Source organism: Ruditapes philippinarum, unplaced genomic scaffold (genome assembly GCF_026571515.1).
Source record: "Ruditapes philippinarum isolate M1 unplaced genomic scaffold, ASM2657151v2 ctg167_1_1_1_1, whole genome shotgun sequence".
Lineage (NCBI taxonomy): Eukaryota > Metazoa > Mollusca > Bivalvia > Venerida > Veneridae > Ruditapes > Ruditapes philippinarum.
Genome location: NW_026851615.1, coordinates 1688 through 144582, shown reverse-complemented (window position 1 = coordinate 144582; position 142895 = coordinate 1688). Strand labels below are relative to the sequence as shown.

The 142895-nt window shown below is 31.4% G+C and overlaps 3 protein-coding genes and 1 long non-coding RNA gene across 5 annotated transcripts; 2 read left to right on the top strand and 2 right to left on the bottom strand.

Annotated features, from left to right (window-relative positions):
* The first annotated feature begins 5281 nt into the window (after positions 1 to 5281).
* Positions 5282 to 6519, top strand: LOC132713804 (uncharacterized). Its single transcript, XR_009623493.1, has 2 exons — positions 5282 to 5473; positions 6259 to 6519. It is a non-coding gene; the product is annotated as an uncharacterized LOC132713804 (long non-coding RNA).
* A 34333-nt stretch (positions 6520 to 40852) lies between these two features.
* On the top strand, positions 40853 to 46542 carry LOC132713385 (uncharacterized). Its single transcript, XM_060695998.1, has 2 exons — positions 40853 to 41041; positions 41074 to 46542. Exons 1-2 carry the CDS (start codon positions 40853 to 40855, stop codon positions 46540 to 46542), a joined length of 5658 nt encoding a protein of 1885 aa, XP_060551981.1.
* Positions 46543 to 53133: 6591 nt separating this feature from the next.
* On the bottom strand, positions 53134 to 122971 carry LOC132713552 (CCR4-NOT transcription complex subunit 6-like). 2 transcript variants are annotated; one of them, XM_060696299.1, is made up of 11 exons: positions 122844 to 122971; positions 117484 to 117603; positions 116788 to 117051; positions 115389 to 115481; positions 88969 to 89037; positions 87664 to 87821; positions 80528 to 80682; positions 73335 to 73489; positions 64930 to 65169; positions 61868 to 62045; positions 53134 to 60653 (listed from the first exon to the last, which is right to left on the bottom strand). In XM_060696299.1, exons 2-11 carry the CDS (start codon positions 117596 to 117598, stop codon positions 60368 to 60370), a joined length of 1713 nt encoding a protein of 570 aa, XP_060552282.1. In that variant the 5' UTR covers positions 117599 to 117603; positions 122844 to 122971; the 3' UTR covers positions 53134 to 60367. The 2 variants fall into 2 exon arrangements, with proteins under 2 accessions (XP_060552282.1, XP_060552207.1); XM_060696224.1 differs by lacking the exons at positions 115389 to 115481; positions 116788 to 117051; positions 117484 to 117603; positions 122844 to 122971 and adding an exon at positions 103351 to 106659.
* Positions 122972 to 127593: 4622 nt separating this feature from the next.
* LOC132713467 (uncharacterized) lies at positions 127594 to 142135 on the bottom strand. Its single transcript, XM_060696119.1, has 9 exons — positions 141874 to 142135; positions 136655 to 136901; positions 133813 to 133942; positions 132789 to 132976; positions 132194 to 132433; positions 131283 to 131365; positions 130505 to 130594; positions 129713 to 129819; positions 127594 to 128562 (listed from the first exon to the last, which is right to left on the bottom strand). The coding sequence occupies exons 1-9, from the start codon at positions 142010 to 142012 to the stop codon at positions 128041 to 128043; spliced, it is 1746 nt and encodes a 581-aa protein (XP_060552102.1). The 5' UTR covers positions 142013 to 142135; the 3' UTR covers positions 127594 to 128040.
* Positions 142136 to 142895: the final 760 nt, after the last annotated feature.

Genomic DNA, 142895 nt, shown 5'->3' with positions numbered 1-142895 from the left:
TTCCCATCTAAAATTCATTGATGTAGACGTATAGAATTTTATGTAAGTAGAATCTATTTGATATCCATACTCGTTGGAGAATAAAGACTTATAGTTTACCTCGAGTAAGATAGTTCGCGGGAATTTGGAAGAAAGAAAAATGTTAGAAAAGCAATGTAAAACTTTCTCTCAAGTCCTTTTCATACAACGAACAATGCATTTAACATGCAAAGGCAGTTCACAGAACTGCACGAATTCGAACATAGTTGAATTGTCTCAAGCGTGTCCGTGCATTTCCGCTATTAGCATACGTTACTGAACCATTGCAGACGCCACTGAAACAAGCGACAATTGACGCATGCGCGGACATTTTGCCGCGTTTAATTGACACGCTGTGCACGGCAAAATGAACTCTGTACGTAACAAATATATCGACCCTTGACACATGGGTTGCGATCGCACACTATTTATTTTGATATAAATGACAGTTTTATGACAGCAAATGATTATTTGTTTTTAGATGCATTAGCAAGGTTGGGAAGAGATGTGCCAGTGATCAGTTAAAGTTAGCTTTCAACGGTTTTTGTCTGTAACATAATCATATATTTTTATACAGTACACAGAATTGATACACAGAAATAATTATGCATTTTGCTTTTTTAAAAATGTTATATAAAACAGAAGCAGACTTGTCCAACACCATGTCCAGTTTACATAATTTTCAATAATTGGAAATTATCAGGACACGTTTCTCTATTTTACTTTTTACACACCATACGCACAGTCGTACAAAAACGTTGGGTATTTCTGAAAATGACTGAATATAACAAAACTTCGTTAAGTTAATTTCATAAAAACTTGGTCTGTAGAATATAGAGAATTGTACCAGGAACGTAAATATCACCCTGATGATATTTTAATTACAATTTTCATCGACCAACGTAGATGAAATCACTCATGTAACAGCAAGCTAAAAGTTATTCGATGGTTCTAGTCTGTGACGAAGAACGATAAGGTGCTATATTATATATGCATGTATATTCCTTAGCTTAAGATACATCGCGGGAAGCGCTTAATCACGGAGGCAAGACCGTGGATTGTTTTGCTATCCAAATGGCAAGCAGTCAGTCCAGACATGTTTTCATTATAAACTAAGATACAAAATAATCACATAATCATGATTTTGACAGGTCTGAAAGTGACAAAAAAAAAAGGCAAGATTATAATTATAGTAAGACAAAGAAATATACACGATGAAATGAATTGAAGCACTACAAGAAATAGCGTAAACGTGATTTAAAGAGAGTGGAAATAAACTTTGTGAATACAACAGTACTATAGCTAGAAGGACTAGAAAATAATAACACTAATCCTTTTTCGACATTTATAAAATCTTAAAAAGAATAAGAACATTGATTGATACAGCACCATTAAAGAAAACATAGAATTTTGATTATTGACATCAAGGGAAAACCAACGTTCTAACTATAACAATTCTGAGACGTATTCACAAAGAATTTGACCAAACCAACAAATACAAAATCAATATAGGCTACCACCGCTTACAGTGACAGTTATTTGTGTAAAAAACGTTTAAAAAAATCAAAAAGACCATGTATGGGTCATGACAAAATTTCCAACTGAATACTCAAATTCTTCAGCAGTTTAAATCTAAATATGAAGCAAATATAAGTGACAGATGAAAAATTAAAATTGTGTGTCTAGAAAAAAACACTTACTTTGTTTATGTATTTGTATTAATCGAACTATTTTAGTCAATAAGACAAATTTCCTTCGCATATAGAGTTGTAAATCTAATGGAACCATCCATGAAAATGAGTGCGTTTAAATCAAAGTTAGACAAACACTGACATTGGGAAAGTTTCCAACTTGATTATATACTGAAATATTTAGGCCAATACCAGAACGGACGATAAGACACCAGAACCCGAGGTGAGTGATAGTAAGGAACTGAAAAGTTTCCCATATCACAAGGCATTACACGTTTTTATCAAGTAGCACGTGTATGTTCAGGGCTGGGAATCAAAACTGCGTCGTATCCTACAAAATGTAAACAAAGGCCGCCATCTTGGAACGAAAAACGTATGTTTTTGTTAATTACTCTTTTTGATGGAAATGACTGTAAACCAGATATATGTATTAACACGCTACGCTATTTTCCGCTTCGTTCGGTATATGTTGCTTGCACAACTATTTTGTAAAACAAAAGTTATAGCGAACTTGCAACTCGAAGCGGAGCAGAATTTTTATGAAAATGTGTGGATACGACGCAGTTCATATTGCTTTATCAATTGTTTTTTCCTTCAAATAAATTATATACTCATTTCAGAGTTTACCTTAACTTCGAAATATAATTTTGCATCATTTACTAAAATTTCATTTTAAAGAGATGTTCATTTTCTAAGAAAATAATGATTTTTACGAAATGATACGACGCAGTTGAAAATAAAATATGATACGACGCAGTTGTATTTTTGACAGTCTTTTCAACAGGGATAATTTTGGCAATATAGGTCTATTTTATGGAATAATCACTTGCGCTTGATAAACAAAAACCCAGATTATTTTCGGTGTATAGCGATGTTCTGTTGCTTTTGATTATTTAGAATACATTGTGTCATGTTTAATATAACATTTAATTTGAAAGTTAACATTGCGGAAGCTACTTTACTGTTAAACATGAACATGTTACTTAATTTATCATAATTTTTTTTAAATAATTTCTTATATTTTCCTGTATGTTCAATATTATCCCTATTTTTGGCAAAAAATATAGAAGTCTTTGAAGCTGAATTTAATTTGGTTAGCTACGCTCTAAGTAAACTGTGGTTCTGCATGTTCTGGGTTTGAGGTTTGTTTTCAAACTTTCACTCTACACAATAGCTGTACTGGAGGCGAAGACTTCAGGTGCGCCTTTGTGCATTATTTCAGGCAAAATGATGCACCTGCAGAGAACCATCGACATTTTGAAACTAGCCTACGAAAAAATCAAAAAGTCCCTGTTGGTTTTCGACTTCATAGCAGTTCAGTTCAAGTGATTTGAATTCAGTAAACATAAACACCTCAGCTTCGGTCGAACATCTGTCTGATTTTTTTTCAACAGTTTGTTAACGTCAGCTGTACAAATAAGCAGTTTTAGTTTTTCTTATTAACTTCTAGCGTGAAGTTTTAAGATTATAAATATTTGAATTTATTATAAAGACAACAACATTTAACTTTCTTATTGAAATGAAATACAGTAGAATCCCTCCTTAAGACCACCCTAGAATTAAGACCATCCCGCTATTAAGACCATTTTTAAAAAGAACAGAATGATCTGTTCTTTGTATCAATGGTACCATTATCCAGAATTAAGACCACCTCGCTTATCCACTTTTAAGACCACCAGATTCAGTCCCAATTCATTGTTTTATTCTTTATTTGGCCCCACTATTGAGACCACACCAAGTTAACAGCTACCTAATTCTAAAATTTATTGTTATCATCTGCTTGAATGCTCATAGGCATGACACTTGATATCACAAGGTGTGAAAAACTGTTGTTATGTGGGTTATTTTATGAAATAAGGTGATAAAGTAAATTTTAGAGTGGTTTAATATAATGTTGCTTTCAGCGCATTTATTTTGTGAAGAATAAATATCTGATTTGATAGGTGAATTATGTACATATTTTATGATAACTAATATTGAAATCATGCCAAAGAGAATTCAATGTTAATTTCTTCAGAAATATATCTATCTTTCATCAGATTAAATATTATGACATATTGCTAAGATACATATTGTTGGTTCAATGCAACATGACTAAAATACATCATGGTCATATAAGAATATTCACATTTAAGACCACCCCACAATTAAGACCACTTTGGACCAGTCCCAATGGTGGTCTTAATTGAGGGTTTTCACTGTATTTCCTTATAAGTTAATCTCTAAGATTATTTTTACTTTGATATGTCGGTTCAAATAGCAGAGAAATTTGCAATGTAAACAAGGGGTAATCCTCTTTGAAGTCATTTTCTGAAAAAATCTGATTAATTTTTCAGGCAATACATTTTCAAATAAAAATCACACTTTAGTTTGAAGGTATGTTTAGATGCCATGTCTCTAGTCTGTGGAAAATTCGATGCGATAATCTGACCTAAATTTTCTCTTCAATATAGTGAAAACTTCTTCAATACTATTGAAACATCCTGTCGTGCATACATTTGTATCTTTATCGGTGCAAAGCGTAAAATACCTTTGCAAAACGGACACCTTCTTTACAAAATAATTTGTAGTTTTATCATTTGTAACTTAATTTTGAAAATTTAAAGTTTTTTTTTTAATGGAGATGAATGATACTTTAGTCCAAAAATAGAAAATACATTCCGTAGACATTTCCTCATCGGCGATAAAGAAATGCAATACAACAAAATCGGGGTAAAGTTCCGTGGCGAAGAACATAAAATGACTGAACGGAACGCATACAGTACCGTATACTTGTAAAAATATATCGTAGCATAACAATTTATAATATAATCTTAAAAATTTAATGTTCAGTTTCAAATAATAAAGCTCATCTGTTCACAAAATGAATGCATGTACAATAAAATCGGCACGTAAAAGACATAATAACGGAATTGACGGAAATTGTTGCTAATTATAAGTAACAAAGGTAGGCATGCAATTTGTGCATACTTCCCTTCAGATAGCAAGAGACCTTTACAAAATTTGTAATTCTTTATTTTTTTTATTTATTTATTTATTTTTTTTTTTTTCAAAAAATTTCAGAATTTTGATACTAAATTCTGTAAATGAAAAAAGCAACCACCCTAATTTCGAACTCACGGGAACAAGTTTATAAGCATGCTAAGGCAACACTAGAACACGTTGTCATATGGGTGTGCGATCACGTGTTTCAATGTATATATTGTATTTGATACAGCTTTTCGGAATTTCTAGATGCTTTATATGACAGGAATAAAAAAGCGACCGAAAAATGAAGCCTTTACATTTTCCATTTTTTGTGGAACCAATGAGTGACCTCTGCATTTGACTTAAGTTGTAAACAAGAAATGTTGGCATACCTAGCACATAATTTAATAGCTGAACCAATATGCAGCCTGCAATGAAAATACAACTGCGTCGTATCATATTTTATTTTCAACTGCGACGTATCATTTCCTAAAAATCATTATTTTCTTAGGAATAAACATCTCTTTTAAATGAAATTTTCAGTAAATGATGCAAAAGTTATATTTCGAAGTAAATGGTAAACTCTGAAATGAGTATATAATTTATTTGAAGCTGGAACATACGATACGGGGACGGGAAACACAGAGATTATCGCTCCTTATGTTTTCGTCCAATCAGGAATCAGCGCCGCCATTTTACAATTTTAGTTCAAAGCGGAGGAAATGTTCGGTCAGAAAATCGATCGGTATGTTTACTTAATGGGGTTGAAGTCCCCAGAAAGTAAATGAAATAATTCTGTAAGTATCATGACATTGATCCGATGTATTTTTAACATGGTGTATAAAGTATCTAATGTGAAAAACTGTGTCTGTTGAAAGAATAAAAATTTCAATCGAACTGATGTTTTGTGTTGATCGCCGTGAAAGGGTAATTTTTGTCTGCAAAACTTCGTTTAAATAAGTAAATTACAAGAAAACTGACAGAATATTTTGATAGATCCTTTAAATATCTTTGGTTTAACGTTAAGATTATGGAATTTTAGCGAGATAAAATGAAATTTTACGGGTTCCAATTTTATGAACTGTGACAAAAATCCGAAAAATAAAATGGCGGAATGCAAACGTGATGTACATTTTTTGTCCCGTAAATGAACGTTATATGTTAATTAAATTTGTCCCATGTTAGTATTTTTTATTAAAACATAAACATATCTATAGCAAGAAAATAAAATTGGATCAATTATCTTGTAGGATTTTTCATTACGCTGTGTCAGATTTCAACAATTTTTTGGTGAAATCTGAGACCAAACCATAAATTGACGAATTTGCAGTTAAGTCGTTTGATATTTAAAAAGTAGAAAAAATAATGTTTTAGAAATAGGTAGGGTTTGTTTTAATTTTTGAAAACCATAATTTGTTATCTGAATGAAAAAAAAAACATCTTTATTAAAAATTATAGATTCCTTAGCTGTGTCATTGGATATCATGAATGATATCCTGTCATGGTGTCAATTGTTATTTGCACTTTTAAAGTCTTTTATTTCCTTATTTTTTGTATAATATTAATTCAATCTCAATTGCAGGTTTATCGCAGATTGAAAACTTTCCATCAGATGCTTTCTTCACAAATTTCTTTTTGCTTGAGAATACCAGTAATGATGAACAAGATACTGAGTGTAAGGTCACAAAAGATACCATGAATATGTCGATTCAGATTGAAGGATTAAAATATGTATTCGTGTCACAGAGAAAATGAAGTTGGACCTACTTGTGCATTCATATATCTGATGAAACATTTTTTCAAAGCCGCATGCCTCCAGATTACCCAAAATATTTCAAAGAAATTACACTTGATAAAAAACATACTAAAACTTTAAGAAAAAGTAAACAGATCAAAGATTCAAGTGATAATTTATATCTTATGTGCAATTAATGACTGTATATTGCAGTATTTATCACCATATTTATACTGCGTTACTAACGCAGTAGGGGCCATTCATGCACATTTTGACTTCTTTTTGGTAATTTATGTAGATTATAAGTGCCGATTTCAATGTGTCAAGTATTTCTTTGTTCATTTCACAATATTTTTTGTATTTGTATTCCAATTATGTTTACATTTGTACAGCTAATATTCATAAGATGAAATAAATATTAAAAAAAAATTGTAATGTGTAATATATTGATATAGTGTTTTTTTATCAACTAGGTAGTCCTTCATGCTGCCTAGCCTTTTAATAAACGAGTAAAAGAATTTTAATAAGTCAGTGGTTCAGTATAAAAAATCACAGATATATTGTCCACTGGTCTGATGTATATACATACAGAAATGTCACATGACAAATGGGTCGAAGCTGGAACTCTAACAATGGGTATGCAGGTTGATGACCAGTATGACGTGGCCATTGCAAATATGAATCTTAGTTGTTATACTATTTACAATTGAAAAAGACCACAGTAAGAAACATTGCATAAAAAAAGTTTTTCTAACCTTTAACATTCTTAACTCCATGTTTATTCCTTAAATGTCCTCTTATACCCGATACAGAATTGTATGACTTATCACACTGATTACATACATAAGTTTTTCTTTTATCCTCTTTAGATTTTACACTTATCTTATCCTCATCATCAGAATTTTCATATTCACTAGCAGTAAATTCACCAAGAAAAAAATCTAAATCAATATCCTCAAAGAGAACAAAATCCGATTTTCCATATGCCATATTGCAGTGTATCAGTATGTATAAATTTCATATATGAACATTGCATCTTAAATGTTATCTTTTTATGAAAAATTTGAGTTATAATTTATAATTAAAACTGTCATTCAATAGCATATTTTAAAAGGGCATTATTGTGTGAAGTAAGAAAACAATCTATTCAAAAATGAAGATTAAAGCTAAAAAAGAACATAATTACAAATATATGTGAAAAATATGTTTAAACATCAAAGATTATCAAAGGCCATGTTGAAAACAAACATGAATAAAACAAAGGTCAGACATTTTATTAAACCAAAAATTATTACATGTTATAAACATGTTTATACACTTTAATTACATAAATAATAAGTCCCAATACAAAATAATTTCTATGTTTATTGACACATTTGACATAATTATATTCTATAATTAATATAAACCATGTAATTAAAGCTATAATTGAAATTTAATGATTAAGTTATTTCTGAACGTATTTTAATTACAAAACGTAAATTTTCTATCATAATTAAATATGGTAAATTACTTTTCTGTATCTGTTTCATATTTATTAATATTAATATTTTTAAAATTGATCCAATGAAAAAAGTATTTAAGAAACCCACAACCTTTTTTTCCTACTATTTTGATTGCCCACCTCCCAAAATCACCGGAAAATTTATGCACGGAATATATCCGATCAACCCGGCATGTACCGTGATTACGGCGTTTAAACACGGCGCTTATCGATCGATCGATTCCAATTGGACACCAACAGTGGCACTGATAAGAAAGCGCGAGTGACATATCCCGTTATAGTACATCCCAGTTTGAAGGAAAAAACGATAGATAAAGCAATATGAACTGCGTCGTATCCACACATTTTCATAAAAATTCTGCTCCGCTTCGAGTTGCAAGTTCGCTATAACTTTTGTTTTACAAAATAGTTGTGCAAGCAACATATACCGAACGAAGCGGAAAATAGTGTAGCGTGTTAATACATATATCTGGTTTACAGTCATTTCCATCAAAAAGAGTAATTAACAAAAACATACGTTTTTCGTTCCAAGATGGCGGCCTTTATTTACATTTTGTAGGATACGACGCAGTTTTGATTCCCAGCCCTGATGTTTTAAAATTTACATTTATAAATCTCTGACTGTATTGCACCAAAGACTTTTATTATTTTAAATATTTATAACTCTGTGATTGCACCAGGCTCTTATTACTTTAATATGTATATCATACAAGATATTTTCAGCTGATTTATCTTTTCTATCTTATCCCATTTGTTATACTCGACATTTATAATCCAATATAATAACACAGAAAAATTAAGATTTTTTTTGTTCCAGTTCCTTGTATCGGACACCGGAAAATATCCAATTTGTAATAAAGGGGCTATACTCTTGAGAACACAAGAATCTTTCGACTTCGGTTAACCAATCAAATTCGTGTGTTTATGGTAGTGTTGTGGTTCTCAAACACGCGATGGTGCAGATGAAACTTTTACGTTAATCGTATTCTTATTATTTAAATAATTGGTAAATCATGGGCATTTGTTTCAATTTATGTTCAAGTTGTTTCGGTGATTTTTTTGAATGGCTGTGTCGAATCTGGGGCTTGGCAACAGCAGTGGGTAAGTTTTGAGTGAAAATGTGAAGAGCATGAATGACCTGACCTCCATTGTATCTATAATTTCATTGGTCAAGCCCCCAAATTGTTGTATTGGCTTAATGACATTGTTTTAGTATACTGAACTGTTAAACTATTTGAAATAATTTGTTGTCATTTCAAATTTGAATAAATTGTGGTCCTTGTACATTTTATAGCATTTTTATATTCATCATAAATTTAATCTTAAGTCAAGACTTCTTTATTCTATAACTGAAACTCATATCACTTAACGTTTATCCAGTGACAATAATGAATTAAAACAGTTGTCAGTGACATAGAAGTTGCCTTTAGCTGTATGATACTGCATAATCTTTTTTTTTTAATTCTATATATCATGTATGTGGTGAATCATCAATGTTAGTCATTATCTGAAATTTAACAGGTAAAACAGTGTTGCATCTATGATCTAGAATTTCAAAATTATGGGGGATCGTCCCCCACTCAATTGAAAAATGTGGGGGATTTGAAAAAGATGTAGGGGACAAGCATTTACCAAGAATATGATCATTTTAAAATTGTATTTTGTTGTAAAACAAACAGAAAACAACGACTGACTTACCAAAAAAAAAATCATTAATTTTACCTTTAGGCATTTTTGTTATCGCCTGTTAAAGAACAGAAATAATATGAAAAAGGCAAAGCCTCAAAGCGAGCTCGATTTTCTTTTACCGTAAAATAGTTTAAAATAATCGTTCATTTTTATTTTATATTTTCCGTTTTAAAATTGTCATTCGGTATTTTATACACTGCTTCCGTTTATTCTGGTTCCCCCTTTCTATATAAGTGCGCAGGACACCAGTCTACGCTTCCGTTTTCAATCAGAGTACATCGGCTTTTATTGTTTGTTATCTTGTAATTCGAAAAAGTTGCGATGTGTCAATTCGGTACTTCGGACAAAAGTTTTCAAAACCATCACTTAGCAGGTACTCGCGTTACCGTAAAGCTCGCTTTCAGCTCGTCAAGCTCGCATCAACAAAAAATAAGATATTGACGAATAGTATTTAAGTGCACAGATCAACCATTAATACACATGCGAGATGACCTGGTTGGCTGCTACACGCTATTTTGTTCGTGTTTTAGTCATTACCGCGAGTGAAAACAAACATGGCTGAAGCATTCAAAATACGATGAAGATTAACTAAATTAAGTTGAAAAGATTGTTTGATGCGCAATTTGGCGCGCATTGACTTCATTAAAATGCGCGATCTGCAAAAAATATGCGTGAATTGCGCAATCGCGCGGCCTAGATGCAACACTGTATAAAGGTTCTGTTGTTAGCATTTTACACATCAATAGAAAATCATACAAAATTTCAATGCCATGACATTATTCATCCACAATTTGAGGGAATATGTCTTCAGTTGTCCTGGTCTTGTTTAGGTGTTTCTGAATGATAGAAAAACATAGGTAGATCTAAAAGGGAATGATTCTTAATTGATAAATTTAAAATAGCCTTCCCATGCACAGATCCAGGGGGTAAGTGGTGGTATGACTTAATACACTAAAGGGGCTGAAGCCTCCCCCCACCCCCCTCTTCAGAGTCTTCCTTTTGATTGTGCCTTGGAACGTAATTTTAAATTTATATTTCTTATTTGAAGAATTGATGATTGTGTGTTTTTATTGATTTTTCTGCTTGCCCTTTGTTTAATGACAAAAGGATCCTTAAATAAATTATTTGATTTCTTCTTTTAAAGGTCTCTGGGGAGTAGGCGTAGAAACTGCTTTTTATGGGCATCATGTAGGCTTCTACATAATGTAAGTATGGGTTTAATTTATAGTGTGTAGTATATATGGGTAAATAAAGAACTAAGTATTTTAAACATAGTTTTTTTTTACTTAGATATAACTTAAGTTCATACAGATATGCCATGTAAAGTATAAGTTGACACTAATGGTAACAATAGTGCTAGTATAATTAAAGTAGTTAAAATTTTACATTTAAAAAATGAATTGTTAATTTCGGTAATATGTACTGTAGTACATGATGAGAAAGTTCAGAGAAACCCATTTTATTTACTTTTTATTGTATCACAATTATTTTTGTCAGTGCACTGAATTTATTTGTGCATATTGAATTAATCTCTTAAGTAGCACTTAAACATGTACATTAATTCCAACTGATTTACAGTATACAACTAAAATATGCACATCAAGCTTTTTACATGTCAGGTAAAAATATCTTGATAAAACTGTAGAATAGTGTTTAGTATTTACTTTTAAATCCCAATTTTTACTGATTGACTTATATTTAAATTAAGTGCTGTTTTATAATTTATTTGAATTACTTTTTTCAGAACAATAGCTGCCATTGTAACCATTTTAGAATGTGTGTTTGCTATCAATTATTGTGTTGAATTATGTGTAAGGTGAGTTTGATTTTATATGAATATTATGATGTTGACTTAGTGTAAAAGACTAGTTTGATTTCCAAACTAATATGATTAATTTTAAGAGAGCTGACTTTGAATAGAAAACAGTATATATTTTAAGAGTATGATGCAAGGTAGAAAAACAGTATATATTTTAAGAGTATGATGGAAGTACTTTATTCTTTGCTGGATTCAAATCCTCAGCATTTAGTGGCAAATGATTGAATGTCAGGATGCCCATGGAGACTCTGGTCCTTGTTACTTATACTAATAAAGTGATAGTCCTACTCAGTCACAGTGGCTAGATTTTTACCTTAGGTAATACATTTGTATATATAGAGAAACATGTGAGGTTGCTGGGAATGCGTAAAACCAGAACAAACAGAAATAAATTCTCTATAAACTAAATGAAGATTTCTTCCACTTTCAAACTGCATTTAGCTGACTAGTAAGTATATCTACAGATAAGATTCAATGTATATATTTCCAGACTTAAGCTTCAAATGTGAGAAAAAAGTTAGTTGAAATTGAAGATTTTTACCACGTCACCTAAATAAGGAACCCATAATGATAAATGTTGGAATAAAGAATACCAGAAACAGGAAATATTTTTTTATTTAAATTCATTGTTTTTGATTACTATATACAAATTTTATTTCATAATTCATTTTAATTTTTTTCTTTTTTTTGGAAAATTTTATGAGATTCCCGGTTGAAAGGTTTTATTTTTTTTTAAAGGGTTTGATGATTGGGAAAAAAGGGGGTTTTATTTTGCTTTATCAAAACCTTTTTTGACCCTGTTGGGAGTGGGTTAAAACCCTTATAGGGGGAAATTCTTTTTCTCCTGGGCCTGTTGACCCTATTGCTACATTAAATTTATGTAGTAAGTGATTTTTAGCTCCACTGTTAAAAGAAAAATGGTGGAGGTTTCCTGATAACCCATGTATCTGTGTTTTGTTTATGGTCATTATCTTCAATACCATAACATTGAAACTTCATATCTGGATGCACCTTGTGATACCATATCACAAGGGTAGATACAACAATGTAGTCCTGAAATAATATTTTGCAATGTTTTGCAATCTTTAGTTTTACAAAGCTTTTTACATGATAAGTCCTAGTTGATTTGTTTGTTATTTCTGTTAGTTACAATTAATTTCATAAAAAAGATATTCACTTTCAACTTGGATTCCTTTTTCACATTGAAATTGGAATGCATTTTTAAGGACACTTAGCCCTGAAGGTCTTTTTTGCTTAATTATCTCCCTTTTGTTTTGAAGTGTACATTTGCTATCTTTGTTTATGTGGAAGGATGTCTTTTATTTGGCTCTATTTACTATGCTGTATTTTATGTTTCAGGTACTTTGATGATTTTTAGTGGAATATTTTATATTCTGAAAACATTTAAAACTTTAGTAGATAAAAAAAGAAAAACGTTAGCTCAAACGCCTTCATATGATAAGTAAGTATTTCCATATTATTTTTTTTAGTCCCCTACCGGTTTACCGGAGGGGACTTTAGGTTTACCCTCCGTCCGTCTGTCCGTCTGTCTGTCCGTCCGTTCGTCTGTCAGTCCGTCAGTCCGTCCGTCCACAAAACTTGGATCCCGCGATAAAATTCTGGTTGCTATGGCAACAAATAGACCTGAAATATGGCAAATTGTTACAGCATAAACCTGGATAACCAACAAAGCTAAAGATTCTTTGAGTCTTCATATTTTCTTAGCATGGAGGTTAGTCATGATTAGTAGATGACCCCTATTGATTTTGAGGTCAAAAGGTCAAGGTCACAGGGGCCTTGACTTCAAAAAAGCTTGTCCGCCCAATAACGTAGGATTCCTTTGACCCACAGTCTTCATATTGGCATGGATGTTGATCATGATTAGTAAGATGACTCCTTTTGATTTTGAGGTCACTGGATCAAAGGTCAAGGTCATAGGGACTTTGACTTCAAAAAGTTTGTCCACCCATTAACTTAAGATTCCTTTGACCCACAGTCTTCATATTTGGCATGGATGTTGATCATGACTATAAGATGACCCCTATCGATTTTTGAGGTCACTGGGTCAAAGGTCAAGGTCACAGGACCTTGACAAAAAAAAAAAGCTTTTCTTACTTAATTGTTAAAGAATGTCCTGTCCGCAATGTATTGATTTTGACATTTTCACATTTGAAGCATGTAGAATACATAACTTAGCAATGCACTGGCTTAGTAACCTCAGATTTGGCAGGGAGGTTGTCCTTTAGCTATAAATGGCCACTGTTGATTCTGACAAAGTGGTATGCGGGGGTATTCACGCCATGATAGTGGCAGTTCTAGTTATTTCTGTTACGATTTATTTCATAAAAAAAAGATATTCACTGTAAACTTGGATTTCTTTTTCACATTGAAATTCGAGAGCATTTTTACGGACGCTTAGCCCTGAAGATCATTTTTGCTTAATTATCTCCCTTTTGTTTTAAGGTGAACATTTGTTATCCATTTGTTTTCTTTGTTTATGTGGAAGGATGTTCTTTTATTTGGTTCTTTTTATCATGTTTTGTTTTATGTTTCAGGTACTTTGATGATTTTTAGTGGAATATTTTATATTCTGAAAACATTTAAAACTTTAGTTGATAAAAAAAGAAAAACGTTAGCTCAGACGCCTTCATATGATAAGTAAGTATTTATTGCCATGTAAAAATTTTATTTTTTTTAATTCTGCAAACGTTGTTATTTAAAACTAAGTGCACATGAACTTATTTGTCCTAAAAATCCACTTCCTCTACATCTAGCATGTTTTTAATGATATTATTGGACTGTTAACTTAGATTTGAAAATAGTTTGTTTATAGTTTATTCTGTTATACCATAGTAGAGACTAGATCTTGACTTGAACTAATTTTAAATCTCAAAATAAGAATTTTAAGCCTTTCCCCTGGCTTAAAAATTTTATGGAAAAGTATTTAAAAAATAACAATTACAAATCTTGAAAATTTTTTTAAACAAGAATTTATCACCATTGCTTTCAGGAAGGGTTCAGTGTTTCAAAAAATTTTTAGCTTAACACAATCAATAAAATAAATTTTTTATAAACTATACAAAATAAAACCGACAGGGCAAGAATATATTTCCAATTTTTTAAAATTTTATTTTTCTTTTGGCAAAACTATCTTTTTTTTTAACTTAATTTTATAAGGGAAAATTTTTTTTCCAAAAGAAAAAACTAGGGGGTTGTAAACATTTAAATTAGGTTCTGACAAAACGAATGATCAGGAGTTGTGGGTAACAGTTAAGATTAAAAACTAAATTTGATTTCAATTTAAGATTAAAACCACCTGATTATTGGTCTGTGATAATGTTATACATGTATTTATGATATGTATTGCATTTGTTAGAGTGTTGAAATGCTGAAGAGAAATTCCTTTGCTATGTTAGCTTGGCTGTTTGAAGAATATTTTTTACCAAGGCAATGAAGTTGCACAGTTATTATATTGATATAAATGTTGGATGGTTCTTTCATAGTGCTTGCAAATGCCTGAAATAGTCAGTGTTTTTATGTCTTAATTGGTAAGAGGCCTTAGCCTCTTGATTTTGGGAAGTTATCATTAAGACTGCTATTTGGGAAGTAAAAACCTGGTGTAAGAAAGGATTTTTGGAAAACTTCATGATTTTAAAGGAAATTTTGATTGGGAAGAGGCCTTTGGTATATAAACTGAAATATCATTATTTAGCAGCATTTTGGTTAAGGTAGACCATGGGTAATGCATTACCTCCACTTTGAAGAGTATTCAAATAGGCTAGAATCGCTTGTAAACTACATTGAAATTGAGGGGCGTGGGTTCAAACCCCAGAAGGGGCAACTTTTTTTTCTTTCTTTTTTTCTTTTTAACATTATTTATGTATCTCTCTGATCCCTTATGGAAGAAAAAAAGTTTGATTTAAATTATATAATTATTTTAGGTATTTTTTTGCTAAATAATGCCAAAATTTATAGCAAATATGATACCAGATATTTTCAAAGTTCGATAAAATAAAAACTACACGGTAAAAGTATTTTATATTTCGCATGATCAACTAATATACCTTTGAGAAAATTTAGGCAAACTTTGAAAACAGACCCTCATTTCCATAAATTTTAGGGATATTTTGAATAAGGCATTTTAGATAGGGAAATGGTAAAATTAGTGTTAAAAGTGGGTGGGGTAGGGTAACATTTTTATACGTATTAAGAACATTTTGTTTAGAAACAAACATTTGGCTTGTGTAATGTGTTACCTAAATGTTATTATTTGTTTCTTAACAATGAGCAATAGAAAAACATTTTTTATAATGATGATATTACAGATTATTTACAGTTTCCTCATTTCTGAAAATAAGCCCTTCTAATGGCAAAGTCTTAGTTCAGAAATATATCCATAACTCATAAACCACACGGTAAATTTTATTTAAATTTTGCATACAGGTGACCTTGAAGACATATAACTGTCCTATGTTGTCAATTTTACAGTTCCTTATGGTGCCCATTACCCATGGTCTACCTTAAGTTTTTTTTGTAGTTTTTTTTGCAACTAAACTGGGATGTCTCCATATGAATTTTAAGTGTTTGGATGCCTTAATTTTTTGTAAAAAAATGACTTGTTTCATTGGTTGTTTTAACAGATTTGAAGAAATACAGGAAGAGATAGGTGATGATGACGATGATGACGATGATGATAACGACATCTCACAGCCGAGAACATTGACAATAATGGACCATGATATCGGCAACCAGCAAGAAATATTTGAAGTCTGATAGGACATGTTACATGTGTTCACCAACATTTTTTGTGATAATTTCAGTTATTTAGTTATTATACCTTGACCTAGTTTTTACCTTAACCTTGTTATTCATTGACCTTATTTTTACCTTTGACTTCTATTTTGTGCATATCTCTACATGGCCGTGTGATAATAGCTTCCATATATGATGTGACCTTGACATATTTAAATTGCGACCTCACACAGATTCCCTCCATGTTTGATGAAAATTGCTGTTTATACAAACAAGTATGCAAAAAATGTGGATTTGAATGATGAGTTAAAATAAGTTTTTTTTTGCACATACAAACTTTTTTTAACATGCAATATTTAAGAAAGAGAGAGGAGTATTTAAGTAGTTTATGATAATTAAATTATTTAAGGTATTTAGTATACATACACATATAGATATTGTTATAGTCATTGGATTGAATCATCTTTTAAATCAAAACCTGATGGAGAAATAAAACAGCTTTTCATTGTTCCTGATAGTGGCAAAAACCAATATTGCATTGAAAATGTTGAGTTAGATGATGTGACTATACTGTGTTATTTGCTTAGATAAGTTATAGTTAAGTATATCAAGGGTTTATGTCTGGAATATTTGTACAAATATCACATTTTGAATGTGATAAAAATATTTTATCAAGGGAATATTTTACAGTGGTTGTGAAACTAATTGAATGTTGTAGTTGTCTGACACAATATAAATTGTCTTAAGATTGTTACATCATTTATTTCATGTTGCCAAAGTGCTCAATTTTAATGGAAGTATAAATTTTGTAACATAGTTTGAAGTATATATGTTGTTTGTGTATGCATATTGACTGTTGTAGATGATTTGATTAAGACTTTCGGCTATAAATAGATTTTAATGAAGATTTTTTTGCTTGAAATAGATTTATTGAAGGTTTATGGCTATAAATAGATTTAATGGAGGTTTAATTTAGTGAAGGCTTCAAGAAAGGCTTTTGACTGAAAATAGATTTGATGAAAACTTTGTGTTTTTTTTGGTTTTTTGGTTATTTCACAATGATTCATCCTTGACTACAACTGAATTTAAATTACATTTATTTAAATATTTACAACTACTTGTTTAAAATTTATATGAAATTTTCAAAATATTTTGTTTGACCAACTATGTAACAGATGTTATTATTTTGCTTTGGTAAAAATATCTGTAGTGTACATGAATTATACCTGTGCAAGTGTTAGACTGTTTTTGATTCCTTTCCTTTTTAGGAAATGTTAATTTCCCCTTTTTGCACCATTTCAATGTGTACCAGTATACAATACAATACAAACATAACTTATTAAATTTTGTGCGCACAATTTGTCACTAATTAAGGAGAGAGAAAGATTGTGAAAAGAAGAAGTCACTTTTATTGTCTATGTTTTATAATATAATAGTGCTACATGTAAATGCTTATATATGAAGTGTGCTTTTGCTATTTCTCCAGAAATTTCCATTCCTTAAATGTCATATATTTTGTATTATTTGTTGTTACAATATAAGAATATTTTACTCATGTATCAAAAAACCAGTTCAGACAATGAAAAAAAAGATGGATATTCTTGAAAATACTTACATGAAACTAAAACAAAATGAAATTTCAACTTGAAAAGGATTATTAATTTATGGTAAAAAAAAATCTTAGTTTTTAAAATACACCTTGTAATTTTTTTATACAAATTCAGGTTGTCTTATTATAATGGTATACAGTCAGCACTTTATGACCTTATGTGTCAGTACACTGTAAAATATGAGAAAAAAAATATATTAAGGAGGTTGATAAATACATTGTTGAATTTTCTTTATACATGTACCTGTGCTTAAGTAATAATTGTGATATTTTGATATTAGTCTGAATAAATACTATTAACCAACTTTGTATAATATATTTAGTATATAGAACTGTCTTACTTGATTAGTTTTATGTATTTCATTATACCTTAAATTACTAGTATTCTTATAAGATAAGAAATTCTTGGTAAATAGTCTGTATACATGTGTTTTAAAGAATGTAAACATGTACATACAAAAGCATATACATTTAGAATGTAAAATCAAGGAACAAGTTACAACCCTTGAAGTATAAACATTTTATAATTTTTTTACAGGGGTAAGATGTTAATGGCAGCCTGGCATATTTTATAGTTCAGTATTTTGTATTTTATCAATCGTTTATGCATCATTAGATAAAACCTTTAGTATTCATCATAATGAATCTCTTAAGCACTTTAAACGTAACCCTAAGCCTGCTAATGGCAACTGAAACTATCCATGCAACCATTGCAGACCAAGATCAGTCAGCACATTTGTGCCATCTGATCACAGTCTACATTCTCTGATACTCAGTCAGTACATTATTTTGAAAATTTTCCTTTGAAATGATAAATTGCTTTGTCCAGAGTGAAAAAAAGGAAAAATCCATTTAACATACATGTACGTAGCATGGTCAGAGTTAATTTTCATATACCATCCCATTTATTTTTTGTTATCACATGCTGACATTACAGTTTAGCAAATTGCTTTTAGTTTTATCACTTTAGATTGCATTGGTGGCCGTGTTTCAAAATTTTATTTTAGTTGTCACATTTAGAATTTGTGAACCATTGATCATTTTTAGCTCGACTTTTCTATGAAAAGGGGAGCTATCCTACTCGCCCCGGCGTCGGCGTCACACCTTGGTTAAGTTTTTCGTTACCACCCCACTTTATTTCAGAAGTATTACAAGTATGGCTTTGAAACTTACCATACTTGTTCACCATCATAACCTCCATCTACAGACAAGAGTACATAACTCTGTCAAGGTTTTTGACAGAATTATGGCCCTTTTTTTGACTTAGAAAGTGTATTGAGCTTGGTTAAGTTTTTTGTACCACCTCACTTTATTTCAAAACCATTGGAGGTATTGCTTTGAAAACTGACCATACTTGTTTACCATCACGACCTTCATCAACAGACAAGAGGACATAACTCTGTCAAGGTTTTTGACAAAATTATGCCCCTTTTTGACTTAGAAAATACATTGAATATGGGTAAAATCCACTTATTGCCTTAACCCTTTGAGATATTGCTTTGAAACTTTAATGCTATTTCACATCATTACCCCATCTGTACGCAAGAGAAGGTAACTCTGTCAGGGATTGTTTTTTAAAAATTAAGGCCTTTTATCGACTTAGAATCTTGGTTAACTTTTTTGTACCAGTCAACTTTTTGACTGAACTGGTTGAGATATTAAATTGAAAGTTGGAATACTTGTTTACCATCATGGTCCCAAAACATGGGCAGGAGAAGGTAATTCTGTTAAGGATTTTATTTGAATTATGGCCCTTTTTGACTTAGAAACTCAGTTAAAATTTTCATTCTTGTCCACTTGTTGACTTAACCATTTGAGATATTACTTTGGAAGTTGGAGTTCTTATGTGCCATCATGAGACCTATCTGTAAGCAAGAGAAGATAACTCTGTGAAAATGTTTCTTGATTTGTACTTAGAAATTCCTAGTTAAAGTCTTGTGTGCCCTTAACTGTCAAAGTTTTGTTTTATAGGCAAGCACTAAAAAAGTCGAGCGCGCTGTCCTTCTGACAGCTCTTGTTTGTCATGTTTGCAGCTAGATATCACATTCTAGTCTTAGCGTGCCTAATTCATTAAATCAAACCTTGAAATTAGAATTTTATCTCTGCTGAATGTATTTCTTGCTGTGCTTATACTTCGACATGTTTTTGTCATTATATAACTTAAGGATGATAAAATCTCATTTTATGAACCATTCATCATTATAAATCTCATAATATCTTCCTCAAAAAATCTCAACTGCTGTTTTTTTGCTGGAATCTCATTCATTTATGAATATTTTTATTACTCAAATGTTTAAAGATCTTACTATTTGTTATATTTTTTGCATTTGTTTGGATTTTTTTTCTTCTTTGTTGTTGTTTGTTGCTTTTGCATTCTTTGTGTTCATTTGTAAATCTTCTTCCTGTAAAACATTTCTTGTATCTTTTTGAAGGGCTGACACCTTATTTTTTACATATATTGAGTAATAAGCATTGTGTTTAAAGCTCCTGGCCTTGAGGTTATTAAACTTTTTTCTGATGTCTGTCCAGAAACTTAGGTTTTTCATTGGTCAATATACATTCTGTGCTGGTTTATGACCAATCATATACCTTAGATTTAAGATTCAGTTAAAAAAACACTTTATAACCTCGGACCATTGTTTGTAGAAATTGCTTTAATTAATTAATGTTTTTTAAGTTATTGGAATGATCTGAACAATATGAAGTACAGTGTATTTTAACTCATGGTACTACAGGGTTACTATTTTTGTTACTAACATGTAATAAAAATTGTGTTCAAACAAAATCACTTATATCTAAAGTATAATAACATATGAGCCGCATCACAACAAAACCAACATGGATCCGCGCAGTCTAATCAGTTGCTCTACTTGTAATAGAGTTGGTAAACGAACAGCATGGATCCTGATCAGACTGCGTGGATGCGCAGGCTGGTCTGGATCCATGCTGGTAGCAAACGCACTATGTTTGTTTTGTTGTGACGCGGCTCAAATAATGTTTCTTTTAACTTTTAGTTCAAATATTTTGGCTATCAAGCTGATATACTGTCTCACTGTGTTTGAAACATGATGACTTCAGGTATATTTTATGTGAGAACAATATATGTAGCTTAGTGAAGGTTGATGGTTCTTCTCAGGTGCCCACTCCATGCCTTAAAGAATACATTCAAGATTCTGCTCCAATAATGATGTTAAAATGTCATAAAAACATTTACAATGTAAATGTGAGTTTAATCTAGACCAAAAATAAACCAATGCAACCATCTGAAGAAAGGCAGATATATATTCACATACTGTCAAATTTCCACTTGTTGCATTAAAGAGAATAATGTTTCTCATAAAGTTGGGCAGCTATATTTGGCAAGTATTGTTATATATGAAGTCAAAAATATGTTCTAACCAAGTCCAATATTATCTTCTGTTTTTAGCTCGACTTTTCTATGAAAAGGGGAGCTATCCTACTCGCCCCGGCGTCGGCGTCGGCGTTAGCGTTGGCGTCACACCTTGGTTAAGTTTTTCGTACCACCCCACTTTATTTCAGAAGTATTACAAGTATGGCTTTGAAACTTACCATACTTGTTCACCATCATAACCTCCATCTACAGACAGGAGTACATAACTCTGTCAAGGTTTTTGACAGAATTATGGCCCTTTTTTGACTTAGAAAGTGTATTGAGCTTGGTTAAGTTTTTTGTACCACCTCACTTTATTTCAAAACCATTGGAGGTATTGCTTTGAAACTGACCATACTTGTTTACCATCACGACCTTCATCAACAGACAAGAGGACATAACTCTGTCAAGGTTTTTGACAGAATTATGCCCCTTTTTGACTTAGAAAATACATTGAATATGGGTAAAATCCACTTATTGCCTTAACCCTTTGAGATATTGCTTTGAAACTTTTAATGCTATTTCACATCATTACCCCATCTGTACGCAAGAGAAGGTAACTCTGTCAGGGATTTGTTTTAAAAATTAAGGCCTTTTATCGACTTAGAATCTTGGTTAACTTTTTTGTACCAGTCAACTTTTTGACTGAACTGGTTGAGATATTAAATTGAAAGTTGGAATACTTGTTTACCATCATGGTCCCAAAACATGGGCAGGAGAAGGTAATTCTGTTAAGGATTTTATTTGAATTATGGCCCTTTTTGACTTAGAAACTCAGTTAAAATTTTCATTCTTGTCCACTTGTTGACTTAACCATTTGAGATATTACTTTGGAAGTTGGAGTTCTTATGTGCCATCATGAGACCTATCTGTAAGCAAGAGAAGATAACTCTGTGAAAATGTTTCTTGATTTGTACTTAGAAATTCCTAGTTAAAGTCTTGTGTGCCCTTAACTGTCAAAGTTTTGTTTTATAGGCAAGCACTAAAAAAGTCGAGCGCGCTGTCCTTCTGACAGCTCTTGTTATTACCAGGAATATTGCTCTGCTGATTATTCCAAAATGTATATTTAGATATTTATTAGTAATTTAAAGTCCTCCTTCTACATTCACCATTTATTTAGGGAATATTTTGGGTGAAATGTTATAAACAGAGGCAGTGTATTTATTACAAATTAGATATCATTTGTAAATTTGAGATTTGTCATGATCGAATTGTCATATTTTGTGTTGAATTTGGTACATTTCTATGTAAAAGCATGTTTCTTTGTAAAATTTGACATGTTTCTTACTAGTGTATTACTCTTTATTTTGAACTTGCATTGGATGTTTCTTTCTAGGTAGAATTTGGCATGTTTCTAAGTAGAATTTTGCATATTTTGTGTTAAAATTTGGCATATTTTGTGTTAAAATTTGACATATACAGTCTAACATGCCCATGCGACCACGTGTATTAAGCGACTTTTGTCTTAAACGACCACTTTAAATTCCCCCCGATCATTTTCTCTCTATATCTTTAATATATTAAGCGACTTTTGCTCAACTCGACCAGCGACCACTAATTAGTCACCTAATTGAGATAAAGCTTTTCATTAAACGACCACTTTTACCTGTCAAGTAATTGTGTTTTTAGAGAACGCCGCCTTGTAATGTGACAAGTGTCAACAATCAAAACACAACAAATAAACGTGTGAAAATCTCTATTTCCCAAACCGGTTTAGCGTATGCAAATGAAGGTAAGTATACGTGTGACGTGTATTATCCAATAATATCGGATAAACAATGCAACGCTCCGCCCCTACTGAGATGGTGTATACGCTTGGCTTGTTGACATTTAGACTGCATTGAATTGACCTTGAACTTGATCAGCAGTTAAATTTATCGTAACAATTAGATGTAGTTTGTTTATTTCAAATGAAAAAATGCACAACAGAAAACATCTTCACTATTAGGGTTTTCGTGTTGGAGACACGGAAAAACAACGGAGAAGTTAACAAATTCTGGAAAAAATGTCAAACATGTACGTAATGGATCAAAACTGTTTTGCACCCCGATTTGTCAATAAATATCAGAAAGTTATTTTTTGCATTTGGATTATCGGAGCGTACTAATTATTCAACATTTATATAAAAATGAAGTTAAAAAGCATTCCTACCGCATAAGAAAGATGTCATTTATAAATTTTGACTTTTATATCATGCTGACTGTCTTAAGAGACCGTTTCATTAAGCGACCGTTTTGGGTGTTTCCCTTGCGCGGTCGCTTAATACACGTTTGACTGTATTGTGTTAAAATTTGGCATCGTTTGTAGAAGCATGGCATATTTTCTAATTTGATTTGTTATGTTTTGTGTTGAAACTTGACATATTTTCATGATAAAATTTTTCACATTGTTTAATAAAATTTGGCATATTTTATATTAAATTTTGGCATATTTTTGTACATTCTGTGTCATATAATCATAAAACTGAAATTACGAGGAGCAACAAAAGTGTTCCAACTCGACATTTTACAAATACATGTTGATAAAAGATAACAAAAAATGAGAAAGCTAAAGCTTTTCAAACATGTACAAAGTGTTGATCTCTGAAAAAGTTGGTGTAATATGTAGATAGATATTTGTGTCTCAGAAATTAAATGGTTATAAAATCTCAGAATTCAATAAATTTGTTGTTATTTATATGTATTAATTGGGATATTTTAGTTAGTAAGCAATGGTAAAAAGTTCATACACATCGGTATTTAACCCTATGGGCATTACCAGGTTGTTTAGTCAATATATCATATATTTTAAATTGTTTGTTTTTCTATTGCAAGTTTTCTGTATTAATATGTTTGAATTTAAAGATATACTATGCTCAAATTTGATACAGGGAAATATTGATAATTACTACATTGTGCACTGTCTGTTTGTAAATATTAAATAAACATGTTTTAACTTCACACAAAGTAGATATGCTATGTTTAGAAATCTACACACTATAGGTTGTCACCATTAAAGCCCTGAAAGTTACACATTTAAACGTATTAGTCATAATAATGTTTACTTTATTAATTACCGTTTAAACAAACTGACCACATAGTCTTACAAAATATCTTATCATTGCCTGTGATCATGAATTTTATCAATTCTAATTGATTTATACCAAAGTAAAAAACGGAATAAGGGTGTTTATTACTCTCCACATGGCATCACCTTGCAATACCAGCTCATGACATAATACATTTTTGGTAAAGTTGATTTCCTTTGATCTTTCAAAAGATTGAAATGGGGATACAATGCAGGAAATATGTGCTGACTCCCTTGGGATTAGCCCTGAACACTATTTATTTGTACCTGTATTAAATAGAAAGTATTGAGTCATCATTTGGCAACTCCAATACAGGGTAAAGAATAGTACATAGAATTACCACAGTTTAAATGGCATGGTTTCGGGTTTTTAGCAATCATGTAAATGTTTACAAAAATTGTAAATGTGGGAACCTTAGTCACAATATGAATGTATATTGTTGTTAAGAGCAGGCCAACTTTACTTGATCTGTAATAGGGAACACAGCTACCCATACATAGTTTATTCAAATGAGACATATTCAGTAAGAATTTTATAGATTTCAATAAATTTCTGTGATTTAAATATTTTACTTTAGGATGAGCATAGTATATCTTTAAGTATATATGTATTTTGTTGTGTGTCTTCAATATGATTTTTGCTATGTGTAAGAAAACCAATGTAGGGTTACAGAAACATTAATTTTTAATTGAAAATTTACTAAATTGTTTATCAAATGCAAATAAGATAAAAAATATAATATTATGTAATTTCTAACTGAATTATTCAGTTCCAAAAGTATATTTATATATGAGCCGCATCATGACAAAACCAATTTAATGTGTTTGCGCACAGCATGGATCCAGACCAGCCTGCGCATCTGCGCAGTGTGATCAGGATCCATGCTGAGAAACTGATATCGAACAGCATGGATCCTGATCAGACTGCGCGGATGCGCAGGCTTGTCTGGATCCATGCTGGTCGCAAACGCATTACGTTGGTTTTGTCGTGATGCGGCTCATATCATTTTTCAAAAGTGCCATGTCTGTATTTTTGTCAGCAAATGCTACAGCTGTATTTACCTCTATTTATCATTTACAAATATAAAAAATGTAAAGGTTTTAGAAATTAATTAATCAAACTCTCTGTTGATATAAAGTGCCTAATCATAAATATATATTTAATATGATTTATTTTTTAACTTGAGAATTTATTCTTTTTTTTACATAAAGAAATATCTGTCTTGAATATTGTCTCCCTTTATCATAGATGTTTTATCTCACTTGATCATAAGATTTATTGGTTAATATGCTTTTTGTGATATGATAATGAAAACAACTGTGCTTGGTGTGATCTTTAAAAATAATTCTTGAAATAATAAGATTTTCAGCTTTGTTTTAATGGTGATGACAGTAAGTTAATAATAATTCATAAGAAGAAAAAGCAAAGTAAAGTTGTGATTTTCAATGTCCTCAAAACTTCACATTTTTGTGTTGTTCAAGGGAGATAAATCTTGCTCTGATACATTTCAACTTCATCATTCTGCTCTCCCTTTATATATTTTGGAGAACTACATATCAGTTGTTATATGTGTATATGTACTGCTTTCAAGTATATTTTCTAGACTAGGAGCTTTTGTGTATTATTGTCTAAAAACTTAATATTTTTGACTAAAGACTGGTAATATTCTAAAAACTAGTCAGTTTATACATGTTTTATTTTGTCATACATGGATAGAAGAACTCATTATGAAAGAATTTTTAACATTTGCTGATTTTTTTTTTTCTTTAAAATATAATCTAGATCTGTTTATTGTACTTGAAACTTTACATTTTATTTATTTATGTTTGCAATGTTAGTATGACAATAAAGAAGCTATCAATCTGCCTTTTGGATCAGTTGTTCAACCCAAGTGCCCTCTTGTGTCAGAAATTTCATGAAAGGTACTAAACCTCCTCTTGAATTAAACTGGGAAAAACACTGACTTAAATTTGAGCCACATAAAAAATTGAAACTTGCCTGTTTTGATAATGGTGTGATAACTACAGTGATTAAATACAATTGATGTGTAGTTTTAACATAAAAGATACTAGGAGTTCTGTTTTAGGTCATTTCAGTAAGGAATCACCTAAAATCTGAATAAATTTAAAAAAGAATACTGCGTAGTTTATGAATCAAACACATGAAATTAATAAGAAATTTAAATGGAATGGGTTTTAAGGTTTTATTCTTTCAATTTTTTTGTTGTTGTTTAAATACCAGGAAATCCTCTATTAAAATGGATTGGTCACAGGTTTTTTTTATGATTTCTTTTCTTCTCAACTTCGGAATTAATTAAAGGCTTTCACATACAAAAATCTTGACTCCATTTCACTTGAAGGACATCTGATTTTAGGCATTTTTATATTGATGAAAATCTTGTTATTTAAGATAATATTTTTATTCGTTGACTTGCTTTTCTTCATGATTTTAAGCTGCTAGAAAAGAAAAAAAAATTCCATGACATTGAGTGTTGATGAATAAAGTGATGTTAAGAGTTTCAAGTTCAAAAAAATTTAAATGGACTGTTCCAGATTCAAAGCTGAGCAAGTTCATTACACAAATTTAGGAGTGTAAAGGTAATGAGTTAATAATTTATTGTGTATTTTTACACTGAAATCCCTGATATTTAAATGGACTGTTCCAGATTCATAGCAGGGCATGTCCATTTCACAAATTTAGGAAATTTATGGTTAGTTAATTACAGGAATAGTTTTGATACTATGTTTTGATATATTGTTGTTGATGTTTTTGCCTCAAAATGTCATTATGAACCGGTAATCAGTTAAAGCTAAAGGTACTTGTTTTAACAAAAGTAAACAAAATGCAACTTGATATACACATTTATAATACTGCACGTTTGTAACGTCATTTTTCATTGGATAATCGTGACGTTTATATAGTTTTATATACACGGCTGCTGTCGATTCATGAGGAAATCTTAATTTTTTCTCTAAAAATGATGCTTGCTGTATTATAAATTCGTTATAAAGATTGTTGACAGGTTATATGGCCGTATATAAACGGCTGTTTGCAATATAACCCTCGCCTAACGGCTCGGGTTATTTTTACAAATAGCCGTTTATATAGGGCCATATAACCTGTCAACGATCTTTATAACTAATAGTATATATGTGTTGCGCTTTATATTCTGAAAACTAGACAGAGGTTTAAATAACTGCTTTATCTGCTATTTTTCAGCCTGTATGTCAATATGTCCGTCTATCTGTTTTCTGCCCTTCTATTTCAAAATTTGTCTCTATTTATTGTCTTTGAAAAGCGTATGATGTTAAGATTTAATGTCTCATTAACTGTCTGAATAAAATGTCTATAATTCCAACAGGTTTTTGAAATAGTTGAAGAAATCTTCCAAGTTATTGTTAAGGTCAAGTTATTTAATTAGTCAAATATGGTATGGGATGTTGAGGTCTTCAATTGAGATAAAGGTATGCATTACCCAGATGACCTGTCTATGCCTGAAACAAACTGCATAGCCAAACTGCATAGCCATACATACATATATGGTTAAGTTCATCAAGTCTAGATGTACCTTTAAATAGCCAAACCAGTATAAAGTTGATAGAAATAAACACAGATTTTTTTTTTAATTTGTGTTTGTCAATTTATGGACTGTCTGAGTTATATATAATATTTTGTTATTTAGTACGAAAGTAATTTATTTCTGTAAATGTTGTGTTTTTAGAGACAGATTTTCAATTTGACAGTGTTTTGTAGAAAGGTTATGGCAAAACTGTTTTTCATTCAGTTAGACATGTGGTTTAAATATTATTTTGTATGGTTTGTTTCTAGCAGGGTATTTTTATGGTACTAAAACAGGATCTCAATTTCCTTTAAAAGAATGTTAGATCTAATTGTTAATGAATTGGTGTTTTTCTCTTTCTTTTAATTTATGCAATATTTATTCATAATTGATAAAAACAAAACAGTATTGTACATGTTTTTGTGTACATGTATTTTAATGACAAAACAATTTTTCAAGAGGTGTAGAAGAAGGTAATATTTTCACATATTGCACTTAATAGTGATGGTATATTGGAATACAGGGAAGATAACTGTGTTATTATTGGTTTATATAAGATGATGAATGTACCTAACATGCATGTACTTTAAAAAAGTTTTGAGACACAAGTAAGATTTAAATGCAGCCCACTATAGTTTAAACATTATTTTGTCAGCATTGAATCTGATAGACTGCTAAACAGTTGAAATCAGTTACAGTTTATGTAACAAACAAAAATATTAGCACATAAATATTTATCTCTCAGAAATACTTTAATTAAACTAAAAACAAATCATTTTAGGTTATTTATTATGATTACTTAGGTTTATAGTGCACACTTTCCTTTTCTTCAGGTGTGGAAAAAATTTAAAGTTTATTTATTAGCAGTATCTTTTTGAAGGCTAATTGTGTAAATTATAGGTTTTGGTTAACTGTATAAAACCATGCAGACTTGGACACCTGCGGTCTCTCTGGAGTGCATCTGTGATGCATAGTCAAAATATGTTGATGTGCCAAAGCTTGATTCTGAGATGTTTTCGTTCTGGGGCAGAATCTCGCCTGGCAGACACGAAAATAGCACAATATCTCGTCGTGCAGTACAATTAGTTGTACTACAGTGATGCAGTGGTAACATACTGTTTCTAGTTAAGTAATCTGGGGCCAGGGGTTGCAGATTTGATCCCCTGCCTTACCACTTACAATATTAGGGGTGTCCGTGGCCGAGTGGTTAAGGTCGTTGACTTCAAACCACTTGCCCCTCACCTCTGTGGGTTCGAACAGGGACTTTGGATTCTTTCATGTGAGGAAGCTATCCAGCTAGCTTATGGAATGTCGGTGGTTCTACGCAGGTAACTGTTCGTGCCTGAAATAATGCATGGAAGGGCACCCGAGGTCTTCCTCCACCAGTAAAGCTGGAACGTTGCAATATGACCTATACTGTGTCGATGTGATGTAAACCCCAAAACAAACAAAAAAAAACTTACAATATTAAAGGTCTTTTAGGCCAAGGCCAAATGTACTGGTGCTCTATGCTGGGCTTATAATAAAAACCAGGGACACTTCTTAAACAAGGCAAGATGGGTAACCGGTGGCAAACAAGACAACTGTTTTACTATGCAATACCATGAATTTAATATCTAACTCTTTTGGGGTGTCGCATATATTGGCTACAAACCAAATGCAACATTGAATAAAGTGAGAGAGAAAAAACTTTAGCCTCTTGACATCTCTACAACTGGCTACAGTTATAGTGTTTTGATTCTGAAAACCTTTAAAATACCAAAAGAAGATAATTCAAAATGTAATGCAGCACTTAGTTACACTAAAAAATATGAAATGTGGGGTATGAAATAAAGCAAACCTGAAGTTTCTTTTTACAACTTTTGAAACAGCCCCTGATAATAAAGATAGTTTTCTCTAAGTATGTTATTGTTTATCTAATATGCAAATTAAGGAAACAGATATGGCTCACAGGGTTTTAGTGTACAAAAATTATATAATTTTAAGATAATCAAAATGAATTATGTTGTAAAAGTTCATTGCTCTATTATATATCTCAATTTTATGTGCATATATTATTGAATTACCAAATGCCCAATTTGTCTTATTAGCTTATAACAATAAAATAAGGGGGGGGGGGGGAAGATAAACTTTATGTTTATTATAACAGATACAGAACACTTTTTTTTTTTTTCAATGTTTTTTGAAGGCATGAACATCTATAAATACAGAGAATAAAATTTAATTGAATTTATAAACGTTATCATCATCTTTTGTAAAACCACTTAATAAACATGATTACATTAAATTTTATAAATTTCATTAGGTCCTTTATAAACATGACTGAATTTATTCGTTAATGCTATTACTTCCCTTTATGAATTTACCATATAACCTCCCTTTATGAACTATAATAGATATATTTATTCTATTACTTTTCTGTATGAAAAAGAATCTACATGTATTACAGTATATTCCCTTTATGAATTTATCATATTACCTCCCTTTATGATTAATAAAAGATAAATTTATTCCATTTCTTCTCTTCATGTAAAGCCATCCATTACTTCCTTTTTTGAACATTGCTAGAAGTATTAATTCTATAACCTCTCTATATGAGCCGCGCCATGACAAAACCAACATAGTGTGTTTGCGACCAGTATGGATCCAGACCAGCCTGCGCATCCGCGCAGTCTGATCAGGATCCATGCTGTTCGCTATCAGTTTCTCTACTTGTAATAGGGTTGGTAAGCGAACAGCATGGATCCTGATCAGACTGCGCAGATGCGCAGGCTGGTCTGGATCCATGCTGGTCGCAAACGCACTATGTTGGTTTTGTCATGACGCGATTGGAAAATTTATGATCCAGTTGTTTGATAAATGAATATGGTAGTTTCAACTTTGGAAAAGAAGATTCAAATCATTTAGCTAAAGTTTTGTTTGTCTCAAAACTTTTCTAGAGTCCTAGTTAATATATTTTTTGTTGATGGCAAAGCTTATACAATACAAAAAGGGACAACTTGGTATAATGCAGTCTTTAAGTCATATGTAGGGATACAGCTGTTTTAGGATAACATTTCATGTTATTATGTTCTTGTCAATTATTGTATTTAAAGACATGTTAATGGTAATTTTGTTTCATTATTGTTTCCCTTATATATAATGTTGCTTTTTTGTCTTTTTTTAGAGAATAAATAAATGTATACAAATGTAATTGGAACCTTTTACAATAAAGGTATCAGTTTTATGAATGTACATTGTTCTGTTGTTATTCCATTGATTCTATCTTCAGTTTTACCACTGCCAAAGATTTATTATGTAAAAGTGAGACAGCTTGTGTGAGTTAACAATATATACACTTGCAATCGCAAGGCTATCAAAAAGAAAAAAGAAACACTAGAGCTTTGTCATAGGAGTGACTAATACCCCTACTGCTGATTTGGTCACAGAATTTATTATTATAATTTTTTTTTATATTTCTTTGAAGGCAGATTTGAAGCAGTGGCTTCCATATTTGAGCAAAAAGAGCGCGGCGAAGTCGATTTCGCTTTGATGTTCAAACTAGGCGAATTTCAGAAACTTTAGATGACTAAGTTGTCGAAATTGCACAGTTGCGAGAGCCCTGAAAGTTAAAAAAAAATCCTTGAAGGGGTAAAGGATTAAGCATTGATCTAATATTTCGCATTCTGTTATTAACTTTCAAGTGTGACCTTGACCTTTAGTAGACACAAGTGATAAGCACACATGTGCACACACACACACATTTATTTGGTAGGGGAGTAAAAGAGTAAAGAGGGTTTTTCCTGAATATTATCTCTTTGAACACCAGTTGCCTTTATAGTCAATTGTTGCAGTTTATGTAACCATAAGGTAAGGTTATTTTTGCTTCCCAATATATTAGTCAAACCTACTGTAGACCCTATCTTCAAAAAAGTTACACAAGTTCTGTTTCAAAGCTAACAGATTTCTTGCTATTAAGACAGTAGAAACTTTCAAAAATCATTACCCGAATACTGACAAGAAGGGTAAATGCCAAAAATCTTTGATTATGAATGTACATTGATTTTATTTCTTTAAAGATAATAAGATAAACATAAATTATCCTTAATGCTCCAGTTAATTTATGTTGAGAATTGGATAGTGACTTTGGTAGTGGACCTAGGTAATATCTTCCGATACCTACAGCCAAAACATTAACACTTATCAACCGTAGGTATCTGACAATGCTTAGGTAACTGCTTATTGATGTCTGACACTGAAAGTACATTTAAAATTACTGTATGTACATATACCGTATATTAAAAAGAAATAAACAGATGAATAAATCATTCACAATGGCCAATTCTTGGAATAATTTATGGACAAATTCATCAATTGTCATTCTTTTCATTTAAATGATTGATATTAATCTGACAATTTGAAATAGGTTAATATTTTTTCATACACATGACTGTAATGCCTTATCAATTAGCACAATTGATATGAAAAAAAGAAATTCTGCTTTACTGTCTACTAGAACCAGGTATACTAGATGTAACACTAAACTAATTAATGAAAACTTAGTAAAGATGACAAGTATATCCAAGACAGTAGATTAATTTTATGTATTTATTGTAGAAAGTTATATACCAAAAGTAAGATTTATTATGTCTAGCCTTAATCACTACTGAAGATGGATCACATTAATGTACTCTTTCTCACTGACAGAGTTGTTTTCTTGTCTGGTTTTTGTGTAAACAACAGATTGATCTTTTCTTTAACAGCCAATTAATTCAAGCATTAGCAAAAAGGAAAAAGAAAAGCAAACAACCTGTTAGACAGATGTAACAAATGTTTTGTCACCTCACATGATGCTTCACTTTATTTAATGTTTGAAATTTGTTATAAAATTTGATCATTCTGCTTGCATTACAGCAGTGGTTAACTGTCTAGTGGGCATAGAGGCATAGCCTGATTTTCAGAAGGTCATAGGGGTCAAATATCATCATCATCATCATAATGTTACCACTATTGCCAAACCTTGCCCTCAACCTAATATGAGAAAAGTTTTAGGACCCATCCAAACAGTGTCAGTGTAAAACTATAGGTGTGTCTACAGGATGATATCTCAGTGAAGCAGCACTATAAAGTTACGCTCCATTCTTAACAAAGTGAAAGATTTTATAGCTAGCTTTATTGTGGCTATTACAAAAAAAAGTTTATCACCATAAACATTTCAAGTTCTGTAAAACAAATATCATACCCTTTCCTGTTCCTAGTAATTTACAGGCTTCCAAAGGAGTGTATAAAGTAAGATTACTCTTTGAAGCAAAATTTGAAGGTTTCTATATAATATAATATGCAAAGTTTTAAAAAGCAATTGATAGTCAGATTTGCAAAATATTCAAAGGCTTACCCTATAAAGTAATAGGCAAAATATTCAAAAGCTTATCCTATAAAGCAATAGGCAAAGTAGTCAGAAATTTTCTCTATGAAGCAATAAGCAAAGAATTCTAAAGGTTTCTCTTTGTAGTAATTTGCAGATTTGTCACAAGTTTTCTATATAAAACAAAAGGCAAAGAAGTCAGATGGTTCATTATATGAGGGAATAGGCAAAACATTCACAGGTTTTCTCTATGCAGCCAAATGGAGGGTAATCAAAGGGTCTCTAAATGAAGCTCTAGGCAAAGTAGTCAGAAGGTTTCCATGCTAGAAGTAGTCAGAAAGCTCAGGCAAAGAATCAAAGTGTTTTTAGTAGCGCCCCATCCATGTTTCACCCTTGTGCCCTCATAGTTTTGTTTGCGGCCCTGCTAGGTTTATTGCCAGTATTTCTCTGTTGCTAGTTTGTTAAAGGATGCGTTTATTTAATTTTTGCCTTTTATTGTTGATATATGTTTTCATATTGTCTTGAAAGCTTTAAGAGAGACTATTTCTCTATGAAGCAGTAGACATAGTAGTCAGAATGTTTGTTTATAAAGCAAAGTAGTAACAAAGAGTTTTTGGGGAGGCTATGCCGACCCAATGTTAATACCGTCCGTCAAATCTTACTGCCGCGGTAATCAGGTCAAAAAAATAGACCTTGATTTTTTTCTAAGCTAGACTTATCACTCATCACAGACAATTACCATATGAAAATATTTTTCATTCTTTAATTTCATATCAGAAAAATATCTCTGAAAAATTCTTGATTTTTGTTTGTTCTTTTTTCAAAATCAACTACTCCGTGACGTCATACTGCCACGGTAAATCAGGTTTGGGCATACGTACGTCTGTAATTAATAGTTCTGGTATGAAAACCCTTCTACATAATAACTTTTTCAATAATTTTTTTAACAAAAAGCATAAATGAAAATTTATAAGTAAATGCTTTAATTAGGTGGCAAATAATCTTTATTATTTTTTGATAACAATTTTCCAATTACTACGCAGCGACCAACTGTTTATGACGGGTCATTAACTAGAACGTTGCAACACCGTAGTCTCAATATCATGCATGTTCTTTTGTTGATATAAAACCATTAATAGTCCTTAATAGTTTTTAAAGACAAATAATGGTAAATTGTCGCTTACATCAGAGACATGGATCGTGCTTGCGTGATAACTAAGGAAAACTAACTTATTAGTACACCCTAGGAGGCTGTACGCGGAAAACGCTCATAAACCGCTATATCATATAGCTGTAAAGTGAACAGTTAAATGACAAATATGTTTTAACAAGGAAATAATTATTTCAGAGAAAGACGCAAAGATCAGTCTTCAATCAAATGAATGATCCCGTATTGTGTAATCAGAAAGTTTATTCAATTCTAGGACAACGCATCATAATTTGATAGTCCATGTGTAATAAAATTCAAATTTTCAATACAGATTATGAGATACATAAAAAAATATTAAAGAATAAGAGGCTTAAAAAACAACAACAAAAAAAAAACAAAAACGCATATATATACGAATGACTTACAGTTTAGCATCGGGAATTCATCAACATATCTTACGAAACTTTAATTTGTAAATGATATTTGCGGGCGCTGAAATGATTAATGTTTATTTGAATAAATCAAATAAAAAAACTTATATGTTTGTGTTCTAAAAATAATTGGCGGCATAAGAGGAATTTCGTATTCATTTTACAACACTTGAAAAAATACTACAGAAAATGTGTTGTTGTTTTTTATATGCCCGAAAGGGCATATTATGTTATACCACCTGGCGTCCGTCTGTCTGTCTGTCTGTCCGTCCGTCCGTACGTCCGTCCGTCCGTTAGCAATTTGGTTTCCGGAGCATAACTTAAGTTCCATTTGGCCCACAGTATTCAAACTTCATAGGATGATTGTCCATATTGGGTAGAAGACCCCTATTGATTTTGGGGTCACAAGGTCAAAGGTCAAGGTCACTATTAGCTTAAAACTGAAAACAGTTTCCGGAGCATAACTTTAGTTCCATGTGGCCCACAATATTCAAATTTCATAGAATGATTGTCCATATTGGGTAGAAGAGCCCTATTGATTTTGGGGTCACAAGGTCAAAGGTCAAGGTCACTATTAGCTTAAAACAGAAAACAGTTTCCAGAGCATATCTTTAGTTCCATGTGGCCCACAATATTCAAACTTCATAGGATGATTGCCCATATTAAGTAGAAGACCCCTATTGATTTTGGGGTCACAGGGTCAAAGGTCAAGGTCATTATTAGCTTAAAACTGAAAACAGTTTCTGGAGCATAACTTAAGTTCCATGTGGCCCACAATATTCAAACTTCATAGGATGATTGTCCATATTGGGTAGAAGACCCCTATTGATTTTGGGGTCACAAGGTCAAAGGTCAAGGTCACTATTAGCTCAAAACAGAAAACAGTTTCCGGAGCATATCTTTAGTTCCATGTGGCCCACAATATTCAAACTTCATAGGATGATTGTCCATGTTAAGTAGAAGACCCCTTTTGATTTTGGGGTCACAAGGTCAAAGGTCAAGATCACTATTAGCTTAAAACTGAAAACAGTTTCTGGAGCATAACTTAAGTTCCATGTGGCCCACAATATTATAGGATGAACAGCCATGTACAATATATGACCCCTATTGATTTTAGGGTCATAAGGTGAAAAGGTCAGGGTCACAATGATGTTAACACTGAAAATTGTGGTTTCTGGAGCATTACACACAAGTTCCATTTGGCTTACAGTGTTCAAACTTCATAGCATGATTGCCTATATTGAAAAAAAGATCTGTATTCGGGTCACAAGATCAAAGGTCAATATCAAATGACCTTAATATTGAAAACAGTTTTACAACTGTCATACTTAATTGGATGATCACTTATATTTAGTACAATTTTAATTATATACCCTAAAAAATATTATGTATTAATAGTATATTATGTTATACCCCTGGCGTCTTTACGTTCATACGTCGTAGCATTTTTACATACAAGATAAGAACTTGATGGTGGTGCTTTGGAAACAGCAACTGTATATATATATGAAGGTTCTTCAGCTATAAAGGAGGATTGCTTTTTGAAGAAGGTAATACTTTATTTAAATGTGTTTATATATCAATTTGTTTAATTTATGTATACATTGTATTTCCTTCATAAATGGGTACAATGAAAGATGGCTGTTTTACTGAAGTAACAATTTTTTTTATTCATTTATTAATTCAAGACTAACTGATAAGTGTGAGCACTTATTTTCTGTGGACACATTTCCAATTGAAAAGAAGCTGTGTCTTTCTTAATGCATATCTGTCATATAATTTTATTACATTTCTCAATGCAATTGGTGACTTAGTGGTTAAGAATTTTCATTAACCAAATTTAACTAAGAACACCTCATTCATGAAATTTATACTTCAGTAGTTCTTTCTGCAACAGTCATCTTTCAAAAACAGTCCAGGTTCTAAATGCTGTAAACTATAGTTAGAAGCTGGATTGTTCCATGACATACCTCCTAGAACATCTGTAACAATACCAAATCACATCTTTTCATAATTTCCTACTCATTAGTAATATTTTTTTGTTCTACATACATTTTTTTCAAGTATTTGTATCTGATCTTAAACTTTTATTACAACACTCAAGTAGTTGTTACAGGATGTGTGGTGTACCCGGTAACATATCAAAACACCCACTACTTTTTACTCATGTTATACATTATTGTAGTCTAACATTATTGTATATATTTTCCTATAGCATTCTGTGTAAAATGCTCTGTATATCTAACTGTTTGATGTTGTGTTGCATGTCTTAATGTACTTATGTTGTGCTGTTTGCTTCTCCTTATATATTGTATATTCATACAGTTTTAGCAGTGCAAGGAAAGTTCACTTTAAGTTTTTGTCCCGTCTCATTTATTCTAAGTTTAGAACTTCTGTGTTTTTTTGTCTAATGCTTAAAATGTTACAAAAGTAATAATAATAATGATACTGTCTATTGTTTATGGCACAAATTTTATACTAAAGGAACACTTCTACAACATTAGAACATTGAATAATTTTATATAACTTTATCTTACAAACACTGCTTTAACTGTGCTTGTGGTGGGTTTTTTGTTATGGCTGAATGTCATGGGCTAACATTTCATTCTTTAAGAGATCTTTTGACTGCTTCATTCAGTTAATATACAAATTGATGATTCATCTTTGCAAATAAAAATGAAATTAAAATTTTAATTATATATATTCTACAGCACCAGGAAAAATGGTTTGACATGAAAAGTTTTTTTGTACTAGTCAAAAGATTTTTTAATGCTTTCTTTCACTTCTTTGCTTGCTTGGTGGCCAGGTAGTTGTAGAAAATCCTTTATTTTCAGAACATGGAGTATATCAAGAAGAATTTAGAAGATATTAAAGCCACTGGATTTCAGATTGCGGGAGTTGTCCTTACAGGAGGTGACAACAAAGTACCACTGTTACAACAATGTAATGATAAACTAAAAAAGTATACTGATAACATTCTGCATGAGATGAACAAGATGCACAATGCATACAATTACACAAATGGAAATCTTCAGAGAATGAAAAGGAGGCTAGAGGAAGTTGAAGATGAAAATAAAAAATACAAACAAGAACTGAAAGATTCAGATGATCTGTTTAAGAAAATGAGGAAAGACATTGACACGCTTTCATCTAGCCAGGAAAAAGCAACACAGTCATCTACCCAGTCTTCAAAAACAGCCGTTGATGAAGACTTACAACAAGATATGCAGGATTCATCTTTCATGAGTCAACTTCTAGATGATTCTCTGATTGAACCCAGCCTGCGCAAACATGATGAAGAAAAAAATCAGACTGACGAATATTCAGACTAATCTTGGGGAAACAAAATAATAAGCTAATAAAGAGTGTAGAGCTCCAAAGAATGAAAATTGAATGACTTAACATTTGCATTTTAGAGCTTTAATATGCATTTGCACACTAAAAAGAAAATTGTTTGCTCTTAATTGAAGAACTCTAACAACAGCCAATTTTTTTTCATTTTAGTTAAAATCTTGTATAAAAAATACAATATATTGTGTTAATTTTACATTTACAAGAAAAAAGAAAGTTTCTTAAAACACTTTATTTTCCTTATTATTATTCATTAGTTGATTATAAAAATGATATTTCTGAAATGAAGGATTTCATTTTAAATGAATGTGTATGTTACAATATGGACAGCTCTTGTTTTATTTCAGTTAATAACTTTATTTTATTTTATTCATATTATGGACAGCTCTTGTTTTATTTCAGTTAATAACTTTATTTTATTTTATTCATATGAATAAAGTTTAATTTCATCAAGATGCTATTTTCTACATAGAATGGTTGAAACTTTAAAACTGATAAATTATATATCTATGTTTGTAACAATAAGGACAGCTCTTGTTTTATTTCAGTTAATAACTTTTTATTCTGTTCATATTAAGAAAAAGTCTCAAAAATAAAATTTATTTTCTTCAAGAATATTCTATTTTCTACATTGAATGGTTGGAACTTTAAAACTGATACATTATATATCTGCTCATTTTCATGCAACTGTTATTGTTGGTTTTATATTTAAGCCATAATGTGTACTTTATACATGTATAGAATAGATATTCTCCTTTTTCAGTTTGATATACATGTGCTAATGTTGAAATAAAAATTTCAGGCTGCAGAAATACAGAAAGAATAACAGTATTCTGACATTTACACTGTGAACCATGCCACTATCAAGAAAGCAGTCAGCTCAGAAGAAAAGGGCTATCGACAAACTACGTAAACAGAATTTGGTATGTACTAGTATAATAAATATTTTAGATGATAAATAAATTCTATAACTTTCAACCTCACAATGTCTCCATTTTCAAAAATATAATAGCTCCACATTTCAGAAGAATTTAACATTTCTTGGCATTTTATAACATCTGCAGGTGTCTTTTGACATCTTGATACCTGAATAAATAATCCTGTGTTTCATATTAAAATACTGTTACATAATCGTGTGTGATAATTTATGAATTATTTCATTTCAGTCATCGGCTTCACCTGCATATAACGCAGAGTCATTGATTACAATGGTTGGTGATGACTTTACTGAAATAAATGATGACGTTATCACTGCTGCCATAAACATCATCAAACTGTATTGTGGTGACAATTATTCTGAGTACATTGGATTCTACACTCCAGCACAGCTTCATTTCATGTCAACGAGGCAGTTTCATGAAGATACCTCAAATGTAGTCTTACCATTGCCTTTGAATAGAGACTCTTTACACATCCATCCTATAACTGGACATTGGGTAACTTCCTACTTCAAAAGCACAACTCAGCAATTGTTTGTTTATGATTCCTTGCGCTCAAGATGTCATCTCACAGAAGTAACTGTGCAACTACAAGTTATTTATCGTCCTGAAATTGTGACAAACTTGATATATGAAAATGTTGTGCAACAATCAATTGAACCAGTATGTGGTGTAATGTCAATAGCATTTGCATTCTCTTGTGTGTTAGGACATAATCCTACAAATATTTCTTATGATATAAAAAGTGTTCGGAACCATTTAAGAACATGTATATCATCCAGACAATTACTTCCATTCCCAGAACTAGATGCAAACACGAACAGCAAAAGTGTAAGCGATTCACATTTCATGAAAACTGTATGTACAGAACAAATGTACTCTTGTGAACAAAATTATAGTAATCCTCAGAAGGCCAGTACACTAAATATTTGTGCTCCGCATATTCCAAGTGGATACAAAATACCAAAAGTTTCTACTTACGGGTCAGAAAACCTTACACGTTTATCATCCACTCCACAATCATCCAAAATTCTTCAGAGAAGAATGTATATGAAAGACCTTATGGCACGTAAGAGAGCAAATCCAGAGTACAAAGAAAAAGAAAGAGCTCGTGATAGGACAAATAAGAAACAAAAACGTGAAGACTATGTTTATAAGCAGACTGAAAAACAAACCCAGACAAAAATCAGGAAAAGTAAACGAATTGATGCAGACTACAAACAAGCTGAAAAAAATAGAGAGACAAGCACAAAAAAGATAAAACGTTCAGATGTGGCATACAAACAAGCTGAAAAAATTAGAGAGACAAGCACAAAAAAGATAAAACGTTCAGATGTGGCATATAAACAAGCTGAAAAAATTAGAGAGACAAGCACAAAAAAGATAAAACGTTCAGATGTGGCATATAAACAAGCGGAAAACAATAGACAGACAAGCCATAAAAAGATAAAACGTTCAGATGTGGCATATAAACAAGCGGAAAACAATAGACAGACAAGCACAAAAAAGATCAAACGTTCAGATGTGGCATACAAACAAAGTGAACAAAATAGAGAGGCGACAACAAGAAAGAAAAAACGTTTAGATGTTATCTATAAACAAAATGAAAAGAAGCGAGAGATGACCACAAGAAAGGAAAAACGTTCAAATGTGAACTATAAATGTTTAGAAAAAAATAGAGAAACCTTCACCAGAAAAGCAAAACGTTCAAACGTGGACTATAAATTAAGTGAAAAAATAAGAGAGACCAGTACCAGAAAGGAAAAACGTTCAGATGTGGCCTATAGACAAAGTGAAAAATTGCGAGATAACACTTCGAGAAAGGAAAAACGTTAAGATGTGGCCTATAGACAAAGTGAAAAATTGCGAGATAACACTTCGAGAAAGGAAAAACGTTCAGATGTGGCCTATAGACAAAGTGAAAAATTGCGAGATAACACTTCGAGAAAGGAAAAACGTTCAGATGTGGCCTATAGACAAAGTGAAAAACTGCGAGATAACACTTCCAGAAAGGAAAAACGTTCATGTGTGCACTATAGACAATTGCAACAAAATCAGGATACAACTAGAAGAAAAGCAAAACGTATACATGCTGATTTTAGACAATTGGAACAAAAACAAGATACATGCAGAAGAAAAGAAAAACGTTCAGATGTAGACTACAGACAAACTAAAAACAATAGAGATACCCTAGCCAAAAAGAGAAAGCGAACTGATGAACATTATAGAAAAAGAGAATCTTGTCATAAATACCAAAATAAACAACAAAAGCAGCAAGCAACTATAGAGGAATTAATAGAGAAATTTCATAAAACTGTCCAATGTGGACCTGTATACATATGTACAAGCTGTAAACAGTTATTTTACAAGCACTCTGTGACAGAATTTAAGAGAGAAAATTTTAACAATAATACAGTTCTAAAAGATTTACCAAATATAGTTAGTGTTGGTGAGAAAACATGGTGTTGTCATACATGTAAGTCATACATAAAGAAGAGAAAAATTCCGCCGATGTCTGCAATGAATAAAATGTTTTTTCCAGACCAGGATATGTTGCAAGATCTCAACCCTTTGGAACAAAATCTTCTTGCTGTTAGACTTCCTTTCATGAAAATACATGAAGCTCCAAGAGGCAGGCAAAAGTTTATTCATGGAAATATGGTTTTAGTACCTGCAGATATTGAAACAACTGTTTCCAGCCTTCCGCGATTGCCTTCAGAAACAGCCACTATCAAAGCTACACTTAAGCGCCGCCTAACATACAAACATCACATATACAGCATAAACATCAGACCAGAAATTGTTAGAAATTGTGCTCAGTATCTATCTAAGAAATCCCTATACAAAGACCACATCACATTTAATGAACAATGGAATCTTCATCATACAGTAAATGAACCTGTAGCAGAGACAGATACACAAACATCTGTGGAACACCAAACAGATGGCTGTCTTGACGATAAACTGTCTTCTGATGTAGAAACTGTTCCAGCAGAGAAAAATGACAATGAAGATCAATGGAGTGAAATTGATGAAAATGAAATAATGTCTGGCATGTCTGACACTTTGCTTTCTGCTCAAGACTTTATAGAACCAAATGAAAGGGATCTTATTTACCACTTTGCGCCAGGAGAAGGAAATATTCCAGTCAGTGTTTTCTTGGAAAAAGATGCAGAAGAATTAGCATTCCCAAAAATATTCTGTGGCGAACGCCGTCCAACAAATGCAGAAAGACCTGTCAAGGTGTCATATGGAGAAATAGTAAAGTCTGAATTACGTAATTTTGATAGACGAGCAGCGTCCTGTGTAGAAAATATCTTCTTTAAAGCAAAGAAAATCCAGATGAAGATCCTTATTGACCAAACTTCTTTGCTTCTCAGAAAAGTTAAAACTAAACACCAAACATTAACAGTAAAAGATATTCGTGGTGATGCCATTAACTCTCTCATTCATTGTGACAAAGCATACAAAGCTCTAACCAATATAAGAGGGTCACCTCCCTATTTTGAAAAGGTCAGCAAAGATTTATATGCAATGATAAGGCAAATAGGAGCTTCCACTTTCTTTGTTACTCTCTCTGCTGCGGAAACACGATGGACACATCTTCTTGGTATACTTGGAAAACTTGTTGATAACAAAACCTACAGTGAAGATGAAATCAAAGCATTTACGTGGGAACATAAATGCCATTTAATCCAGTCTGATCCTGTGACCTGTGCAAGGCACTTTGATTATGCAGTTAATAAATTTCTCAATGAGTTCCTATTGACAAATGCATCTCCACTACATGAAATTCAAGACTATTTCTACCGAGTTGAATACCAACACAGGGGCTCCCCGCACATACACATGGTCATTTGGTGTAAAAATGCCCCCTCTTATGGAACAGACTCTGAGCAGGAGATCTGTAATTTTATTGATGATTACATATCTTGTGCTATGCCAGATAATGATGACCCATTGTTTGACCTTGTACAACTCCAGATTCACAGGCACAGTCACACATGTAGAAAAAATAAAGAGAAGAAATGTAGATTTGGATTCCCAAAACCTCTTCTTGATAGAACTCTAATTCTTGAACCTCTCTCTACCCCAGAATTTAGTAAAGAAGAAATTGCAGCACATAAAGCAACATGGAAGGTAGTATCATCTGCCTTAAATGAAATTGATGACTTATCACCCATATCTTATGAAGACTTTCGTGGAAATCTTGGCTTATCTGATGAACAGTACTTGTGTGCAATTAGATCATCAATAAGAAGGACAACTATCTTCCTGAAGCGATCTTACAGAGAAACACGTGTCAATAATTACAACAAATCTGTTTTGTGTGCATGGAGAGCAAATGTTGACATTCAATTTGTAATAGATGTCTATGCATGTGCTACTTATGTTGCTTCATACTTAACAAAGAGCCAAAGAGGAATGAGTGAATTACTTAGAAAAGCTACTCAAGAGGCAAGTTGTGGTGATTCAGATATCAGACAACAAGTGAAACAGGTTGGAAATAAATTCTTAAATGCTGTTGAGATCAGTGCTCAAGAGGCAGTTTACCTTTGTCTCCAACTGCCCATGAAAAAGGCCTCCAGACATGTGGTATTTGTAAATACAAGTCCTCCAGAAGAGAGAAAAATACTTTTGAAATCAAGACAAGTTCTGGATAAAATGAATGATGATGATGAAAACATCGAGTGTAGCAGTCTCATATCTAAATATGCAGAGAGACCAAAAACGTTGGATGCAGTAACACTTGCTGAGTTTGCTTCCTTCTATGAAGAAGTTCGGCACACTTTCATATCACGGAGTCAACACCTAACCAAAAAAACAGTTGACAATTTGCTACCAGAACCTGAAGTCTGTGACAATGAAGATGAAGACCAAACTTTGACTGATACAACTGAAATTGTACACAATAAAAGAAAGGATCCTTCATTAAAATCTAGGACCTACAGAAAAAGGACCAGAGGCAACATTATACGCCCAGTTCATTTCAATCCAGATACAGATTCAGAAAAATACTATAGAGAACAAATAATGTTATACTTTCCATGGAGGGATGAAATAAACTTAGTTGGTAATTGCCAAACATTCTATGACAGATATAAACAAATTGAATCTGAAATAAATTCCACTAAACAAGTATTTGAACCTTTCTCTGCAGCAGTGGATGAGGCACAAAAAGTCCTTAGTGCCGACCCAGATCTGGAAGATGTTTGGGGTGAATTGGCACCTACAACTGAACACAGCAATCTAATAGACAAGGACAACCAAAAACACATGCCAGATAAAGGCATTGAAGACTATAATATAGGTACAGATCTTGGATTGCCAATTTCTTCATCAGAAGATGACCTCCATTATTACCATGAACTGCCAGATGAACCATACAGAGAACTCATGAGAGCCCTAAATACTGAACAGGCATCATTTGTTTTTGACACAATGCACCATTTGAAGACTTCAGATGAGCAAACTTTTCGCTTTCTCAGTGGTGGAGCTGGGGTAGGCAAGAGTTTTGTTGTTCGTGCACTGTACCAGACAGCACTGAAATATTTTAATAAACAAGCTGGAGATGACTTTGTAACTAGAAGAATCCTTCTAGTAGCGCCTACTGGAAAAGCTGCATATCATATAAAAGGATCAACAATACACAGTACATTCAAGATAAGTGCAAACAATAAGTTAGAATACAAACCTCTGTCCTCTAGTCAACTAAATAGTCTTCGTAACCAAATTGGAAATGTGAAACTAATATTCATAGATGAAATTTCCATGGTTGGATATAGAATGTTTAATATTATACATCAAAGATTAATGGAAGTAATGCAAATTGGAAAGCCATTTGGTGGAGTATCAATTATTGCTGTGGGAGATCTTTATCAACTTCCTCCTGTGTTTGACACCTATGTTTTTAGACAACCTAAATCTGGATTCATGCCACTGGCCACAAATTTGTGGACAGATCTATTTCAGTTATTTGAACTAAAATGTATCATGAGACAAGCAGATAATAAAGAGTTTGCTGAACTCCTCAATAGACTTAGAGAAGGCAATCACACCAGTGATGATATCAAAATATTAAAGACAAGAATCATACAAAAAGACTCGGAACATTATCCATATGATGCTATCCATTTAATGCATACAAATGACAGTGTCAATGCATACAACAATGTTGCTATATTAAGGTCTCAGAACCCTTCTTACACTATCAATGCAAAAGATCGTGTTGTTGGCTCTACACCACCAAACATGCGTAAAAAAATTTTAGAACAATTCAGGAAAAGCCATGCCAAAAACTGTCAATTACCAAATACTGTAGTTGCATGCAAAGATATTTGCTATGATCTTACTGTTAATCTTGATACAGCTGATGGCTTAACGAATGGAGCTACATGCAAGATAATGAAAATAGATATTGAGCTCACAGATACTTTGCCTTCTGGGATTATTTGGGTCCAGTTTCTAGAACCATCAAGTGGAAAATCACTACGCAGTGAAAGTAAACGACTCTATAGGTCTGGCTATAATCCAAACTGGACACCGTTACAACCAGTCGCCAAAGAATTTGCAGCAGGAAAAGATGGACGAGCTCAAATACAAAGATATCAATTTCCACTCAGACCTGCACATGCAAAATCAATCCACAGATCACAAGGAGATACATTAGATACTGCTGTTGTTGATCTTACTCTTACTCGAAAAGTTGACCATATACATTATGTAGCCCTAAGTCGACTTAAGTCATTGGACAAACTTTACATCACTAATCTACAAGAAGATAAGATAGCAGTAGATAAAGAAGTACAAAAAGAAATGGACAGAATGCGAAATTCTCCTCTAGTATTCAGCCATCACTTTCTTACAGAGCAGAAATTCACATTTAAACTTGCTTTTCTGAATGCTAGATCTTTACACAAACACCTTCAAGATGTTCAGATAGACAGAAATGTACAGTCAGCTGATGTTATAGGTTTCTGTGAAACCAGATTCAACAGAAGAGATGCCACAAATGACACAGCTCTCACAAACTTTTCGCAGTTCAGACAAGATTATCAGCTACCAACTCTTACACAAAGATCATTTTATGGTCTCTCTGTTTATTCAAAGTCTTCATTCACATTTGGTCCTTTTAACGTCTCAAACCAAGTGGAAGCATCTGTATTCAGTGTTTTACAACAGCCAGATATTGTTATCATCATTATCTACAAATCTCCAAAAGTATCTACAAAACCACTTCTTAATCTGCTAGACAGTGTACATGACAAATACATTAAAAATTCAAAGGCAGTTATTTTGGGGGACTTTAATATTGATTGGAGTCAGGATACATCAGACAAACGTGCATTAAACAATTTGATGAAAAAACTTCATTTTAAGCAAGTAATTCATGGGCCAACAAATGATCATAATTCTACAATTGATCTTATATTCACTAACATAGAGACCTACAGCTGTGGTACCTTAGAAACATATTACACTGACCACAAGATGTGCTGGATTGGCTGGAACAACATACATTCTTAAACAGTAGATCCTCCAGAATCTGTCCCTTCAACACCATCTTACATCTATACATTACAACTGAGTGACTAAGTTATGCTCATCACGAATAAAAGGAAGCATTCTCAATGGTATCTTTTATCTCTACTTCGTTTTCCACAGTTATTCATTATATTCATATGAAATATTCCCATGTCTTACAAATGCTTCATCTTTACTAAAAAAAACAACAACACTTTTCGGGCATATAATGCTCCGCCTAGCGGTGCTCTTGTTTGTTTTGTTTTCAACAAAAGTGTGTGTGTTTTAAGTTTATTTATACTCGGGGCCGGAATAACCATATGTCCGAGATTATAGCATCGGGTACGTCTTTTTCAAGCCGAATCTTCCTGGTAGCCCATTCTTCGTTCGTTGGTGGTAAAGGAGACGACAATACTGGCAAGGCATCAACTTCCTGACTGAAGACAACAAAAACGGCATTCATTAGCGCCAAACCTCCAGAGTAAGCCACGACAGGTCAACCAATCACCTCTGGTACTTGAGATGACTTGACCTTGACCTGCCGTGTGCCTTCTCCTCGACGTGCACGCCTCTGGAGGGATTTGGAGAAGTTTCAACAAAAAACTTCCAAAACACGCTATTTATAAATTATAACACCATTCATAGCACTGACGCTTCGATGTTCTCATCTATTTGCGGGAAATGGTCGACAGGGAAAATCCTACGTAATAACCGCACACCCTGTTAACAATAGATTTTCCCACGGATTTATATTACAGGGATCGGACACTCCCAGTTAACCCTATATAAATGCTTAAATATCTTGTCGTGCACCCGATAAAGGTACATCGATCGATAATTTACCGGTGCGAAGCGTAAATGCCCGTTCGCAACGGATACCTACTTTACAAAATACCATATAGCTTTTTCACTTATTATCCGATTTTGGAAATTTAAAGTTTATTTTGAAGAAAAATACTTGGTTAATTCAAATATCTAATTTATTTTTTAAAGGTACAGTTTATCTGTCCGCAACGACAGTTAAAAAATTAACTTGACGAAATCCGCGGTAAATTTACATTTTTTTATATAAAAAGCAGGTATTTGAAATTTATTATTACGGTACCATAATACTTTCAGTTTCAAAACAAAAAAGAAGCCGATGTAAGTTATTCACAGATGATCAAAGATGCAATATTTAAGATTTGTTGGGTTATGTAGTCAAATTTATTAACGCACAATTGTTTTACGGGTAGGGCCTAATGTATTGCGGCCTTTACACATGAAGAAAATTTATTCATTTTTTAGTACAAAATATTGCCGAGATTGTCAATATTGCCATATTCATAGAATATTTAAATTTCATTCATCATTTATATCATTATTATTTTTTTGTAAATCTGTTTTCAAATGTCGGTGCAGTGAAGTAGACAATCATCGTAACAGTAAAGTTCTCTCGTGTGGCTGTCTCGATTCCGGCCTTTTTAATGTCACTCGTATATTTTAATCCGTATATTTTAATTATTCTTTTTATTTGAATGCCTGTAGAAAGATATTTATTATACTTTTTAATGTAACGCTAGAAAAACAATAAAAATCTTTACAGTTTGAGTCAGTATTTTGCGAAATAAAAGTAACTGTTGATTATTTTTTACACATCGCTTAAATTTCTTTCAAGTTTAATTACTTTTGAAGGGGGGTAAGTGATAATTAAAAAATTTATTTCCAAACTTTCATTACCAGGTTACATGTGATAATTGCAACACTCGATCTTCAAAAACAAATATAATTTCATTTTGAATGTATATTTTGTATATGCGCGGTCTTTAACTACAGTTCATGGCATATGTGGTAAGAAAATGATTCTGAAGAGGATATATATAAATACAATGTAAATCTATTTTCTTTATTAACATTTATAAATGAAATTGAAAATATACAACTAAATTTGTATAGTCCTTTCTCTGAAAAATGATGAAAATAAACATGTGATAAATAAATCATTTGACGTGAATTGTTTAGGATATCTATGAAAAAATTATGTTTCAAAATAAAAAAAAATATTATAAAACAGCTGTTCTCTATGCCAATAAAAGTTTCTTCCTTGCCAATCTAATGAATTCATCTATATAGGAATGCTTGTCTAGAATGATCTGAAAATATATTTAATACACTTAATAGTAGAATATTTACTATATTTATACTAATATACAGGTAATCAAATAAAAAATGTACAAATCATTTGGAAATAATTCACAGAAATAAAGACACATTTCAAACATGAATTTCTTTAAAAGTTTTTTAGCAATCAAGAAACGTTTTTTTGCAATGCCATCATTAAACCATGTAAAAAATAATTATCTTATTCTGAATCGCGGTAATAATTCGTGCTTGATGTAAAAGGGCGGCGAAGTGTAGAGAGTATGCCTAAACAATAGGCGAATATTTTTTAAATTAGGTACTTTTTAACTAAGCGTTGCAGCGTTCTATCAGCATATTTTCATATAATAATACTTTAGCGACACAAAATAATACTGTATCAATACATTCATATGTGTATAATTTTTCACAAAGCTGCAATAACACCACATACTCCGGTGAAAATCTGTCATATTTCGTACTCCGCACGTTCCGCCATCTCATTCTGTCCACCTTTATCCGATTCTGCGCATGCGCGCGACGGGACTTTAAGCTAAACGAAAGTGTCCGATCCTTGTAATATAAATCCGTGATTTTCCGCAGTTATATTTCAAGCTAGTGAGGTTTAAAAAATACATGTAGAATCTATCTATTAACTACCATAAGTTGGTTGAGTGTTGGCGGTAAAATAAGAAGATATAACTTCCTGATCAATTTTCACTTAGGTTGATTCAATTTTGAATAAGCTTTGCAGATATGTATTTTTTCAAGAAATATTTAGTTTTAATAAATATCCGAAGCTGTCAAAGTCAGCGACGCGTAATGAAATGGGAATAATTTTCTGAAACGTGATTTTATTCCAGATTTGCTTCGGAAGAAGACATCTTTCTGTCTGTAGAGCATGGATATTAATACTCATCACAAGATAGTATCTTATTGATCTCAATTATGGTACATGACATGTAAATATGTATAATTTTTATGTTCAATAAAAATGTTGCATAACTTGCAGTTGTTATTATCATTCAATGATATTAAAATGACATAAAGTATTTATGATGAACAGTCCTAGAATATTTTGATAAGGAACAGTCAGTTGTAAAATGTTATTGTTATCTTATAATGAACAGTCGTCATACTTTCTGGTATGTCATTTATTATTGACAGTTTAGGTTTTTCAAAATTTGCAGGATTAGCAGTCCGAATGTAGACCTCAATGAAATGTTCTCGAATATTAACAAAATGAATAGTCAACCATATTAACCATATATATGAATGGTTGAACACAACAGTAAGGATAAATGACACAATGTGCATATCTTCTTATTTTGGTAATTATTGAAATAACAGCACATTTTAAGCAAAAAGAAAACAAACTATAAGTCTGAAACATTCTGTCATAGCCTCCCCATCAGTACATTCACTGCTTTGATTATATGAAGCAATATAAACAGTAGTCAAAATTGCCATGAAGTGCTGCTACAAGCAAAGTAAAGGTTTCCCTATTATGCAAGTATGAAGTAATAGTCAAAGCATACAAAAGCTTTCTCTATAAAGCAGTAGGTAAAGAAGTTAAAAGGTTTTTACATAGAGCAAATTCCAAAGCAGTCATAAGGCTTTCCTTATGAAGTAAAAGTGTTTCTCTACTAAGCAATAATCTTATTGTCAAAATGTGACTCTATGAAACAATATGCAAAGTACATGTAGTCAGAAAGTTTCTAAATGAAGCAATATGTAAGAAATGCTGTATGAAACTATAAGCAAAGTAGTCAAATAGTCTCTCTTTAAAGCAATAGGGAAATTATTCAAAATGTTTCTTTATGATGCAATAGGTAGCTATAAAGTTTTCTACATATAAAAAGTCTATGTAGTCAAAATGTCTATCTTTAAAACAAAAGGCAAAGTAGTCAAAAATTTTGAATATGAAACATCCAGAGTGTACATGTACACATATTCTTAATCATAAAGTACATGTATTAAGAACATTTCTATATAATGCAAAAGGTAGTTAGAAGGTAGAGGTAAAAGACAAAGTAATAAGACAAATTCTCTATGAAGCAATGTGCTCTTAATCAAAAGGTTACTCTATGAAGCAAAATAGAAAGTCAGCATAAGCTACATGTATTTAAACACAGTTTAAAAAAAAATACAGTTTAAAAAAAAAAGTATAATAATTTTAGCTATATGATCACTTAGGCAATGATGTAAATAAAAGTATGCTTTCATTCTTTGGTGATGTGAATTCTTACTATAAAAGTAATTTTATTGATTTTCAAGAATTAAACTAAACTTTTATTCTTGAGGGAATGAAATAATTTTTAACCTTGTCAAAATGATTTATGTCTTGATAGGGCATTAAACAAGATCTGATGAAAGCAAAATTGCCTTAGATATTTATTTAATTACCCAGTACAATAAGGTATTGAAATTAAATTGAATTTATTTCAGGTGTCTATATCACTTTAATTAGTAAGGTCAGAATGATACAGTCAGCTGTCAGTTTGAATGATAAGAAAGCATTAAAGCTGGTGGAGTATTATATTTAATTAAAATGCCTTTGATGTTTAACAATATGGATAATTAAATACCATATAATCTTGTATCATTAAATCAAGTACAAGATTCTTTGGTGAAAATGTTATCCTCCTAGGATGTCAATGACAGAAATGAGCAAAATATTCTTTCAAATTTATATAATAGATTGCACTGATTTGAATTTAAAATTGTGCAGTTTGTGTACTTTTGGGGGGTTGCTAATAGTAGTTTGAGGTATGGGTGTAAAATCTTGATCAATGCTAGATCTGCACATGCAACAATAAATTCATTAAAGAAGAAGAAAGAAATAACTCCTGCATATGTGTCAACAGAAATACATTTGTATAGTTGTCAAAACCATTTCAAAACCACAGAATGTGACAAATACAAAATCAAAACAGGGTATGGTTTGTTATATGGTATATTATGTATTTGCATGGGCGTGACTTGGCATCTTACCCCATAACAGACCATGTTAAGCTATGACCTCAAAGTGTGACCTTTGAGGTAGGTGTCTGGGTATTGCGTACAACATATCATCTAATTGTGAACATTAGTGCCATGTATTTTAAAAATCCCTTCATAGATGAGAAACTTATAGACCGGACACAACATATATCCTTCAACAGACAATGTTCTATAATCACAGTGTGACCTTTATCTTGGAGGTACTCACCTGGGGTCTGGGTGTTGTTCATGACACATCGTCTTATTATAACAAACATTTTGTGCCAAGTAATTTCAAATTCCTTTTATGAATGGCTTACTTATGGACCAGACATGAAAGTGTGATGGACAGACAAACAGACAGACAGACAGACAGACAGACAGAGCCCATTTCTTTATCCCCCTTTTTTCTTCGAAAAGGCAAGGGACAAATATGAGGTAGCCTTGATAATGGCTATTGGTGCCAAGCAAAGGGCCATAGGGCCTTCTTTTCACGATGTCACTGCATACTACAGACTCACGCACCCTGTCTCTGCTTACTTTTATTGGCCACTCCTTTAGTTAAGACACCAGCAGGTCAGGTTTTGTTAATATTTGCTATCACAAAATTTCTGCCAGTGGTTTCCTGTGCCCCTCCGTAATGTACCAAGGGGTGAGAGAGGGGATACCAGAGATAACACTGTATGAATGAACTATGCTGGTGCTAAAATGACACAGTAACTATTCAAGCTTGTACTGTATTTGTTTGATTTACATGGCTATAATTTGAACAAACTTTCATTACAAAATGTTACATATTCCTTAGCTCTCAGTTTCAACAGGTGAGCTAAAAATCAATCTTTCAACATTTATATCCAAGGTGTGTTACATAAATGTTGAACATAAATATCAAAACAAAGATTGACTGGTACAAAGATTTTACAACAGTTCTCTGACAAATTAATTATATATTGATGGAGAACAATTTTATGAGCTTGCCAAACCCTAGCTTTTCCTGCTTCTCATTTTCCATATATATAAAGAGAAATTACCATCAATATACGATCTTCTGTCATGAACTGAAGATCAAATTTGAAACCGTTGTATCATTAAATTAATAAAATAATGGTCAAAGTATAATGAGGAGCGTCGATTTATTATAACAGAATTCCACAGGGTTAGATTCGAGATCAGTGCATATAGTATATCATCATCTCTGGGCAAAAGTTTCGTATCTACCTGTCTGCGAGTGTGCAGATTTTCATGCACATCCAACCTGACTTCTAAGGTGACTTCCTCTCGTAAAATGTCAAGATTTAGTTTAAATTACATAACAGGCATTAAAAGATGCTTCCTAACTTCCTCTCATTAAGTTGCACGGCTGTTGTTTTTTTCTGATTTCCTTTCATAAACTTCGATCACAACTGTTTGCTTTTCTTTTATCTTTCTTTTTTTGGCAATTTTTGGTAGCTGATGAATAAACCATTTTATAAATGTTACATAATAATGAAGACATTATTCATATCAAATATTTTATTGTAGTCCCAAACAGGACATCAATTCAATGTACAATGTTCATTTATACAAAATATAGACATGCAGTTTTAATTGCTTCTATTCAAAACAAAGGGGTGAGAACGAAATATGCTACACAAAAAAGGAAAAACAAAACACTTTACATGATTTTTGTTTAAAAACAGCAAAGTTATATCTACAGGATTTGAGAAAAAAAAAATCGAACAAAAAAAAACCCCACAATGATACGTCTAAGAACAACGATGAGTCTGCCCTCCTATTACACAAGTCAATTGTAAGTTACACATGAAATAATCCCTGGGTGACATACAAATAAATGTATGTTTTCCACAATGTCCTGATTTAGTTAAAAACAAACAACCTGGTGCTCCAATGTACAGGAATACAGCATGTTTGTCACCTCACATGTCTAGAGGTATGTTTTTATTTTTGCCCAAGACATCAAAGTCAAAACTAGTTTGTTCTTTTGAAAATTTAACTTTTAAAAAAAAACAACATATTAGCTCTATATAATTTACCAACTTAATTGTGGTATTTCTGGACTAAGCATTTAATTAATATTCCAATGTACCTGGATTGAATCTTTTTAACTCTGTTCTCCCTTCTTTTCTTTATTTATTCAGATATTTAAATGAATAAATACTATTTTTATAACAACTTTACCATCTGAAATTTTTATATATTCTTTTTCTTTTACAATCATAAGTCTATTCTTTTTTAACAATATAAGATAAAAAAGTTCTGTGAAGTATTCTCTTCAGACAGGTGAGATGACATACTTGCAATTTTCTATAAATGTAAGTAAAAATAAGCACATTAAAGTGTTACCAAGGCAACCATTTTCTATCAGCCTCAATTTCTGTTTTGTATTTCTCACGTCATAATTACGAAGACAAAAAAAAAATCAGAAATTATGTACATAAACATTTAGAACAAAGATCAGGAATGACCTAAAATTACGTCACAGTCCTGTAACTAGTTCCTACATGTAACCATGACGAAATATAATTTCATTGAATATACAAGAAAGTCGCTATAGAAACTCACCGAAACATGGCATTATCTTCATAACTACACTGAAACTAACTAGATCATTAACGGTGCTAGAGAATCATCCAATGTGGAGAAAAATTATTTTCTTACAAAAAAACCATGACAGCTTTTTCATAAAGTATGCTGATTTTGAAGGAGAACTAAATTTACTAGTCATTCCATTTTCATTTCTCTATTTAGCACAACTTGTAAAAAATTGACAAAATTTATCATAGTAACAAATACTTGTTTATTTTCAAGATATATTCTTTCATAGGTTAAATATCATATACAGATATTAATTCTACTAATTATTATTATTTTTTTTTTTTAATTTGAAAAAAAAATTGCAATTAGAAGAGTTTTATTATGAATCTACTAGAATAATAAAATGAAGAAAAAAAACTTCTACCTTTTAATTATAAGAATTTTATCCTTCCATTATTGTACATAATTATGACTACATCCTTAACATAGTAGATTCCACAGCTGAGGCTTTCTCTATAATTAACTTATGACATTTCAAATTTCAATGCAATGCCTTTATTTATAGAAATTGACAAAGATGAGTAAATAAATCAGGCAGGCATTTTAATGAGTAATACATACAAATGATAATCTCCTTGTTGCTGATGCCAGCTTAATACCACATCATGTTTTAGAAAAGAAGCTGAATAATGCAGTTTTTGTTTAATATTCCAAATAAAGCAAACTGGCAGGATAAAGAACTTAAGCAAACTGCTAAAATCGTGAAAGTAATAAAACACAATGATAAGCAAGCATGCTGATGGCAGATAAACTCTGAGTAAATAAGATCTTTTCTTTATTATATAATACTGTAACATTCAGTTTGTTAAAATAAAATGCACCAAATTAATTTGTTTGCAACACTCATGAGAAAAGAATAAATATTCCGTATAGTGAAGTCCCAATATGAAACTAAGTTAAACATAAAACCACAGCACCATCTACAAACCATAGAGCAAAACAAAGAGTAAAGATACATTTTTCTCGTATTAAACTCTTAGACATAGCCCAGCCTTAATGCTGATTGGTCAATTTAAAACATAACATTACAATCGGCCAATCAGGTGCTTTGATTATTCATTGGTCACATTTAACCTGAAATATTAAATATTGAGCAAATTTTACAGGAAAAAAAATTCAAAAGTAAAGTTTTTCATTTTTCTTCTCTGTTTTTTTTAGTTGATGTTAATAAAATAGTTCTTATAATTTCTTTCAAAAATCTCTACAGCATACATAAATATTACTAAACCCAACAGATAAAAACAAACGCCAAATAGTGATAAAAATATCAAATTAAAAACAAATACAATTATGTACACAGTGAAAAAAAGAAAATCTAACCAAGTTCCGCTATATATAGAAACACAGCAAATTTGCAAATAAAATTTAAATATCTTTAAAAAAGAAATTCATTTACCAGTACATACACAAGCTAAATGCTTAAACAGGGCATTTACAACTTGGTAAAATACACGTGTATTGCATGTGATATATATTTTATTTCCAAGTGTCAGTAATAAGTTTTAGTTTTCTGTCAACAGAAATTTAATTCTATTAAATTCAGTTAAAAAATAATCACAACAGAACAAGAGGTAATTCAACATGAAACTAATACACGGCAATATACACAGCCATTTCTCAGATCAACAATTTCAAGACCTTCAACTTTTACACCCAGTCAGATCAACAGTATTAGATCAGAATATTCAGTTTCCCTTTCTGTACATAAACATATTCTGCATTGTGGTTTTTCTTTACATAAAAATGTTTGTATTGGTATCTTTTCTTTACGTGAACATATTCTTACCTTACTTCTGTGTCTTACATAAAATTGTTCTTATTGGCTGATTATTATAGGTATCTTTCCTTTACATGAAGATATTCTAGCATCTGTTCTTTACATAAAGATATTCTTATTGGTATATTTCCATTACATACCTTATCTTTTCTTTACATAAAGATATTCTTATTGGTATCTTTCCTTTACATAAAGATATTCTTATTGGTATCTTTCCTATATATACAGTATCTTTTCTTTACATAAAGATATTTTATTGGTATCTTTTCTTTACATAAAGATATTCTTTTCTGTGTGCACTAACCTGATTTAATAAAATTTGTTAATATAACTGTGTTTCTTTACTGCACAAAAACAAAACTGACACAAACTTATCAAAATTACAATTTTAAAAACTTATTTTTACAAGATAATTACCAATGTTAAAAAAATGTAGACAGAGAGTTAAATAATACACACCCAGGAAAAATATAAATTAACAAGTATATTCTAGAAATAGGGGCACATCGCAGCTCAGGCAAACATGTGTGTGACCTAAAAGCCAATGTCCTCATATGAAATTATTCATAATGGTAAATCATGGTATATTATAGAAATTATTTGTGTAGATAATTAGCAGTTACAGGAGCAAAATTAGACATCCATTGTTTTATAACTTCTAATAAAACCATGCTGAAATATGACACAATATTATCAACGTCTTTTTATAGCATAATAACCATAATGTTAGTGTATAAAATGTCAACAAAACACTGGAATGCCATTAGCACATATTACTTTAGATGAATTAGCAACCAAAAAGAGTATTATAATGCCTTATTCAAAAACTGGCAGTTCTTAAAAAATTAAACTAAATTACTTTTATAGTAATAGAAAATGGATTTTGGTTACATTGGGGGTCATTCAGAAGTTAACAAATTTGATTAATTTTGATTCAAGCGAAGAGACAAAAGAAAAATACAGGCCTATTCTGCTCATTGTTGTTTTTCATTTCTTTATAAATCAGCTCTTCAATTTTGAAAATTGACTATTTGAAAAAACAATTCAGTTGTTAATTAATACACAAGACTTTGTACAAAATTGACTTATTCTCATAATGAATCTAAATAGCACTTTCATTATATAATATTTATCATATTAACCAAATAAATCAATTTCTCATTTAATACCCCCCCCACTCCCTGCCACTTATTCCATTATTTTCCCCATGTACAGAGTGACAGACTTTTCTACACATTAAACCATGTAATGTCACATTATTGTTATATGCCTGTTGGAATACAAAAACTATGTGTTACATTACACTGGCTTTATAGTGTGAACCCAGAAAAACCTGGTTTTTGTTCACATTAGAAAAAAAGAAAATAATAATCAGGGCAGTGAGAATATAATCTAACATTGAATCATGATTTATACGAAAGTGTCATCATCTTTGTACAAGACTATTATAGTCGATACAATATGCTAGCCATTTCTTTTTAGTTGATGTGGCAATCATCGTACAATACAAATTTCATTTGTAGGTCATCAAAATTTGAGGGTTGGCCACAAAACTGCAGTAACTTATATGAAATATGGAAGGACTTATAGCAGTTTTGCAGTCAACCCAATGTGGGTCATGATCTTATAAACATCTTCACACATTCAAAGATGATCATTTAAAACTGGCATTTAGTTTTCGTAATAAATGATTTGATCTTTTGTTCACATATCCATTTTTGAGAAGAAAAAACAACAACTTTGAATGCCATTTGAGTATTTCAAAATCGCTGTGTGAAATGAGAAACAGAAATAATGTATACACATGTTTTGAAAATCTTCTAGGGAAAAGGCTATCTCATGACTTAAAGCTACAAAGCAATTTATAAAATTTCAAAGAATCTTTAAAATCAATCACAAAATCTCATTCCAGATTACAAAGATGTCAAGATTTCTTGCTATACAATAATTTATAATTTGCTTCTAAATAAATTCAATTTGCATATAATTAAAAAGCTAAAAACTTCATAAATCATCAACATTACCATTGAAATAGATGAATTGGCAACAATAAAAGAATGTAAAATGATGACTATCAAAAAACTGCATAAAAAAAATGTGCCGTCTGCTTTCACTTCTTTAAGCCATGAGAGTAACTTCCCTTTGTTGGACTGTACCATGATTATGAGAAAAGGTGAACACAAATAGTATTATCCCAGGTTAAGACACATTGTGATAGTGTAACCTCTACCTGATTTACCTGCTTTTAGCTGCATATTACAATATTATGGTGTTAACTAGAGGTGATAGGAAACAAATAACATAACTGCCTTTAGACCAAAACTAACTTACAAAAAAAAATGTAAATAATATTTCTCTTCAAATATACATCCACACATTGTCTCAACACAAACATTTTACTTTTTTATGAATTAATAAAAGTGCCCTAAATTTTATAATACAATTTTGAAAATGCTTAAAAGCACTTGTTAAATGAGTATGAAGATGATGATCGGGTCACTTAACAATAACCAGCACAAAAATGTTATACATTGCCAATAAAAAATGGGGTGGGGAGGGGTTGGCGTGGGTGGTGGTTGTTTACGGCTTTTTTGTTCTTTTGTACTCTAAACTTACTTTCCTGTTCAGCTTTTTTAAATGATAATAAAATCCAAGGTTATGATTTTTTTTTTGTATCTTATTTTATTTTATGATTTTGTTCACACATATGAAAATTGTTACATCATATCTATGGGTGTACCGTAGTTATATCATTTATTTCATCAAATTGTCAAATTAAACAAATCAACAATAAAGGTATTATTCATAACAGCATTGTACCATGTAAGACACACCTTATTTTATGAGATTGATAAATTCACACTACCATGTCAATGTTTACAAAAAATACTTCTGTATTTATCATAAAATGAAAAAAAAAAATCGTCTGAAATACAGTATGAAAAAAAGTTGTTTCTGTCAGCAAAAAGTGTGAAGAAACATCAATAAATATGTCACACACTGCTCTGACATGGTGAAAACCTTTCATATTTCTCACACTTGTAGTCTACACTCACATTTATTAATAAATCATTAGAATCAAGTTTATATCATAAATTTTCTCTTTTTTAGTGGACTGAAACCTTTATCTGTCAGAAACATCAGTTCAAAATAATCAATTTATTATCTCTAGAAATGTGACGCATCACTCTCTTATTCACTTCTTTTTGTTGAAATTTAAGCCAATAAGTAGAATCTAACAGAAAATATTTTTTAAATGTATTATTTAAAACCAAGATTAATCTGTGAAAAAATTTCAGTCAAACATTTTATGTATTTAATATTCTCTGGCTTATTAATCTATATTAAATATTTTGCTCCTTTTTGCTGTTAGTACTTTTAAAACCATGGAAAAAAAACTTTCAAACTTTTTTAATCAAACCTTTACTTATTAAATAAAACTAAACTGAACTAATAAATATTATACTGTTTCGCCTTTGGTAAAAAGGTTGAAGAATGTACTTTAATCATTTTTCTAGAAAAACAAAAAAAATCACATAAATAACACAGTACTTAGTGTGCATTTCATTGAGTAGTTCATGCCCTTAAACTGATTAATGTAACATAGGTCGTAACTTATACCATCAGTAATGTAAACCTAGGATTTAGTGTCCTGAAACCTTTCCAATATTGCAATGTATCATTAGATTTGTCTGGTGCAGGATCCGCTAAAGCCAAACAAATTCAGTAGACATGATTAAGCAAATTTAACGAAAGATTAGATACCATTTCCTAGACATCAAATATTGAGTATTTCCCATCTACTAAACATCTTGTCTGAGAAAAAAATATCACAGTCAAAGTATTTTAACTTGTGGGAAAAAAAATAAAAAATTAATCAGTCTCAATCTCTGACATTTGATTGGTCGATTCTAAGAACCAAATTCAAAATTCACCAATCAGAAGAAACAAAACAATGAATAATCATTTAGCCTCTAGATTTCTTCATTTCATACTGCCAACAATGGAAATGAAATTGCTGATTTCTTTGGATATGCACTTTTTGTAATGTTTTACCACGGTTTAAAATTCAAACAATTAAAACTTGACCTTAATTTGAAGGTGAGATAGCGAAAAAAAATAAAATCCTTTTCTTGAAAATTTTATAAATGATTATATGTTCTGGAACAATGAATGAAAATAATCTGGTTCAAACATTAACAAAATACAACATTTCAACCATGATATGACTTAAGCTGGACAGCTTTCTGAGATCTGAGCAAATACTCATGAACAGGTGCTTTGAGACAATGTGTGATTGTTTACAGGAAACACGACATGCATGGATGAAGGTTTTTTTTGTAATAAAGATCAGTGCTATCTATGATGTTTGTCCCGCGATGACCCGATCGCACCAAGACTGTTTCCGCTGCTTGTTGTGACGGGTGTATCGTCATTCAATATCGTACTGATATCTGGGTACGGTACAGGCATCTCAAACTCAACAAATAATGAAAAATGGTCAGATGGAATATGCGGATGAGGACAGCCGACGACTTTATTTTCATGAAACCAGTTTTCGTCCATCGGTCCGAGAACTCCAAGAAGATTCATGTAATGGCGAGAGTAGAAAATGTAGTCGATGATTCCCTTAAAATCAAATCTGAAATGGAAATAAAACCTCTAATATTCAACAAACTAAACACAGCATTTACTATAATGAGATGTTCAACTAATATAATAAAAGTTCTTTAATATGTAAAAAGTGAAACATATCATATTGCTAGGTCATACACGCATATGGTACCATGTTAATTAATAAAAGGCTGCATTTCTGAGTTTTTAGATGCTTTTAAAGTCAAAAATAACTTCTTATAATGTCATTAAGAGACAGTACGTACTCTTAATTGAATAGTATCATTTTTCTATATTTTGATAAAGCTATTTGGGTGTGGTTTTTATAAATAAATCAAGGTAAAATGCAAAGACCTAGGAAAATGATACACATATCAAAATTAATCAAAGTTGCAGAACTACCAATATGCCAACTGCTTTTATATTAGAAAAATAACACTTCATCACTATAGCAACAACAAGAAATAAAATACTTCCTCACAAAAAATATCAAATTATTAACAATTCTGAGTTGTCACAGGTCCATTACGTTAAAACTAAAGACAAAACAACCCATTTTTTTTCTTCAAAACATTACATTATGACACTGTACGGAATCATTACGTAAAACCAAACAATTTTTCATGAAACACGACTCAGCATATACGTCACTGACCTGTATCTTTAATACCAGCGAACTATTATAATCATATAATACAAAAAAGCTGTTGCCATACAAAGTTTTATTGCATAATTCAGATTTTACATTTTCTTTATTTCCATGCACTGCAATATCAATCACGATACAACAGATAGCTTGTTAATACCGCATCGTATTACAGCACCTTCTCAGATTCTAAACAAACATCATTTATCAAATGTCATTTGTTAATTAATCACACAGTCACAGCAATTATAGCTGAATAACAGCACTTCTAGATTTGTAGTTGACACTAGTTAACAACACAGATTGGCCAAACTGCAAGTTAGACTTCTTTTTGACTGCTTCACTTATGAACTTTTTACCTTGCAATTTTGTATATCGGTCCCAATCTTAATTTGGACAAGTCCATTTAGGGTCTAAACTAGATTAAAATGTAGATCTAGATTCTATGCCGATATTTCCAGCAAAATTAGATTGTATTCAAGATAATGATTACAAAATTATATAGAATAGTTATCGATTATATAAAAACGTTATTCTAACATTTTTTAAGACAATGCCACATATTGTCAGGCTTATAATATTTTCCCTTCACTTACGTATAGTTTGTGTGTCTCATGATGTTGTCTTCATATGCCTTTGCTAATCGGAATTTATGCATGAGTTCTCTAGTTTCTTTATGATTATTAAACACTTGAAGACACGCCTCGTAGCCGATTTCTCTAAAATCTGTATGATTGCTGGCAACCCGACCAGTGGACAAATACTCGATTACACCTGTAAATATAGTCACAATATATAAAGTAAAATCCCTGATTAAAGTTTGATAAAACCAAAACCATTAGATAGTTTGGTTTTGATGTGATGAACTTCTCCATTTTCCTCTTATTTTGATATAAAGTACAAGTAAGTTAAGTAACATGCTGACAACATTAATAATGAAGTTTTATGAATTAAACAGGTACATGTACATTCATTCACTAAACTGGTACTCAAGTATTATTATTTGAATATAAGCACAACCGATAACCATTCTAGTAAACCTGATTGGCATTTCAGTTATACAGACTGGTATTCTAGTACACTTAACTGGTACATTATTTGTATAACCAGAACAGATTGGTACCATAGCCTTTAATTTTCTGAATTTCTTAGAAGGACCAGTCCAGGTTCCATTTTTGAGACAGTCCATTATCAATTTTAGGGATATCAAGATTAAAATTTGAATTTGGTCAGCCAAAAGTATAGAGCCTGGTAAGCCTTCACAGAAGTTATGTCTCAGACCAGCCCCTATACTGCTGGCAAAGGCTAATTATTTTCTTTTCCGGCAGTGTAAGGTGTGGTTCACTTGACTGATTTCTTGTTTATTATTGTACTTTAGTTGGTTTAAAAGATTAATAGACTGGAACACTTATTCACCAGGCTGGTTTTCTATTTTCCTCAGCGGACTATACTTCTACACAAGTTCTATGAACAGATAAGAAAAGAGTAATATTCCAGTTTACTAGGTTGGAACTAAAGTTTTCAGGCAAGACTGGTTATCTAGTTAAAAGAACAAAAGGAGTGATACTTGTACTTTACATATACAAAAATCAATATGAAATTCTGGGTTGAAAAACATGGGAAGACAAAAGAAAATGTAAAAATCCTCATAATCAATGTAATCCGAGAGCAAAGAACAGAACATTTTCAACATGTGATTTCGTGTTCAAGAGCCATTAGCACAAAAACTACATAGTCTCACATGCAAATGGAGAGATATTGAATACTAAAAATACTGCTTCTTGAGAAATAGTTATTTTAAGTATTCACTAACACATTAAGTAAAAACGTAAGCATTTTCCTTCTAATCAATAACAAAATAGCACAAGAAATATCTAAGATATTATAATTCAAGAAAGTGTCACCATGTCACACAATGTTCATATCACAAGAGCAACAAGGCTCTAATTTTGCATAGATGTGCTACAGAGAGTTTCATTTGACCTCTATGTATGACCTTGACATCTGACCTACTTTCATATGGTAGTTTAAGTGGGCAACACTGATGGTGTCCATTTGTATCATGTCATACTAAAATGCATTCATGCATGTATAAGATATGGCATGGACAAAATCAGGACATTTCATTATCTCCAGTATGTTGTATTTACATAAATGGACTTGACACTTAGATTATGCTTTAAATAGTTTCATGATGGTCAACATTTTTTCAATTCATGATAATAAAAAGGTCTGCAAACACTTTTTTCATATTTTTATCAGACTTTCACCTCTATGTGTCATCTTGACCACAAAAACTGATATGATACTCCCCCTAACAATGGTAAACATTGACATCAATTGTATGTAGAAGTTTTGTTGCAGACAAGCATCTTTGACTGAACCAAATAAGACCTTGACCTTTGACCTAGACATTTAATTCACGTTTGAGACACTTTCTCATGATGGTGAACATTTAAATTTATGTATCATATATAAAAACTCAAATCCCTCCATCCATGTAGAAGATATGCTCCAGACAAATTAAACGTTTCTCGCCCACCATGGGCGATTCAAACAGAATTATTTAAATGTGTGTTTGCATTATTTAGCATAACTTAATACAGCAATGTTGTAAATTAAAAAAAAGACAAATAAATGAAAGCTCGCAATTCACTAAGAAAAAATAGTTGTCAATAATCATATTATAATGATCTTCGCAGTAGGTGTAAAATTTTACTTTTCTACACTTATTTTGAACAAAATCCATTAAACTAGCTCATAAAGTTTAGGCAGCCATGGAAAATGAATCAGATACTGCATGGAGATCAGCTAACATCAGCCCCCAATGTTTGTATTTAACTACTCTAGCATGACACAATCACTAGTTTCAATTTATGAAATTATTCACATGATATGCCTTAGACTATATTTTTATTTTTTTTATTTTTATTCTTTTTTTTTTATTAAAAAAAAACAAAACAACTATGAAATTGCGCCAAAATTTGTTTCTAAATGCCAAACAACTTTGTTATAGAACATAATAATAAATATGACAATGGCAAAAATACCCTAGTAATATAATAACTATTGACACAAAAGGCAAAAAGAATTCATATTGCGAACGAGTTAAACAGGATAGTTATGGTACACACTTTTGCAATATTTAGTAAACATGTATAATGTTTTTGCACTTAAAAAACAAATCAGGATATCATTGTAATGTTGAAAAAATATATATATATCTAGAGATGTCTGTACAAAGAATAGTACTTATCTCACCAAGAATAAATGTTAAATTTCAATCTGTCAAAATTTGAGTCAGCATTACAAATATTTCCAATACCCGAGCCTTTTCATGAACAATAATTCCAAGTTTGAACTGAATTTTATTCAACATCATCACTTAATGGAGTACATTGAATTATAACAAAATATTGAAAAATCAAGGAGCCAAACCCTTGAGGTTATGAAGCTTTTTTTCTGAGTTTTTGGTCAAGGTAGGCTCTGTGTCCATTTCTAACCACTCAAACCCGAGACCTGAGTTTGAGGTCATGAAAACAGCTCTACTTTTTGTCCTAACAAAATCAATATCTACAGATCAAATACATGCATTATACAAAATTTAATGGACTTAAAACATGGCGAAAAAAAATTCAGAAAACAAGTTAACAAGTACCTGATTCCGGTAGAGAGTTGAGATCACCACATAGTATCATAGGTATGGAATTACAATCAACAGTTTGTCCATTAATGTCTGGACGTATAACCTGGTAGCTCTCTTCTACCACCTTCTTCAGTTCAGACATGAGCATCATCGTCTGAATCAGTTTCACATCGGAGAATTCTGGGTCCCAGTGCATGTGAGCCGTCGTTACAAGCAGGGGTTGCTTGATCTTACCCTCTGGAGGGAGACCACCTGTGTGGGAGAAAAAGAGATCAATATAAGAACTATTGTGTGATGAAAACAAAACAGAACATGTGACCAAGTCTACAAAAGAGAAGGGGGTAAAATATAAGAAGATCCTTTATAAAATAGTCAAATATTTTTGGATTATGTAAGTATGTATCTTCACTCCTAAAACCTGAATTTGGCATGAAATGAATTTAACTATGCCTGCATCTAATACATCAAGTGTATAAGCTGTTAAATAAAAACAAACGTTGTTTTAAGCCTTCTTCAGAAAAACAAACATTTATATATACATGTATATACATTGTACATGTATATATATTTTTTATACATCACATGTGCAATACAGACTTTTTTCTGTCAGGTTATCTTTTTTTCCATGTCATACAGCAGACTATATTATACAGGTAAGTTATAGAAATGTTTATTATCTTTACAAATTTGCAAGTTTGAAAAGAATGATATTATGTAAGATCAGGTGTTAAGGAGCATAATTTGTTATATTTGCCCTCCATTTTATTAACAATAAAAACCAATCAATAAATTATTAATAAGATCTTTATTATGCTACAATAAAACTTAAAGAGATTGTATTCTAAGGTAAAAACCGGAATTACTTCCTTATACGTTATACAGGAATATCAAGGCGTAATAATCATCGTTAATCATCCTTTAAAACTTTCAGAACGCAAAATAATTACCTCGACTAAAAGTGCACATTGCATGCCTTAATTGCATCAACAATTAATACTCAGCTTATTATTATTTTCCAGAATATTAAGCAGAAGATTGTCAACATAAAAAAAATGAAACAAGAGGATTAACAACGAGATTGATGTGGTTTTACTGACATCATTTTATTGCCGTAATATTATGGATAAATTTGCGTCATAAAATCCGTATATTACATACATAGCGGTTACAAGATATACTGATTCACGTTAATGCTAAATCTCAATATAAATAAAAAAATCCACTTTTAACAATTCTAACACTAAATATCTTAAAAGGGCCTGTACATCCTTCAATCTAGACATTCATCACGTTTACAGAAAAGGTTCGCAAATGTGCAGATCTTGGTCTGCACTGGTTGCAAGGCTAAGAGTCAGTTGCAGTTTAAGAATCAAACAGTTACGTAAAATTCAATATTTAAACGTAAAGTGGGGATGTCATGCCATTAAAATAATATTCAAGTTTCTTAAAGAAAATCATAGAATCCTACATTTGTTAAGATTGATAAATCTCATAACTTGTAAATTTCTCATGTACCATTAGGTATAATGTGGTTAACTTTAAATATGTGGTTAACTTTCTGTCCTTAAAAGTTACAGATAACATCATTATATTCATACTGTATTTTTTAACTTTCATTATATTGAATATCTTAGCCCTCAGACTAAGATGAAAGGTAGACTTTATTAAGGTATACACCCTGATGTTTTCTATACTTCATTGAAAATGTCTTTGTATAAGAGCCGTAGTTAGGCCTACATAATGGGACTTGTGTCCATCCCATACAGAAAGTCTTGGAGTGGTTTTTTTCCACAAATACTCAGATTAAAATCATACTTTTAACCATTATTTGACTTTGTTTTTGAAAAAGAAAAACATCCCAAAAATAGAACTGTTCAATGTTAGAGTTTTTCTATAGGACTAGTTGCCAAGAATGATTTAATTCTTTAATTTTTCACTCAGAATAATGTCGTATATTTCTTATGCTATACAAGATACATACATTCTATATTGATAAATTCACTTGATTATGGCCTATAAAATAAAAAATTATACATAATAATGAATTCAGTCTGCAAGCTGTCGCTCACATTTAATTTTTAATATCTGTAACCAAATTACAAATAACTAGAGCATTCAAATGTGGACAGAATTGAGAACATTCAATATAAATACATGGACCTCTCAAAGTGGAAAGTGGAACACAAACAGTTCTCTTAATATGTGATTGATAAATGAGGTTACAGAAGCATGTCTTCATACTTATTTTCTTTACTTTTGTCTGATCATTGATTTAAACTCTCATAGCAACATTAATCCATTTGGAACTCACAGGCCTTCCACACTATATCTTTCATTGACTTGCAATAAGAATTACAAAGAATATAATTTGACAATGATGTCTTAAGTCACATACACACAGAATCAGATGTACAAATCTGTTCAACATTTATGCTGAAGTAAGTGTCCTTGTATTTTAAGCCATTAGGTATAAAAACTTGTTTGACTCTCCCACTGGAGGAAGACTTCTTGTATCTTAAATCGCACCGACAGCAGAGTATCATGTGCGTAAAACTGTTTAACATTTATGCTGGAGCAATACAACCCCCCCCCAATCCACTGCCGCCACCCCCTCACTGCCCCTACCCCCAATTTTCAATCATGAACTTTACTTCCTATGATTGAAAGGATTCAAAGCTAATTGGAACTAATTTAACCCTTAGCCAATCAAATGATACATTGAGCTTTGTTCCCAAACATGTTCTCATAACATAAACTTAATAACTTTCTCAAACCAATCCTACAAGTAATACAGCAAGCACCTGCTGTAACTTTTTTCAGCATATGTGCAAAATTAAACGTCAGCATAGACAGATGTTTAGTTCAATTATCAACATTAAATGAGGTATTCAATACAATTGACAGCAAATTATCATTTTTCTAAATCACGTTTATTACAGCATGGTACACATGTGTTGTCAGTTTTTTTAGTTTTTTCATTACTTTGCTATTGTCATATTAATATAAATTGTCACATTTTCATGCCATTTACTTCTTTCTATCATCATAACTCAGGTTATATTACCTTTTACTAATGATTATATTTGTAAATTATTGCCTTCCATTTGAAAATAAAACATTAAATTAATAAGGATATAATTATAATAATCTACAGAACATGCAAAATGTCATTACTGGTACATTGAATTAAATCATCCAATAGAAAAAATCAAAATAAAACCAGCAGGTAAAGGACACCCCGCCACTGTTTTATTGTCATTTATAATGGTTCTTGCCATGTGTTTTAGAGGAGAATATTATATTTTAGTTGTGAATAATCATTTCCTTTAACCGCCTCCGTGGTTGAGGGGTTAGAGTCAATGACTTCTAATCCAGTTACCTCTCTGGCGTGGGTTCGATCCCGGGAGATGCTTTGGTAGTTTAGCGCGGAGGCAGGTAGTCTAGTACTGGTGTAACTCTCCAGGAACGATGGTTAGGAAACTACCCGCCTATATGACTGAAATACTGTTGGAAAAAGGCGTAAAATGAAACAAACAAACAATTATTTCCTTTTCATAGCTATTCTCTCTTTAAAATCACTATACCAGTTTCAGGGGAAGTAACCCATGACATAGTATGACATGGCTGCTGGAAAAACATGAATAAATTTTAATACTTTTTGTCCTCCTTATAAAAATGAGCATTTACTGTACATGTATGGACAAAATAGACCAAATGACAGCAAATATTTGATACACTATGACTGTGTGAAATTTGATTTCTTTTGATAAAAGTATCAACCTGAAGTGGGGAAAAGTATATACCAGTAAGTAACAATTACCATGCAAAACGTATGCACCTATCACATCCCCAGGAGAAAATGTATTTAACAGTGTGCAATAAACACACCCTTTCCTTTGCAAAAATAACTTTATCAGATGATAAAAATTTACATATTTTTTTTTTTTTTTTTTCCCCCAAAGTTTTTTTTTTATAACCACATACTTAAATAAATATGCTTAGTGTTCATTTATGTCACAAAAGAACAGTGACCGAAGTCCAGCAATAACCTTAATCACACAACATTTTATTCTATAGTGGTAACACAAAGAAAAACTTACAGCAAATTTTACTTTTTAAGGTCATACTAACAACTGATAAATATCATTTTTCCAAACTGTGATTTTCTAGGTTAACTTTCTCAGATGATTATCACATAATTTATTTTTTTTGCCAATGGACCATGAAAACAGCATCTTATCAACTTAAAGTACAATGTATTCATGCTTTTGGCATAATAAATTATAGATAACCATATCAAACTAATATCAGTATCAATTTATTTGCGAATTGTGATTTGTTTTGAGATTTGTAAGGGAAATGAGATCATTTGCATTATTATATAATTGCAGAATACTTAACTTCCGAATGTACATTACATGAGATGTTGACAAGTATTATTATTATCATAACCTAGTTACACATAACCCTGTGGTAAAAACCAGTTCCAAATAAAACCAAAAAGAGAAAAACCTAAAACTTTACTAAATGCCGGTATTTTAACTTCCTCTTTTGATATATTATCGAGTAAAAAAAGACCATATAAAACAAAATCTGACCAATAAATCATAGAAAATAACATATAAAACTGGGAAAAATAATAGCTTGCATGTTTTTTAATGTGCACAAAGCAAATTAATTTTTAAATTTTATATAGAATTTTGCGGACATGTTTGTCATTTTTTCACATTTCGTTATTTATTCTATTTTTCATAATTTGTTTTGTTTTTTCAGTTACGCGATCTTTTGGTCAAATACAAGCAGAACTTAAATACGTGAGCATTTACGCAGGTGCTACTCTCACAACATATTAAAATATCATCTGAAACAAGAAAACATGTGATATGTGAATTCTAGAACTGGGATCAATAACAACAAGGAAATAACGACAAAATCAAATAAACCCAGTTTAACTTTGTCAACAACTGCAGCAACCTAAAACAATTTCACAACATATTTCTAACCACATTCTTTTATTAAATGTTGCTCAGAGACTTTGTCTTCATGTCTTACTATATTTCCTTAAAGCAATCTTTACTGCTGTTATAGGAGCCAAGGCCATGGTCACATTTAATTTAAATGCAAAGATATCAATTAAATTTAGTAATTTTAAGTGAAGGACACACTTTTTTATTTTTTTTTGATAAATCATAATAATTATCAAGTTTGCCTTAAAATTACCCAGGTGAAATGTATCATGTTTTATCATGAAATAACATGAACTAACATGGCTCACAGGTCATGGTTAGCCATGGTTGACCATGTTATGTTAAATGGCCACAAACATGGTTTCTGACCATGGTGTGACCATGGTCATTAAGGTTACTGACCATGGTATAATCATCACTATCATCATCAATATTATCAGCCAAACCACCACCAGGCTCAATGAAACCATAAATCAAGCATCAACATCATCATCATCAGTATCATCATCATAAACGTCATCAGTATCATCATCATCATCATTATCATCTGCTACACCAACACATAGATTAATGTCACAGCTTCCGAAATGACAATCATAACTACACATGGGGACATCAAATTAACAAACACCACAATGTTCTTATTGTTTCTATTTGTATACATAATTAGAACCTTTCAGATTGTGGTTAACTTAAAACATATTTTGTGCTTTAATTTTTTTGGATGATTTAACTACAGAACAGCAGAGACGCAGGATTAAATAAAGACAATGTAACAACAAAATCTGATTAATTCCAAAAAAGACTACTTTCTGTCTCTTACTTTCTCTTATTGACGTAAATAAATATGTCACTGACCTCACCACATATTGCTTCGTTTTAATAATCTTCTTATATAGGAGGGATTATACAGTCATGAATACAAAATCACGAGTCTTATCATCGTTTATGTAAACCTCTTATACTTCAGCATGCTTCTTTTAAGCTACTCATTCTATGCAATGTGACAGTGCATAAAGCCCCAGTAAGTAAGATTGATAAGTTGAATGTTCATCTTAACACTGCACTAACTTATTCTTTGAAATCTTACAAGGTACGATGATATTGCATCAAACTTGTAAGGACTGTATTTATTACTTGTAGTTATGCCATTGCAACAGCTTCTGGCTTCATTAAGTGCAGGAACACTTACAAGTGGTCATATTTTAACTTCATGAAATACTAAACTTCACGTAATACTATATGTTTTTGTCTTGAAGATTTTCACTATATCTCATCATATTTCAGGCCTGACAGTAAGAAACCACCCTTTATGCGGTTAAAATTGTTGGATTATTTTAGTGCAAAAAGGTCATGACCGTAACACAGTTCTTACTTATAACAGAATAATGCAATACAATCTGAATCTTAATATTGCTTGTGAAAATCCATTTTATGTCTTCTGAACTACCGTGTATTTCTTTTTTTTTATTTCTCACAAAAAATAAATGTAAAACAACAGCTGCCAGTAGGACATTGTGCTTGATTGTTCTAGTGATTGTTCAAACAGGGCCATACATCTGTCAAAATAGATGTTAGAGTTACGGGGCCATAGAAAATGACCTATTATGCCCTCAATTAAGTATGCTAAGTTTCCATCCATTCCCTTCAGTAGTTTTAGAGATACCAACCTGCAAAAACTTAACCAAAATGTGACGCCAACACCAACGTGAATATCATAATTCTCCACAATCTACGGACAGTCAAGTTAAAATATCACAAAAAATAGCATAACCTACATTATATAACCTATATTAAAACTCAAGATTTAAATTACCCAAATTTATAAATCACCTTGGAGGAATTCACCCGTGCATTAAAGGGTCAATAGAAACTATACTACTGAAAACCTACATATACAGACAGTTCATTTACTTTTAAAATATGTGCATAAGTAACCCAATACCCCTTTTTATCCATGAATGATCATTCATGCAGCAAATTTGTAAGATCAAATTACAATTTCTGCAGTGATGCAGAAGGATAATTGCTTGCTTTTGCATTTATTTAATTTGGTTATTTCACATGAAGTAATTCTTATTTGTCTTTTTTTATGTTACGTTTTCTTAAAACCTACAGGCATAACATTAATGCAACAGGATCCATTTTCATGGCCAAAAATTTCCTGTTCAATATCTAAACTCTTGTCGGCCACTTTAACAACATGGTCAACTAAATGTTAAAAAAAATTGTGTGTGTAATTAAGAACTGAAGAACTTAAATAAACCATAGTTATTAAGAAAATAAAATCAACTGCACAAAATTTGTACATACAGTCTAACTTGTCTATGATGGTCAGCAAGCAGATTGAGCTAGAATGGCCATTGTAGACAGGTGGGTCACTTTATACAGGTTGCAATGAATATCATATACATTGATAAAACAAGACATGATGTTTGTATCATTTTGCTGATGACCGTTATCAAGTTATCAATACCAGTCAGCATTATACTGGCCACAAACCATGTTCAATGGTGGTCAAGTTAAAAACATGGTGGAATTTATTCCTGCCCAGAATCACCACTTTATAAAGAGGTGACAGCATATACTGTTCAGACAGTATACGAACTGTGTATACTTGAAAAATGCTTGAAAACAATCTGTCAACATAAACACCATTCTAAATCAAAATAATTAAATCAGACAACAAAACTACCAATGCTTGCATAAATCACTGCAGGTTAATAGTCATTAGAGCTTATATAGTAATCTTATAATAAAAGGTCTTCAACTTCATTAGTGAAGCTTACTAGTAGATTTGTACTACTACATACTTGACAAGGTTAATTTTATATGCATACTAATTTTTTTAATGCTGACATTTGATTATCATAGGTGGCGTCTTGAAGATATTAACAACAAAAATAAGCTGTTTAAAATGATTTCATGAAAATATGAAAGCAATACCATTGTGCACTTTTCAATTTAATGTTAAAGCGGATTATTTTAATATTTAAGCTGCCCTATATTGACCTTAATCTCGATTATAATAATGGAAGATTTAGTCCCTCTGACATGTGTTACGTAATCATGCTTTCATATTGGCGGTCACACGTTCATTTTAGTCGCGTGTTCATGTTGTTGGTTTTTTTTACAAATTAAAAGGCTGTCGATCTAAGTGGTTTTTTTTTTCAAGACATTCAATCCATGTTTTATATTTGGGAAAAGGTGAAACTTTTATAAGGTTTTCTAATTATAATTTTCAATTCAATTTTTAAATTCGACTTTCAAGTTAAATTTTCAAATACTTATAATAAGGTTAAGCAGTTCCACTGAAAATATGGGCAAAAAAGGACATAAATAACTGTACATATCAATGCACTGGCAGTTGTTAATTGTTTTGTTTTTTAGAGTTGCACAAATAAGGCCAAACCTATAAAATTTTTGGATTATTTTAGTATAATTACTTACCACTGCTGTCGAAAACTCCTTCATGAGTTTCAAGTAATGCTGCAAGTCCAATGTTATCTTTGGTCATGACCCGATTCAACATCTGGTCAGAACCTTCTGCGTTTGCCATCGCTAACTGGTTAAACTCGATAAGGTGCTCTTTAACAAGGCTAAATCTGAAACAAACAATTAAGTTTACTTTTTTTGAAAAACTGAACACATCAATGACTTGTCTAACCTATTAATATAAAGGCTGAACATCAAGCAAGGTCACTTAGTCTCACTACATTTTATAGAGTTGACCGTTAATTCTAATACTGCTATCCTTTACAGTAAAAATGAACATTTCCAAACTTAAACCAGAACTAAGTGTTTCTTCAATACAACAAAATCAGTGATTTTCCTCCTTAAAAACAGAGGCCTATAAAACCCTCTTCCCCAATTTAAATTTTCTTTAAATTCATGTAGCTTTTTTACTTCCCAAATTAGCAATTTTACTGGTAACTTTTTGACAAGATCAAGAGGCTAAGGCCTCTTCCCAATAAAGTAAGAAAAACCACTGAAAATTAACAAAGTGAAGGTTTTTTTTTTCTGAAATCTTATTCTGTACATACAGTTTAATGCAATCAAATTTTACTTTTTACTGACCAATTTACAGCTATACAATTTATATCAACTGTATCTGAAAATCTATCCTGAAAATAGCACTGGTATGTGTATTTTTTTATTTTTACTCTGATTAAGACAGGAAAAGCTATCACACTTCTCATGTAAATGTAACTGAAAACGGAAACCCCCGTGTGTGTGCACTGAATTTATAACTTTATTTGATGAATTTAAGTTCAAAATAGAAAGTTTTCCCAAATGCAGGATAAATGTAAAGATATACCCGGTGCATGTTTATTAACACTATAACAGACAAGTATACTTTTTTTGAATGTTTGTTAAAATTCTCAGAAAACAGATATTGTAAAACCTTGACTTAAAGCAGCATGCCCCCAGCAGAATCGTGCAAATTTTCATGAAAATTTTAAAAATGTATATAAAAGTGGAGTATTGTGAATTGAACATATAAAATAATTTACACATTGCAATCAGCACTTGCAACCCATATAGATTACCCAAAAGACTTCAATATAAGCAAAATTTGCCCTTTACTGTGTAAGTAACACACAGTAGAAATATGGTGATAAATACAGCAAAATCAGTCCATAATCCTACATAACATGTAAATTATTGTTTGAACTTTTTTAATTTCCTTAAAATCTTAGTACATTTTTCTCAACTTTAATTTTCTTGAAATATTTTGGCTCATCTGGAGGCATGTAGCTTTAAAAATATGAGATGATTAACTCCCTGCCTGCCTTATCGCAACAGCTTTAAACCAATGCAACTAGCACAGACCAAGATCGACCAGAACATTCTGTGACATCTGATCATGGTCTGCACTGTTCACTAATTAAGTCAGTAAATAATATCATGAAATTTCCTCTCAAAGTGATGAATGGTTTTTGCCAAGACTTAAAGATGGTCAAGTCCATTTAAGATATTTAGCATGGTAGGGGTTAATAAAAAGTTACAAAGTGTTTGGGTTGTTGTATCTTTATAACTTCTTAGACTTATGGGACTGTATTGTGTTTGAGGGGGTAATGTTTTGTTGAGTGTCCCCTTGCCTTTCGATTTATGTTCTCATAATTTTTTTTACGGAACAGGTTACTACAGTATTATAATAGTTCCTGGATAAACTTTATATAAATATTTAAAGCCGGAAATTTCATTTATATAGTATAACATAAAGTTCAAAACTCTAATACTACTTCTATTAACATAACATTCTATAAGGATAAAGTTAGATACAAAAGGTAGTTTTCACATAAGGAAATATTCTCTCTTTCAGAAAATGCGTTCAAATGGAAAGTGTCACATTAAATATTAACAGTTCTGAGGTTACAAAGCATTCACTTGAATAACATTATCATGAAATATTAGAAATATTCAGAAGCTTTTGAATCTATCAGGAAATCGTTCGACTGATCTATAGGGATCATTCAGCAAGCTTGTATTTGATTGAAATCTTGATAACAGCCTGGTTTCCTTTCAAGAAAGGAACTTTTCATACATTTAAATGAGAACTCTTGAATATCTAAAATTGATTTGTTAATCTTTCAATCTGAACAAAACCATTTATCATTTTAAGGGGAAATTTTAATACATATGTACTGACTGTATAGCGAACAGTGCAGACCATGATCAGACTGTACATAGATGTGCTGGTTGATGTTGGTCTGCACTGGTCACATAGGGTAGAATATGCTGCTGCTGCTAGCGGTTAATGAAGGGTTATAGAACCTGATGAAACTATAAAATCATTACGAACATTTATCTAATAAATTTAACATTCCTATAATTATGTTTAAAATATAATGTGTATATAACTTGTTTTTTTATGCAAAATAAAGTTCCGTTGTCAAATATTCTTGAATTCTAGCAAGGGAAGTAATCAAAATATACATTATCTCGTTAGTTCACTCGAAGAGGAGGTATCAGGACATTATTTTTTTTGATATGTGTGAAAACACAGATTTAACTGTCATAATATCAAGAGATATATTCCATCATGTAAGATATTCCATAATGCACTCAAGAATCTGTGTATGATGACATTAATTTTTAGTAAATTATTATCTTACTTTTAAGAGTCTTCCTTGTTTTTTTGTTACAAAACATTCGTCTCTTTTGACATTATCCATTAGTGTGAAAGAATTAGGTGCATAGAACCATCCATATTAAGACATATTTCTTCAGAAAAATGTGTAAAATGTGTATTTTACAAAGAATGATGCAAAAACATGTCATAATTTTTGTAGGTACTTAAACGCCAACATTTTTGACTAATATAATCTTTCAGAGATTGTTTATATCACTATTCTGTCAACTATTTTTCATCATCCTTTTATCAACCGTTCAAGTCTTTGACATTTTCTATCAAGTTAATGCAAAATCATTTCTAGTTGCGAAACAACATTTTCTCCTTTTCTTTCCCTAAAGATGTGTTTTTTTTTTTTTTAAAAGCCTTAATCTATGCAAACCCTAGATTAAAGCCCTCATTCTTACCTACTATCCATATGAAGACAGGGGTGGCAAAATCAATTGTTTGTATTGCCAAAGTTGTCCCACAGCCTGTATGGACAGGTGGAAATTTTCAGAAGTAAACTATGTAAATATTATATGGACAAGTTAAGAAATGCTTCAAATTAAAACGGACAAGAAAGTAAAAATCAGATTATTCCGGCCCTGATGAAGATAATTATGCTTTTAACAAAAAATTGCCATTGGAACAGAAATTCATAATATTTTATAATTCTTATAGCTATATAAGGGCATTATTATCCTATTTTAAATGCTATTTGACTATCATTTCTAAATGAGAAATACTTATTTTCTATTTTCCACTGCCCCATTTTTTTAAGTTCAGTTAAAACAACATATGGCGTCTAGACAATTTGACCTATGACCTACAACATGCATAATAATGATATCTTCAATTATTTCCTCAATATATCATACTTAAAGAGCATCTTTTCAGATAGTCATTAAAATTTAAATTCTTTTTTATAACCATAATATACATGAAAATTTATATATATATATATTTTTTTAAAAAAACAATATATATTATTTATACCAGGGTTTCATAACATTTTGCAGAAGGTTGTTTAACTGAGCGGCATTTCTGTTTATATCATAACAAGCTTTTCTATTTGAGCGGCCATAATGATTTGAAGCATTTGGCTCTGCCGCCTTAATGACACCTGTAACTACTGTATCGAAACAGTCCGATTTTAAATACCCAATCCAAAGGAAGAAAGTCATAATTTTTGTTTCAAATCAATAATAGGTTCACATCATACATCAAAGAACTATTTTTGAACATTTTATTTATGCCATCCAAACAAGGTGTCTTGACCTTTTCAATACATTTTTATTCCATTTTTATACCAATATGCGATTTAGACAAATATTATACATCTTTCTAAAACAAGAAACATCAATAAATCAAGTTCATCCTACACTACTTACAGTACTAAGACAATTTAGTATGAACTTTGACATTTCCTTAAATACAAAAAACTTCAGCCATACTTCAATCAAATGCAGAGTGGAGCAATGTTAAAGATGCATGCCAATACATCATGTCAATACATCGTGTTAATACATTGTGTCATTTATGACAGATAAGTATCTTCTAACATTTAAAATAGATACAAGCTCAAGTAATTTCAGTTTATGGTCAATTCATAACTTTTCATCTGGATTCCCTTTCTTCATGACTTATATCTTTGTACATTTGTTTTGAGATGTACAAGAACAATGAAATTATCATAAACATATGAGCCGTGTCATGACAAAACCAACATAATGGGTTTGCGACCAGCATGGATCCAGACCAGCCTGCGCATCCACGCAGTCTGATCAGGATCCATGCTGTTCGCTTACCAACCCTATTACAAGTACAGAAACTGATAGCGAACAGCATGGATCCTGATCAGACTGCGTGGATGCGCAGGCTGGTCTGGATCCATGCTGGTCGCAAACCCATTATGTTGGTTTTGTCGTGACGCGGCTCTGTCAAATACTGCCATGTCTTCTAGTGACCTTCAATATAATAATGACATTATCAATATAACTGGTTGTTCAAAAGATGATCGTTGCTTAAATGGTTGTTACCTCAATGTGGAGACATAAATCTAAGAACTGTGAAAACTTACCATTAAACAATTCTACATCTGTATCAATCAATAATCTAAGAATCAATAACATCTTTCTATGACCTTGAACCTTGACCTTTATATTATGACCCATTATCTTACACTGTCTTTATGGTTTTTAATTTCACTACTTTTTAGGACATTCAGAACCGTATTTAGTCATATACTGGCAGGCAGGTAACTTATTACCCAAGTTAATCAACAAGTAAATGTCAACATCTTTGTGTGATATTTTAAAAATATATTTGCAGTGAACAACTAAGGGTACTTATAACAGATTCAGAATCATTTATTTGTATCTTCTCAAACAAAGCAAAAAAAAGAGAGAAATATCACTTTCCAATATAATCTCAAACCAAACCTCCATATTGAACTGAAATGGTTGACAGGACAAGCATTATAAATTAAAGCAAAAAAAAAAAAAGAAACTTCAAAAGAGCACTATGTAAAATTAACTCCCATCTTCCCCCTATGTTACATATAGGTTAAAATGTCTACATCCACATAAATGTCACAATAAAATAACTAAACATGAAAATATAACATTGCAGGGAAAGTTTGACTTAATTAACTGACTTCTCTAGCATTGCATGTTTCTGTCAAGTTTACCATTTCATTATTTTACAGTAGGGTTCATGTAATCCCCTTGTTAAAGCAAATACAACTTAATTAAGTTTTCTGCTTATTTTCTAATTCTGTACTTATAGCATTGAGGTAAATTTACAAGCCTAAATCAGCATTACAGATTTCTGAACTTTAAATCTTATTTCATTATCCCCGACATTTTAAGACCTTATGAAATCTTATTTTGACACACACACATAAAAACAACTAGACCTTATGAAATCTTGTTTCAACACACACACACACACATAAAAACAACCATCTTCTTACTTCAATTACTTATGAACCTGATATTGCCTTAAACAACAAAACAAAACAATTTAGTACAATTGGAATTTGGTAAATAACCTTAAATGTCACTAATAAATTAATGATACTATCCGACACAGAAGAGACCCTGTGATTGTATTTTGACATCATACTTTGACATACAATCTAAGGGAAAGATCATATATTTTGCTGGCACAAATAATATTATTATGATAAATGTGGATAACAAGTATCAATATACAAATAAATAGGCTAATCATATTGACCCCCTACAAGACATTTAGAAAGAATAAAATATCAATTGTCCATTTAACCTTTTAGTCAGAAGTAGAGCAGAACAAAATACATAATACTATGTCCAAAATCTGTTACTTTAGCAAAGTTACGGACAAATTTCATGACATTGGTTAGAGGTCATGATCATCTAAACAAAACATGGCTGTTATACCAATATAATATTATATATATACCTGTTTATATGTATTGTGTCCTTATATTGAAGGCACTAGCTTATATTAAGGCAGGGTTCCAGAGGATTTCTCTAAAATTTTATGACAACTTAATAATTATTCTAATAAATAAATTGTTGGTATTTTAAGCACACAAATTGAGTTAACCTTGCACCAGGCACTTACTATTAACAGAAATCACCTTTTTAACTTGTAAAAATATGTCTATATTTGTCTGTTAAATTAACAGGGGTAAAATTTCGGTGATATAAACAGTAAAATCTCTTCTGTGCATTGTATTACTTTATACATTCACAGTCTCAGCTGGATTGTGAAAAAAATATACGTTTTCTTAAAACTATAAATTTATTTTTCTTTAGTTTCGATTTTTATTGAATTTACTTCACTCATATGAATGCATGCCATTTAATGATATGGCCAATGTTTAATTTGTCAACAGAAAGACAGGACAAAAACAGACTTTGCCACTCAATCGATCATTGATTCAGGGCCACACAAGTTATTATGGCCAGAAGTTTTTTTCAGAATGACTGGAAATTTGGTGGTATATAAAACAATGAGTTATGGATGATAATTAACTAAGTGGTGATGGTTAACAAAGTACCTTCTTAAAATGCTTTAACAATTCTTAAAATGCTACACTGGCATTTAGGAAGTTTTAATTAAAATGAACAAAGGGGAAAAAACAATTCAAGTGACATTTAATTATTTCCATGTTGCATTTTTTTGCATGGAAAATGAAGCTGAAAGTGGCATTCTTTGTACAATGGATTGTGAAATATTCACAATTAAGCCTGATGAAGAAGACATTTTCTTGATGGGTGACAATCAAAACAAGGAATAAAATAGTATGAAATTATGTGTTTGTGCCAGATCATGATATATTTCTCATTAGGAATGATGATATGATGAAATTCAACTTGGCAGGGATGTGTGTGTGGGTGGGGAGCGGTTGATTGATTGTTTACAATAAGAGGAAATTCTTTTTCATCAGTGTTGGGGGAAGAAGTTTTTATTTAAAATGGGGGTTAAGACGTTCAATAAGAGAGAAGATCTTCTCCAACTTTCTAAGTGTACATACTTTGATGTCCTGAAGAAAATGGCACAGCCATCGACATGTTTTCGTTCCTGCTCTGTCATGGTTCTGGCACGTGATTTCGGAGAAAATATACCCTGATAGCCATCTCGCTCTAACTCCGGCTTGAAAAAGTTGTAAAACTGGTCAGTCTCAACTTCCTGCAATGATTGGAAAAAAAGAGAAAATAAATAAATAATTTATTGTATACATACATTTTTTTAAAATTCTCTCTGTTTTATCTAAGTTTTAAGTTCAAGAATATATGGCGGAGAACAGCTCATATATTCTTCATCTATGTATAATCATAAATTATACATTTAAGGAAAGGCTTCCTCCCATGAAGGAATTTAATGTAATAATTATCTTCTATTACTCATATCCTAAATTATCTAAAATTTGAGCATAACACTAACATAAGTCCATGAACTTAATGTTCCGTAATCTTGGTGTTAAACAAAGGAGACAATATTATAAGGACATAAGTACACTTATGTAAATAGTATATTTTTATAACAACTAGAGTTAATTTTCCTCATAATTGAGGCTTGATGTTATATTTCATACCTGTAGCCGTTAAGGTATTAAATAAAATAATTCCTGAACAATAATAACAAATGTTTATTATAATAATTTAAAGGTCATTCAAAACTGTGAGCTTTTTTATTACTATGAATTAACAATTTCTTTAATTACTACTTCCTTATGTGCACCCCCATCCCACTCTCTCTTTCTTTTATTTCTGTACAATCAACATATAAAGCCAAAATAAATAAAGGAACAATCAGACATAAATAGACTGTTTCATTTTTCTCACTTCCTGTTTTGAACTTCCCTAATGCCACACAATTCCCTTTGCATAACCCATAAAATTATTATTTAATATTAAATTGGTACAAAGTGGATACAATTTAGAATGCATTAAGTATTATAAGTATAATTTTACATTTATAACTTCCTTTATTTTACACTTAAGTAGATCTAAATATGTAAAAAATAATTTATCTGGGTTAAATGCACTTTCTATTACATCACTTTTTGCACAGTCTCCTCAAAACATGTAAATTATTTTGTATAAGTTCTCATTTAACATAACATAACGCCCATGCTGAAGTTCCTCCCATGTCCATCCTACTATCTGTCTCTAAACTGACAAAACAGTAGAGTGTTGGGACACTTGTAAATATTCTTAATTCCAGAGTAAGAAATAATTGATAAATGACAGTTCCCAAAATGAAAGATATTGACATGTTAAGGTCTAAATTTAATATTTTTTTGTTTATTAACACTACCCTGTTAGCATTACCAAAAATAATGAGTCCTGGATACTTTAGTGAATCAAACAATTAATAATGAAACAAGGATATACAATGTACCTAGCTTTCAAAGACCAACACTAAGTATGACCCAATTAATTAAACATGAACAAGGTGGCCTCAATGTACTTATATAATGATGAACATCAGAGTTTTTATTTGCTGTAACAAACTGTAACTTGTACAAAATTTTCTTATACAGAGGTTAAAAAGGTTGAGTTTTTTTTATATTTTTAATTGACTCAATGAATGGATAAGGTAAAATACCTCAATGAAAACAATAACGCTTTTATCTAATAACGACTGTAATATTTCACATATATACTTAAACTCAACACTGAAGCAGTTGACAATACATTTCATTCCTTTTTTTTTTTAACATGTGTGTTTTGTCAACCCTCTATCCCAAATCTTTTTTCTTTTCTTTTTTGGTCGTTTTTTTGTCAAATAAATGATGAGCAACTCTGTTCACAAATGGTAAAATTTACAGACTGAGAAACTTTGCCATCAGACACAAAGTAGAAATTAAGAAGAACTATTTTAAATGAACTACAATGACAATTCAATTTATTGAAGAAAAAAAATGCTATTATTTCCTTTCCAGTAAACATTTGATCATATCAATTGTGGTTACAAATTAGTAATGATAAATGTGAATGACGACCTCAAGGTCAATGTGTAAGGTACACATAGATACAAAACAATCATCATTTGTTTATTTGTTGTACCAGTTATTTTTTTTAAAATATAATTTCCTTAATGATAATTATCCAATTTTTTTAGCTGATTATATTTTGATTATTTTCCACTGTTCTGTATTTTGCAAGTTTCCCCAAACACTTTAAACTTCAAAAGAAAACTTAAAACTTTTCCTTGGTTAAGAAAGCTACAAATTTATTCTTTTCAAAAATAATTTTCCTGTCATTTTTTAAGTAACACTTTGCAGTTACTTGCAACAATAGCATGCATGTGTCAAGTATGGAGCCAGCCCAGCCCTCACATGTGTGTATTCTGACCAGGAACTATAAATAATTTTCCTGGCATTTTTAAATTAACACTGCAGTTAATGGCAATAATAGCTTGCATGTGTCAAGTATGGAGCCTGACAGTCCACACCTCACATGTGTGCATTCTGACTAAGGACTACATATGTACTGTCTAAGCTGTTCATATTTTAGCATTTTTATATCTAAACAACTCATTATGCCAAATTTAAAGCTGGGAAAGGCCATTATTTATCTAAATTTAGTAGTTCATGTTTTTTTTCTTTTGAAACATAATTATACACAATATAAATATTAAATTCATTTGGTTGTCCATTGTTTGTCAGACGGTATTCAACATTAAAATATTGAAATTAAAGGGCCAATGGCGTACAGCCTTGCTAAGGAAAACAAAATTTTAACATGGAAAAAAAAACAACAATACCAAAAGACATATCAAAGTTTTTCATAAACAATTTCTTCACATTTACATAACAGACATCTAGTACACAAAATTATACCAATATAAATGACATAATAAGTTGATCATTCATGAATCACTGCTATAATGATGCTTGGTAATTTTGTTATTTACTTAAATGGAAAAAAAAAATTCCTGTGAGTACTGCAACATATGAAAGTTATAAATTACCGCATGAAATAACTTGACACTCTTTTCCAAGAAATGACAAATTTGTACAGTTATCAAATTAGCTGAAACTGTTTTATGAAACTTGAAACAACCAGTTTTCAACAATGGGTCCTTTAAAAGACACATCAAAATAAATCATTTATTTCTTTTCCTCATCTTTTATTCTGTTTGCTTCATAAGTTAACATTTGCTTTCAAGTAACAGTAAACATTATTTATTTGACAAGGTTGTTAATAAATCTAAAGTTGTTGATAATATATTATGGTGCATTTGCAGACTTGGTTCATGAGAAAGACTTCACCATGGCTTCATGCATTATTTCGGACTTGAGTGGGCACTGGAGTAGAAAAACTAAAGCTTTCATAAGTTTTCACATTGCAATAATTCAATGCCACCTAATGGATTAATGGATTCAAACAAATGAACTCATGGCCAAGTGATTCCGTAACGATCACCCTAACAATAAAATAAAAACATAAACCCTTACCATGCTAAATAACTTAAATGGACTTTTCAAAATTTTAATCTGGACATAACCATTCATCATTTTTAGGGACCATTTTTACAATATGTACCGAGTACTGTAATAGCAAACAGTGCAGACCATGATCTGTCAGCAAAGATTTGCCAACTGATGAGTGATCTTGGTCTGCACTGGTTACATACATAGAAAAATCAATTACTTCAAGAGCAACTCACACATGTGTAGTCTCACAAATGGCAGACTTGCAGACCATCTAAAATCTACCTAACATGAGGAACGTAAGCTTCCATTCCTAACAATCATATTGTCATGACCTTATAAATCCAAAGAGAGATCTCATTCTATGATCATACTCTATCTCTTCCATCACAATGTGAAATATTTTCTAAAATCTAATTTACATGATGTCTTCAACAGATTACTCTGTGGGACAATTCACTAGACACTAAATTTCTCTTTGTTCCATCTACAGATCGATAATAATCTGATTTGATAATGATTCAGTCAATCCATGACTACAAACAGGTCAGCGCCTCTTCATGTATATATATATCCAGAAATTACTAACTTCCTACAAAATGGATAAAAAAAAGATGCGTAATGTCAGGACATTGACATAACAACCAATAATATCAATTAGTTCTGCCTATAGGTAACCGTTCACTTTAATTAATAAGGATTAAGCCAGTAGGAGAGAGAGATGTGAGTATAAATCGCACTTCAGTATTTCCTACAAGTTTCTACAGTAATTTTCTGGACAATTACAAAAATAATTGTTCTGTTTGTTTCAAGCCATACAAAGAATGTAAAAGTTTCAAAATCTTACTCTGCCCCTGTTTTAGCCAAGACAAAGCCTATTTATAGAATTATTAACCATACCTACTGTACAAGCTTCTCAGATAAAAGAATTCCATTTTTTCAGTAAAAGGCAAGTGATTTTATTATGTCAACTCCCTTAATCAACTTGAGGGGGGCCTCTCAACATACAACTTGAGGGGGCTTCTCAACATACAACTTGAGGGGGGCCTCTCAGCATACAACTTGAGGGGGCCTCTCAGCATACAACTTGAGGGGGCTTCTCAACATACATATAGTTAATCAAAAGGAGATATCAAAGCAAATATACGTGATTTCCCTTCCCTATTTGTTCTATATTCTTGTTAATAATGACTAGAACATACAACAATAAATTTCACACTACAGATATAATGAAGTCAAAAACCATCTCTTCAATTCTTTTAATTAAATGTCAGTCTTTCAGACAATGATCATGTTCTATCGTAATTATTTTGATTTGTACATCAGTACGTCAGGCGTACTAAAACATTATAACAATCTTTTTCATCTTATAGGTAAAAAATATCTTCTTAAAACATTTTGACAAAAACTTGAGGTATTCTTTTATAATAATTTGTATCTGTACATAAGCTGTACATCCCCCTCACCGCTATGGGTTTGAATCCTGTCCAAGACTTTGGATTATTTCATGGAAGGAAGCTATGCAGCTAGCTTAGAGGACTTCGTAGGCTCTACTCAGGTGCCTGCTCATGAATGAAATGATGCACAAAGTGGTATCTGAGGTCTTCCTCCATCAGTAAATCTGGACAGGTGCCAATTATGACCTGTATACCAGTTGTAATTTATAACCTGACTTACACTTTGATACATCTACTAAGCTAAAAATCTCATTTTAGGTATTTTTAGTTATAATTGACTACGTTGCATGTACCTATAGAAAAATATTTACTTTGACAATGACTGGAAGTCCAATCACAATTACCAAAAGGTCAGACCTTCCTTATTCCATATTATGGAAAGTGTCAACGTTTTCTAGAGAAAAGATTACTATAATTATTTGAATATTGACAAGTTCTACCATTATTACATTCATATTTATGATCAGCCTCTGATACTCTCCCCCACCCCCTAACATAATTACTATATAATATCATGACATTTTATTATATAACCTTATAACACTATAGATTTGGTGTTCTGAGCTCGGACCATTTATAATCTTACAATAAAATTTATCATCTAGTTTAAAGCATTAAACATTAAATTTTATAAAATGTTCAATTTTCCCCCAACTTTAAATTCAAAGCTGTCTTTAATGACACATAAAATTGTATATTTCCTAAAATAAATATATCAGTTTCATTTAAAAGGACTTATGATGAGTCTGATTATCAGTTGTTTCATAAAACACTACTACCCTGCTCATTTTTCTTTTTTTAAATTTCAAACTTAAAGCAGCTTATTTCAAAAATTCATAAATCAGTCCAGTTCTGATGTAACGCATGTGTTTGAAGAGTAAAACATTCTAGCCTCTTTGTCCTCTAAAAATTATTTGATAAAATGCGCATGAAGATGGCTTTTATTTCCGAGCAATAATATTACAATAACTGCCTACAGACCTCACTTTTTATCCGTTATCCAGCCATCTACAACTAAATGAGCTGCGTCACGACAAAACCAACATAATGGGTTTGCGACCAGCATGGATCCAGACCAGCCTGCGCATACGCGCAGTCTGATCAGGATCCATGCTGTTCGCTATCAGTTTCTCTACTTGTTATAGACTTTGTAAGCAAACAGCATGGATCCAGATCAGACTGCGCGGATGCGCAGGCTGGTCTGGATCCATGCTGGTCGCAAACCCATTATGTTGGTTTTGTCGTGACGCGGCTCAAATCTATCAATGCAACTAGTGCAGACCAAGTTCAGTCAGTAGTTGTTTGGTAATTTTCTCTAGAATGATGAATGGTTTAGTCCCAATTAAGTCAAACAAATCTATTTAAGATATTTAGCATGGTATTTGGGTTAATGCACTTACCATGCACTTGGGGGAAAAAAAATCAAATTTAACCCCGATTTTATTATCTATTCTATTTAATATAATGAACCTTTGTTTATTAATCTGTCAGTTTTCAGCCTATTTAAAATTTATTGCCTATTGAAGAATAAATAATCTTTTATACAGCAGAAAACAAAAACACTGAATGATAAAGTGTCAATGTTTCCAGTTGAAAACGATTACGTATTTTTTGTTAAGGAGAGTCTATAAAACAACCATTTTTTGTTGAGGAAAGAATTATAATACAAAGTGAAACAGAAATTGTTTTCAGACAATTTAGTCAAGCATAAGCAAATTTTGATGTATCAAAATGTTTTTATTCATATTTTTAATGTCTAATCTGATGAACATTTCAGCATAAGATTTTTAACTTTATAAATTTGACACGAAGCTACTTTGGATGTTACTTCACAACTTGGGTAGTTCAATGCTGTAATGCAAGCCTTAAAAAAATAATGCAGGAATTGCGCAAAAAGTAAGGCTGAATAGAGCGAAAACATGCTCGGAACTACAAGTACAGTAAGTAAACAGGCCGATATGCTTGATAGTGATACAGCTATTGAACCGTTGTATTTTTAAATTTAACATTTGTTCTAATGGTTAAGATAATGCCCTTTCAAAGTCAGCTGTACAGGTTCAAGCCAACCAAATCAGCAACAATTTTAATACACATTAAAGATTGAAATGGTGAAAATTAACTCTTTTTTTTGTTAAATAATTATGATAGTTATTTTTTATATATCCTTTACATTTTTTTAAAGTTTAGAAGTGAAAATAAACCAAATATTTATCTAGGAAGTTTGTATTCCCAATGTAATTTTTTTTTCTGTGTCATATTTGGGTCTCATACCTGAAGGCCAATAATATCAGCTCCACATGTTCGAATCTCATCCATGATTCCTTTCTTTCTGTACTCCCAGTTGAGGCCCCATGATGGACAGTACCCATACTGTTGTCTTGTACAGTACTTGTCACACAATACATTGTAACACATCACAGTGAAAATTGCTGAAATAAAATAAATATCATACTCTTGTATATACTTATATATCGGTCATTAAACATTTCATAATTGTATAATATATGTATATAGACTTAAATATATCTGGAAATCTAATATATCTAGCTTTCACCACTCCATATATTTAACTCTGAGTCAGACTAATCCATGTACTAGGCTCATACCTTTTCACATAAACTAAGCTTTGTTTTTCACTTAAACATATATATTTTTTTGGTTGGGTTTTACGTCCCACCAACACTGTAGGGGTTACATGGCAACTTTCCAGCTTTACTGGTGGAGGATTCTTAGACCTCCTATGCCCCTATGTGCATTATTTCAGGCACAAGCGGGCTACCTATGTTCCGTAAGCTAGTTTGATAGTTTCCTCTATATAAGTCTCTGGCAAGATTCTTACCCACAGCAATGTGGAGCAAGTGGTTTGAAGTGAACAACCGCAACCATTGGCCAAAACACCCCACAATTTAACATTTGAGAAAAGTTTTGAGGGGAAAAAAACAACATCATGTGAGGTTGAATGAGCTATTATATTTTATATCAGTCATAAAATGCAAAGTGCACTTTCAAAGGTCAATGTTTCATGAAATGTGATGATTTATTGTAAACTAAGTGAACACTAGACACAATAATTTGCAGAATTAAAGGATAAAACATGTCACCTCTCTTATGTCAATGACACATAGTTCCTGAGCCTTTGCCTAGAGTAGATAATATTTCTAAAACTTCCTATGAAAAAGGTCAATGTCCATTTATTTAAATATATACAATTTCTCAAAATAACTTCAGGCCAATTTATATTCATGATATAAATATCAAGTTTAACACTTGATATTATGTATATATTTCAATGGTAAACATGTGTTGTTTTTTGAAGTTCTTTATGTATCTTCCCAAAATTTCATAAAGGGAGATAATGAAACGTCAAATTCATGAAGAGATTATTAAAGTAGAGAGTTAAAAAAAGGGAGGTTATTGAATGTCATGTTCAAAAAGGGAGGTAATAGAATGATTATTGTAAATTCATAAAGGGAGATAATGGAATATTAAGTTAATACAGGGAGGTAACTGAATGCCATGTTCATAAAGGGAGGTAATGGAATGAATATTGTAAAGTTCATTTATTTAATGTATTACCTGCAGGTCGCCCAGGTTCTGGCCTGGACAGTGGAATCCATTGTCTTTGTGGAGGGGCACTGGCATTAACTGTAACGAGAAAATAAGATAAATATATGACCAGTGAATCATAGCAAAATATACAAAAACATGACAGATTTAAACATAACAAATTAACATTATACAAAGCAGTTAATTCTTCAAGGTGGTCAATTAAACAACAGGATTGATTTGTATAATTACACACTTGTACAGCCTACCCTTCTGGTTCAGTCTAAACATGTTAACTCAGGACTACCTTAATCTATAGATTTATAAACAGGACAAGTCTTTTCTACAAATTTAGCAGTATACAGATTAAACTAAGTCAAAGCAATATATCAGCAATGTAATAGAGTATATATTGAAGCCTTTGTTAAAACATATCTGAAACTTGATCTTTCAAAATTTCTATACAAAGTTAAATTTGATACCAGCAAAGAAATAAGACCAACCATTTATCTGGTTGCTCTTTAAGAGACCTACATCTGGTGACATTTTGTATTTGTAAGTTGATTATTTTTTATGAAAACAGCTAGTGCAGAAAAGACATTCCCCTATATAACTAAACTCAACCTGTATATTGTAATTTGAACTAAATATTCTGGAGTTTTTTTACTTCTTTTTGTTGAACTGATACAGTATTTTGTGACTATTCCAATTGACACTCAAACTTAAAAATATCTTAATATTTTTACTCCCTCCGGAAAACTGAATCAGATTTTTATCATAAAAGCAAATAGTAAAAGTAATAATAAAGTCTTGATTTTGGATAAAACTTCGACATCAGAGTCTATATATATGAATACACATAACCTCTTTTACTTTATTTTGTATTCAATTAATACATCTTGTTATCGGCCAATTTCATTTTGCCTTTGAACAAAATATTAATAACATATAACATATTCTTTGTCAAAGGACATATCCTATTTTAAGGCTAAAATTTAGCATTAGCATTATTTTCACAAAGTCAAGGGCAATAACTCTGATCTTATTACTTGAAATGATAAGTCAGGTAAAATTCAGTCTCTATCGTACATTATATCACTACATTTTAACTTAGGGTTTAAAACTTATCACAATTTGCTATTAATAAATAAGTCAACACTTTAAGTGTGTGCCAGTATAATCACCAAATATTGACTCACACTTAACAACATCGATATCTTTTTCAAAAACTTTCATTTGAACTCATGTTATAAACAATACACAGTAATGGCCCTGTGTTTGATTTACTAATGACTCTCCCTTTCAAAGTGCAAAACGGTCAATATTCATAAAGAAAGGACAATTGGTTCAAAAACGAATAAACAAAAAATTATCAAAGTTTTTTTGTCATTTAATTCTGTAGATTTACTCATTTCCGTAGTCACAAATTTGTCAATATCTAGCTTGCTTATTATTGTTATTTCATTACTATAACATGTTCCAACCTACAAATGTATAGACTTAAACTTTGAAAATAACAAAAACATAAAAATTCCTTAAGACAAAATATCATATCATTATGAAAACTTTCACTCGATTAAATATTAATAAGATCTAGTCTTATACTAAAAATAATCCCAACCTCCAACCAAAATGATTTCACAGTAAAACACAATACAAAAATCAATGTACATCAGCTTCTATACTATGAAATGGGGGGAACAAATTGCCTCCAGAATCAAGTTGCTTTCTACATTAATCAATATCCATATATGTAAGAAACTGTTGCTTACAAAACTATATCAGAAATACATCATGTTGTTAGTGGATATACTAGAGTATAGCAGGAAGCAAGAAATAGACATCAAATATTAAGTTATATTAATTTAAATTTATGAAACAAACTATGTCAAATCGAATATTGTATCTGACAATTCTTATTTCAAACTATGGCAAAATTACCTTCAAAAGTCATTTAAAATCATTTTGATACAGTCAGAGCACAAAATTTGCAACAACAAAAACCCAGTGTCATTTACAATGCCCAAACAGTTCCATGACAAACCATGGCATTAAAAATAATCTGAATTCTGACCTGGGCACAAAATTTGCAATAACAAAAACCTTGAGTGCTATTTACAATACCAAAACAGTTCAATGACAAAACATGGCATCAAAAATAATCTGAAAGTCTGACCTATACAGAACTATCTGCTCTTAGTAAAGTGCAAATGTATCTGGCTGGATATGAATTTTGGAAAAGCTTGCAGCAATCATGTCAACTTTATACACACAGTATCAATAACATCATAAAATACAGACATAGACTGCAAAATATATATGAGCTGTGTCTACTTGTTATAGGGTTTGTAAGCGAACAGCATGGATCCTGATCAGACTGGGCGGATGCGCAGGCTGGTCTGATTCCATGCTGGTCACAAACCCATTATGTTGGTTTTGTCGTGACGCGGCTCAATTATTTGTTTTGTCTGATCATAGTTTTGCCAAGTTTTGTTAGAAGATCAATTTCAGCATTTTATATGTAAATATCTTCTAACTGCAGAACAAGTAAAATACAAAAAATTCCAGCAAGATAGTAAACAAAGGCAAAATGAATACATCTTACATATATAATATATACAGGAGATTTTTTTCATGGGCAGACATGATTCAAGGTCAATATAATTTGTCATGAATGTGATATGTAAATATTTGATGACAAACATGTGTATACTTTTCTTGACACCTAGTAAACACAGGTAAGATACAGAAATGTTTATTGTAAGTCAAAGTGTAAGTCTTAAATTTCACAAAGAATTGGCCATCTTTTGTGACCAACTTATGGTCTTTTGCCTTAATTTATTGTTAATTGTATTGAACAATTCAAAAATCTAAAGCTGTTCATTATTATTTTACAATGGCAAATGAACATGCAGGAATCAAATATAACTTTTGTGTCCTTTAAAAAAACTGTTATTGCTTAGCCAAGAATAAAAACTTGCAGAGACCATAAAACAATGAATTAAAATGGCTGGACATTTCCATGGCACCAGTAAAGAACAATGCTAATAAGTTTGATTGACAGATGACACTAACAGTGGCTGCTTTAATTTTAGTCATGGAGATTCCATTTTATATATTTTTGTGATACAGAAGTCCTTTGAAATAAAAAATCGACAGCTAAAATTTCAAAGCATGGCAGGCAAATTCATAATACAAATTTAGCAGGGGTTTGAAATTTGAAGTCATGTCAGTCCTAAAATACACTTCATTTAAAACAGACAAACAATATAGACAATGTTTATATAAACAACATATTTTATATCCTTGGAAACACTAAATAAAAGTTCATATTGGTTTCATCTGGTTTATTTGAATTTCAATTTGTTTTTATTTCTTTGATCATTAGGATCTAAAACAAAAGAAATTACATAAAAGACATTAATATGACAAAATATAAAAGGAAATATACATATGAGCTAGTTTTTCACAATGATGGGTGACATATGAGAGTGTTCTCTGTAAGTTCGCTCTGAAACAGTCTCAGGTATGATTATTGGAGAAGTCTCAGAGGCTCACATGTCATTAGAAGCAGATTCTCTTGTTTGAGCATCTATGTTTGCTTCAGTAATTCGGTTCAGGAAAAAGCTCTCAGGTTCCAGTGATTACATAAGACAACTCTTAAAAGTCTCTTGATCATTGCTCTTAATTACTATGGTTTCATGTTTAAGTCCCTAAGAGGCCTTTTTCTGGTATATTAGCCCTGTAACCCTAGTTTAAAGCTTTAATGATTTTGTAAATAAACCTCGAGGTTTATTAAGCCTATAAGCCAAACTTAATAAGGTGCATGTACCTATATTTTAAATTAACTACATACATACACATTATGTCATCAGTAAGGTTTAAGGCACAATATTTTTAAAGATTACATATTGCTTGACATTAATTAGTCTCCTTTTAAATCTTAATTGTATATTTTGACATTCAACTTAAACTCGAATTATCACAAACTCTATAAAGTGGTAAAATATTGTAAATATAATTGATTCAGAAACTTATAAATATATATGGCACATTAATCAATTCTTACTCAATGCTTTATAAAAGCTATAGTATGTATTTTGAATGAATGGCTTTATCACCTCATATTTTTCTATTATACTGAATTATTATACTTTTCTTCTACAGAATGATGTTCTTTTGTTGTCACACAATAACTTAAATAAATTTAATATAAGGTTGTTTACAGTACAGTGATAACTTTTATGTACAATTGTTTACAAAGTGTTGTGGCTGACAGAGATGTTCAGACAGGCACAATGACAGATTTACGACATTTATATTCAATATTCATATACAACATTTTCCATTAAATTGTCATCATTTCCACATAAACACCAGCATGTTATGTTACGTACTTCTAATTTTCTTAAAAATTACAAAAAAGAAACAGTAATTAATTTTACATATTTAATAAGCTATTACAAATTAATTACCCATAAAACTATTATATCTATTGAAGCATTATAATGGCATCATTGCAGGTCCCTCATATTTGCAGGTCCTTCATATTTCTTTTTCTATTTATGGTTCAAAAGTCATTATGTTGTTGGCAACTAAATTTGACAACCATCCCCCAACCATTATCTTAATACTCCACCACCACCTCCGCACAAAGGAAGACAAAATAAATTTTGCTCGATTTTCAATAACCTACAAAATTTCACCTCCTTTACCATATTTGGCAACATAACATAACAATAATTAACATTACAAGTAATTAAACATTAAGTAAACCCCAATCATCATAATTGGTTTGATGAATGGTTGTAGAGCAGTATAACTATAACACAGAGAAGGAATTAAATCGACATCAAACTCTCAGACTAAAATCATATCATTTTACAATAATAGTTTCAAACTTATATATTATATAGAGATGTTTGCCAAATTTGTAGACAGTGAAACATCATTGCATCACTCCATCATAACTTCCTCTGCCAAAAATTATATGTCATGAATATACAAAAGTGGCCAATTTGGGGTTCTGGATAAAAAAAAAAAAATTATACGATAAAATGTAAAACACTGCTTAAATTTTTAAAAACTTACCCAAATAAAGGAAATTTATTTGATTTTGAAAAGGCCACAGATATGTTTTTCCCTTTTCCCTTTTAAAGTTTTTATAAAATTAATTTTATTTAGTTTTCTTCCATTCATGTATGTTTTTTAAATTTTTATTTTCTATTAAAACCTTAAAAATTTTTTTTAAAATTAAAAAGGATGAGAGAAAATAAAATTTATGAAATTTTTCCCTCCAGTCATTTTTGCTATTATTTGTATTTTTAAAGGCAGGAACATTTTTGGGAACAAAACATATTTGGGGCCCATGAATGAAATAGAAATATTTGGTAAATACGTACAAAATGGCCCCTTAATTTAACTGCTGGGAACCCTTTTTGCCCCCAGAAAAAGGGGGAAAGGCCCGTGTGTTGTCACCCCCCTTGGCAGTTTTAAAACCAGTGCCCCTAAAACTGTTGGCCAAAACCTTTTTTAATTTTTCATTTTTTTCCCTCCCCCCAAAAAAATGATATGGACTTTTCCCAAAAAAGGGGAAAGGCAATAAATGCTTTAAATTCGGGCAGGTTGGGGGAAAGGGGAAAATGCTGGATTTAAACAGGCCCCCCTTTATACTGGGTAAATGCCAATCTGATTCCCCATTCAAAAAATTTTTGATAAAGAAAAAAGGGAAAAATTGAAAAACAAAAAACATCATTATTTACATTTAAAAACAGGTGGGTAATTAAAAAATTTGGCCCAAATTTAAAATTCACAATTCTTTTTTTCTTTTTAATTTCTCTAAAATTTTTGGGAAAGGGAAATAAATTATAATAATGGTTTAAATTTCCTAAAAAATATTTTAAAAAACATAAAAGTTAAAAATTTTACATATCTTTTCATCGGTATGTTCTTTTGTTTTTGGTGAAATTTAAATGGGTTTAATTAGATATATAGCTTATTAATAAGTTATCAGACTTCAAACGGTGGCCCTGACGCACCATCTTAGTAATTAGTACATACGACACACATCTACTTATTGACAATGATTAATTTATGACTCCCAAAGCGAGGCTAGAATATTTAATCTAACTCGACAGTTGTTTCTCAGTACAACATTACTTAGATCTGTTATAATTTATGTATGGGTTTACGTTAACTGTTCCAGTGTCAAACACTTAACAGCACCTTTAATGACTTTGTCCTGAATGTGTTCCTTTTGACACTTGACTTACACAGTATTAGTAAATTTTCATATTTTTTTTTGATCATTTTACTTGTTGACTTTTTATTTTCATAATTTTACACGTTAATTTTTCATTTTATCGCTTTACTTGCTAATTTAAAAAAAATATTTTTTTAACATTTCACTTGCTGATTCTTTACTTTTATATAATTTTACTATTGAACTTTATTTTCATCATTTTACTTGTGGATTTTTTATTTCATTCTTTTTGTTGTTGTCATTTTTTATTTTTATTATTTTACTTGTTGATTTTGTATTTTATATCATTTTACTTGCTGATTTTTTTCATTATATCATTTTACTTGTTGATTTTGTATTTTATATCAATTTATAACATGTAAATGAATGAAACTTAGAAAATCATTTCATAATTATTTTTTTTAACACATGTCAATTCATCATGACACTTTTGTAATTGACTTTCATATGTTGCACGCACTTTAAATCAAACTATGATTCTTTCATTAATATTTCTTATTTGTAAAATGTAAATTGCCTGTCTATGTACATGTGTTTTACAATTTAATAAAAAAACAACAACAAAAACATACTAGGCCCACATTTACTAGAAAGAGTTCAGGGAATAACCTTGAAAACAACCAATCAAAATGCTCCAGGTGTTATAAAAAAACTGTATCTAAAGTTAGGGCAACATCTGTCAATCAATAACACAAAAATCAATACTGAGAGCAAAACAGAACAAAGGATCTGAGAATGTAGTACAAGTATCTTAACAACAAACATAACAGTGTAATTACGCTAACTGAGTCACTTTCTACTATCAATATAATATCTTCTGTTACATTGTACACATCACGTACCAGTCTTGTACATGATGAAAAAAAAAAGAAAAATAATTATATACATGTAAAAACTAACATTAAGACAGTTGCCATATTTTCTTTTGACCTTCTGTTACAGGAGCTCTGTTTAAATAGAAATTGGTCAATACAAATTTTTGACTGTGTACATAATTATATATTTTTCATTTCTTTAAGTCTCATCAGTGTATAATGGTCAGGACTCCCCAAATGTTCATTTTTCCAACCAATATCTGCACCCCATTCCCTGGTACAAACAATTTTTACCGCTATAGCTTCATAGTGCACTACCAGTCACAATAGAGAAGTCAACATGTTTTCGAGGCTGTATCTGTGCCCTGGATAAGCTGGGAAAAACCTAAACTATTCTTAATTCCAGACACCAATATATAAATTTATACATATACATAGCCATTCTTAGGTAGAATTGTAAGAGTCTTAACTAAGTTTTTGTTCTGCACAGTGATAACCTTGACTTGTTTGTTACTAGTTAGTAGTACATTTTTTCTTAAAAAACCTTCAAGCCACTTTAAAAATTTCAAACGATTATAATCTCACTAGTAAGGTATGCTAGAATGACACATACACCTCAAGATATTTTCTCTGTTACTCAAAGTCGTACTGATTAGTGCCCTATACAGTAATATATTGTATCTTTATTTAGTAAATGTCAGCAATTTTTAAAGTACAAGTTTAAACCAAAAACAAAAGCAACATAGTATTAAATGAATGAATTTTCAGTCCTGCTCATACCATTGAGGTTATAATTATGACTTGATTTGAAGCAGGCCATGGATTATACTGGTATGATTGGGCAACTGGAATCTTCCTCGCCATTCAAAATTTGTGCTCCTAATAGGGTAACTTATCAATTAGTATTATCTATATCAAATCAAAATATCAAGGCTGTGATCTTACTTTACCAGTCCTATTTAAAAATTTAATTCATTTTCGAAATATTTTCCCCTTTTTGTTATTGTAAAACAGTTTTGTAGAATCTTTAAAAGGTACATTAAAAAGGTATATGAAAAGAACCATTATTACAGTGTAAAAATAAATGTCCATGGGAAATTGACAATTTAAATATTTATCATTTAATTGCTAGATAAATGAAAACCCATAACAGTATGTTCATGGTTGAAGACCCCTGTTACACAGAGAAACAATGGTCATCAGATTTTTATGTTAGTAAACTCCTAGAGACCTGAATTATTTATTTTTCACAACACTCTTGTTTCTCATGAAAAATATCATTCACTTTCACATTTAGTATTCTGTTGTTACTTTCATCAAACCGTTTGAACTGGGCAAACCCAATGTTTGATCTATGAAATGTAAAGGTCTGTAGTTATTTCAATAAAAAAAAGTTTATTATACCACTATTCAATAGTATAATTATATTTATAACCTACACACCTGTGCCTGATTGAACTAAAGGAAAACAATGTTTCCTAAAACAAAAAAACATGAACAGAAAACTCCACAGAAATCATATTTTTATTTGGATCTTATTTCATCCCTCATTTAATAAATACAAATTATAAAAACTTTGTATTACAGCTGCGTTTTTGCAAGCTAAGCAGAAAAGAAAATGCAAAAGTATCAAAGTCTGAAATGTTACACTACCTTAAATGAAACAAAATATGTCCTAGCTATTAGGATGTCTGTACTTTTTTTACAATTTATTGTCACCCTCTGCTTTTGCCTTTAGTTATTACACAATGAAATAAATTATCAAATGTTGAAAGATAAGACAGTCATACTTAATTTTGAGTCACTTTTCTTTTAAAATGTTACAAAAAAAAATATGTCAAATGGCCTAAAACTAATAAATACTCACAATTATAAAAGCTGCTTTCGGCTTCCTATTTAAATGTTTTCAAATGAAATCAACCCAGTATTATTTATATTACTATGGCAGCCATCAGGGAGGAAAAAGATTTGGTTTGCACTTGCAAGTAGCTGTTAACTTTATTTTACAGAGACATGTATGGTATTGTGTAAAGCTTGTTCACGTAACACTCACTGTCAACCATCACAGCTAACTCTTCACGCAGCCAATTCTTTGCTGTGAGCAACTTAAAGATCAATCTCATGAAGCATATGAGGTATTCATTGGTTGCCCCCACCACTGTGCATGGTGCATGGCATCAGCATGTAACGCTTAGGTCAATCAGGGCCAATCCTTTACTAACGATAACTGAATTTTTTTTTTAATATGACTTTAAACTAAATGATTGATTACCTAACATTATATTCTTCAAATACATAATTATACTCAATAGTAAATAAATGATTTATTAGTAGTATTAATACATAAATTTAGCCCTTTTTTATATAAGAACATGTTCCGTACTAGATACAAGTTTGGTTAAACAAGCTCTAGTTATCTTTTTCTTGTACTCTTGTTTAATTGTCCATAAAACTATTATATATAAGGTCATGTCATCACATGAAACAAATCTGTATCATGAGTGCCTTGAATACAAATAAACTTTGACATTATTACATAATAGGCCCAAAGAAGCGATTAAAATGAAAACATTCAATTAACATTATTTTTGTATCCTTATAGCTTAAACTTTATTTAGGAAAAAAATGTAAGATGGTGAATTGATAACTGAATTATAAAATGAAATTCGCATAATGAGCATTATGTACAAATAAAAGCATGTTCGATAAAATACTTTAAAAACCATCCTCGCCCAATGTTATTATTCCCCAATGAATTTCTAATACTAATGTTATTTGAATAATTTATACATCTTACAAAACACGATTACATAATATAAAGCTTCACAAAATGCAAAGTCATTAGCTCATTTACATAAATGCCAGGTATATGTGCTGACTAATAAAACTGCTTTTGTTTCCTTTAAATAGACACATTTTTGGTTATTCAAGGGCTATAACTCCAGGATGCAGGTATTTATTTTGCCAGTAAACAGACATGTTTTGCCAGTTTATAATTATACCGGTGACAATCAATAAATAATCAAAGCACAGAAGGCGCTGAATTTGTTTGGGTCTCAGAATGTCAGAAAGGTGAAGGTTGTGAGATTATAAACCAATTTGTTTTTGTATAGTGCCATCAATGCTTTCCAGCGTTTTAATTGTAGTAAATTGGCTATAAGACTAATTGAAACACTGATATTCAATTCAATGTTTATTTGACTTAAACAATTTGAAAAAAAAAATGAGTTGCCTTAACCGGGATTTGAACTCCAGACTTCTCGCTTCCTAGGCGAGCGCGCAAACCCCTCGGCCATGGTGAAGTTATATATTAACGGCCTGAAGAAAACGATATGGTTCTAAATTAGGGTTTGTAACGGCGCTAACTGTTGTTTTAACTTGTTAAACACAAATGTAAATAATCATGGAGCTTACTATAAGCATGTATATCTATAAAGAATAAAACAATATTAGAAATCTTCGACCCTTTAGGAACTACTTTGCTTGAAAATTAACGCGCCTGTCATTTGACCATCTTTACGCATTGATCTCCCCTGAATTTTTCGGCGATAAGTGTACATTTAAAGGGCAGTAACACCTTCAAAAAAGCAGTCTACTTTCGGCAATTGCAATTAACAGCATCAGAGTCTGAAATTTCGCTACCATTATTTGTTTGGTCTGACGACCCAAACAAATAATAAAAACCATTAGATTTCTCTATGTCATCAGCACCATGCTAATTTTGTTTTCAATTTGAAGTTCAAGCGATCTCATGACAGGCGGCATGTTAACGTTACCATGCTGCCTGTGCAGAACAAGATCAGCCGGCACCATAGGTCATCGTCTGCACTATTTCCTATATTCTGTCACTTACATACTTTTCAAATTTTTTCCCTAAAAAATGATGAATGGTATTGTCCACACATTGTATAGTAGACAAGTCCATTTAAGATATTTAGGGTTGTATAAGATAATGATTACAATATCATTAATCTTCCTGATGAGTTTGAACATCAAACAAGCTGTTTACATATGATATTTTTTTTAAAAATTGATACAAATCATTCTATTTGCATCATAAAAATTATCTCCAATCTCTTTTTACATAAGCCTATTATCAAATAACTCTAAAATTTTCCACATATTTCTTTTCCATAAAATTAATACTTATCATATGTTGTCAGATTTATCTATTGGGTCAAATACCTTAAGTGCAAACCAACAATTTTTATGGATGGGCTTTGAAGTGTTAAGTGAATTAAATTTTTATCTAGTAAATGCAGTCTTTACCACAAAAATGACATGCTTTGTGGCCTGTTGCTACCAGAAATGTGGTTTGAAATTAGCAGCTGCAGTCAATAACAAGATTTTTCAGTAAGAGCTAGGATAATGACTTCCATCACTCAGATTACATGTCAGAGTTATGGGCCTTGGATAATAAATGACCTCCAATTATTATGATCCTGTAAACATAATTATATTAAGTTTGCAGTGAATACTAACAGTAGTTTTAAGACCAATGTGGCAAGCAAAACTTTAACCTGGAATTTTTTCACTCAGGGTCATAATTCAACCAAAAACTTTGTGAGAGTTATCAGCCTTGGAGAAGAACGTCCAATAATTATGTGAAGCTACAAGCAAAATTTAGTATCTTTAGAGGATAAAGAAGAAGTTACAACTGAACAAGACTAAAACATTTTAGCTTGAAGAAATATTAGACAGCCCAACTATTCTTCCAAAAGTTGAACTAAAAATGAAAACAATTATTGACAGATAAGTTTTCCTATGCAAAAAGAGGGTCAAATAGCCAATAAATAATTAACACATTTTTAAGTGCATGACCTTTTCTCTGACAGTATGAAAGGCCATACTGGACTAAAATTTACAATTTTTATTGATTCTATATAGTAAAACTCATAATGCTGTAAATTTCAGTCTCTATCCTGCATAAATCTATATATAATGATCAACTTTTTACCAAAATTCCACCCTGTTTCTAAATGGAGTGAGAGAAATTTCTGAATATTTAGATGAGTAATTTCAAAGTAATTTTCTGTACACAGTTTGTGTGTCTTTAAAGGCGGCCATTTTAATTAACTAATTTGTACACTGGAAAACATTTTCTCTTATTAGAATATTTTTTGCATTTTCATGAAAATTAACACAAAACTAAAGGTGTGACATATTTCTTCATGATGATTATATGAAGTTGAGAAGAAATTGATTCCTGAAGAATTTGATTCGCAAATATTATTCTAACGCGAATAAAACCACTTCAGCAGTTTCCTCATACTTAAATATTAACAAGAAATAATAATTCTTCAAAGTAATGCTAACATTCAAATTAAATCCTTTGTATACATCAACTATCTTTACTTCCCAAAATACTTTTACTGGTCTTTGTTTAAAACAGGAAATGGTTATATCAATAATTTCCCCCCTAGCCTCAACAAGATTATCCCTATCTGTAGTCAAAGTAAAACTTGAACAATCCTTTTACTTAAAAGTGATTCACACAATGCACTGATTAGTATAACCCTGTAGTGGGCGCAGTCAGCACTCAAATGGAATAAACGGCTCTAGAAAATAAACCCAGCCCTAATTAGTATTAAACATTGGCTTAGAAAAACAGCTTGCAGGCATTACCTAGTTAGCCGTTTCCTCTTTAATAAAGGGCTTGACATATTAAACAATCCTTAACTCAAGTGAAACAAACTTAATGCAACCAAATCATGACAAATCTTAACTTTTAATTGAGGGAAAGGCATTTCTTGTCATTTCAAAATAAATCCTTTACTCTCGGACAATTAAAACACTTATTCTATTAAAATTATAAAAAAAAAAACTGTGGTTTTGAAAGTAATAACAAGTCATGTTTCTTATTGATAAACACTGAAAAAATAACTTCCCCGACGAAAGGCTTGGCAACATAGCAGGATGCTTCCAAGTTAACAATACAGGATACAAGTATAAACAAAACCGATCATAAAATTCATGTGTGTTAGTTTAAATAAAATTTCAAAAATTTCTATTGCATCATTTTGTTTATACAGAATTTTAGTTTGATTGTGTTTATAGACACAATCTCAAATCCGTTCTTGAAACCAAGCAGTACTCAGCAATGAGTGTAAAAACTCTTGCACAAGGAGACAACCGCTCATCTCTCCAGAGTTTGAACCCACACAGACAGCAATACTTAGATTTATGGTCCAATAAGAAAACCACTCAGCCATTGCATCATTTATGACTACAGTACACAAGTATAAACTTCTGGGTTTTTTTTTTAAAGCCTACTGAATTATGATTGAAACAATTTGGCCAGCTGATGAAAAGAAAATAATTGAGCCGTGTCATGACAAAACCAACATAAACATAATGTGTTTGCGACCAGCATGGATCCAGACCAGCCTGCGCATCCGCGCAGACTGATCAGGATACATGCTGTTCCCTTACAAACCCTATAACAAGTAGAGAAACTGACAGCGAACAGCATGGATCCTGATCAGACTGTGCGGATGCGCAGGCTGGTCTGGATGCATGCTGGTCGCAAACCCATTATGTTGGTTTTGTCATGACACGGCTCAATTGATATTAATTTTATGTCCATGAAAATTACCTCTCCTAATTTTCTAGCCAAATTAAACAGCACCCACTCAATTTATTCATTTTCAGACTTAAATGCTTTTTTTTTCCAGACTCTTTTAGTAACAATTTCTATGGTTCAAGAGAAATTTTCCTCTCTGAAATATGATCAAATAGGCTTCAAAATTGATTTTACTTGATCTTGTATGAAACTAATTACTCATTTATTACAGTAATCAAATAGTTTATATCTGCTAGAACTCCAGGATATAATGGAAAATATCCTTTAACAGTGTTTGAAAATAGATTTTAATTCCGCAGTATGTTGACAATTTCTGTTCAGCAGGATTGACAATTGTATGAAGTACAGACTGCAGAAACAACATAAAAATGAGCAAACATTCTCAAAGCTGGTCGAAACAACCTTTCTAAAGAAGCACAATCAATTAGGTGTCTGGCATTTCCAGTAAATTCAAAATTTTCTAATTTTATGACAGAGATGATCCATTTTCCCAGTCTCTCGCCATTTTTTTAAACACAAGAGGAAAAGAACATAAACATTTTAACTAAAGCATAAACAATGGAAGGACATTTTAGGACACATAAAAATAAATGTCAAAATACAGCCAGTCACAATCAACCAAGGACAACATATTCTCCTTTCATTTACAAAGTGTTAAATTTTGTGCAATATTAAAACTGGACAGATATTTCAAACATATATCCCCATCCCACAAATAAAGAAAGAAGTTAGTTTGTTTTGCTTTTACTTACATTTAGCTAGCTCTTTTGGAGGAACCATGGCAGTCTTTGGTAGAGATTCATCTGGTTGTAGATAGAATGGCATTGGTATACTATACATTGGAGAATAACATCCTGACCAGTACATGTACTGTTGAAAATATGGCACACTGTAATATGGCATAAAGTCATGATGATGGGTCCCTGTGATATTGGAGGATGTGTATCGAGCATAGCTGCCGGAATACATGGATTCATCCTCAGCAAGACTATGGTGATAGTAAACACTAAATGAGACATCAGTGTCAGTCAAATCAACATATACACTGTCTAGATAAATGTCATTGTGTCCCTGTGTAAATACTGTCTTTTTCTGCTTACCAGCTATATCTATATCTAATAATTGTTTATGAGAATTAAAGTCCCTACGACTTGACCAATTAAACGAACTACGTTTAGACACTGGTGAGTTGCTTTCTTGTGGTCCATTGTCCGTATCCACGGACGTTTCTGAAGGACAATCTGATTTGACATCATCAATGTCACTTTCAGTGTTTGATATGTTATTGATTTTAACTGTTGCAGACAATTTCTGAGAAGGCACATTTTGGTTACGATGAGCAAACTTCTTGGATTTATTGTGACGATTCTTGCTGTTTGAGTGGTGTGGTTGTGATGTGCATCTAGCCGAGTGTGAGCCTTGAGCATGTTGGTTTTTCTGTCCTTGGGATATGTTAATATGCTCTTTGTACCACTTGCATTGTGGACAATTAGAAGGAGCGCAATCATAGCGAACCAAAGGACAACCAGTTGTATACTCTGCTAACTGTAAGAGTTCTTCTTGAGTAAACTCTTGACTCGGGGGACTGTCTTGTGGATTTGAAACGTCCGAATCAGACTGGATTTCTGAGCTTGATGTAGTCGAGGATATTTCGCTTTCTTCTGTGTCCTCAATGGGTGACTCGTTGCTGTTTAAATCGTTACAAATAACGTCAACATTTTCACATTCCACAATGCTTTTCTTGTGGCATGTTTTAATGAGCATTTGAGAATCGGTGACATTGTTTAAAACATACTCTGCCACCAATTTTTCATTAAATGGGTTATCTTCATTCAGATTGCTTTGAACATTAAAAGCTGTATCTCTTTTGTTTGATTTTTCTATAAAGGCACTAAAATTCTTCACATTTTTCCTTTGTCTATTTTTCTGTGATAAAGTGTCACCTCGATCAGAGCTATTGTCTGTTTCAATATCCCCTTCATCACGGGTCTCACTAGACTCTTGCTTTTGAAGCAAATTCCTCTTACTCTTTTGTTTCTGCTGTATGGCTGCTTTTAACGTATCTTTGAGCTGTATAACAATCGGAGTATTTGCACGATTTTGCTTACGTTTCCCTTTCTTGTTTTGCTTGAAATCTCGATTACGATTTCGCTCTCGTTGACATTTCTTACAAGTGGGAAGTGTGTCAATTTGAACAGGTGACAGAGATAGAGCAGGCACCTCTTCCCGAATAATCTCTACAGCCGCGCTCACAGAAACTCGTTTAACTGGCAACATTGTCTGCATTATTAATTCAGTGCTAGTATAAAAATCTAATTAAACTTAAATTCACACAACTTTTTTATTCATGAAATGTCTCTTATGTAATTATTCAATAAAGTCAATTTCAATTTATGAACCATTCTGTTCCATAAAACACATTAACATTAAGTACAGGTTGATCATGTAGATTTTTAAGCTGATAGTTCAATTCAGGTCCTACTTTAATTTTTTTCAATAGTTCTAAAAAATGATTAATTCAAACCATTTGAAATTTATCTTCAATTTTTAGATAATCATGGCACTTCAATTCAATGATATCTCCTGTTCAAAAGTTAAGCCATTTGAACTATTATTTATTTATGTAAACATCTATGTTAATTTGTTACCTGTTTTGCGTATTATTAATTTCCAATTTATATTTTGAATATGTCACTGTTTGACTAATATCCACATGCCGTAACCAACAATCACAGCCAAAAATATCCTGTATAATTTACTCCTTAGCTATGTCACTAAGAAAAACGTGGCCTTTAAAACAAAAATCCCCTGATCGGTCACATTTTGTTTACAGAATGTTTTACAAATTTTATACATACTTGTTAATTGACTTAGAATGATCAGTATGCATTTCGAATCACTGTCATAAACTTGTAACTTTATTTCAAACACTTTTGCCCTCAGGCACACCTCTAAATTTGTTGAACTCCAAATCACTGTGTTAAATGATTAACTTGTAAATTATGCCTGACCATGTCAGTACTATCTTTTGCTCTCCTAACATAGTCAACTGATACTGCCAAATGTTTTCTACCTGCTTGAAGCAATAGGTTAATTTCCACACAATAAAACGGAAATACTACACACAAAGAGCTTTGTTACAAGCTTTTAAGTGACCCTGATCAATGATCAATGTCTAACAGGGTATATGGCAAGCTGTTAAAAAATCTTAAATTCATCAATAAATTGCTCCAAGCAACTTTTAAGCAGGGAATGATATAGATCAGACTTTTCAAATCTTTACTAATTCATTCCAATTAAACATTCAAGCAAGCGTGTCTGATACACTAAAGAATACCACAGCTTAAGTTCTTTCAATAGAAATAATATTTCCTGATCACTCAATTCAACACTGCCGTTCATACAGTTACAGTATCAAAAATGTTCTAAAACAAACAAAAAGTTTACTGTACTTGAAATATAAACAGGATCACACTCCTTTAACCCCAGTTTACAGTTAACATTACTCAATACAGTATCATGATACCCTCAGTGACTGGAGTATTATTACTAGATACTTCATCCGAAGGAGTGACTCTTTAATGTTTTCGACCTTGCATCATAACAGTTCATTCATATCTCCACGTGTTTTGGACAGATACAAACACTTTCTCTCTCTCTCCGCCCACAAAAATCTACCTTGATTTAACACGTGTTGTGAATACTACACTGCACTCTGTATGTACACCACATTCCGTCTAGATCCTAGACATTGTTATAATTCCTCGTTACATTAATCATTAATCAAGATTATTTGCCATTGTCTGCAATTATCCAGTGGTGTAACACCATTTTCAGATAAACAATCCAGGTTAAAACATGTAGTACAGTGAATAATTTAGTTCATCATCTTATCTTATCATTTTTCCCAAGTTTTTACTACTACAAATGTTATGTTAACTAGACCATTCACAAATACAAATAAAGGAGTTGTTGTGTGTGTACATTAACAATCTACTCCTGACACATGTAAAATAGTCCTATATATGAACTGTGTTTAACATTGTCACCGTTACAATATTTTTTACCTTTAGTCTTACTCCAGTGTTGTGAAATTATCGTTAGCAACCAACATTAAAGCGGACAAACAATTTGTGGCGAGCTACCTTTACAATATTTCAATAGCGTCTATGTATGGATTGACGACTCGTGAAAGAGTTTGTGTGAAGTTACCCATGCAGATCGGGGAATAAACGCGACTTGATCAGGCTTGAATCCATTTTTGAAATGAATACATTGATATTTCCATTGAAAATATCTCGTTCAAAAATCTCACAAATGATATCATTATGTTTTATACTGCATAAGATCAGCTGTCTTAATAGCCTTATACTTAAATGTAAACAGTTTAATATGTTTCTTTGTAAACCAAATGCTTGATATTTTATAAAGTCAAATATTGATCCTTTGTTATGAAGAAAAAGAGTACCACTAATCCTTCTTACTAACAAAAAGACGGCTATACAATTTGTGATTGAAATAGCGTATCTTTCAGTTTAATCAAAAACCTTAAGAACCTCTATCTGCCTGTTCTTTTTGAAAACACAATCATTTTTTCTCTCATAAAATAAACCTCATTTCTTATTGCATGCTTATAAAATGATGATGTACATGCAAATCAAGAAATTTTCCTCTTTGTCTAATGATTTCTGAACACAAAGAAGTGTCAACTGTATCTGCTTCTGGAAATTGTCGTCTATATATTGCCGAAATTCGCTACCACCGAAAACAGAAACATATCATGTGAGTATTAATCAATAACTAGCCTGATATTCTATATACCCTGCCAAACAATTTGTTCTAAATATTCCCCCACTGTCATTAAAAGCCAATATTATTTTCAACAACGGGAACAACCAGTTTCCTCCAATATACACAACTTCAAGCAGCCTTTAAATTAACACTATTGACGAAAGAAATAAAATATCAAATCCTTTATCCTTACTCGAACGAACGAAAAATCAAACCATGTCAAACAAACAAGAATTATTCGAAAGTACCTCACATGTACTCTCCCATTATCTGCATTATTGCAACACACTCTGGCACGAAAACACGAAAACAGTATGATAATATTGTGATCTTTCTTTCCAATCACTAATCATGCAGCCTTGGTCACATGACCTGATCGGGAAAACATCAGTGGCTAGTGGAGGAGATATTCCTGGTTCCGATATTCACATAAATTATCCTCAATTGCTGATCTACAGGTCTGTAAGTGTCATCCTGTATTAATCAATCTTTCTCATACAATTTCTTTGTAAGAGACTTGGACTTTATAATTTTGTGTTTGTGATACAATACTCCTACATGGTGTATCTCTCTATTAACGTACAATCATCATTTTGTTTGACCTGCCCTCACTTCAACTTGTCACTCTTAAAATTTATATATTAGCCCCCAACTGGCCAGTTATTACACTAAATATTATAAATTAGTCTTCCTTGCTGTAGACTTTTTGACCAACAAAAAATACGCTTGTATATCAAATGGACATATTAAATATGTCATAAAGTGAATCAAATATACAAGAAATGTGCTAATTTAGACTTGAGTAATTGTAGGCCAAGTGTGTTTTAGCATACATTAAGCAACACAACCTTACATTAGACTTATTTTCTTCATATGCTAATTAATCAACAGCTTTACCTGTGGTGAAAAGTGCTTAACAGAAATTATTTTTTCACTATCATGTATAATTAACAAAGTTTTCTTTGGTCTATACATGTTATTATATTTTCAGTTTTAGAATAACTTTTACATTTTAATTGGATAAATATAAAAAAAAAAAAAAATAAAAAAAATAAATAAAACTTAACCTTTAATTTTGCTGTACTACAAAATTAATGGAGCTATGAACAATTTGTAATTCTGGTAAGAATATTATTTTAGGTGTTTATAATTTAACTGATGTGACATGCATGGAAAAGAAATTCATTTACACAGATTTAAAGCAGCAAGCCTCCAGATTCATGTTAAATATCAAGAAATTTTGAAAATTTATTAATGAATAAAATATTATCAAGTGAACAAAGAAAAGTAATTTACACCTTCAATTGAAGTAAATTAATAAATAAAGGCCAAAATATGCAAAAAATAGCGTAACAATTTGTAACACAGAAGAAATATGGTGATAAATACTGCAAAAATCATTCATTCATTGCATTTAACATGTTAATCATTACTTGAAATGTGAATATTTTTACTTTTTTTTTAATCTTAAATAATTTTTCTCAAAGTTTTTCTTTTATTTTTGCTCATCTGGTTGCATGCAGCTTTATGAATGTGCGTTTTGGATGTAAATTCCTTTAATTTGGAACATTAAGGGATTTTTGTAACTAAATACTAACAATACTGATATCAATCACTTTCTATCCAGGTTAATTTTATTGAGAATGCAAAAGAAATCAAAAATTTTCACTAATCCATTTGTTTACATACCATACAATTAAATGGGAAAGTATTTTATTATTATTATTTCTTTTTTTTTTTTTTTGGAAAAGTGAAAATTTCAAGGTAACATGACATCTCTGTTCTAAGGATAAAGTTGGACCTTAGATACTAGTTCACCTTCTCCAATTTGGAATCATGTCCTTGAACCCAAAGATAAGGCTGTATTTGAGGTCATTTGCTTTTCTCATTACAAATGTGAGTAAAGTACCGGTAATACAGTACATATAGCCAGCTGGCCTCTGGTTGCCTTATCTAGTGGAACCAATTAGAGGATAACATGTTATGCTAACTTACCATGAAAAAATCTAGACTCTCAAAGCTGTCCACTCCTAGATTATAGTCAAACAAACCGAGATAAGTATGAAAAAATCATTAACAGTTTAATATATTACCCTTACCAACCTAAAATTCTGAAATGGACTTGTCCATTCCTTTAATCTGGACATTCATCATTTAAGGGGAAATTTCCAAATATGTACTAATTGAATGGCTACAGACAAAGGGATCTTAGTCTGCAATGGTATGGGTAAATTCAGTTGCCACCAAAAGTCAACTTATTCATATTCACAATTCATAAAATTTAAATTATTATTATATCTTGGTATGTAAAATAATGGCATCTATAGCTAGTATTTTTTTTCACCATTTATTCGACAGAAATGGTTGGTTCTGCTTTAAAAAAAAAATTTAACGAATCAAAGCAAAAGAACACATGATTCTTTGAAGAAATGGGAAGCAGGTGGGGATCAACATTTTACATTGTTAACTAATTAGCAAAAAAAAAACAACAACCAACATCTCTCACATACACAAATTGCCATTAACTCACATTTGATGAAAAAAGATAAATATTAATTAGAAATTTTCCATGCTTTAAATGAACAAGGATGTGCAATATGTCCTGAAAAGATCTAGATAATAATATATCATATATGCTAATCATGACTAGAATTAACACCTGTTAACAAGTATTCTTTAATGATCTCAAAAGTTATATCTTCTTTCATACACCTGAGTATTATAATGAGAATTCCATCCTTTATCCTATCTAAAGCCCATCATTTAGCCTTCTGTAATTTGAATAAATCCATATAAGTTTTCCTTGTATCAAAATGTCATACTGAGTGCAATATCATGACATCTGAGCATGAATTCATCGTTTTTCTCAATTTTTAGTACTGCCAAACTGAAAATGTGTACCAATGTTGTCAAACGAAGACACATGTTTAACATTATCAAGATAGCTTGTATTACTGTGATAACAGTCACATATACAATCAGACATCATAATGTATATTCTATGTACAAATCAAAATCTGCAACTTCAATTAAGATCATATAACTTAATTTGTAAGACATTTCAATCTTAATAGAAGTTAATTGGATTGCAAAAATTTTGTAATTAGAACAAATTATGTTATATTCATTTAGATATATTGAGCCATGCAGGCTAGCATGAACGTCCACTAAGTTGAGGTGTGACTGTAGTCAGTCAGCTCATTCTAAGAACTTAAATACTTAAATCCCTAATTAAATTCCTTAATACAAAAGATTTGCTCCATTTCACATATGGAACAGTCCATTCAAAATTTAAGCGATTTAAATAATTATCAAAACACTGAAAATTAAGCTACGAACAGTATGACTGGTCTAGTATGAATGTACATATGGCATCGGCTTATTACCCAGTACTCTCTGTTCCAACAGATTAACATACAATGAAAATTCTGTATCCAGTGCACAACCATTTGGTCTGCTATTTTATAAATATTCATAAATTTAAAAAGTAATAAAATATTTTCTAATAATGAACAGTTTTGACATATTTTAATTACACTGATGATTTGTTAGCGCAATTATGATAAGTTCATGTAATCATTTTAAGAAAAGATATAAACCTGTCAGTAAAGTGCAAACCTATATTGTGCTATAAACTATTCATTAATATCATGATGAATTAGACAAGTGCAAGCGTAAATTAGACAACATTCCCATGACTGTAAGTCTTTACCTTAATTTGTGTAATTATTTGTCTTGCTTAGATGAGCATCCAAAAGTTTTCAAGTGAAGTCTGGTCAAATTGCATGCTGCTTTTGCCTGGTTGTATGCATTGGCCTGACCTAGTTCTATATGTTGGCCTGGCAGTGATGTTTCTCACTTTCTTGGGAAGAGGCCTTAGCCTCTTGATTTTGGAGAAATTATCGCTAAATTGGTGATTTGGAAAGTAAAAAAGCTTGTTTTAGTTCAGATTTTTGGGAAAACTGCATGATTCTAAAGAAAATTTCAATTGGGAAGAGGGCTTTTTTTCAGAGTCTGTTATATAAGTAGGAAAATCACTGCCTGGTTCTTAATTTTCACTTTGTTCTATATGTTGGCCTGGTTCTTCACATTGGCTTGGCCTCGTTCTACATGTTGGCTTGTATCTATACATTGGCCTGTTTCTATACTGGATGACATGTACATGTACTAGCCCGTCACTATCACAACATGCACGCAATGAAATTTATGGCACAAATTCAACACATAGATAGGTGATACTGGTTACAATAGAAATTTCATCAAACATTAGGAACACTTTTCAAGAGTAACATGACTGTGTGAAATTCGTTCTCTTTCTCTGAACTAAAACATATCATACAATCTGACTAGATCAATAATGGTAGCCTGTCTAAATTATCGCATCAAAGCAAAATAATTTCACATTCATTTCAGACATTCATCATAAATACATCTAAATTTATCAGAAAGATCTAGACCCATCATAATCAGAGCATACAAAGTTTTAAATAATGAGTTTGTGTCCTCAAGCAAGGTGAATGCCCTTTGTATTCTTCATGATAAAAGACAATAATCTACAATGTCATATACCCCTAGAAAAAGTTTTGATTCACCTATTACCATATTTGATAGTGACAAAGAATTTTTTTTGTAATGAAAATATTAATACCACTTTGTATAGTTATCTATTTTAAAGAAATTCAGCTCAAGTAATATTAAACATGATTAATAAAAGATTGGTATGACCGTATACTCTATAGGATTGTTCAACACTTTGAACTCCACTCCAGCAGTGACAATGACACCTTACTTCATCACACCATCTGTATAGAACCAAGCCTGACAGCTAGGAATCTTTTCATATTACATGTAAGTGCTGACTGTTGGGGTATGTGGTTCAAGGTAACATGGACAAGTTGTTATCATTCACAAGGCTCAGAGAGAGACAGATTAAAGCTACAATTTGTTCCAAATGTGTAACCAAATTTCTTTCTTACAAAGGTATACAAACTGTCTGAATTCTTGTATTTCAATGAAATGTTGAGACCAAAACAATATTTGACAAAAGTCAATGGCTTTTGGAATTCGAAATGGAAGACCAAGATGGTTTCTGTGTTAATATATGTTTTCAATTAATCAAATTTGCATTGTTTTTTTAAGATAACAAACCCGTTGGAACCAGGTGCTATCATTGATTAAAACTTTGTCACAGCTGTGTTATTGTATGAAACATTGAAGTTTTACAATTCTTTTGGTTAACTCACTATTGAATTTTCCATTGTTTATATCAGAGCAAATCTTGTAAATTAACACTTTTGTATAAATTCTTAATAGCTATAAAATTCTGAATGAGAAAGCATTTCTTAATGGCCGTATACTGTATAAATGTTAATGTATTCTTATGGGAAATACTTTGAAGAAGCATTTTAACTTCCAAATTTAGAGGGGAAAACCACTAGTGGTGATAACAGGAAGTTTGTCAAGTCAAATCTAACTACCTTAAAAAGTCTTTAACAATGGACAGGAACAAAACAGATTGCCTAACAGAAACTATAAATTTACAACTTTAAATTCATAAGAATACTTTAACATCTTAAGTGTTATAATTTAACCTCTTAAACTGAATTTCTTCAGAATAGTTCAGTAAGGGAAATAAACTTGTACAGATTTTATTCAGGATTGCTGTAGTTACTTCCCTTGTTAACAAAAACCAGAATTGTATGGAAATTTGAAAAATTGTGAGATAAACATACCTATTACTACATATCTTTTATTTTGGAACATTATTATACATAAATATCATACTTTTATTAACTCCTAAATTAAATTGAATTATGTAAAATAACTTCTATATAAAATTATGTAAAAGCTTTACTATTTACCCTTTCAACTTTTTATTATCTCATTCACCCTTACTTAAAGAGCTTGCTGTGACTGAATCTACCCGTGCGACCAGTTCAGACCACAATCAGCAGGTCTGTGACATAGTCTACACTGTTTGCTATTCATTCAGTACATATTTTGAAGTATATTTCTAACAATGTCTGCAATGAAAGACGGAAAAGTCCATTTAAGATATTAATGTGGGGTAAGATGTAAATATTAACTGAGAGACAATTATAAAATGTAAATTATGCTGCTACAAAAACACTCATTAGTAAAATAAACCAATGTAATAAACAATAAATGAAACCTTTTTTTCCTGGATGAATAAAATGCCAGATTGGACCTCTGTGATTGAACTTTCCTTTATAATTCTTTAATTGTTTACCAAATAAACTAAAACAAACAAACAAAAAAAAACAAACAAAAAAAATCAAAATCTGCTCCACAAATTTTTCATGAAAAGAGGCAGTAGGATTTCTTGTATAAAAACATTTACAGAACTCAGTCTATGTGTAACCTAATTTCCTGCCAAGTAATCACAGTGCCCTTTTACCAGCACTGTCAGTATCAAGACAATTAAGTCAATCAATACCTCCCACTCGAGGAAAGAGAAAAGTCGGTCCATGAACCCTATCACTCAATGACATTCTCAGAAAACTAATCATGTAAAGCCTTAAATAAACCCACTTTAAATGCTGAACTGTCATTTTTTCTTTCAGATAAAATCCTAATGCAATGCTAATACCTTAAGAGATGAAAATGAGAAAAAAAATAAGTATATGATTTTGATGGAATTAAAACCGACCTTTTCATGTCAATATGATATTTTTAAAATTAATTTTCAAATCCGCTCAGCTTTGCGACACATGCGTATTTGATCAAGGCCTCCTTCATTCTTTCTATTTTTTATATTTTGTTAATATCTTCATAGCTGGGTTTCAAGTCAAATTGACATTTCACCTTCTATGTATTCAAAAGAAAAGAATAGTTACAAATTTTAAAAATTTATCCATTTTTTTACTCATTCTTTTTTTTCCTCATTACTCACACCCCTTAACACACCATATATTTTAAATTGACTTATCCATTTTTCAACCTAGAGCATATCTCAGGAGTAGAATTTAAGAGAATTGGATGCAGGACGAGTAGAAAATTGCTGCCTGCACATTGGATTTAGAAGCTACTACTCATCCTGCAGGACGAGTGACTCTGAAAATAATTTTCAATGCCTGATCATAAATATTTGAGTAACTATAATAATGAAACTTCTAGAGCCTCTACCATTTAAAACCAACAACAACAAAAGCCCAACATTATTTTGATAATATACACATGCTTATTTCTGAAAAAAAATCAAGTAGTTCTCCCTAAAATTCCATATTTCTTGCAGTTTGTATTCTAAATTCTTCCAGCACAGGTTATAATTACCAAATGTGGTAAAAAAGATTTCTCTTGCAATAGTAATAACATGTTAAGCAAGTCTGTTATACAGATTAAGTTGATATTTATGTAGATAATTACTGGTACAGACAAATATTTAACTTCCAGCCACCATGTAAGGCTGAAATAATTCACTCATAAAAAAACTATATAATTCTCTACAACTATGATAATTTAAACTGCATGCCTCCAGATTAACATCAAAAGATAAACAATTCAGAGAAGATCTTTGCCAATAGGCCTTATCAGAAATAAATTAGTACTGTTTAAAGTAAATAGTTCTAATGTTTAGCACATAATCAAAATCAAAGTTTGTCACTTATTTTTTTTTTTTAGCGTATTTAATCGACTTGAAGAATGTATTTCATGGCATATCTAAACCTTCTTTATATCTTTTACATCCTTTAAGGTTTACGGACCCTAACGAGTATTTGAGACGACATATTGAAATCATTTCAAATCAAATAATGACGTTGACATGGAAACATCTTCTCACATGACAAAAAATATACTAAAAATAGGTATGCGAAAACTGTTGAAAAAAAGCAAGAGTGGCTTCGAATTATCACAATTCTATTCGACATTAGCCAATGTAAAACAATTCATTAGGGTTTGTAATCCCTAAAATTTCTTTATATAAAATTTCTGGAGGTATGCAGCTTTAATACCGAGATAAAACATAGCATTAACTTACCAACAAGGCTGTCTAGAAGATATGTGAGTAATTTCTGAGTTCCTTCACTGTACAACTTCAACATTTCTGGATTCAGTGGATTACCTATCAGACCTGTAAAACAAAACAGTCTCGTTAAATATCTATAAACCATTGTGTGAATAAAGACGATTAATAATTTGCAAATTCAGTATTTGTAATGCATTTAAAACCTGTATCAAGAGTCCATTTACTTACAGGCATTCACTTAAGCTTGAAACACATTATTACCATATATTCATATCTGCATGTATTACCAGTAAGTTTCAAAATTCTCTTGTCAAATATGACTGTATATAACTTTCTGTGCGTAAGAAATAAACGTAATCTCTGACCATCTTAAAAGGCACCGAGAGGTAAAGAATTTGGACCCAGGCATCCAGGTTTCTTCTTAATAAGTACTAGTAGACAAGAAAACATCTAAAACCATCTAAAGAAGAGACCAACAGGCTAGTGCAATACCCTGGTTAATGAACTGAATTAGCCTATGATGACAAAACAACACTTTGTATCATTCTGAATAAGCCATTGCAAAAGCATGGCAATTCTTTCGTGGTCTGTACATACCATGGGAATAGCTTGCAGTTCCAGCAACATAATACTTTCAAATGAGTATGTGCAATGAAGCCAGACAGGGTCTCATTATTTCAAAGACGTTTTCATGTCATCTAGAATGCTGTCATATATTTAAACATAAATATGAGACCCTTTAATGAGAAATGTTATCTCTCTGCTGCACCATTGCCCATGCTGCTAATGCTAATTAAACAATAATGAATAGCTTCAGTCTTAAATCAAATCTGTTTTAAGAACACACGGAGAAGCCTTAATGATTTTAGCCAAAGTAAAATACAATGCTATAATATTATTAACCAAGCCAGCCAAAGTTTCAATGTATAATTGACTATAATTTAACAACAATTGGTAATTAATGGTAGTTAGGAACAATGGATGCAAATTTGTATTTAATTCATAGTTGAATTATCTATCTTTAAGATCAACCAGGAAGTAAATTTTAACATAGAAACCTGTCAGAATTAATCCTACCCTCTGGTACCAATGTACTTGTGAATTCCCTACCATTTAAATAGACTTTACTTAATAATTTTTTGATAATAGAAATTTATGTTTTTCATAATTATTTGAGATGTGCAAACTATTCAACTTCTGTCACCAACCTTTCATTACATCCCTGTGATAACAAACTGAATTTGCCACAGTGATGGGCAAGTACTTCAATTATCAATATACAATATACATATTTCTGAAAGACTCAAAGGGGTAAAAGGAGAGTGGTCATGAGCACATTATGTTCTGGTGGGCTAATGAAAAAGAAGCTGGTTTTTACTTGTGAGGTATCAATGAAAAATGACAATCTTACCTAAATTTTGCAGATTAAATAATTTTCCAAGCTCAAATGGTAGGACCCTGAGATGATTGTAGTTTAGCAGTAATTCTCGTAGATGAATGAGATCGCCTATCTCCGCTGGCAAAATGCGGATCTTATTTGATGATAAGTCAAGATAATGGAGGTGTTCAAGGCGGGCAATATCTGGTGGTATACGGACTAGATTGTTGTCATTTAAATACAATGATGTTAGATGAGCCAACCTCCATAGTTCTGGACACAAGTTCCGTACAGTTCCTGAAATGGTGAGTTAATACATTTCTCTGCTCATAGCCTCTTACAAAAAACAACAAAAATACTGCAAAGATAGAGCAATACATGCCTGAATGTCAATTTTCAAACTAATTTGGTAAAAGTTCATTCTTCAAAAACTGGCAAATATTTTATCATTCTTTTGTCTTTAAAAAGAAAAACTTGAGTATTTAGCATGTAAGTGTTGTCCCTTAATGTATTTCCAGCACAAAGAAGTCTCATTTTTCTGGGCAATATATGCCTGAATGCAAATTTGTAACCCTATCTCTCTGTAAAATCAAAGTTCATTCTTCAAAAACTGGCAAAAATTTTTTTCACTTTTGTCTCTTAAATATAATAATAATATATAATAATCATTGGACTTATAATATATTCTAAAATTTACTTTAAATCAATCAATACAATAACCATACATACCTGTTATCTCAAGTTCGTACCAGGACGATTTTTTGCCAGCCTGGACATCTTCCTGTGACATGAGTGTGTGAGTCCTTCTTGGATTGGGGGATTCATACTTGTCTCTCTTCTGCATTTTTTCTACAATAAAAATATCAATAAATGTCATCAATGAATTATCATACTTCATGTTATAAATAGAAAAATTCAACTTTAAAATAGAGACATTAATACCAGAAAACATATAAATTATAAATTGGTGATACATAATCACATTGTATTATCACTCTAAATAAGGGAAGTGTTCAGGGGAGAGGTGGCCTAGTGGTTAACCTGCTGGGACTGATTAGCCTTTTCCACCAGTATAGAGCGCGGTCACCCTGCATGCCACTAACGTCTTATCTATACTATGGCAAATTAACTTCAAATTTCATCTAATATCCCCAAAGTAGATATTGGTCAGTTCTATAAATAGCTCTACAAGTCTATTTAAGAAATTCAGCAGTTTAAGGTGTCTGCCTGTCAACCCAGGGATCATGGGCTCTAGCCCTACTGGGATTACAACAATGTGTCCTCAGGAGAAAGTGTACCAAATAAACTACAAGTTTGTTCATAATCAAGCTTAAATAAATACATGCAATGTTTAAACAAAAGAAAATCTTCATTAAAATTTCAAGGAACGCGGAACTTTTACAATGAACTGAAAAACATTATAGGAAAAAAATTGATAAATGGAAAGGTGATGAATAAATCAAAACTGTGTGAGATCTTATCATATATCAAAATCAAGTAGCACAAAAATCATTAGAAAACTGCCTGAAAATTTTATGAATTCAGTGCAGGTGTCATTAAGTTTGTCTTTGGAGACAGTGGTTGCATAATAAAGCATGTTTTTCTGTCGGAACAGTATCTTCTATTCTCCATTTATCTTAAAGGTAATTTCATTTCCTGGTACAGTAAGGGGGCAGTAAGTACAAAGTAACCATCTATATTACATAATATTATATGTCAATGACTTCAATATCTGAAATTCTCCTGTCACCAACAACAAGACAGACTCTTAGTTATTAAAGAATGACAGATGGTCATTGACCTTACTCATTATTTTCATAAACTCTTTATCTTCAAGTATATATTCTCTCTTTCCTAATTAAAGAGCTTCATTCTTCAGCTTGTCGTTCATCAGTGTATCTAACAATTAGATATCTAAAGAACACATCAAATAATCTAATATATATCTAAAGAAGACTGTTAGACATATAAAATATATAAAGAAGACATATAAATATTTAGATATGAACATTTTCTGAATTCTTTTTTTTTCACATACATCACAGTCACTGATATTTGTCTGTGAGTGAACTAGTAGAGGTGTCTTATGAAGACCCATGTAGGGATCATACTGACTATCATTGACGCACTGTTTCCTCAAAATCTACCAAGTGATTGAGAAGGAGTTACTCCTTAACGATTTTCCTTTTCTTAGCTCTGGAGCCATTTTGTTCAGCAAAACAGAACTTTCCCAAAACAAAACAGGACATCCCAAAGATAGTTCCAGTATAGTTTCATCACTTTCGGCTCAGGGGTTTAAAAGAAGATGTTGTTTAAGTAAAAATATAGATGAGGGACAACAATCTCCAAAGTATCAAAATAGCTCACCTTGAGTATTCTGTGCTCTGGTAAGTACAATTCAATGTAGGTGCCAACAATGAGATAAGCAGTAAAGTTGTAAACTATTGGTAAATGAATAATCAGTCCTTATGATCTTATAAAGAACTTCAATCAAAGCAACATAAACATCATGACACGGTTTTTTTATATTATAACAAGACAGGGCTCCACATTCCTTGGCCAAGTTTGAACATCAAAGCAAAAATTACTTTACTGCATATTTTTTGTCTTAGAATATTTTTTGATGTTAGAACAAAATATCTGTCAATCAAATTTAAACTTGTCTCTGGACATATCTTAAAGCTACTCTCCCACACAAAACCACAACATATATGTTTACAGTTATTTTTTGTTATGCATGGAAGTAAAATTTGCAGTTTCCACGAGATAACTGTAACTTAACTTACTAACAGTTGTTATGTTTCACTTGACACAGATATAAACACCTATTAACATGTAGGCTTGCAGCGAGTAGGACAACTTGATGCAGGTAGAACTTACTATATGAATGTTAGTTTTAAACCAGATTATCAAGATTATGTTCTTTTCTCTGTCTCTTTTTGTGGACATAATTTTCTATAATATATTGTGTAAATGAATTGCAAGATAAAAAAAACCATACCAAGCAGACAAATGAACTATCCGCAACCAACTGATCTACTTTCAACTAGTTAACCCATTACCAGATATATACGTCTTTCTATCCCTTTTCACCCCCCCCCCTCTTTTGTTGTCTCAAATGGCGAAAAATGCCTTACATAGGCCCCCAACACTTGTTTTTGTTTGAGAAAATTAATGTCGTTAAAAGAAGTGACCACATTTTCCACACCACCCCCTATCCAAAAGATATATCAGGGGGTTGCCAGAAGGGGGATGTTTGTAGGTATGACCTTAATCCCAGTGACCCCTTACTTCACCCAAGGTTATAGGATCTCCTTAAGGTATATGCCTATCAAATATGAAAGATGTTGGTCAATCAATGAAGGTGTATTAGCAAAAGGAGTAAACCTCCTATGTTTAGCATAGGTAACCTTGACCCCACTTAAACCATTCAAGTTATCTACATACCAAATATGGACAATATTGGGTTATAAATGAAGTCGCTTGGAGAAATATAAGAAAGCACAACTCAATACAAAATTAAGGACTACAAATTTATACCCCTGGAATTTTTTCAGTGAGCAAAAGATAATGTTTATATTTTTCAATGCTTCATGACAATATTATAATTATTATGTGTGTTCTGACATGTGCTTATAAAATTTAAGTCAAATAGCTTTACATCAGCAATGTCTAGACATTTTATGTTAAATAATAAAACTTTATTAAACAATTAAATGTACATGTACATGTAAATATAAGAAGTTTTGAGAGATAATGGTGATTATATGTTATAAGAAAGAGATGACAATTTAATAGCTGGTTGAATTTTTAGAATAATAATAAAATAAATGCAATGCAAACAGGTTTTCAATTATCACCAATGTAGAAAGTTCTATTCTAGTTGTATAACAAATAAAGCAATGTAACTATGTGCAACATAAATGATAAATAATGAAGAAACAAAAGAAATAAGCAGACAGAAAAATTAATATCATATTGACTTTGATCCCAGGGGAGCCCTAATGCGATCCCAAGAGAGGTCTTCACATAAACTTTCTATATACCAAGGTTTGTTGGGTTTTTTAAATATCTCCTTACTCTACTTATCAACTGGAGATTAATTTACTAATTTTAGTAACAATGACTTTGACCTTGACCCATGAGGGCCCAAAAGCAATCCAGTGAGGTCTTCACATAAGCATGCTCTGCACCAATATCTCATTCCAAACTATTTTATTTATTCCTATTTTATAGTTTTTGTAACAAAGATCCTGACCCAAAAGCAATGTAAGATATGTTAAGCTGACATGTCATACTGTAAATTCATTTAAATTCAAGGGGCTTATAATAAAGGCTTTATTTAAAGAGGCTACACAGTTGCAACAAAGGCAATCTACCCTGTGGGTTTGCTGAGGCCATAAATTTGTGGAATTCAGTTGCCAGGTAAAAAAATACGGGGCCTTAAATTTGTGGATTTCAACTTTCAGTTATAAAAAAAAAGAAAAAACAATAATATGTTTCATTATCTGTTGCTCAACTGTTTCATAGTTTTAAAAAAAAGGTGTGTAAAAACTGTCTTAATGACTTTAATTTTTAAAGATGTGAAAAAATCAGCCTTCAGCCTGGATGCAACCTTAAATTAATTTAGCTTCAAGAATTGAACAATGTTAAGTTCATACAGCTTGCATACAGATTTTTGAAATGTGCTTTTATATCTGTTACGACATAGTGCTTTTTAAGTTTCAGCATTCTGATGAAAGAAACAATTACCAATACATTTATTTTTATATAAAATACTTATGTGCTGTTTATGCTACTTGATGCATTGATGTTATTGTGAATGGTTAAAAGTCATGAAAAATAAATATTCCGTACATGGCTGATGTTTTTAATTAGTAGTACTGTACTAGAATGACCATCCCAGAATTGTGAAATGGGAATTACTTTAGAATTCAACAAACGAAAATCTAGTAGTCAATTTACTATAAAAAGAATTTTGCTCCAAAGTAATAGTAGTAATAGTAGTTAACTCAATGTCAATTAAATTAAACATTTCAGACAAGGAAGGACCGTATAAAGGCAAATGACATCTGCAGTATACTGTGATGCTATGTCACAACAATTTCTACTTTCATTTAGAATGTTTAAAGATAATAGTTATACAACTAAAGTCTAAAAGAAATGCAAAAAATATATTACAGGTTGAGGGTCACTCATTTTAAGTGAAAATAAGCAGAATAATGAATATTTTTATTTTCAACTAAAGATATAATAGTAAACACACATTAATTGAATCGAAATTAATTGAATTGGGGTGCCTCAGAAATCAAAACTGAATTGAACACTTGGTGATTCGTTGGCATATTATCGATTAAATCTTAATAGACAAGATATGTTTTTTAATTGCTATGTATTTTTCTATGGGTTACCATTTAGACATAATGCAGTTTGCTCAACTTAAGACTGTCACAATCCCATATGGCAATCTCCAAAATAAGATCCTGCTACATTTTTTTAGAAGTAAAATTTGTATATAATAAACTGAAGAAATAGATTGAAACTTATATATACTCCTGATTTCACCACGGGGTCAGTCTTTTCCTGGATATTCTGAACTAGATCAACGTGAAACAATTTGGAAAATTTACAACTATTTCCACGACAAGTGAGCCAATTGATTGCGATTTAAATTAGTGGCACACTGTGACAAAGTATAAAACAAATGTAAAATGCTCTCCGCTCTCCACGTACATTGTTCAAACACTTTCTCACAAATGATTTCCCATTATAAAAAATACCAGATGGGAAAATTTATTAACCTGTTTAAAAGACTGTTTTAAGTTTTCATAAACAGACCAGTACAATAGATGTCTTGTACACAGTCATGCTTCATGACTAACAAAAAAGGGAAAAATAATTCTGAATGTATAATTGTATATTGATTTAAATGCTCATGACTGTTAGATAGTAAGATATGAGGAACTTTTAACTCAAAACTGCTGATTTCTTAAAAAGAACAGGTGACAGTGCGGTTTATGTTTGAAGTAAAACAGAACAACTTTTATCGGTCACACACACTACTATAAACAAAAAAGACGTAATTTTACCGTCATTTATGTGAAATTCTAGCAATGAATATCTAATTCTCTGTTAGAATTTCTGTGTTCAATTCTGGCCTAATTCTGCAAATATGGCTGCTGTTCACTCAACTCGGTATGTAACGCAAGTTTTCATTGGACGTTTAGCAAGTTCACTGGAAAGGTTATATGAAACTAAATGTTTATTAGATTGAATACCACTAAATATTGGGCCACAGCAAATACATGATATAAATGTAAACAAGAATGAAACGATCAAGGCTTAGTTCTGATTGTTTCACACATATAACAACATGTTAAATTAAGCACAAGACATACTTACACACAAGTGTATAGTTGGGTGTGATCTGTTTGTAATAACTGTGTGTTTTAATGTTGTACTTTTTGGGTACACAGCTGAATCCCACCAGCTGTATTTCATGAGCACTAACTATTATATTTCACATACTGATAGCAATCAGTATGAATGGTTTTTGATATGAAATCAAAGAGACTTGTTGAAGATTCTGATGTGACATTCCAGGCAAGATTGTAATGATGTGACATTCCAGGCAATACACCAGGATCACCTTGTATTATCATCATTAATTAAGAGATGAAGCATCAAAAACATTGTTAGTATCCATGCAAACATCTCTTTTTTCAGTGCATCAATTTTAGCTGATAACATCAAATTACAAAATCTGAACAATATGCACATGGACACTTCATGAAAATCATTCTGTAAAAGGTTGGTTAAAATCCTTTGAGAAATATAGGAGTTCAGTGTGCATATAAGTTGTTTATCTGACTATTACTGCCTAGCCACTGGTTAACATTTTCCAATCTTATAACCCTGAGTTTTCTGTTTAACATATATCAATGATGGCCTTTACTGTTTTACTTACACTCTACTGAACTTTAACTGAAAGTTTATTTATCAAAACATAACAACTGTCCTTATCATCACTAAAAATGTATAATGTGCCATACAATGTAGATCACAGTTTTTCCATTTAATTATTCTAGTTTTAGTACTCCATTTTAAGTTTACAGTTCATATGTATCAATTGTTGTAAGAGAAAGAAAAAAGGTTTCGCAGCTAACTATAGAGGCCTACCATTGTCTAGCAAAATTTCAGTTCTTTTTATCTTTTATAAAATAACCATCATTCTTGAACCTGCCCTTATCCTAGCCCACAAATGCAATTCTCCCCCTCCACACAGTTCCCTATTAATTAACCCTCTTTTTCGCCTGGTCACTGTTTGGTGGCCACTGGGTGTTTTGTGCTATTATATATATTGGGGGCTGCATTTCACAAATGTTGCACTCGTATGTTAATCTTCATTCAATATTTTACCTACATCAACTGAGAATACACCAGGGAGAACCTGCATTATTTAGAACATAACGAGGTGTTAGGCATTAAATGTTATAATATTCACAGCCATATGAAATCAAATAATACACAACCATAAACATAATTATACAGTCTGACCAGTCTGATCACAATTTCTGTACAGATGGCTGTACAATTCATCACTTTGAAATTGAAATCTCTCCACTTAATATTTATGGACAATTCCACGTTCAAACCCTTCCATTTGGTATAGGTTCAAGTATTACTAGGAGTAAACAGGCTTCTCAAACAAATATTGAGTATACCTTGAATCTATCACTCTAGACTGGAATTAAAAAATAGTCAAACAAAGCATAAGGAATCTTTTTATTGAAAACTATCTGGTTATAGCAAAGTTTTAGCTGTAAAGAACTACAAAATAAACAGCAATATATGGAATACTTAACATATATCTTACAGATTTGTATATATTGAAATATACATATGCTTACATTATACAAACATTAATTTTGCACATTATAGAAAACTTGCACATTATGAGAATTTCCTAAACACAATTTACAACATATATTATGACTTTTAAAGATCAACTCTTTATTTGAACTTTTTATTATCAAAAATTTTGAAAATTTAATGATACAAATACTTTGATGAAAATTGAGTGAAATACATATATTTTGCATAATGATTTGCAAGCAAAAATCATACTAACTTTCCTGTTCTGAAGATTGTCAAAAATTCTTCTCTTATTTTCAATGTTGTAATTAAGGATGTAACAACACTTGAGTGTAATTTTATATATGTATATAATTATTCTTCTAAAACAAATGTTTAAACATCCAAAAATATTTTACATATATACTGCAAATGTTTATATGCATTATAAGTTAACATTTAAATATAATTGCATTCATTTCTTATTGAAAAATTTGGCTTAGAGTTTATCGAAAATAAATTTCTTATCACCTCCCTTTATTTACATGAAACGTAAATTTGGTAATATCTTTACAAATTATGCTTTTTGGAACTTACAATATGGATAAATCTTCATTTGAGTGTCATATTTATGATATGAAACCATAAAAAATTGAGTTACAGGATCTTTAAAAAGTAGACATGTCAAAATATTATAATTACTTGGAATATAAAATGTTTTTGTATTACCATATACGTGTAAATACTTATACTATCTATCTATTGATTATAATTATCTTTTTATCAACAAATAACCTATAGCTACTGAACTGTCATTATTATTAAAATGTGCAATGTGTTTAAAGTTTGATTGATATCAGATTAAGAAATAGAAATTTTTACAAAAGCTGTTAAATATATATCAGCATCCCAACCACTTCTTCATGTGACTCATTTAACCCATAACATGCTGGAAGTGAAAGTGAACAGTCTTTGCAACAAATTTAGAGACAGGCCAGTCTACACATCCCTACTGTCCGACCAGGCTCTATACTGATTACAGATAGTAACTCAGTCTTTTTTATTTTGATATTAATATCCCTTTAACTTTCAATGGACTGTTCCCAAATTCAAAGCTAGGCAAATCCATTACATAATTTCACCAAGTAAAAGGCTAAACAGTTAAAAAGCAGGAAGGTTTTGTGATGTGAATTATAACAAGCAAAAGGAAGAATAAAATAAATTAACATAAAATTTTACATTTACATGTACTATGGTACTTTTAAAATCAAGCTGATATTTGAACAACTGCCCATTTATAAAAAAATAAACAACAAAAAACCACCCACAACCTGTGATGAAAATGGCATTAACATAGGTGTATTTTCAATTTTATATAAAAAGATCTCTGCACATTTTTTTATTGGATTTAACATTGCACCAACACAGTATAGATGATATGGCAACTTTCCAAGTTTACTGGTGGAGGAAGACCTCAGGTGCCCTTCTGCACTTTATTTCAGGCAAAAACAGATAGCTGAGTATAACCACTGACATTCTGTTAGCTAGCTGGATAGCTTTCCCACATGAAAATTATGAAGACGCTAGGTATCTGCACATTAAAATTTGTATAAAACTGACAGAAGTCAAACTTGAAAAAAGGAAAATGTAGTAAACATAATAATAAGCTAGAAGCTTGTTTCAAATTTGTAATGATTGTTTATGAAAAGGTAAATAAACACATAAAAGTAATTCTACATAACAAAAACTGTGATATGTCATGGATAAAATCTAAACAAAAAAACAACAAAAGCCAGCACACACACATCAGTAAGTATGAATTAAAATATACTATGGCATACATCAAAATAAGATCTTTATATATGGAAAGCTATTGTAGTCATCCATTGCTTTACTTTAAGCCAGTAGTCAAGACTGTCAAATCATTTAATATGCTACATCATGGATACAATTCTATGCTAAATGAAAGGTTCAATAAGAAACAAAAGGTACATCATATTGCACCAAGATCTAAAACTTCTCATTTTTATGGGAAATTGCCACAGGATTTCAATACCATCAATATATTTGGAACATGATAAATGTATAGTAAATTTGATGTAAAATGAGCATTAACAAAAATATGAAAACTACTTTAACAAAATATAATAGACACATTTCAGTAAAATAAATCAAATAAAGGTAGTAATTTACAATCCAAATATACTAATTTAACACCAATATTCACATTTTTAAATACAAAAATGTACATAACAACAATTAAATTATATATATTCATGAAAGATCTAAATATAGCATAGAAAACATTGTGTGTCTGAAAACAGACCACAAATTGTATAGGGTTTTTTTTGTGTAGTACAAAATCACAAGTCAGATACATTTTTAGCTAGCACATCTTTGCAGTTTTATAAACTGTCAACTGTTGGCAGTTTGTTGTTGTTTTTTCCCCACCATATAATACCTGTACCGTAACTTAAAGCTGCATGCCTCCAGATGAGCCAAAATATTTCAAGAAAATCAAAAACTTGATAAAAATTTACTAAAATTTTAAGAAAAGTAAACAATTTAAGATTCAAGTAATGATTAACATGTCATGTGCAATTAATGGCTGATTTTGCAGTATTTATCATCATAGCATTGCTTAATCAGTAAGGGCTATTTTTGATTATTTTGACCTTTTTTTAGTAATTTACATGGATGGCCAAGTGATGTTTGTGTAAATTATTTTATCCTGCTACTGTCTATATTATCAGCTTGATAAAGCCTTGTCGGATAAACTTATCTATTTCCAGTCATTAAGTCATATGACATCACATGGTTAACAGCAAAACAAAACTAAATGTAGACCTTGTTTTATTGGGGAAAAAGTAAGATTGAAACCATCTAAATACATGATCAAAAGCAGGATAAATCAAATACATTGCTGATGTCGGGATGGGAGAAGGTTTATCCGGTTCCCTACGAAACTGAATCTTGGCTCGCTAAAGCTTGACACTTTCTTGCTCACCAGATAAACCTTCTCCATCAACCATGTATTCTCTATATCTTGGTTCACTTCACAGTATTTTACTTTTAAATACATTTTTAAATTTTCATGAAAATTAGCATAATTCTGGAGGTATGCTGCTTTAAGGGGACAGTTCTACAATTTAAGCAGGTGAGGAATGTAATACACAATGCAAAAATTGTAATAAACTATAAAAAAAAAATTCAATTTGACATAATTCAAAAAATTCCATTTGACATAATTCAATCAGATGATTTGACATAATTAAAGCAGATGAACATGTAGATGATAATTTGTGTCCTTAGATTTTGGACTCACACCCTACAGGTAAATATATTATCTATACTAATACTGAACACTTCAGATAAGCATACAAAGCAGTATTCAAAATGAAAATTAGGAATGAAGAAATTTAAGATCATATTCTAAACATTTTGTACCGGATAATTTTGTTGCACCGGATACGGTTTCTGTACTGGATAATTCTTGGGCTCGTCTTCAAACTCAAAATCGGTTCTATATGCAGCCTTACCTTGCAAGAAATATATAATGTTAAATAGTTTATCTACCGCGGTCAGTGTGCTTATTTTTTGCTGAAAATATGTTGTCTGACCACGAGCTACTATGTCTAGTTGAAACTTTATTAAACTAACAGCCCAGATGATACTGAATATATGCATAACCACCATACTTAGAATCCAGCAGTCATCCCAAAACATGTCAACAAGCATTGTGGAATACTGTTTTCCCGGGTATTTGGATGTCACATAAAAATAAGTTTGTAATAAGAACATGGACATAACGAAACCCGTTTCGATGAGGAACCAGACAAAACGAGCATGGTTGTTATAGGCAACGCATTTCAATAAGAATAAACAATGGTGGTCCATTCTGTAGTAACAAATCTCACACAGTTTACAGTGCTTCGTAACCTTGGATCTCACATGCTGTAAATAAAAAATTAAAAAAACTTCAATAATAAACAGGGACGGGTACCATTATTTCAGTAAAAGAAATTAATTACAATTAAATTGAAAACTTCTGAATTAAATTACAATTACATGAAATTCAGATTGTTATTAATTAATTACTACTGTTTAGAGAAAAATAATTAATTATTTTCAAATAAAACTGCTTTAATTACAAACTTATGAGAAAGATTCTAGAGATCAACTTTTGAACATATAGATACAAGACACTTGATCTAGAACATTTATTTTTAAGGTAGTCTTAAAGCAATGATTTCCCACCAAAAAAATTCTAACATCAGCCAATAATTATCTTAATAAATCAGTCATTTCTGGAACGATATTTTTCAAAATCTTTGGTATTCAATTATTCTTTTCCATTTCTAACTGGAATTAAGTACATAGCGATAAATGATGAGTGATACTAAATACTCTAATCCCCAAGATCTTGAAAAAATAACATTTTTGGAAATAACTGATTTGCTATGATATTGGCTGATATTAGAATTTTTTTGGTGGGAAAGCATTACAGTAATACTACCTTTACATTCAAAGTCAGATCAGTCTGCTGGCAGACCTCTACAAACATAAGGCTCAGAGAAAAAATTATTAACAAGGCATTGTTACATTTAATAAACAGGAGAGCCTTTTTTGACACTCATATTACAGCAATTAGGACTATATATAAAGATAATGGACATTAATTAGATCTAATTGCCAATTACATGTCAAATTTAATTATGAAATTATTCAATTTCAATTAAAATATCTGAGTTTTAGCTTGAATAATAATTATTTGAAATTATTTGAAATATTGTAATAAATTATAATTAATCAAATTGGAACTGTAATTGTACCCATCCCAACCAAATTAATAAATATTTACTTGAGTATTGACAAATATTGTTCACTTCAGTGGGAAATAAACAGACAATTTTATTACATGAAGAGGTGTCCTTATGTAGCAATATAATTGCTATAAGTTCTAGATTTAAGGGTATAGAGCTATATCTTATATATAATATTTTTACTACACTTGTCAAACCCATGACACATAAAAAAACATTATTTTATTGTAACACTCATGATAAAAGGACACTCCTTATACATATAACTCATGACACTTTACCTCACACTCATGACAGAAGAGATCCATGCTGGAGTTTTTATCACAGAGATCAATAATGGTGATTGGTTGTCTAGTCTTCTCATTCAGTTCTCCAGTTCTTACAACTCCTGAAAACATATGTAAACGGATGTTAACTTTTTTTTAAGCCATTTCATATCCTTTACAAGACCAGAAATTGGGCAGCCAAAATATTACACATGGGAAGCCCAATGGACAGATCTTTAAAATTTACAAGCCAGGAAATAAGATTTAGATTAATTATCAAAATTTATGACAGGGTCTTAATCACAAACTGTAACTGATATAATGTATTTCAGCTTGCTTCATTTGCAGGTAAATTACACTAAAATCTGTACATACTGTAAATATATGTTATACATGTACCTTTAAAAACTTGAAATTGAAATTATGTTATGTTCTCTATGTATGAAGAGAACATAACTAATAGCTTTCAAGCAAATGGATGGACAAACTGACATGACAAACAAATGCATTACTATAAAACAACCAAAGCTATCTTAAAGCACACAAAAAATGTGCATCTCATTGCTATATTTAATTAAAAGTGTTTTTTTTTCAAACTTAAAAATGGATAGTTTAAGGAATTTTCAATACCACAGAGAGATCTAATAATGTATTATCCTGACCTTAATTCAAATTGGAGCAAGTCCATCATATAATTCAACATGAGAAAAGAATATTCAATATTTTTTTTTCATTGCTACATAGTTATGGCTGTGTCAGAAGTATTACAATTAATACTGCTAACAATGTTGTCTACCTGAGACTTACCTGGATCTGCAGCTATCAACTTGTAATAAAGATAAAGCTGTAGTATGTTGAAAATAATGGAAAGATAAAGTAATATCTGGTGTGGCAGATCTGAAATCAATGTCAAGGATGTATATACTAAAAGTGTTAGTATATTTAGAATTTATTTTAGTTAAATATTATGTTGGAAGCTTTAAGCTTATATCGAGACACTAGAATCTGTTTCTGGAACTGACCAGTACTAAGCAATGTGTCTAAAGTTTCTTCAACAAAGCTAGCTCCTGACAGTTTTTTTTTAAACCTTGGCTGCTAGCAATCATTAGATTTAGTTTTCCCTCGAGTCCATTGTAGTTTTTTAGGGGTTACCATATAGAAATTTTTTCAGTAACAGAAATTGGTTAACATCTTCATAAATTGTTCATTCTTTTCTTTTTTCAGGACAGCCATCTAAAACATGACCTGTAAGAGCTTGTAAACATGGTACATGTATTTTGAATAGAAAAAGTGCAAAAAAAACAACAACAGAAAGTCATATTTAATTTATATAAAAAATATCAAATTACCAAGAACAAATAGAAATTCTTATATGATTGGCAAGTTGTGGAGATGCAAACTCATGTAAAATGGTAGTCCTGCTACCAAAAACCCGCATCAGGGATGCAGAATTCCTGCATTAGGATAAAAACCAACTCTTTTTTTTCCTATCACCAGTCAAACAATTTAGAATCATGCTAAGTGTCTTAGTCATTAAAATAACAACAGCCAGATAGCTTCACTGATAGGACGATTGAAAGGATACGCTCTGGTATAGTCCAATAGTAAACAATCATCGTATGCAACATGCCAGCAAAAAATGTTCCAGCAAATAACGGATTGGCCCATCTGCAAATAAAGTAATATGGATACACATTTCCAATATGCAATTAGAGGAAAACAGAAATTTCTATTGTCAGGGTAAATAAATGAGTAAATAACACTATCTCTTTAGCTAGTTAAAGTAACATTATGCCCATCCAAAGGCATATAGTGAGTGAATAGGTGAAAGTCAAAATAAGGTTTCATTTTGCCATGATTCCTTTCAATTTCATAAATAAGTTCACAAAAATAATGAATAACTCACAGATCCACACAAAATTTCTGTACATATCCATAAGAATTTACCTATAATGCTAGTTTATAAAAAGAGTGGGGCAGTCTTTTCAAATTTCAGACAGATTTATGATTTTACCCATAACATTTTCCAATATCAACTATTGGCCAAACACCATTTTGACAGTCAATCTTTTGAAATATAAAGTTTAAAATTCAGCTCAACTTGACCATGAAAATATGAGCATAATGTCACTTTAACTAAACACTTATTTTATGCAATTTTTATATAAAAAAAAACATGGATAATTTGTTATGTACATTTATTCAAACATTAAAAACATCACTCTCACCATTACCTTCATGCAACAAACTGTTAACATATTTTTTTTCAAGCTGCAGGCAACAATAAGCTTTAAATATGGTTGTCCAAGATATTATCATAAGCAACATTCGGTTATCATCTCGCACTTACTAAGACCGTTGTCACAAGGACATATGGTCCAAGTTGTCTTTGACAACAAAAAAATTGAGAAGCAGACACCTTAACCTATAAACCTTATCTCTTTAGAAAAATAAAAATAATTTTAATTTTCCATACTTTATCAGAAAATAATTTACCTGGAAACATGATTAAGCCTGTGGGAAGCTTTCATACAAGTCTTCATAATATATACTAATGCTACAACAAAGACAAGGCCCTGGTAATTTGGGAATATGTTTACTGCAACAAATATGGCAAAAGCGTAAACAACAGTGGGCATCAGTAGGTGAAAGTACCACAGCTGAGTTGGTCCTTGTATCTTGGAATTCTGAGGTTTGCTTGTTAACTCAGTGAGAAGGGGTAACAGTTGGGTATGTCTGAAAAATGGAGAATCAAAATCAATGTATTATCTTAAGACTTAGATGAATATCTGCATTGCCTTATTCGCCTTATTGTTTGCATAATGACAAATTTTTATGTGTGTAACTGTAAAATCACATCTTTTATCTTCATTAAAAACTACTACTTTTAGTGTCAAAATAATTATCAGACATGGCTTAAGAACCTGCAAGGTCTATAACCAATTTTCTTTTTATGTAAGCCACTGAAATTAAGAGATACTATAGATATAAACCTTCATAAAAAATAGTACACACATGTACTCTTAAATAAAGTATTCATTGAATTACCTAAAATTAATAATTGCATGTGTCAAATGAATAAAAGTATTACCCAGATTTTTTGGAGGCATCAAACTGTTTAAGAACATCTAGAGGAGTTTGACCTAGGTTATTTTTTACATGTAGACAAGCTAGACCAAGGTAATTAATGAGGAGCCAGCTACCATGTGCGTAACCTTCTCTCACACAAATATGTAGTGGGGTATCTCCTTTAGAATCTGCTTGTCTTGGGTCACTCCTCTGAACACAAAGTAAAAATCATTTTAGCATATACACAGAATCTTTATATCATTTCCCTTTTCTCTTTTAACATCTGTACCGGGGCCCTGATATTACTCATTTAACAAGGCTTATACACAATTCTATATTTTGCCACCTAAGTGCAATAACTTGTTAACTCCTATTACATTTAGATGGACTTAACACGTTACTGCTCTAAGGTGACAATTTGTTTAATTAAAAGTAATTAGAATTTATAGACAATACATGTATGTTTATTTCAAAAAGAAAAATCAATTTCAGATACTGTCATTTGTCATTTTCAGGTGAATGTTGCTGGATCAAATGCTATTTTTTTACTCATTTTAAGTCAACAAATTTTAATTTGTTATAATTTTATAAGATTACATTTCCTAGATTTCAACTTGAATACATCTTAATAAACATACAATAAAATTGTGAACTTACAATTAAGAATTTTTGTGCCAAACAAAACATTCGAATTTTTCATATTTACAGTTACCATAGAAACCTTTCTCAGTTTTCAATAAATTTACCAAAACCAAGGTCTCTTTATTAATTTTGTATCATGTATTCCAAAAATGAGCCACATCACGACAAAACCAACATAATGGGTTTGCGACCAGCATGGATCCAGACCAGCCTGCGCATCCGCGCAGTCTGATCAGGATCCATGCTGTTCGCTTACAAACCCTATAACAAGTAGAGAAACTGATAGCGAACAGCATGGATCCTGATCAGACTGCACGGATGCGCAGGCTGGTCTGGATCCATGCTGGTCGCAAACCCATTATGTTGGTTTTGTCGTGACGCATCTTAAATAAAAGTCATATTACCCCTTTTCTTAAGAGATATTTAAATGCCTCAAGATGACCAAATGAGCACACACAATGAAGAGGGCTCTGTAAATTTTCATCCAAATCTCGGAATCCTAAACCTTTCTCTTCAAAGTACTGTAACATATACCTGTAAAATAAGTCAACAGTTTTAAATTTTCAATAATAAAAAGATTTTAAACTCAAATCAATTGAATTACTAGCCAGTGGCTTTTACAGGAAAACTAAAATGGATAAGTGTATATATGTATTAGTATACATAATTATATGATGATTCAAAATATAAAGCATGCAGAAATCAAGTCAAGTCTATAGCAATTTAACAAAATATAGTCTTAAGAAAAAAAACCTATCCAAATTTTATTGAACTAAGAAAATACATGTACTGATAATTTCACTTAAAAAAGCAATTTAATTTCATTCAAACTGTAACAGATAAAACAAGAGCTGTCACAGGAGACAGCGAAGCTCGACTTATAAAATACTGGACGCAGTAAGGAGGACAAAACTATGAAAGAAAAATCAATTATGTATAATTATGTATTAAGTTATAGTAAAAAAATAACATTTGTTAACATAAATTCCAAGATCAAGGGGAATAATTCTAGAAATAGTCATGCTAGAGTTATGAACCTTGTCACACAACATGTGTGTAATGATAAGAAATATATATTTGAAGTTTGAAGTAGATACCTTAAAAAGTAAAGAAGTTATAATATTTCTTAAAGAAAATCCTAAGTTCAAAGAGTGATAAATCTGTTAATATTGCTTCAAGAGTTATGAACATTGTCACATAAAATGTAATTGATGATAAGGAATAAGTATTTGAAGTTTGAGGTAGATACCTTTAAAACTAAACAAGAGCGATCAGTAATCACATGTGTCGCCTCATGATGGCCAATTTCATGTTTGGACAAATTTTGTGACAGACGGACAGACAGACAGACGGACAGTGCACAACTAGACTTGATACTGATCATTCCTGTAAAGTTTGGATAAAATTGCACCAGTAGTTTATGAGGAGTAGTCCGGACAAGCTTTTGCGTATCTGGCAACACACAGAAAAAAAACACATTTTTATCAAAGGGCCATAACTCAGCCAAAAATCATTCAACCGGAAAACCCGTGCAATATGCACAAGGACTTGAGCTACAGATCAATCCTGTTAAGTTTCATTGAAATTGCATTAGTGGTATAAGAGAAGTAGTCCGGATAAAAATTATTAAAGGGCCATAACTCAAACAAAAATCATTGAACCGGAAAATGCTGACAATATGCACAACTAGACTTGGTACTGATCATTCCTGTAAAGTTTGGATGAAATTGCACCTGTAGTTTATGAGGAGTAGTCCGGACAAGCTTTTGTGTATCTGGCAACACACAGAAAAAGAAACCTTTTTATCAAAGGGCCATAACTCGGCCAAAAATCATTCAACCGGAAAACCCTTGCAATATGCGCAAGGACTTGAGCTACAGATCAATCCTGTAAAGTTTCATTGAAATTGCATAAGTGGTATAAGAGAAGTAGTCCGGACAAACTTTTAAATGAAAAATTATTAAAGGGCCATAACTCTGACAAAAATCATTGAACCGGAAAATGCTGACAATATGCACAACTAGACTTGGTACTGATCATTCCTGTAAAGTTTGGATGAAATTGCACCAGTAGTTTATGAGGAGTAGTCCGGACAAGTTTTGTGACGGACGGATGGACAGACAGACAGACAGACGGACAGACGGACAGACAGACGACGGAGAAGTGATCCCTATATGTCGCCACTACTCCGTAGAGGCGACACAAAAAGTTATAGTAAAAAATAACATTTTTCTATTAAAAAAACTAAGTTTACAGGGAGATAATTCTTGCAATATTGGTGCTAGAGTTATGAACCTTGTCACATAAGATGTGGATGATGATAAGGTACATGTATTTGAAGTATGAAGTTGATCCCTTTAGAAATAAATAAGTAACAGTAAAAAATAATATTTTTTAAGGAAAATTCTAAGTTCAAGGGGAGATCAAACTGAAAATATTGGTGCTAGAGTTATGAGCCTTGTCACATAAGATGGGGATGATGATAAGGTACATATATTTGAAGTATGAGATTGATCCCTTAAGAAATAAAGAAGTAACAGTAAAAAATAGTAATTTTTGAGGAAAATTGTAAGTTCAAGGGAAGATAAATCTGAAAATATTGGTGCTAGAGTTATGAGCATTGTCACATAAGATGGGGATGATGATAAGGTACATATATTTGAAGTATGAGATTGATCCCTTAAGAAATAAAGAAGTAACAGTAAAAAATAGTAATTTTTGAGGAAAATTGTAAGTTCAAGGGGAGATTAATCTGAAAATATCGGTGCTAGAGCTATGAACCTTGTCACATAAGATGGGGAACATGATAAGGTACATATATTTGAAGTATGAGGTTGATTTCTTAGGAAATAAAGAAGTAACAGTAAAAAAAATAGTATTTTTTAAGGAAAATTCTAAGTTCAAGGGGAGATAAATCTGAAAATATTGGTGTTAGAGTTATGAACCTTGTCACATAAGATGTGGTTGATGATAAGGAGCATATATTTGAAGTTTGAAGTTGATACCTTAAGAAATGAAAAAGTTATAGTGAAAAATATTTTACTGCACCAAAACTTTAATCTGAAATCTGGACGGGGACGCCGGGGCGAGTAGGACAGCTCTCCATATACTTTGTATAGTCGAGCTAAAAATGTGTGTATACATAATATATAAAGATCAAACATACAACCATAACGAAATGACTCTTTTGATACAAGCATATTACAATTTATTGTTTAATTTTTGTATGGAATCTAGTAAACTTACACACTTCCTGTCTGGGCAGCATTATGTACTGGAGATTTTCCACTTTTATCTTTAACATTTAGATTTCCTCCAGCTTGACATAGAATATGAACTAGAGATGGAATGCCTCTCTTGCTAGCATAGTGAACTGGGGTTTCTAAAAAGTCATTGGTAGCATTTGGGTCTGCTCCATACTGAAGTAGCAGCCTGACCATTGCACAATCTCCTGATAAACATGCTCTGTGCAAAACTGTTTGGCCATGCCATCCTAGATTGAAATAATTCTATTTCACTTGAAGAAGATCATATTCTTTTATAAAGTATTATAAAGAATAAATGAAGTTGCTATACAACAAAATAAACAAGTTAAATAACAAATACAATAAATATCATCACCAAAGTTGGGCAAATTATATTAAGTAGTAAGTACATTTAAAGATAAGATAAGTAAATTTTATTATAGTGACATTGTGTTATGTACATACATAATAACGATACATATTTATTTTTACTACACCCAGCCACATTGGGCCTACAAGTCACTTAATGATTTAATGATTTTCAAAAATATACAATTTATAACATAATTTACATATTAACTAATCACTGATTTTTTTCTCTCCAATTTTCAAAACAACCTGTGGCTTTCCGAACAGAAAATATAGCTAGATAAATCAGAAAAGGGGGAAAAGTATTATATTTTGAAAGTCACAAGCAAAAATCAGGAGTAAAAGGCTCAAAAACTTCCACTTATAATATATAAGCCGTGAAACTTAATGTCATCTATTCATACAAATATATTTCACACTTATCTTTCCAATAAGGAAAATGATAGATGTCATATTTTTAAGTAAATACCAAATTAATAAAATAATATATTGTCAACATTGCATTTTTTCATACAATTTGTCGAAAATAAGTCTGTATATCCTTCAAGAAAAGATCTATATGTATTTGACTACATACCTGTATTTACATCTTATTTCTTAGCATTGTTTAGTATGCAATATCACTATGAACTTTTGAGAAAATGGGTTGATCAGCAAGGAGGGAATTAAACAATTTGGCAAGATGACATATCAAAAACATAATCATGTGATCAGACATTTCAGCAAGATGGCTAAGTGCTGAAGTTTTTACCTATCTGAAATTACAAGGCAGTTCATGTTCAAATTTAGTTTATTATATGTTGATACTTGGCTTATTAAAATATTATATTACTATACATGTATATTATATATTATATATAGTTTCATCAGCATATGCTCATTATACTCCTTGTCTATCAATGTCACATTTGAATATATCATTTTGTCAGTTTTGTCATGTGTGTTCTTTTGTCAGAGTATGAATCAAATCTGTAAATAAAATTGAAATTTGTAAGTAATTAACAAACTTATCACAAATTAACCAAATTTTAATAATTTGACCTTGACTGTCAATTAGAGATTAAGGTAATCTCAGAATATTTCAATATGTGGATGTCTACTTTTAGGTCTGTCCAAAGTGTTGTTATGTCCAAATATGAAGACAATCCATGACACAGGGAAGTCAAAGAAGCAGGCCAGGCTTTGGTTGGCCCGGCTATAGACTACATGTATATATTTAAAAGGAAATCAAATAAAAACAATTACTTAGAAAATATATTGATTTCTATACCTATCAGTGAAATTTTCAGGGTCCAGGGTTCTCATTAGGACTTTAAAACATGGAGTCCATGGAGTCCAAAAGCGCGTCGCAATTAATATGTTTACAGATTAGTCATTCAATGCTCACAATAGCATTGCTGATATTTTGAATCTTCAAGAGACTTCTAAAGTTTATAGTTATTCAAAAGAAACTCTGAACTACATAGTATAGTTATTGTTTTGTTGTTAATATTTATTATGAAATTATTTCATTATAATGCATCAACACATGGAAATCGTTTTTTTTTTTTCACTTTTATACCAAATCAAATTTTATTCTGGTTAAAAAAGTCCACTCTAAAGACAAAAAGTTTGTATTTGTAAAAAAAAAAACGTAAATGTATATAGGCAGCGTTTAGCGGAATGAATAGGAAAATCATGTACAGCTTCACACAGTGTGTAAGAGATTCATCCGATCGACAATTAATTTAGCAAATATCTTCAAAAGGGGGCAAATTGAAGATCGACATTTAAAGATTTAATGTTGATTAAATAATAAAGGAACAATTCATTCGCATGTTTGGCTTGGAAACAGAGAATTTTTGCGAAATTTTAGGGTTTCTGGCGAACGTGAAATCGCCGATGTTCGGGATCAATTTTCGGATAGAATAAAAGCGTATGTGTACCTGGCATTTCGGCACAATATCTTAAATTCTTAATACTCTTATAGAAAGTTTTTGCAAGAATGAAACTAAAGCAAAATTGTGCCTAGAAAATGCCGAAAATATTCGACAATCATTATAATTACACTCATTTGTAATTTGAGAAAACAGTCTTTAAACTTGCGGCTTAAATAGTCGATAATTTTATCCTTTTGTCGGTAAAATTTGCTAATTTCCAATCAACTGTTGATCAAAGATATAAAATTATCACCTCGTGTTATATCTGGTAATAATCGCGTGTATACATTCAGGGCTTGACACTAACTTTTTTTAGGGGTAGTCAGAAGGACTACCTACTTTCAGGATCAGGTAGTCCTTGGCAAATCTAGGTAGTCCTCATTGTAAAACATAAAAAAAGAATTCTTATTCTATTTAAATACATTTTGAGTGTATGTATCTGAAGATAAGAAAACAATAGCATGAGATCTCTTCTTTATTGGAAAAAATCACCAAAAGATAAATCATATAAGATCTAGTAAAAGTTTGTAAGCTTTATTCTGTATGAGATGTAAGTCCTGGCTAGCCTCCTCTTCAAAGTCATCATCAACAATTTTTTTACATATTTTGTTATAAAATATGGCAGTGTGACACAAAAGTCAATAGGTTTTGAAGGGCCAGACATTACCTACAGGTACAGGGTTCTAGCCAGGAATTACTAAGGTGTGTTGCAAATAAAATTGCTAGGCAATCAGCTCAGCTTATATTATTGACAGCTTATTGGGAAGGGGAGAATATATTGGCAATATGAGCTAAATAAGTATGTCAGTTTTAAATTTATGTAATACCTGGCTTTTGTATTAAAAAATATTTCAATAGAGCTTACAAATCTACTTACAGGTATAGATATGACCTTTTAGATGTGTTTATAAATTCAAAACAGAAGTAAAAAGCTTGGACAAGAACAAAATATGTTTGTCTTTACTCTAATTGATTTATTCTACAAACTTATTTTGTCAGACATAAAACAACAAAATTTCAGAATTACAAACTTTTACTAGTGCTAGTAATTCAGTTATTTAACTGTCAGAAGATTTAAATAGGGACATTAGATTAATATCTGTTGTCCCTGATTTAAACACGAAATTAGAAATGTAAAGCCATTTTTAATCAAACTATATTGCCTTAGTTTTTTATGCCTAGGGTATTAGTATTTGTTAACAATTTTTTTCTTCATATACATGTATTGGCATTATTGCTTACATTTGCTTGTACATGATTAAGAAGTGCTTACAACATTGTGAAGTTATGGCAAAGACAATTACAAATACTTATGAATATTTCTTTTCTCTTTTTTACAGAGATTTAAACATTTTTCTTCTCTTTTTTTATAAACAGATTTTTTCCCAATCAATAATTTCATGTCCGAATAAATAACATCCGAAATCAGATCTATTTCAGACAACACGTTTATTTTGGTTACCATTGTCAGTGTGATTTACATCAATCAACAAATCATATTCTTTTAAGTTTAAACACTTGAATAGGTTCCAATATGAGCAAATATTTTCATTGAAATGTTTAATAGACAAAGAATTCTATTGAAGTAGGCTGGAAAAATCGGCAATTAATTTGGACTTCCGGTTTCACTTTTTGCAAGTTTATAGAGATTAAATAGAATCTATTATGCGTCTGCTGTGACTGACACTAGTGACCCAACGGCTAATTATTTACTAGTAAGATGAATTTATCTTTCATTTTGAATCATAGCCTAAAAAATGTTATTTTAATAATTATTTTTAGTGAATTCAGAGACATCAGGTCACTGAAATATTGAGTAGCCCGACGGGATACCCAGCTCGGGTAGTCCTTGGGGAAAATTGGTAGCCTCGGGCTAACGGACCATCGTTAGTGTCGCGCCCTGACATTAGTCTTATCACTATTGCGTGATAACGATCGGAAGCGTTATCGCTGATTGGCTAATCGCTTCACGGGTCGATGTGCATAGGACCGCCTACCTATAGACTGACACGCGCTGACGCATTTGTGTATTTGTGGCTGTGAACAATCGGTAATGTTTATGCGTCCCCAGGCAAAATTAAGCGTACGTGGAATCCTTGCTCTGAAATATTTGCGTCCAGCTGTAATAAACATGCGTACCGGGACGCCGAAATAAGTGTCCCCGAGAACCCTGGGGTCATATCTAGTTTGGCGCTGCCTATTTAAATGTTACTCAATGATTATAGGCAAGGTAGATTCTATTCCAATTAATACGAAACAATCACAAATTTTTTGCTTAATAATAATGGTCGAGGTGTTCCAAGTGAAAACAGAAGCGATGCATGAAATGCAGAATGATATCTTTAAAATGGAAAATGTTAAATAAATAGTGAACAACTTTTTTAACCGACATCTCTGATCATGATCATAGGCTTTGCCTCATAATTTTTATACAGGAAAGTCAAAGTCCGGGCCCGCAAAGCGGGCCCGGGCTTTGGCTTGCCCGGCTATAGACTACACGTGTATATTTAAAAGAAAATCAAATAAAAAACAATTAAAAAATATATAGAGTTCTATACCTATCAATGAAATTTTCAGTGTCAGTTCTAGATAGGCGCCGCCATTTACAATGTAACTCAATGATAAAAGGCGGCGTATTCCGATAACGTAACATATCTCAACTTTTCGGATTAATAATAATCGTCGAGTGTTCCGAGTGAAAACGGAAGTGGGTACATATAATACCGAATGACACCTTTAAAACGGAAAAATGAAAGGATTTTTTACCGACTTCCCCGTTCATAGGCTTTGCCTAAATTCATATTATTGAAAATGTTAGTTTTTGCAAAGAAAATCAGAGTGACGGCCTGACTTTAGCCATAGCTCTATTTTTTTCAGGAATGGTTAAGCTAAGAGGATTGAAATTCAGTGAGTACATGAAAAGATTAGTTACCTTTTTCCTTTACAAGATCAGGGTTTTGGTTCAGAATTTGTTGTACTGCCACACCTGCACAACTACTGATAGCATGCATCAGAACTTGAAGCTCTGGATTTACAGGTGCTTGGCCATCTCGGTTTGTTTGAGTCGCCATATTGATCTTCTTTTTTATTTTTCAATGCTTTGCTTCTTTTAAACAAGTTTCGAAATATTTTTTTGAGATTTCGCTTCCCCAGTCAGCCATATTTGTTCCCATGCCAAACATATTATGGAAAATCATTATTGATTGGTCCAGATTTTCAGAGTCTATCCAATGAAATTTAGTTTTACTGGTGCACACAAATTTCGGCAAACTTGGAAATTTAATTTCAGGTTGTGAGTTGTTTCACGAATAAATTATCGTGATATTCTGAAATAAATGTTATTGCATAGTATCCAATAACACCGAATTTGAACACAATAACAAATTGTATTTGTTGATTAATATTTATTATTTCATTGCAATATGTCATTAGTTTTCGCAGTATGAACGGTGTAGTTTATCAAATTGCCGCGTTTAGTTTATCCTACTTCTATTTATATGAACATTTTTACCTTTGTTATCAGAGAAACCGTCAATAAATGGAGTGTTGACTTCATCTAAATGTGTGATCTGTAAAAAATATGCGTAAATCGACAATCACGTGGCCTAGATCTGTAGATGCAACACTGAATTAGACGGTCTGGACAACATAGATAATTAGAGCAAATAGACTTTGAAGTTTATGACAATCACATAGGGTTTAAGAAAAAATTCAAGAAGTGACATTACTTGCAGTCAATGGGCCATAATCTATCTACAACTGTTCAGCCAAAAAAGCAGCTACCCTAAATTAGCCTGTGAAAAATTAGCAGACAATCACTTTTTTTTCTGAAAATGACATGACTGAAATTCAAATGAAATGGTTCATTTATCGTCATTTTAGGAACTTGAATTGTAGAATGACTTGTAGTTTTCATGTCCTTTATTCTTTAACTTGTTTCTTCTTTGTAGCAGT

Coding starts and splice junctions, on each gene's coding strand:
- LOC132713385 (XM_060695998.1), top strand. CDS start 40,853: ATGTGGCCTATAGACAAAGTGAAAAATTGCGAGATAACACTTCGAGAA. Junction 41,042..41,073: donor CAGAAAGGAAAAACGTTCAT/GTGTGCACTATA, acceptor CAACAAAATCAG/GATACAACTAGAAGAAAAGC.
- LOC132713552 (XM_060696224.1), bottom strand. CDS start 104,884: ATGCAGACAATGTTGCCAGTTAAACGAGTTTCTGTGAGCGCGGCTGTA. Junction 87,822..88,968: donor AGAACCTGGGCGACCTGCAG/GTAATACATTAA, acceptor ATTTTATTTCAG/CAATTTTCACTGTGATGTGT. Junction 60,654..61,867: donor ATGAGACACACAAACTATAC/GTAAGTGAAGGG, acceptor TTTCCATTTCAG/ATTTGATTTTAAGGGAATCA.
- LOC132713467 (XM_060696119.1), bottom strand. CDS start 142,012: ATGGCGACTCAAACAAACCGAGATGGCCAAGCACCTGTAAATCCAGAG. Junction 132,977..133,812: donor AATATCTCTTAAGAAAAGGG/GTAATATGACTT, acceptor CTTTGTGTTCAG/AGGAGTGACCCAAGACAAGC. Junction 130,595..131,282: donor CTATTGGACTATACCAGAGC/GTATCCTTTCAA, acceptor CATTGATTTCAG/ATCTGCCACACCAGATATTA.